Genomic DNA, 121,896 nt, shown 5'->3' with positions numbered 1-121,896 from the left:
TTTATATCTGTGCAAGATGATGCCCGCAACGTCATCCGCGTGGAATTAGGTTTGTGAAAATCCTGCGGAACTCGGGTTTTCAAGATAAAAAGTACCACTCTTCAGACTTTAATTACACCCGTGCCAAAACGTTGCGCGTCGATCCGTTTCTCTAGTGTGAGGTGATTGAAGGAAAAACGTTAATCTTAATTAATTAATGCGAAAGTGTGTGTTTTCGCGTTAATTAATTATAATTTATTATGGGTTGCGTAGTGATATCTGTAATGTAACTTACCATCGTATTCAATTTTGATTTGTACTTTTTGAAATATAATTTCCACGGAAATACATATCAATGTTATTTTTATTGAACTTTTACGAAAAAAAAAATCTTTACGAGAAAGTTTTAGATACTTTTAGGGAAATATGCTTATTTTAATAGGTAACATGGTAACATTTAGGAACTCTGACGTTGGCATTCTTGGCATGCTAGATGTCAGTGATGTCATTTGACAATTCGCCAACTTGACTCTTTGGCAGATGGAGATTTCGTGATGGATTGAATAAAAATATTGAAATATAAACAGAAACATCCAATTTTACGGCCTAAAAACGGTTCCTAAATTACGAGAGCGTCTCCAGAACTGTATATTTAGTGTTGTTTATTTATAAAATGGCTTCAAGAGGTGGTATTATGGTTACTGGGACGAACGGTGCGGATTACGAACATAGGGAAAAAATAGCAGCTCAGTATCAAATAAGGTGAGATTGGGGATTATTTTTAAGTGCGGTGGGCTCCAAACTGTGTTCCGGGTGTGTGACACGGGACGAACTTTGAGGTTCCGTCAAATTATTTTTAGACGAAAGCTTGCTTGATCGGTTACGGTTTACCGCCATTGGTTTGAATTATGTGATGTGTGTCGATTTGGCTTTTGCTGTTATCTGTTCAACAGGTCTAAAACTTTCTGAGTATGTTAGTAGTTTACCAATATTATTCAAATAAGTAATTTTCTTATTTGAATAATGTTAGTAAACTAATAATCTTAATGTTACTATCCTAATCCATACTTCCATAATAATATAAATGAAAAGGTGTTTCTGTCTGTGCTGTTTATCTTTCAAAATTTCAGCCAAATCTATCCAGAAATTTTGTGTGAAAGAGTAACAAACATACACACATATACAAACTTTCATCTTTATAATATTAGAAAGAGAGAAAACTTTTTTATTTTATCACAATGAGCCTTAAAACTAATTACATTAATCTATCTTTTTAAGTAACACACTTTAAAAAAAGGGTCATAATATGTGACCAAATCTAGGTCTCTCAATCAGCATCATGCTACAGTAAGCTGCAGGGCTGGTTTCCTTGTGTGGGAAAGTAGGAGCCTTGAATAGTGAAGCCTGTTTTTATTGAATGTTCCAGTGCACTAAACAAGTCCCGCCTCAAGTACTGTGTGTTCTTCCACCACATGCTGTTCATGGTGATGCTGGCCAAGCTGTCCGCAGACATCCTGGACAAGCTGGACATATTCATTTTGGAGATTGAGGAGCTGCAGATACCACAGGTAGATTACTTACTTATTGATCAAGAGCAGTGATAGTCTAGTGGTTAAGATGTCCGCCTCCTATTTGGGAGATATAGATAGATAGATATCAAACTTTATAATTGAACTCAAAACATGAAATGACCATGACGAAACAAATAAACTAAAAACAATTGTATGCAAAGGTGGCCTTATTGCTCAGAGCAATCTACACCAGGCAACTTCGGTGAAAGGAGTAACTAGTGTGTTGGAGGTTGAGGGTTCAATCCCAGGCACGCACCTCCAACTTTTTGAAGTTATGTGCGTTTTAAGTAATTAAATCAGCGGTGTTCCCATTAGATCATAGATAGATGAGGATATTCAAGTGGCAGACCATGAAATTCCTGAAAGACCGGCAACATATGGGCGGTTCCTCTGGTGTTGCAAATGTTCATGGGTGGCGGTAATCACTTAACATCAGATGACCCACCTGCCTGTTTGCTTGCTATTTTTTATTTTAAAAAAAAAATTTGGTTTAACTGTGAAGGAAAACATCATAAGGGACCTACATTTATTTATTATTTATTTATTTATTTAATTAATTATTTAATTAGAACGGACCTTTTAAGTCCAATTACACTAATTAAATTAAGTTACACAGGTTACACAATAAAAATAAATTTGTCAAAGTAATTAGTATTTGTAAGTTACACAATAAAGTCAATAATCAAATATGTCAACTAATAATCAAATACATGCCTGAGAGTTCTCCATAATGTTCTTAAAGGTGTGTGAAGTCTTCCAATCTGCACTAGGCCAGCATGGCAGACTATGGCCTAAAACTTTTTCCTTCTGAGAGAAGATCTGTGCTCAGTAGTGGGCCGGCGATTGGTTGATAATGGTGTGATTGTATGGCAACATCAGTGTTTTAACATTTTAATTGCACAAGTGTAATAATGTACATTACAGTTTTAATAACAATGAAATAAGAGCCACTTTATAAGCATTATTAAAAACTCTTTCATTTCCAGCCTCTATGGTGGGAGTACCTCTGGTGTCTCTCTCTAGTGCTGTCCTTCCTTGGCCTTTCCGCAATCAAACGCAACAACATACGCTACATGCGCCATTATTTATACGGCATTACCGCACTAGGGCTTGGCCCGTTACTCTACTGTGTTATATACTACTGCGGTGACGTTTATACGTATCTGACGTTTGACGAGGACGAAGACGACGAAGAGGAGATTCAGTTGTGGCAGGTTAGTAAATTACCAAACTAGGGCTGTAATACTTTGTTATATCTCTAACCTTTCAGAGTAATGTAATCTGAAATGATGCTCTCCACATCACAATTTTGTTGATTTAGATGTGTAAATTACGGTAGTGGGGCGCGCGCATCATTCACCTTCAAACGTGTAGTCCCGTTGGCCCCAAATAGATAAACTATACAAAGATAGCTTGCATCCCAGAGAAAAGGTAATAGGCCAGTATTATCCTGGAAAATCAAAGAGTTCCTACACGGACAATGTTACGGGCATCATCTAGTGTTTTACAATTCCATGCCATTTATTGAAAATTAGCTAATGCCCGCGACTTCATCCGAGTGGATTTTAAAAATCCTTTAGGAACTAAGGATAAAAATACCCTATGTCACTCTCCAGGTCTTTATCTATACCCATGGACTTCGTCTGTGGTGGTGTTTGCTGGCGCGCGTGTTGTGACTTTTTGGAGTGTTTTTTTTGTTAAAACTGACTGGAAAGCGCTCTAAGGGGGTGCCGTGCGTATGTCGGCTGGCGCCGGCACAGACGGGGTCCATATTTCTATAGTTTAGTATTATGTTCAAATAATACGAGAGTAAGGTTAAACACGTTTATTGAGCTTGGTAGCACATGACACATAATAATTATATCAGATGTTTTTTATCTACCCACTTGTATTGATCTTTTTTACAAAAAGGTAAACAAATGGTTTAGATTCCATATATGACATACCTTCCCCCTAAGTAAGTAATACAAATTAATTAAAGTTTAACAGTTCAAATTGATAACTAAGTACACATCTAAACAGTTTACAATAATCCGATCAATCATTCAAAATTCAAACCAATACAATCAATATTTTCATTAGAACCCCTTGGCCTAGAATATGGAACCTTATTATGGTAATTTCGTTTAGTTTTAATTTTCCCTCCCGGTATGTCTATTTCTGCTGATTTAGGTATTCCTAATATCTCTTCCCATCTCTCAGAGCTGGGTATTTCAATGATAGGATCATTTTCTATCTCTCCTTCCCATCTCTCAGAGCTTGGCATTTCAATGATAGGATCATTTTCTATCTCTCCTTCTAAACTATTATCTTTTTCTTCATCAGTTCTATCATGAGTTTCCGTTGTTTCCTCTTTATTTCTTATTTTAATGATTTGATCCATATGACGCCTTAAAACTGCACCATCTTCGGCTTGCACTCTGTAGCTGGAAGGGCCGCCTTTCTCAACAATTTGACCTGGTAACCATCTCGGTCCGTTTGTGTAATTTCTGTACATGACTCTTTGTCCCACATTAGTCTCTCTGTTTTTCTGTTGAGCGTTACTTATGATTTGAGCTTCTACTTTCTTATGTTGTATATTATCAGGATGTAGCGTATCCATGAGTGTGCGGAGGCGTCTATTCATCAAAAGTTCGGAAGGACTTTTCTTTGTTGTGGAGCATGGAGTAACCCGTAGGCCTAACAACATGTTCGGGATTTTTATTTCCCATGGTCCATCCATCTTCCGTAACTTTTCCTTTACTGTCTGTACCATGCGTTCTGCCAAACCGTTAGTGGCTGGATGGTATGGTGCGGACGTCACATGTTTTATTTTGTTGGATTCCAAAAACGACTTCATTTCACTGGATACAAAAGAAGTGCCGTTGTCAGATACCAAGGTTTCGCATATGCCATGAGTAGCAAATAAATTCCTTAAATGGTGAATCACTGTTGTGGAATTTGTGTTGTTTACCGTTAAAACTTCTGGCCATCTGGAAAAAGCATCGACGCCTATAAAAAAGATTTTATTCATAAATGGTCCTGCAAAGTCTATATGAATTCTAGACCATGGCCTTGAAGGTATGACCCACTCGTGTGAAGATTTTGGAGGCATATGTCTATTTTCTAAACACCTAGTGCAATTGCTGACTAATTCATTTATGTCATCATTCAATTGTGGCCACCACACATAACTCCTGGCCAGTGCCTTTGTGTGAACAATTCCACTATGAGTGGTGTGCAGCATGCGTAGGATGCTTTGTCGAAGAGGCTGTGGTATGACGACACGACATCCTAGTAGTACACAGCCATCTTGTAAAGACAATTCTGTTCTATGTAGCCAATAGGTTCTTAGATTTCTATCTGTAACTTTGTTGGGCCATCCACACTGTAGAAAGTGAACAACTCGTGAGAGTGTTTGGTCCTTTTTAGTTTCAGATGCTATCTCATGAGCAGAGCAAGGAAAATCTTCTAGTTTTTCTGCCATTAGAAGTACTTCATAAAGAGGTTCTTCCTCTTGCTCAGGCACTGGTAGAGGCCAGCGACTTAAGCTGTCTGCATTACCGATTTGAGTTCCTGGTCGATAAGCGATATTATAATCGTGTGCCGTTAATGCTATAGCGATTCTTGTCAAACGCGGCGATAAAATAGATGGCATCGGTCTTTTTGGATCGAAAATTCCAAGCAACGGTTTGTGGTCAGTTATTACCGTAAAAGGCCTCCCAGCCAAATAGTTGTGGAACTTTTTAATGCCGAACATAATTGCAGTAGCTTCTTTGTCCAATTGTGAATACCGACGTTCATGTATATTCAACGTCCTAGAGCTCATTGCGATCGGACGTTCCTGTCCGTCGTCCATCACATGTGATAACACTGCCCCTACGCCAAATTCTGAACTATCACATGTGAGTATTAGCGGTTTATCCAAATCATAATGAACTAGGGTAGTGTCAAATGTAAGCATTTGTTTGGCTTTATTAAAAGCTTCTTGTTCACGTCTAGTCCACTGCCATGGTTGAGATTTATCAAGAAGTCTGTGCAACGGCTCAAGTAAAGTTGCTTTGTGAGGTATAAACCTTTCATAGAAATTATATAATCCTAAAAACGCTTGTAATTCTTGTACACTTTTAGGTTCTGGTGTTTTCAAGACGGCTTCCACTTTGCTCGGAGCAGGATGTATACCTTCTCCATTGATCACAAAACCTAAAAATTCAACTTTCTCCTGAGCGAATTTACATTTGGCCTTGTTGAGGCGAAATCCAGCCTTCTGTATACGATTTAGAACCGCTTCGAGTCGTTGTTGCATATCAAGCATTGTCTGACCACTCACAATAATGTCATCAATTAAAACCGCGACTCCTTGAATTCCTGCTAGCAGTGCTGTCATTAATCTCTGGAAAATTCCAGGGCAAGCTTTGACTCCAAAAGGTAATCGATGGACTGAGTAAAGACCCTTGCAAGTGTTTAAAGTTAATATTTTTGATGTGCTGTCACTAACTTTTACTTGAGTGTATGCTCGATCAAGATCTAAGGTTGTAAAAAACTTTGCTCCTGCAACTGTAGCAAATATCTCATTTGCTGTTGGCATAGGGTAAGTGTCTGATTCTGTAGCTTGGTTGACAGTACTGCGATAATCTCCACACAATCGGACATCTCCTGACTTCTTCAATATAGGCACAACAGGTGTCGCCCACTCGGAAAAGGACAACGGCTGTAGTACACCTTCTGCCACCAGGCGGTCAATCTCCTTTTCAACTTTAGCTTTGATAGCGTACGGTACAGGACGAGCTTTTAAAAATCTAGGTGTAGCACCAGGTTTTAGATGTATAGTAATAGGATCTCCAGTAAATGTGCCAAGTCCATCTCTGAAGATGTCACTGTATTTAGAAATTGTCTTGTCAATATTCATAAGATCACTATTTGACATAAAATTAATGTTTAGTGCAATATTCAACGGAGTCAACCAGTCCCGTCCCAGAAGATTGGGACCGCACCCTTTTGCTACAATCACATTTAAGGTACATTTGATGTCTTTGTATTGAACTTGTAACCTAGTTTGGCCGAGTAACATGACAGGCGTATCTGTCCATGTGCGTAAAGTAAGTGATACTGGTTGAAGAATGATGTGTCGGTTTTGATGTTCAATCTTCTTCCAAGTGTGTTCATTCACTATTGAGAAACTTGCACCTGTGTCCACCTGAAGTATTACAGGTATGCCTTCCAATATAACTTCAATCACAAATGGTGCTACTTTTGTTTCACATTGCATACTGTAGATACCATTCAAGTGTGTAGGTATTTCCTCATCCGTGAAATTAATGTTCTTCTTAGGCTTCTTTTTTAGTAAGCAAATCTTCTCAATGTGACCAATTTTCTTGCAGAATCGGCAAGTGGCGTTAATAAATCTGCATTCACCACCATGACGATCCCCACACCGATAACATAGTCGTACATTTGTCTTAGTCTGTACTGCATTAATATCCATGGGTTCCACTGAAGGACCTTGATTTGTACTTGTTGCCGTGTTTGAACTTATGCTGCTGCTGTCTGTATTTGTTGAGGACTGGATCATGTGACAGTCTTTTCCCGCCGTTTCAGCAGCTAGCATGGCATCAACAACGTCTTGATAACGAAGGTTATCTTTTTTTAAAAGTTCGTACTGTAGACGACGATCTTTCATGCCACACACAAGTCGGTCGCGTAACATCCGTTCTAATTCCATAAAATTGCATTTAGAGCTAATCTTACGCAACTGTGCAATATATTCTGATGCATTCTCATTTGTATTCTGGTTCCGTGTATAGAATATGTATGACATTGAAATTTCATTTGGTTTTGGGCTGTAATGTTTTGTTAAAATAGCTTCAATTTCCACAAATGACACATCACTGGCTTTTCTTGGTGTAATCAAAGCTAAAAATGTTTCAAAAACTTCAGCTCCACACACAGTAAAGAAATTCGCTCGTTTTGCGCCATCCAACACGATGCCGTTAGCCTCAAAACAAAACTTCAATCGATCAATGTAATTGTCCCATATATCAATTTTTGGGTTAAATTCACCAAATTTCACTGCTTTATGATCCATTTTAATCGAATTTTTGCTTCGTCGCCACTATTATGTTCAAATAATACGAGAGTAAGGTTAAACACGTTTATTGAGCTTGGTAGCACATGACACATAATAATTATATCAGATGTTTTTTATCTACCCACTTGTATTGATCTTTTTTACAAAAAGGTAAACAAATGGTTTAGATTCCATATATGACATTTAGCTAACTTATTACAAATAACTACAAACTTGACATTGGCTAATCATTTTAAAAGCCAGACGAGAGAAAAAAAAAAAAAATCTATACCCATAAAAAAAACACGTCGATCCGTTGCTCCGTTGCGACGTGATTGAAGGACAACTCAACAAATCAACTGACTAATAAACCAATACACTTTCGAATTTTTGATATGGGTAGTGATATTGTTACCCAATATTTTTATTTATGTGCTTTAACGTTTTTTCAGGGCTACCCCTATGGACTCCTGTGGTACGCGTTCGTGCTTCTAGCATCACAAGTACACTTTTTCCAACTATACTTTGGCTACAACTTGCTCAAAGCGTGGCGGGCACGAGGCACGTACCGGAAAACAGACTAAACGCTACATAGTTATAAGGTTCAATTTCCCGTTTTTAAGTGTGAGATGAAAAGTCAATTTTTTATACTTGAAATTTTATTTATTCTGCGTTCATACAGTGATATTTTTTACTAGCTATGTCATCTGCATGAATTTGGATTTTTTTAAACCCCCTGAGATTTATGGGATAAAAAGTAGTCTGTTGTCATTCATCTGCATGAATTTGTATTTTTTAAATCCTGTGACATTTCCGGGATAAAAAGTAGTCTGTGTTACCCTTTTGACTATATCCATGTAAAAATATGCTGCTCCGTTACGTGTGATTGAAGGACAAACCAACAAAGAAACACTTTCGCATTTATAACATGAATAGTGATGTATATTGGGGCTAATTCTGTTGTACATAATCTCTAGTAGGTAAGTAGGTTTAAATGTATTGCTATCCCTTTCGTAATGCTACCTGTGGAAAAGGATAGCACTAGATTTAGGCTTGTTGGATTATTTGATATTCTAAACACTTAAAAACTAGAACATTTCTATACTCACAGATCCTTCAGCATTTTTTTTTTTCCAATCGAATTGCGCTATAAAAATATCACTGTTTGAGTGTTGGCATCTCTGTTGTCTGAATTCTCGTTCCTTGTTGTTTTTATTGAATTACCTTTGTAAGTAAACTTGAAGATTATATAATGTTGTTTGTTTAAATATGTTCTCTAAACTTAAATGATAGCTCTATATCCATTGTTATCCCTTTCACATTGCTCCCTGTGGAAAAGGATAGCACTAGACTTAAGTTTTGTATAACAGAATAGCCACATTGGCGTATATTGTTATGTCCTTCTCTAAACTAAATTTAGAGTATCTGCATCTTTTTCTTTTTGATATTACTAATAAAGGACGGAAAATTAATTTTAAACTAAAGCTTTTCCTGCTACTCTACTTTAAGAGGGCTCTTTCCGTCACTCCTTCCATACAAACGTAGTTCCAAATTCATTTGACTACTAAGCAACCAAAGTCCATGAAATTTTGCAGACATATTCAAAAACTAATATCTATGTCTGTGGTTTTCCAGATTTCTGTTAAAATATTCGGTTTCAAAGTTACGCGGTCTTAAAACTTCACATAGGTAAAAATCTTTAAGCCCTTGTAATTTTAAAACTACATATTTTTAGAAAAATCTAAAACACCACAGACACAGATATTAGTTTCTAGCATATGTCTGCAAAACACGGAGTTTGGTTGCTTAGTATTCAAATGAATTTGGAACTACGTTTGTATGAAACGAGTGACGGAGAGAGCCCTGTTAACACTATGCTCAAAACTGTCATCTAACGATGTCTGAATAGTTTTAAATTAAAATTAGTTTGTCAGTCTTTTTCTTATTGCATTGGTAAGAAAAATATGTTAATACTCTAAAATTTAGTAGCCACGAGTACCAATATCTATCCTTTTCTTTGGAGAACAAACTGAAAAGGATGAACTTGGAAATAGAGATTAGGACCAGTTATATTTCTTTTTCTTATCTCATCTTTTTAAAATATACATACTTGTATAGTGTATTAATTTTTTTAAAAGCATTTAAAAGTGGCTTCTCACTTCCTAAGTTATAAACACTGCCACAAGTTTATGTTTGAATCGTTGGAATATAAAGTTGATTAAATGTTTTGTTTTCAAATTTTAAAAGACGTTTTAATATGTTTCAGTTTGTTTACTGTTAAAACAAATAAAAACCATTGTAAATATAACATGGACTATTTAAGATCAAGGGACTTATAAAGTATAAATTAAAAATGAAATTATAATGAATTAGATCAATTACTTATATAGTAATAATATAATCTATCTATTTTAGATAAAAATGATATTCGGCTAATTTTTCTAAATATATTCAGTGTGAAACCAAAATAAACTATATTGGGATCCAATAAATACCTTCTTGACGTTTTTTATTTACATCCTTTTTTATTCAATTCAGATGCAAGTTAGCCCTTGACTACAGTCTCACTTGGTAGTAAGTGATGAATAATGATGCAGTCTAAGACGGAAGCGGACTAACCTGGAAGGGTTATGGCAGTTTTGTTTTTACATCCTCTGGTTTCTACACATCGTACCGGTACGCTTGGCGGTACGGCTTTGCCGGTAGGCTGGTTACTAGCCATGGCCGAAGCTTTCCACCAGACTAGACCAGATAATAAAAGGACTCTATCATCATCATAGGTTAAATGAAAATACGACGTTATAACAAGATTTTTTTAATAGTTTGTTCAGTCATAGTTTGCGAGGTAATTGACTAATCAGCTTAGCATTTACATTCATATATTTAACTAGATGATACCCGCGACTTCGTCCGCGTGGATTTAGGTTTTTAAAAAATCCCGTGGGAACTGCTTTCTGGAATAAAAATCATCCTATGCAATCCGTCCGTCCCTGGGATGTAAGCTAACTCTGTACCCATCAAAATCGGTTAAACTGTTGGGCCGTGAAAAGCTAGCAGACAGACAGACTCTCGCATTTATAATATTAAGTATGCATTGATTTAATCGCAGTGTTCAGTCATCATCAGCGATCTGCACGTCGTCATCAGACTCGTCGCCCGTGGGAGGGCTGCCGGTGTCCGCCATGTCGGGTGTCGTGCGACGCCACTTGGCGCGCCGGTTCTGGAACCAAGTCTTTACCTGGAAATTAATAAAATCATCTCAACTCATCGCTATTCCTTCGTCAACGTCAACCTTAAAGTGGTTAAATAGCTTCCTCAGTGATCGGGCCCAATCGGTGCATATAGACCAAAGTGATGGTAGTCAATTGATTTCATCAACGTCCCCAGTTCTACGAGGAGTGCCTCAAGGATCTGCACTCAGTCCGTTGCTTTTTGCTGTATATACAGCAGACATAGTTAACTGTTTCTCCAACTGCAAATACCATCTCTATGCTGACGACGTACAACTATATTTCTCATTCAAACCACAAGACGCAGCAGACGCAGAAATCAAAATTAATGAAGATTTAAAAAGAGTATCCATCTGGTCAGATAAAAACTCTTTATTATTGAACCCTCTAAAGTCTAAGTGCATGATACTAGGAACTAATAAGATGACGAAAACGATCGAATCTCTCAATCTACAAGTTAAAATAGGAAATATTAGTGTAGAAAGAGTAACTGAGGCAAGAAACTTGGGAGTTATCTTTGACTCAAACCTACACTTTGAATCACATATCTTGAATATAGTCAAAAATTGCTTCTACAGATTAAAAGTACTTTATAAGATAAGACCTTACTTAAGTGTAGAAGTTAGAATTCGGATATGTGATTCACTAATCTTGTCCAAGTTAAACTACGCAGACACAGCATACGGTCCTTGTCTGCTTGGAAGAACCAAGAAGTTAGTACAGAGAGTCCAAAATGCATGCGCTCGATTCTGCTTTTCCATTGCTCCTCGTTCTCATATCAGTCCCTATCTCAACAAAGCAAACCTATTAAATATGTCAGCTAGAAGAAATCTGCACTTGGCTACTTTGTTGTTTGGGGTTATTTCCACTGGTAAACCAGAATATCTTTTCACGAAGATTAAGTGGGCAAGGCAGCACAGTAGGTATGCGCCAAGAAATTCGGCGTGTCAAATAGCCGTGCCAAGGCACAGGACCGCCGCATTTCGAGGGAGTTTCAGGCTTGCTTTCTCCAGGATCTGGAACATTATCCCACCGCCAGTGCAGAACCTCAAGTCAGTATTTGCTTTCAAGTCTAAGCTTAAAAAGATACTATTAGAAAAGCAAAAGAGCTTGGAAGCACTTACTTGAGTTTACTTTTTTATCATCAATCCGGTATTCTGGAAAGTAGCCTGAAAAATAGCGCAGGGAGTTTCTTAGACTTTGGATCTACAAATTAGTTGGAGATAGAGATTATAAAGAAGTAAATTTTACGGCTATCTGCGGACTTAGTCAATTTTGCATAGGGAGGTCAATCGCACAGGTCAAACAGAATAATATCTAGACTGATCCGGGACGTCGAGCTGATTTTTTTCAGGGGTTGCCTGAAAAACAGCGCTGAGGTAGTGTATCCACGTACACTACTACAGCATTATGCTGAGGCGATTCCCTTTTTGGGACAGTTTGGCGCCACAGACACGCATTCTGTTTTTTACTATTATTTAGATTTTATAATTGTTTATTTTTAGATTTAATATAAGTAGATATAAGATTCATTGAAATTCCATGCAATTCGGCTCAGAGGATCACCGTGCCTTTGCAGTACAAGTTTATTATTTATTAGAACTACGAAATAGCGGTGGTCGTCTCGGCCGAAATGCATGGAAAGCTCAGTAAGTTATGTTTTAGATAAATATTTAGGTTTTTAAGTTTAATTTATTAGTTTTTATGTTTTATCTGTTTTCATTATATTTACTGTGTTTGCGCCTAACTTTATAGTCCCGAATAAAAGTATATTTATTTATTTATTTATTTTATTTTATTTTATTTATTCCATTGAAGAAACCCCCTTTTTTCTTAATTACGTAATTACTAGCTGAGGCTCGCGATTTCGTCCGCGTAGATTTAGATTTGCAAAATACCGTGGGAACACGTTCCTTTTCTAACAGACTTATTTTCGTTGTACATAGGCAGAAAAACACAACTTCTCCTTTTTTGAAAGTCGGTTAAAAAAGTAGCTTATGTTACTCCTTAGGTCAAACAGTCAAAAATTTTAAAAATGTGTGATTCAGTCATGGTACTGTTCAAATAACCATAATATGAGCTTGATACGAGGTAAGTAGCTATTTCGAAATTATTGACAAACACTTCAAGGGAGGCAAGTCTGATTACTGCCAAGCGCTAGGCGCTAGTCTAGCTAATCTAGTCCAGAGTTAGTAGGTAGGTAATTAATTTAAAAAAAATGCAGTTAACGGCTTTTTAGATAAAGGGGCTGATTAGCTAACCTGTCGATCACTCAATCGTAGGGAGGCAGCCAGCGCTCGTCTCTCATCAGGACTGAGGTACTTGCTGGAGCTGAACCTCCGCTCCAACGCGCCCGTCTGCGCCGCGCTGAACCGCACCTGACCCCCTTTCCTTCTCCCCCCCACTCCCCACCATGGGCTGCAGCAGGATGGTGGAACTGTGGAAAAGAAGCAAAAAAGAATTGACAGTAGCGAGTCAATATATAGGTATATGAAAATATTATGTAAGTATGTTCGTAAAAATATAGGAAATCTTAGAACTAATTATGAACTAATTATGAACTTATATATGGTTATACATCACAAAATAAAATAAAATGTGTGAACAAATAATTAGTATTTTCAATTTTCAAAGTAACATAACTTTACTATATCAAGTGGGGTATCATATGAAATGCATATACCTGTATATTACAGATTTTTATTTATTTTTATGCATAGGTACTTAATTGTTTTTGATTTATCGTGTAAAATATCTATAACTTTATAGTTATAAGGTAAAGATTTTTTTCTCTATCGATCTGTCTATTTGTTTGTAAAAATCGTGTGTTCAAGGCAATTAATAAATAACTTAAGATATCGAGTTTTGATCTGATTCAATGTTAGATAATGATAATGTTATGTAGATAACATCAATATTGCGGATTACAACTATCGATCATTTTTATGACCCCTATTGAAATTAATTCTTAGAGGAGCCTCCCTACAAAAGGGGGTGCTTTAGCCAATCTTTCGCTTCACACGGTGTACTTACTACTTGCCTATCTCCCCATTCGCAAACACGCCTCTTTAGAGGTCTTTGAAGACAATAAAGCGAGTTCTGGTCTGAACTCCGAACCTACGACCATTTTGGATTGTTTTCGGATTATGCTTGCACTTAATAATTCTTCCACACAAACACGCACACACACACACACACTAATATGATTCCTGTTATCATAATTAAAAATAATGATAAAACAAGCTATCTCATAATTGATTCGTGTTATATCGTAAATACATAAGTATAATATAGCTGTTTAGATCGTCCCAATTGTAAAATACATCGCTATCAGTAATAAATAATAATTACTTATTATTTGATTGATCACAATCACTGATAACGAAACATTGTGTTTTTTATTACATTAATTGCTATCGTCGAATTGATACAGGAAATTATTTGCTTGATTGTTAATATTTACCCATATATTATATATAGCATATCTACACGTACTTACCTACCTCTAATTTGTTGTAAGAGATGATTTAATAATTGTAATTGTTTAGTATAGTAATTAATTTCCTAAGGAGAAGATCTGTAGGAGAATCAGAGTAACCCACATAGCTCAACGGCTTGCGAAGCTGAAGTGGCAATGGCCTGGGCACATTCGAAAAACCAGGGTCTGGTTTTTTGAATCTGGATGTTAGAATCTTAAAAGGCGTCATTAGTCTAAGGTTAGAATTGATTAGAAATTAAGAATAGAAAAGAGCAACCGCCGATATTCTTGCTGGTTCTTCTCTGTAGAAGCGGCATTCCGAACCAGTGGTAAATTATTTTGACGATTCAAAAGCACTTGTAAAAATCTACTTGAATAAAAATCTATTCTATTCTATTCTATTCTAGAATGGCGACCTTGCTCCGGAAAGAGCAGGCGTTTGCATACCGCTAGGTGTCGTCTGTCCATTAGTATTTTAGAAAAATAGTAAACACTGTAATTTTTAGAGTTTCGGACCTCAAAATTAAAACCCTGATACGATCACTTTGTTGTCTGTCTGTCTGTTCGTCTGTCTGAAGGTAGGTCATATGGCACAAGTAAGGAAAAAACCGAAAACCGTAAAAGAAATTAAAATGTGTTCATGAACAAATAATTAGTATTTTCAATTTACAAAGTTAGATAACCATACTAACTAATTATCATATGAAAGTACTTTACCTGTACATTCTTTAACAGATTTTTATTAATTTTTATGATTTATACGTTTTTTTTTTTAATTTTTCTACCTATGAAATGTATTGATATAATATTATCTATAAAAATTAGTAGGTAGGGCAATAATAATAAAAAAAATACTTGATTCAGCAGATTAGGCATTAAAAGATATTTAACTTGATGGACTACTTTACACTTATCGAAGTGTAATCGCATTATACTTATTGCTCTGTTCGATAACCACGTAACTGGCATTTTTTAATACTTTATAGAGAGCGGATAAGCAAAAATGTAAGAAGGAGAAAGAGATTTTTTTTAATTTACAGACTAGCGTTTAGCTGCAATCAGACTAGCTAGCAAGTGATGATACAGCCTAAGATAGAGCGCACTTGCCTAGAAGTATGGCAATAAAGCAATGCTAGCCACCTCAGGATCAAAAAATCAAGAAATTCTATAATAAAATCTAGCCGTACATTAAAAAAAATTGAAAAACACGAGTAGGTACCCTGCCAAAAAAACGAACTAAACGGTGAAATTTTTGAGATTTGAAAATGGCGCCATACAGACACCATAGTATTTAAAAAAAAAATATTATAATATTATATTATAGACTAGCTGATGCCCGCAGCTTCGCCCGCGTGGATTTAGGGTCTGAAATCCCGTGGGAATTTTTGATTTCCCCGGGTTGCAACGTGGTTCTGTACCACGTAAAAACATTTAAACGGATGATCCTTTAAAAATCCCGAGGGTTAGGAATGCAATTCCTTACAGCATCAGGGTTGAGGAGTTGGGTCCTCGAGGTCAACGACAAAGTCTTTACCTGGTACAGATACCTTCAATATCAATCAATTTATAACCGACAGTTTCTAAATCCCATCAGTAGTGATGGTGAGGTCCCCTGCAGCATCAGGATTGAGGAGTTGGAATCCAATTTTTTTTTTGAAACAATGTCACAAAGGTCCTCTATCGATTAAAAAAAAAATTACGCAAATCGGTTCAGAAATCTCGGAGATTTCGGTGTACATAGGTAGAAAAACACAATTCCCTTTTTGAAAGTCGGTTAAAAAAGTAGCCTATTTTACGCCCTGGTCAATCCTCTACTTGTCTGTGAAAACCCCGTCAAAATCGGTTCAGCCGTTCCAAAGATTAGCCTTTTCAAACAGACAGACAGACAGACAAAAATTTTAAAAACGTGTGATTCAGTTATGGTATCGTTCAAATAACCATATGACCTTAATATGTGGTAGTTATTTCGAAATTACAGACAGACACTCCAATTTTATTTATTAGTATAGATATAAGTAGATATAAGAATAGCCAATGTCACTCAGGATGGTGTAGGGATTCTAAATATATACCCCATCCATCCAAATCTGTTCAGACATTTCGAAGTTATGATGGAATAAAGAAACTCACATACTTTTTTGGACAGTCAGTAACTAGGTAGGTAGTGTAGGTATTGAATTTTAGTTTTGGTAGCTTACAGTGTTCTAACAGTGACCAGACAGTATTTTTTATTTGCACTAAAATATCGATAAGATTGATTGGTCGAATGAGCTATCTAAGAGATTATCCAGCGATTAACAATACGGGCTCCGCCAAAATTATATATTTATCTACTTAAAATGCTAAAACTTAATCGATTTTTAATCCCCAAGTTTTATTTTTTTAACTAGTTTATGCTCGCGACTTCGTCCGCGTGGATTACACAAATTCAAACCCCTGTTTTACTTCCTTAGGGGTTTAATTTTTGAAAATTCTTTCTTAGTGGATGTCTACGTTATAATAGCTATATCTGCCGTTCAGCACGATCCGTCCAGTAAGTAGTTTGAGCAGAGTTTTTGGTACTATTCTCCGCAGACTGTCAGAATTTGGCTAAATTGCTCCTGTGGGTTTGAATTTCTTCAATTTCTTAAACACTTTCTGTCTTGAACTGTGGTTTCTGTAGTACACAACTAGAATACATAATATGAGACCCACTCCAGTACCCACTGAGAGACACACGAGGCCTCCAAAAAGTGTTTAAAACCTTGTACCTACTTAGCTGTTAAAATATACTTAATAAAACGAATTCTCTTTCTTAATTTGAACGCGTTATAGAAATAATTTTCACTTTGACTGGTGGTAGATACTCGTACTAACCTCTATCAAATCCATACATTTGTCGTAAACTATAAGGGTTGGTTACAAATCTGTTCACAGCGAGCTGATTCCTCAATATCTGCTCCGATTTCATCATCGGATCACTGTAGAAACCCATCGGGTGTCGAGGTTCCATCGAGAAGCTCGGACTCTTCAATCTGCACGGAGACCAGGGTGCATTTGCCTTAACCGGAGTCGGATATATCGGATATGTGTTCCTTCTCTGTTCCAAACTACCCTTATGTTTAGCCATTTCTAACTCCCGTTGCACATCCGTAACTATATTAAACTTTGTCATTAAATCCTCATTTTTATTTGAGTTACAACGTGTAGATGTGGTTTTCTTACCATAATCTTCAGTCGTCAGATTGGATATTGAAAATTTGAAGCCATTTTCGGTTAATCCTTTAAAGCTTTTGTCTTGTGGCGCCAATTCAGCAATAGAGAATCCTTTACAGGAGCTATCTGCAGGAGCCATCTTAGGCACTTCTTTGGGATATACGTCCTGGTTAAAAAATTCTGAGGTTGGCAACCCGGAATTGCTTACAACTTCAGGCTTTTTACTACATGTAAGCAACTCCAGTGGTTCTTTACTAAAACGCTTGTAGGTTTTCGGCTCGCATAGTATGTCCTCAATAAGAAAAGATGCCCTTTTTTGCTTACAAGCGCACATTTCAACGGCTTAGTTGGAACTGCCCAAATCATTATCGCTAATAGATAGAAGCGTTGTAATTGATAGCTACTTGTTTAATGGACATGGCTAATCTGATCGTTGCTGATATGTGATAGAGTTTCCATGTGCACATTCTATTACTCAAATATAAATCTTGGAAGCATTAATTTAGAGTTCAAATTCCGTTTTGACGGGAAGTTGCATATTGGTAACATTTGGTGGGAGGTTGTACCATTTGTTTGGGCTTTTAAGGTTATATTGATGGGAAAGGATTAGGTCATTAAGTGTTGAAGTGGTGGTAATGCATACAAAATGCTGGGATTATTGAAAGCTGTCAACGCTGCTGCTTTTATTACGGCGAATTAGGTACTCTATACTTTTATCTTGAATGGCAGATAAAGTGACTTTGATTTGGTTTACATTTAGCATGTTTTTATTTCATTAATTTTTGATTTTTGCTCCTATTTTACTTAAATACTTACTTGTTTTGTTATGATTATGGTACGCAAGAAAATTTATATTTATGATAAAACATTGAATATTATGGGTATTAAACATACTAAGTTGGAGTTCTCACTTTTGTGTTATATAATTTAGGTACCATTTACTAAGTTCTTAAATTACGCTATCTCAGTATTTTTTACAATTATGAGGAAATATTAAGAAAAATCTGGAGTTTGGAGAAGTAACTGCAAGTAGAAAAGGGACTTTGATAAAGAGGGTAAGTACGGAGTACCTATAGGTACTCCGTACTTACCCTCAGCTAAATGTATGTATGTAAGTATGGGCACTGGTTAAAGAAACAATTTAATATAATAATTATAACTGTGTACGCAATTATACAAGTAAATACTTATGTCATAAAACGGATTCCCCAGTCTTTCCCCAGCCCTACTTAGATTTAGATGAACTGTAGAGTAGCTTTCAGTAGAGTTTTCAGCTTCCTTACCCATTTCTATGAATTAAAATTATAGACGTGAACATTGTCTAGCAACACACTTATTAAGTTGAGGCTATTGTACAAATTGATGAATTCTTTAGTACAAAGTTATGTAAAAGCAACCGGCTAAGTTTTCAGTCGTACTTAGCTGTATTGTTACGTATTGTAACTTTATGATTTGGAAAGAACAACTGCTGAGTTTTTTGCTAGCTCTTCTCAGTAGAATCTACATTCTGAACTGGTAGTAGAGTCACAGACGTAGCATAAGAGACACTCGTTGTCTCTAGTGAACGCCACCATACCCCGTTTCCATCAGCCGCTTCCCACCATCCTCTTTATGTCGTTTGAACATTGTATCCCTTATATGTTTTGATTCTTGACAGAACGACAGACAGACATGCATACAGACACAAAGGCAGACAGATAGCGGATTGATTCTATAAGGGTTTATTTTTTATACGGAACCCTAAAAACTAAGGTAATTAATTAGGTACATCAATCAATTCCACCTCTACGCCCGTAGCTGCTCTATGCAACCTGCAGACTAGTAGTATCTACTCAAACGGATTCCTCTCAAAACAAAGGGTTGAAATTCAGTGCACCCAGTAACAAAGGGAACAACTCAAATTCGGAACTTTTCAGGAGAGGCAAAAACTTTTAGTATTATGGTTACAATCAGTCAAGGGAACAATTATCACGCGCTTCTCCATACAAACGTATTGCACCTACTATTTTATTATTATTTGTTTTTTAAGATCTAAAACTAAGCCACATATCGATTTCTCTTCATTATCTATGCTCGACTACAACAAACATACTTAGTAAAAATATATTGATTTTGAAAGTTAATGACTCTTGAAATATCTCTATTTTGCACTAAAGAGGGAGCTTCGTGCGTAAATAAACCACGTAAATTACAAAATTGGCCTAAAATACCTATTGATATTTCAAGGGTCATAACTTTCAAAATTTGGGCAAAAAGAATGAAAAGATAAATCGATAAAAAGCTTAGTTTTAGATCTAGAACAACAAATCACACTAATATTATAAAGGAGAAAGTTTGTATGTGTGTGTGTGTGTGTGTGTGTATGTTTGTTACTCCTTCACGCAAAAACTACTGAACGGATTGGGCTGAAATTTAGAATGGAGATAGATTATACCCTGGATTAGCACATAGGCTACTTTTTGACCCAGAAAATCAAAGTGTTCCTACGGGAATTTTAAAAAACCTTCATCCACGCGAACGAAGTCGCGGGTATCAGCTAGTAATAGAATAATCGGCGAAATACTTTGTTTGAAGAAACGTGTAAGAACATTTTGATTCGTTTTTGCCTCTCCTTAAAAGTAAATAAAGGTTATTTGCTCGAATCTGAGTTATACCCTTTTTCACAGCAGGCACGGAATTGGCGAGCCTACCTAGTAATTAATGGCTGGAGTTTTTCTACCTTTTGTTAAAAGGGCGGCTAATTGTCCCTAATTAATTGGGGCTGCGTATTTTTAAACCCCTTCTTTGGTCCCTTTGTTCGCGTACAATCAACCGCTAAGCTTTTTTTAATAAAACTCTTTTACTCAAAAATTATGATACGTGGCTTTTCATTTTTAGGAGTTTTAAAAAAACTTGTCTAGTGCGTGATTGTAACCCTTTTTATCCCCTTACCTAATCGGTTCGTTATTATGGTCCGGGTGACTATTAGTATACAGCTTTTATACGAAAAAATCTACCTTATCGATGTTACATCCAAAAAAGTGGGTCTCCAATTTTTTTTTTGCTAAATCGAGTGGGATATTTTATTTATTTATTTATTTAGTAATAGACTTAATTTAAAGAGAAACATTTTTCACCAGTTGTTATAGACCAAAGCACTAGATAAAAAACAGACTGGTGTTTGGAATTTTGCAGCCCAAATAGACCGTAGTCTGTGCTAGGGCTGACAAAAAAGAAAAAAAAGATTAATTTATTTTAAGATTTTACGATTAAAAAAAAAAATTAAAATTATAGTACAATTTTAAAATACACCGAACGACAGAAAAACAATTTTCTGCTATATCTATCGCTATTCGCTGCCTATCAGCAGTTCGCAGTAGTCTCTAGTCGGGTTTTAGTGCTGATTAACTTTATCTTGGACTAACTGATGCCCGCGACTTCATCCGCGTGGATTAAATTTTATCAAAATCCCGTATGGAACTCTTTGATTTTCTGGGATAAAAAGCAACCTATGTGTTAATTCAGGGTATAATCTATCTCCATTCCAAATTTCAGGCCAATCCATTTAGTATTTTTTGCGTGAAAGAGTAACTAAGATCCATCCATACTAACAAACTTTCGCGTTTGTATTATTAGTAGGATATTTCCATTGATGTATCGTGTCTATCGCTATCTATCGGCAATTCGGGGGTAGAGTCCGGTTTCATCTTGTATTCTAACAAGAGACCCGTGCTCAGTAGTGGGCCAGTGATGGGTTGAAACGATGATGATGACGATAGTCTAAACTGTACAGTGTAAAGGATCAAAATTGCATTATACTGTGAACAAGTCTGTGCAAGGGTGTATATTTTGTTCAAACAAGGGGTCGCTAGCGGTTGAGTTAGCCCGATGCGTGATTTAGGGCTATAATTGGCCCTTCATTGTTTTGTTTACGCGAGAGTTTGCTCGCAATGGACTAAAGTTTTCTTTCATTGATAGCTTTTTGTTTTAGAGGTGGTTCTTTTAAAGTGACTGAAGAAAAGAGTTTATCATTGAGCAGCTTATGTCCGGGACTTCGTCCGCGTTGAGTTAAATTGGTTAATATTCAAATGAGAACCAAGTTTGTATGGAGACTCGGGGACCCTGTTAACGCCTAATCTGCGTTGGAAAATCTTTTCTAAACGGAGGTCTACGGTCTACGCAAAGAATATAATAAAATAAAATAAATATAATAATATTGCATCTACGTTATAGAGAAAATCTACATGCAAAATCCCAACTTTAAGCTGTAGATAGGTACCTATCTACTTGAAAATTGATATTATGTATCTATATTACCCATATTTTTGACTAGCTGTGCCGCGACTTCGTCCGCGTGGAATAGTGAATTTATGCAGCATTTTTAATTTCTTAGGCTAAGAAACTTTCATCCCCTATTTTTACCCGCTTAAGGTAAACGATATGGCACGTTAGCTAAAAGTAACACTTGAGTTTTTTTAACTAAACATTAAACAAACAAATAAAAAGATCATCATCAAAATCTATCATAGTTACGAGATAACCCTAACATAACAATTCGTTACACATTATGTCGGTATTACAAATCCACAAATCTTAAGGCTTACTAAACACATCATATTCTATAGGCATACATTGACTTTTTATTTGTTAACTTATGTAATGAGTCTCAGTGAAAAGAAGCAATGGAAAGGGCACATACGATTAAGTTATGATATTTTGCTTGCTGGGTGAATTGATATAATGGGCAATTACAAAGAGATGACAGCCCTACAGGATTACAGTGATGCACCTTGGCTAATATCGATATCGAGAAGTAGGTACTGAATTAACGTATTGTACGCGACAGGTTGAGATGGCAACCGGGGTGTGACGCCTCGGTTGCAATCTCAACCAGTTGCATATTCTAGGTAACTACCTACCAGTATCATCATTATCAATGTCCACTGCTGGACAAAGGTCTCTTCTCTAGTGGGGGATTTTCTAATTTCCCACTCTAGCACCTTGGATTGGAACCCCAACGCCTATCGGTTTTTTGAACTATGCACCCTGCCCATTGCCACTTCACAATCACATCAGCTTCGCAATCGCAAACCGTTGAGCTATGCCCCTTACTCTGGTTCTACTAAAAAGACGTTCGACTACGCATTTTTTTTTAAATAAAAATAGCGAGCAAACGAGCAGGCGGGTCACCTGATGCTAAGTGATTACCGCCGCTTATGAACATTAATTGCAGTACCAGAGGAATTGCCGATGCGTTGCCGGCCTTTTTTTATCGTTTATCGACATTATTTGTAGATAATTTCACATCACTACCACTATCTTGCAAAACATTGTATTGATTTTGATTCTATTTTTATTTGGGCCCACCTGAGTTGAACACACGGTCGAGTTGAGATGTCGTGAGGAGTCAAGTGTGTTCAACATTATGTAAGCGTATACAATTAGCCGGGTTATATTGATATGGGGAAAATATAAAAATATGACACGTCCATCTTTCTTCTTGGATGGGAAATGTGACCTTATTTTGTGAGTGATAGGATTGGGAATAGAATGTTATATTGTGATAGTTGTGGGCATGTTATAATGGTTTTTTTTCTAATGGCTATGTTACGTACATTGTTGAGACTTGAGAGTGATTGTTATGGGTTGTGTAGCGAATAATTGCGTGGGTAGTATCAACTGTCATGTTAATGGATACCTTATGAGAGATCATATTCTTTGAAATACTAGGAAACTAGCTGAGCTACTTATATCCTAATTATTTTTTTAATAGCTTAAGTCCGCGACTTCCGCGGTGGACTATACAAATTTCAAACCCCTATTTTACCCCCTAAGGCTCTAAACTTTCAAAAATCCTTCCTTAGTCGATGTCTACGTCATAATAGCTATCTACATGCCCCCGATCCGTGCAATACTTTGAGCTGTGCGTTTATAAATCACTCAGTAATTCAGCTTTTCCTTTCTAGATAGGTCAGTCAGTGCATTTTCACTTTCCCCTAAAAGTATTATTAAATAAGTATGGTAGGTTCTCACTTCTCAATTACGCCTGAAATTGGGTATTTAATTAATCTATCCGTAATCTGTCAATAAGGTAAGTACTTAGCAAGTAGCAACTTTGTATTGTTATACAAAGGTTATATTCGTTAGATAAAGGTTATATCTGGAGTTGGTGAGAGGCATTTAAGCCACTCAAAGGGTTTGGACTTACAGTTCAATCATGAAGTCGTTGCTACACTACAATATTAAATCACTTCAACAGTTCCGAAATCTTCATAACAGCAAGTTTTTTTGCTTCCTGTAAAGTTCCTAATTTTGATTTAGGTAAGGCAGGCAGGTACGCGGTGTAAGAAGCTAAACGACGATTACAGTTTCTGCTAAATGTTCAACTAAAGTCTAGGAAAAACTAGGGTTAGATATAGGGTTAGATATATGGTAACCTGCAATGAAGGCTGACTGACTAACTAAGGCTGAAATCTATAAAGCGCACTTTGACTTTGCTCTGACTTAAGATTGAGTTAAAACGAGACAGATTTATGTGAGAGATATAGCTCTGTCTCGTTTTAACTCTGTCTTAAGTCTAAGCAAAGGCAGAGCGCGCTCTATAGATCTCACCTTAGAGTTACCTATACCTACTCAAAACTAACTGACTGAATGCATCTCGAAAGCCTTAAAGTCTTTAAAATCCTTAATATTAATGTCGTGGCATAAAACGCCCCCTAAATTGTAAATCAATGCACTCCAACTATTATTGAGTCATCATAAAATAATAATAAAGGCCTAATGGAGGACTCATTATGGCGAGACGGCGTACGCGGGGTGAGTGGGTTCGAGCCGCTAATGCCTTGAGGGATTTTATTTGGGCCTATAAAACTTGTATATAAGCGGTTTGGGGGCAAAAAAAATTGAATGATATTTTGATGGGTTCCGTGTAAAATGGCTTAACTACTAGGATATAATCATGGAGAAATTATATCATGTCGATGTAACATTTTCAACCGGGCTGTTTATTCATACTAAGGTGTAGGTCTGTAGGTCCTCTTTGGACAATACCTCAAGAGTCAAGACCACTGCCATCTTTATTGGTCACGTACCACAAGACCAATTATATTTCCTATGATTGGCACGTCACTATAGTATCATCCACATTGGCCAATATTTCAAGATCTGTACCTTCGCCTATCTAACGTGCGGATATGGACTTCACATACCTTTGAGATCATTATGGAGAACTCTCAAGCATGCAGATTTCCTCACGATGTTTGCTTTGAAGCAAGTGATATTTAACTGCTTAAAACCCCCGACCCTCCGTATAAGAGGCCACAGCTTAACCATTAGGCTATCATCATAGAGAGATTATATTTAACTAGCTGATGCCCGTTTTTTAAAAATCCCGTGCGAACTGTTTGATTTTCCGGGACAAAAAGTAGCCTATGTGCTAATCCAGGGTATAATCTATCTCTATTCTTTTCAGCCCAATCCGTTCAGTAGTTTTTGCGTAAAGGAGTAACAAACATACATACACACACACATAACATACACACAAACTTTCGCCTTTATAATATTATAGTATAAAGTGTGATAGTGTGATTAGAGTGATGTGAAGTGTGATAGTATATGTCGATGAAATATTTTATTTTTTAGATAATTTTAGGTGGATAAACAACATCAAACGAATAGCAGGGACCCATTGGATGGCAGCGGCCCAAAACCGTGGAGACCTTACAAGAGACCCATGTCCAGCAGTGACCTCTATCATAGGGAAGTGATCTGTGCCGCTTTCCTAAGGATCTCTATTCCAAACAGGGGTCGTACTAATTTTTATAGCCGCGCTACCTGCGTTCCTCATAAACGAGCCTTCCCCAGTTTACTGCCAATTAACTCGCATGACGGATCACTGCTCAGAATGTATGCTTTATGACGCAGACAATAAGAGTTATTGCGAGCTTGTAATAGATGTACAGTGTTGCCAGTTAAGTTGAAAGTGCACGTTTTGGTGTAATTTTATATGAAGAAAATATAATATTTAGAACGGCTAATATTACCTGTACGCTTTATAAAACTAGAAATACAATAAATATACCTTAGCCGCATTTTTCGTAGTCATTTAATTAAGAGTCGCAAAATATTAAAAAAAATTGTAAGTAAATTATTTCACATCGTATTTTATTTTTTAGCCTTCACAAAATTTATTTAATATGAATGCAAAATACGTAAATTACTTATACCTTTATTCATTATTATTCCCTTTTCATTACAGGCAGCGTCTTCAAAACTTTTTAAACTAATAAAGTAAACTACAGTATTCCTGCATATTACGCGTTTTGTCATTTACATTTACATTTCAAAACTCCAATTTAATGTTGAGGGAAAATTATTTTTCAAATGTAAGCACTGTGAAATCTTAATAGCTTTAAAAGGGTGACTACAAACGATAAGTCTGCCTTAATATTTTAACCAAAGAAACTTAAACAAAATCAAAACGATAAAATAGATACTCAATAGAAACATAGTCAGTAGATTGGATCCACGGAGATAGCTGAAACAAAACTTCAACTAGTAATGGCCTGTAAATTGAATGATTGGCCATGTAACTTTTGATGAAGTAAAGGTCAAAGATGACACGAAATCCAAAATTCAATAATAGCCTTTTGGTATTTTAGATAATAAGAAACTAACTATAAATAAATCGCAAAATGTTATCTTCTAATTTATTAAAACAGAAAATATCCTACAATGTAGTATAAATATGGTTTACATAAATGAAGTGACTAACAAAATATTATAAGTATGCAAAATGGCTCAAAAATGAGCTAAATATTGAAATTGAAAAGAAGTTTGAAAACGATCTTAGATTTTTACTGAGGTGTTGTTGGCATTTTGCATACACACCTACCTATTTTCTTCTTAAAATTTAAATTACTAAATAAATAAATAAAATATTATATATTAGAGTTATTAAATAAATAAAATAAATATACTTTCATACCAATTTTTAACCCCCGACCTAAAAAGAGGGGTGTTATAAGTTTGACGTGTGGATCTGTGTATCTGTGTTTCTGTCTGTGGCATCATAGCTCCTAAACGAATGGACCGATTTTAATTTAGTTTTTTTGTTTGAAAGGTGGCTTGATCGAGAGTGTTCTTAGCTATAATCGAAGAAAATCGGTTCAGCCGTTTGAAAGTTATCAGCTCTTTTCTAGTTTTCTTATAGAGGTTTTTGTGTCGGGGTTTTTTTAAATTCTAAGTTATCTTGTTATCGTTTTAAAAAGTTTCCCATGTGTATCCGCCCTAAACTCAAGTTAAAGCATTGTAAAAAACCCCAATGCATGTGATGAAGACATCTCCGTCATTTTTTATGCGATTTTTTGTCGAGAGCCGATTAAGAGAATGGGATTTTTAATTGCTGGCTCTTAATTGCTCGAAAAGGCACTTTTATAGATCACTTGGAACGTTTTAAGAAAGCCATTCGATATTAATGTAGATAGATTACATTCCAGCAATCCTTAGCTCTGAGCTCTGATTCATCTAAATATGTAAAAGGAAATAGCCTCAATAGCTCAACGGTTATAGGAGCGGACTGAAAACCGAAAGGTCGGCGGTTCAAACCCCACCCGTTGCACTATTGTCGTACCCACTCCTAGCACAAGCTTAACGCTTAGTTGGGGGGGAAAGGGGAATGTTAGTCATGATTAAAATGACTAATTTTCTTTTGAAAAAAAAGGTGACTGACTGATCTATCAAAGTACACATAGCTCTAACTACTGAACGGATCAGGCTGTTTGGCATGCAGATAGCAATTATAACGTGGTCATTCGCTAAGAAAGGATTTTTGAAAATTCAACCCCTAAAGGCGATAAAATAGGGGTTTGTTTGTATGGAGGTCTGTCAGTTTTAAGTTTTTCGTAGTTATATCTATGAAAATTGGTATTTAGGTTTTCGACTAATAAATAAAAGGGTGTTTCAGAATCTTTGTAAATTCTTCCCTAAGGGGGTTAAATGGGGGATGAAAATATGTATGAAAGTCTATTCTGCTTTTTTCCCCATATTCTAGGGCTTCTGCTATAAATTTCTTAAAGAGATAAGTTGTCCTTGCTTGTCCTTGTTTTAGTTTTTAAGTTTTGGTACAATATAAATAGATTCCTTGTCGAATTAACAAAACGACAATCATAAAAGAAACAGCGTATCTGAATTTTATAAATTTAACAGTAGAGTGATTTTTAAATACATACTTAAATTATACCGCGATGCACTGTCGTAACTTCTTAAATCTAAAACTATTACGTAATTTTATAGTATTGTCGTTTAGATTGGCTACCTAGGTCTCTTTCGTCTAGCCTAAACTTATACTAGATAACGATGGCGGAGTTAACTAAAAATCGAATATTTCTTGGATACGCCCATTCGTAATTCGACCGACACACCACGGAATAGGCTCCGGTTCTGTTTATAGTTTTCTTTGATATTGCGTGTAGGCCTCCGCGTACAATATAAAACCCATTAACAGCAATATTACGCGTCAAGTTATAACTTATAAGTTATTTTTACTGTCCACTTTACTGCCACATTAACTATTTCGTAGAAGTTAGCGGTCACATAGGGGCGGCTTTGTTTGAGGAGGAACGTCGCATGTTAGTGTTTAGTGTTCATAAATGAATTGTGTATGGAGAATTTTATTGTTTTGATGCCAGCATAATTTACCGATTTTCATGGATATCACTTCAAAACTGACAGACTTTCATAAAGTAAATTTAAAACTTCCATTTTACCCCCTAACGCTATTCTTTCTTAACGGATGGCTAAGTCATAAATAACTAACTGTCTGTATGCCCAGCCCGTACCAACCTGAGATTTGACCTGTGCGTTGATAGATCAGCCAGTCAGTCAGTCATCTATTCTTTTTATACACTCAAGACAATGTTATATACAAGGTTATATAATACAGAAGTACATAATTTGGAATCTCATGTTACCTACCATTCCGATATTTTTGAATATTAGTTTTACCCTGCTACGGCGTAGCGCACAGTTTGCTACGAAGTTTTGTCCTGTTTAATTTAAATAATTATTATGATTTGTTGATTTATTTTGATTGATTGAAATCAAAATCAAATCAACTCAAAATTGAAATCAAAATTGAAATCTTTGAAAATCTCGTTCTCTGCATCGTATCACTGTGGAGAGTCGTGGCCTTTTTATAATCAATCCCATTATCTACATCGTCAACTCATCGCTAGCTCACTACTGAGCACGGGTCTCCTTCCTAGAATGAGAAAGGTTTGACCATAGTATATGATAATATTTAGCGTTTAAACTATAGTGAGTGATTTCCATTATAAGCATAAATTATTCCAGTTATACTTATCTACCTATTTAGTCGATGTAAGTCCGACTAGTTTTTCACAGGGACTCAGCTCGCAACGCAACGCGACTTCATGGTCCGCTGTGAGGGTCTCGACCTCTCCCGACAGTTCCTGCTAATTTTTATCGCTGGTTCGGTCACTGTAATCATACAGGAGGTCATATCTACTACTAATAAATAAAATTGAAATCTCTGTCTGTTTGAACGGGAATGACTGAACCTATTTTGACGGGACTTTCATAGACAAGTAGAAGATTAACCAAGGAGTAACATAGGCTATTCTTTTAAACGACTTTAAAAAATAGAGGAGTTGTGTTTTTCTACCCTGTTATCTACACTGATGTCTCCGAGATTTCTGAACCGATTTGCGTAATTTTTTTTGATCGATAGAGGATCTTTGCGACATTATTCCATGAAAAATTTGGATTCCAACTCCTCAATTCTGATGCTGCAGGGGATCTGACCAATCCACGCGGGCGAAGCTGCGCGCATAATCTAATTATAATATGTGTCCTTCCAAACGAGTAGGTAACTGTCAAAATACTAATTTAGTGGAAATATAGGAATCGACAGATGACCAAGATTTACCATCCTATTAAGCGCGAAAGTTTGTATGTATGGATGGATGTATGGATGTTTGTTACTCTTCCTTACTATAACTAGTGGACGGATTTGGCTGGAATGGAGATAGATTATAACCTGGAATCTAGATTAACACATAGGCTACTTTTTATCCTGGAAAATCAAAGAGTTCCCACGGGATTTTTAAAAACCTGTATCCACGCGAAAGAAATCGCGGACATCAGCTAGTAGTAATTTAGTGGAAATATAGGAATTGACAGTTCTTGGCCAAGAGTGCCAGTTAGATATGTATAAAAAATAATAAAACAAAGCTTTCAAATATATACAGCGTGCTTCTAATTAAAGCCGTGAATCTCGCGAACTGTCGGCTTAATTACTGTTATAACGTGCGTCTTATACAGGGCGCGTGAAAACTGAAATACGCGCTACTTGAATGACAACTTTTTATAATTTGTAAAAAATTGCATAATTTTGTAAAAAAACAACGATGATAGTCACTACCCATTACTACACAAAGTCCTACATGCGAAAGTGTATTTCTTTGTTGGTTTGTCCTTCAATCACACCGCAATGGAACAAACAACAAACAAACCTAATGTTTTGTGTGGATATACATAGTTAAAGACCAGAAAAGTGTTATAGGCTACTTTTTATCCTGAAAAATCTTTCATTTTTAAACCTAAATACACGTGGACAAAGTCGGAGGCATGAGCTAGTAAACATAGGTATATTTCGAAGGAAGTTATAAAGTAAAACTATAGGTACAACGAATATAAAAAGTCAAGCTAATTTTTGATGTTGATGAAATAATATTCTTTTATATCTAATAATAGGTACATAATATATGTTTAGTTATACAGCGTGCCTCTAATTAAAGCCGTGCATCTCTCGAACTGGCGGATTAATTACTGTTGTAACGTAACTCCTGCACAGGATGATCCCAAACTTTGATTTAGTACACCTATTATATCTACAACTAGCTGATGCCCGCGACTTCGTCCGCGTGGATTTAGATTTTCCAAAATCCCGTGGGAACTCTTTGATTTTCCGGGATTGGGATAAAATATAGCCTATACGGATTCGGAAGAATCCCTCTAAGTAATGGTAAAAGAAATTTTGAAATCGGTCCAGTAGTTTTTGAGCCTATTCAATACAAACATACAAAAATACAAAGGTTTCCTCTTTATAATATTAGTATAGATCTACATGTAGGTTTCCAGTTTCCACTCGGCTACAAAAGGGATGGTTCTTCTCGGTAGGAACGGTATTCCGAACCAGTGTTAAATTATTTTGACGATTCAAAAGCGCTTGTCAAAGTTTATTTTAATGAAAATATTTTCTATTCTATTAGCAGTCTTCTGAAATTGGTTGATGTGTTTGTTATTATAATATAGGTACGCATCTCTGTTACGTGGTAACTCCTAACTACTCACTAGATTTTGATAAATAACACGCTATCACATTATTACAATTGTATTACTAGTTACCATCATACTAATAACATATCGTATTATAAGTTACACAAAAAAATAATTTTTAGATGAATAACCCAGGTTATTTAATTTTTTTTTTTTGTAACTTATAATCACACTAATCACACTTCACACTAATATTATAAAGGCGAAAGTTTGGGTGTATGTGTGTGTGTGTGTGTGTGTATGTTTGTTACTCCTTCAAACAAAAACTACTGGACGGATTTGGCTGAAATTTGGAATGAAGATAGATAATATCCTGGATTAGCACATAGGCTATTTTTTATCCCGGAAACCCTAAATCCACGCGGACAAAGTCGCGGATATCAGCTAGTAAGTATTAAATAACTAACCTGAGTTATTCATCTAAAAATTCTTGTACACTGTAGAAACATTTTTGGATAAGCCATTTTTTAAGTTTTTGTTTAAATGCTATGTCTTTCGTTTCATCTTTAGGTAGGTAGGTACCTACTCTTTTCTTGTAAAATAGAGATCCTTACGAGACACTTATGCCCAACAGTGGACGGTTAACGTTTGGGACGACGACAACGACGATGTTATGTGCCGGCAACACCCTGTACATGAAATATGTATATTGTAGCGTAATATAGCTTAATACGACGCACGTTAATATGTCAAATGGATACATAGCATTAACAATGCGATGTGATGGCAACGCACACAATTAGGAGCATGCGCCGTTCGCGAAGACAGGGTGCGTCGGATTGAAAATTAAATATTATTTTTTAAGATGAAAAAATTAATAAATCTAAACACAGAGGCTAGAGCTAGGGTGCCAATTGGCAAACTAAGTCATGTATACGTTTGGTAGTCTTCTTTGGTCTGTTCCACTTGCCCCTACCAAGGTATCCTCCCCTGGTAGGTAAGACTGGATTTTATTTCCACCTATCCCTACTGATATGGCCCAGGACATGTTTGGATCCTTCGTAGTTTTTGTTTTTGCCAACGTTATAATTTGCGTACCTATTTGACTTCCAAAAATTGTAGAATGTAGATGCATAGTTAAAATATTATTTTGAAATTTAAAAAACATTTTGCCCCACAAATGATTACTGTAATCCGACTGACTTAATTTTACAATTTATCATTCAATAAGCGTTTTATCGAATTCAATTGTAATAAAATATAAGATCATGCATTAAAATCGTGTTAGAGTTATTAGTTAGATAAGATAATATACATAAAAATATACATTTGACTTGTTATCAAACTAAGCTTTCTAAGTAGTTATGAGTATTTATTATATTCGTTTTTATTGAATTACTTATAATTTTATTGGAGAAGATTTAGTTCTGTAGCAATTACTTTGGACTTGCTACCTTGTTTTTATTGCACATTCGCGCGCCAAGAAAGATAATGCTAATGGTTGGAAAATTATCATTCTACCTATCATGCTAGGGCTGGTGGTGAACTATGTTTTAATTGCATTGCATTGACTTTTGATGGGTTACGTTCTTTGTAAATCTCGATGTAAGCCTCGATAGCTCAACGGTTGAGGAGCGGACTGAATTTCGAAAGGTCGGCGGTTCAAACCCCGCACTATTGTCGTACCCACTCCTGGCACAAGTTTTACGCTTAATTGGAGGGGAAAGTGGAGTATTAGTTATGACTAGCTTGGCTAATATTCTTTTTAAAAAAAAAAACAAAACAAAACAAATTATGTTCATCTCACCATAATGAGTCGAACGCTGCATCCCTCTATCCGACACACCGCGTTGCAGTGGTGTGTGTGTGTGCGCGCGAGTGTGCGCGCTGTAATAGAGCGATGACGTGATTTCCTGAGCTGAGTTATTGCTACTGTACCGGCGCTAAATGCCTCGCTCGGTGTGACATTGTAAGGACGTACATTGAGTTAATTACCCGACTGCGGCGACGCCTAAGAGGAGGGTTATGTGTTTGACCTATACGTATATGTGTCCGTCTTGATGGCGTGAATGTCACTAGGTACCTAATTACATACAATTTAAAAAAAACCGAATTGCAAATTTTATGCGCTTTAATATGGGGGCTGAAAAAGATGACGTGCAAACTGCAGTCGGGGTTTTATGAAAATGTATTAGGTTACTTGTTCATTTAAAGTAGTAAATTCTACTAATTCTAAATAAAGTAGTTAATTCTATCGACGAGAAGGCTACCATAATAGCCCACCAATCAAACTTCAAATTTAATAGATTCGGTGTTCCACAAGGAAGCGTCCTTGGACCATTATTATTTTTAATTTATATCAATGACCTTCCTAGCGTGACAAAAAATGACTGTTATTTATTCGCTGATGACATATCAATAATCGTGACATGCAATAATAAAAATGAAATCAATATATATGAAAATTACATTAATAATGAAATTAATAATAATAATATTAAATTGGCTGCAGGATAATAATCTTAAAGTTAATATACAAAAAACCTCATTTATGCAATTTAGTTTAAGTGACCGTTCTAATAACTACAACCTCAATATAAATTATACAAATACCCAAATAGAAGAAGCCTTGCATGTTAAATTTTTAGGAGTACTTCTAGATAAAAATCTAAAGTGGAAAGAGCACATCGAAATGGTATGCCAAAAAATTCATAGTTATGTTTATGTGTTATATAGATTACGAAAAACGGCCTTTCTAAATACAGTCCTGGCAGCCTATCATGGCTATGTCGCATCAGTACTTCGATATGGCCTCATCTTGTGGGGAAACTCTAGCGAGGCTGACAGAGCTTTCATAGCCCAAAAGAGATGTATAAGAGCTATGACAGGAGCTTTTTATTTGGATTCGTGTCAACCACTATTTAAAAAATTACGTATTCTCCCACTTCCGTGCATGTATATCTATGAAATCTGTATTTTTGTCAAACAACATAATGATCTATTTATAAAAGCAAGAGATATTTATCCGAGAAATACAAGAAACGGCGACAGACTGGTCATTGCACATAGGTTTTTTAATGCATCTTACGGAAAATGCAGCTATGTCATGTGTATAAAAATATTTAATAAGCTCCCTCCCGGCTTACGGATATTACCCCTCCAACAATTTAAAAAGAATCTTTTTACATGGCTAATAGATAAATGTTTTTACTCGATAAATGAAATGTTGGCACATTAGATTAGACTATTTAATTATAACTATAATTGATTTGTAAAATAATAATTCCTATTACACTAAAAATATTGACATCAAAATAATATATACTGTATATAGAATTAAAGTTGATTAGAGTAGGTACATATTAAAAATAATTTTGAATCTATTAATGTTGAATGAATTTGTAATAATAATAATTAGAATATTATATATTTATAATGGTATGTCAAGATTGTATTCATGACTATGTTATTGTATTATTGCATACCGAAAGGTAGAATTTGGAGCACCTAACAATAATAGTTTTAAGATCTGTAAACTAACCCAAATTCGCAATAAAGATTATTGAATTGAATTGAATTGAATTAAAAATCGGGCCTGTTATAGATTTGGCGATTGAAAACTGAGTGATCGACTAACAAATTCGGCATTTTAGCAGATGTTAATTTTAGCAGTACATGAAAACTGTCAAAATGTCAAATTCGTTCAATAGCCATGAAATATTTGACAATTGATCCATACAGTATTAGTAGAATAAGAGAAATAGCTAAACGAAGTAATAAAAAGATTGCATTTTTTTGATAATACCACGAGCGTTATCATCTTTGAAATACGGAATTGCTGATTTGTAAACAGCACACCCGTGTATTGATTATCGGAAACCAATTTTTATGATGTTGTACCATAAATGATACATTATCTAATTTAAGTTTCTATTCAGACGGACCACATTAAAAACTCTGCGCCGTATTTCTCATTGCTGAGTTGCGACTCCTTTCCATTCATAGATGATAATGATATGAACTTTGTTGGGATAATAATGCGGTGGGTTCCCAGATTATTCCACATAGAACTCGACTGATAAAACGAAAGTTAAACTTTTAGGTTTTAACAGTTGTTATGATGTTAGTGATAATAACCGATACCAACGTGACAGCTTAATGTATATTGTAGCTCTAAGGTAAGGAGGAAATGAAAATTACGGATATCCTGAGTCAGTCAATCATCCAGTAACCGACTTGGGTCAACTTTGCTTAAAAATCGCAATCAATTGATCTACAAGTCTCATAAGCATACCACTGCGGCAAAAATCTCGCTAAGCAGGGGTCACATTGTGTAAATGGTCTCGCTGAAGCTGACTAGCTAAGTAGCATTGTTGCAACCATTAAAATAATTGCACGTAAGTGGCAAACCACCCTGGTTTGCTCGCGTTGTGTGTTGTCGATGTGACCCCAATTTCGTCAGTATTGACCGCCCATTCGTCACAGCCGTTCAACTCGGCTTTAAGCTACGGTATGTGCAAATGGGATGCTTCCACTCGTAACTAACTCATTGGGCTGCGTATCATGAAGCCCCGGCTTTTATTACTCTTATCAACTAATTGGCTTTTTGTGTTTTGCAGTCAAGAAATTTTCAATAGCAGTCCAGAATCAGAAAGTTGACAGTGCAGTTAAACCGTGGTATTGCACTTGATTTCTTTGCATTTCTATCGGATTGTTGGTTGTCGCCCCACTGGACTATGAGAGTGAAGGAATTTACCTGTGTTTGGGCACACGCTTGAAATCAGGAGAATATTATTACGTGTGAATATATTTTTGTGGTTATGGTGTGATTGTGGCGCGTATGATATGACCCTTAAACTGATATCAATTGAACGATTTCTAATTACTCATATCTTTCGTGGATTGGTATGGTATTGAGGCACTTGTCCATTGTTGATATCAATTTGGTGTTTCGATCATTTGGATAAGATATACTAGTTTGATAAAAAATTAACTTTAAAATATGTTTAGTAACGACTTAAGTTACTAAAATACATAATTTCACTAACCCACCTATTGACACAACAACCATATAAATGAAGATACCTAGATGATAGACTATAGAACCTGCACAATGTTTTTATAGCTAAGTAATTTAATACCGATAAATTACCTGGGCAAGGTTTACGTAATGCTAATTATATCAGAATTCAGTTTTATCTTCAAATCATTTAATGATGATAATCCCTCGCTAATAATATTCCAAACGTTACCGTAATCCATTCTAATATTATTATTATGATGGTGAAAGTTTGTGTTTGTCTGTCTGCTAGCTTTTCGCAGCCCATCTGCTTAACCGATTTGGATGAAATTTGGTACACAGATAGCATGTATCTCGGAGACGGACATAGGCTATTCTTATCCCGAAAAATTTTCAAAGAGTTCCCAGGGCATTTTTAAAAATCTCAATGCACGTGGATTATTTTACAATTTACAGGCATCATTTTTAGTTTGTAGATAAATATGGGAAACTTATTATTTTGTAATACTTGTAGAATAGTTAATGCAGTTTAACATTTTCAAGCTTTGTTTAAAAGGTCAAACTACAGTTCATCGTCGTGAAATTAGCCAAATAACTGTTAACAACATAACAATTTTAACCAATGTGATTCGATTTGAATTCATGTAAGTCCCAGGTAACTTTGTAAAAATGATAATTATCATGTACTAGCTGATGCCCGCGACTTCGTCCGCGCGAACTTAGATTTTTTGAAATCTCTTTGATTTTCCGAGATAAAAAGTAGCTTATGTGCTAATCCAGGGTATAATCTATCTCCATTCTAAATTTCAGCCCAATCCGTTCAGTAGTTTTAGCGTGAAGGAGTAACAAACATACACACAAACTTTCGTTATATTCGCTATAGTTTTTTTATTATTATTAGGGTAAAAACCCAAAAAAAATTACAAAAATAAAATAATATAATATTTAAATTAAATTCAAAATAGCACACTTGAGGTGTGCAATTTTGAGCTATAATAATATAGCTAATAATCGTAATAGTTATCTTTTCATGTAAGTTTATTGTATCGAACGTCGTGCAAAGGCTACGTCAGCCGTCGCACCGAGGGGTGGAGAAGGCAACAACTCATAAAATTAAGCGATTTGGATGTGAGTTAGTCTAACTGTGAGGATCGTCGCGTTAACAGCTCTGCCGCTCACATAAGCGCTTACCCACACGCTCGCACGCTCGCTCGCTCGTCGTACTTTCGCTCGCAAGCGGTTCCGTGAGCGTCCATTGTTCCCGCCACAATGCGTTGACATTACGAGTACGTTCGGAAACGATTAATTGACGCGATATTACCGCTGATTGTTTTTAAACGTTTCTTAATCTGTGACCTTTTTTTTTTTAATTGGGTTCTTTTTAGTGTAATGTGATTGGATACGGATATACGACCGGTCAGGTGAGCTATTCATTTATTAGATTAGGTTTTTTATTGAGCATTGATTATTATTATTGAATTAATGCTTTAATTTTTTAATTAGCTGTTAGCTGCATACAGTTTTAAATTTTTATTTAATTATATTAAAAAAATTGCATATCTGTTAATTAGATGCCTAGGTTTTCTGTTTTGTACCTATGTGTACAGTGCACATTTAATTATTTTTATCTAATGGCGAATAAATTAATCGGATTTCGGAAAGAGATAATATTGATCTAATACGGACGTTATCGGGTAATCAAATTGATTGATTTGTTGTTAAATTTAACTTTGGTGGTTTAAATTTGGTATTTTTATTTAATACAAGTGTGAATTAAAAATTTATAACACCCCCGACAAGTGAAGGTTACAGTAATTAGAAAAAAGCTGATAACTTTCAAACGGCTGAACCAATTTTTTTGGATTATAGCTAAGAACACTCTCGATCAAGCCACCTTTCAAACAAAAGAAACTAAATTAAAATCAGTTCATTAGTTTAGGAGCTACGATGCCACAGACAGATAGATACACAGATACACACGTCAAACTTATAACACCCCTTTTTTTGGATCGGGGGTTAAAAAAGAGGTTGTATGTGCATGTTTTGTTTAGTTATGCAAAAAGGAAACAGGTGAACTCACCTAGTTGCTTTACCTATTAAATGATATTCAGAAGGTACCTACATAATATTCTGCCAGCTATTTCGCGGTATTAATCAATTTACCTAAACTACCTTTGTAGGTAACATAGAGTTGATAAGTAGAGTCTTTACATTTAATAGGTACTCTTATTATTACAGTTTTTAAAAACTTTTAATCCAACTTCTAGGAGTTCTAGGCAAATCGTGTTACAATTTAGGCTATTATATCATGAGTACGGCAAAAAGTGAGAGCGCCAAAGCTTTGAAAGGTCTTTTCTGTAAAAAGAAATCCATACTAAATGCGAAAGTGTGTGTGTTTGTCTGCTAACTTGACTTTAACGACATTTGGTTCAGACATTGATGTCATAATCACCTATAGATGGGTATAGAACATAGATATAGCTTGCCGGGGAAGGATATAGGCTTCTTTAGGCCCTGGAAAATTAAAGAGTTTTAATTTTCCACGGGATTTACTTATATAAATAACTTAAATCCACATGGACGAAGATGCGGGCATCATTACTGGTACAGAATAGCTTGCATCCTTTAGACAGGCATTTTTTATCCTGGAAAATCAGTTTCCTCGCAAATTAAAAAGCAAAAAAGATACACGCGGACAAAGGTGCGGCTTTTTATTATTATCTGGTAATTAATAAGTTCCTAAGTACCTCTAGTGTGTTTGGATTGGTTAGTTTCTCTAAAGATATAAAAAATTTAGATAAAAGTATCTACCTAATATTGATATCGCAATTCCTAATATAAAATGTGTGGATGTGGACAGATACCTGATTGATAGAAAGTTGCAATAGCCTACAAGTTGTGTAAGTACATTTTTATGATATTGATGTAACCGACAACCGTCGCTTCCCAACTCTATATCGACTGAGGCGAACTTTTGAAAGAAAGTCTGTCCCATCTATCCATCAAATACCTATCTAATGTTTTGACATGTCAAATGATGATACATGATCCTCACAATGTAGATTGTGTACCTAGGTGCCTTTCAAAAGAACTTGTAAGTCTAATTGAATAAAAATATTTTGAATTTTGAATTTCGTTTGAAATAAGAAGAGCATCTTCAAGATAAAACAAAGGGTTTCAAAAAATTTATCCACGTCGACAAATCCGATAATTTTTTACCCAAAATTTTTCCTTTCTTCAAAAATGTTTTTCTTTTTTCGTACCCCTTAGAAGTTGAATTTTCAAAAATCCTTAGCGTATATCTAGCTATCTGCAAGCAAAACAGCGGGATCCGTCCAGTAGTTTGAGCTGTGCGTTGATAGGTTAGTCAGTCAGTCCGCATGGATTAAGGTTTTTTAAAAATTCCTGGGAACTCTGCTTTTCCGGGATAAAAAGTAGCCTATGTCCGTCCCCAGGATGTAAGCTAACTCTGTACCAAATTTCATTGAAATCGGTTAAACTGTTGGACCGTTAAAAGCTAGCAGACAGACAGACAGACACCTTTTCGCTTTTAAAATATTATTAAGTATGGATTAGTAGGTTTGGATAATAATTATGTAGGTATGTACCTATCATAATTTATCGAACAGAATAAGTTAATTACCATGAATTGCTTTCGCAAATTAAAGCAATGATCGTGTTATTGAAACATGGCGACCTTATTGAGTTACGATTACGTTACGAGACGAAATTATGACGTCAATTGAAGCGCGCTGTCAGCTAAATCTATAATAATACATGCCTATATGGATATAACTGTAGGGCAGGTAAAACGCAAACAAATCACTATTAAAGAGGTTAATTAACTATTAAAGAGGCTTCTGATTATAAACTTCCATCTTTCTTGCAAATAAGTTATTATCTTATCTTAACTAAGTAGATTGTCAACCTGTCGTCGGCTCACTACTGAGAACGGCTCTCCTCTCAGAAAGAGAAAGGTTTGGTGGAAGCCCATAGTTCACCACGCTGGCAAGTGCGTATTGGAAAACTTCACATCTTTTCGAGATCATTATGGGGAAATAACTCTCAGGCATGCAAGTTTCCTCACGAAGTTTTCCTTCGCCGTTTAAGCAAGTAATATTAAATTGCTTAAAACGCACATAACTATGCAAAGTTAGAGGTGCGTGTTCAGGATCGAACCCTGTCACCCCGACAAGGAGGCCGATGTGTTAACCACTTAGCTATCACTGCTTTGTACCTGCGATTTCGTCTGCGTGGATATAGGTTATTTTAAGGTCCTGTAGGAACTTTTAACGTGGAGTCTACGTTACAGATCCCGCAAATATAGTTGCCATGATTTACAACGAATAAAAATAATCGATTAGTGATTTTAAGCAAAATTATTCGAAATTAAAGTATCTAGTCGACAGCGTTTGAGCTGTTCAAACGCTAGTCTTTAAATTAAACTTACTAATTGTCAGTCAGTCAGTAAGTTATGGTAGGTAGGTAGGTATCTGTTCCATTTCTTAATAATAATCTTTATAAAAAACTAAGGACTAAAAGTTAATATTTTCCGTATGCTGACGTAGCATTTTTTTTAATATTTTACTAATAAAAGATAAGGTGAATGTGTAAAACTGTTAATCACTGTTAGTAATAATAATAATTAATTAATTGTTAATCTTATCAAAACATTTTGTAATTAAAGATTACATAAAACGATTAATTTCGTATTGTTAACTAGTGTATGAAAATGATTAGGTAAATCATGAATTAATCACTACCCATGTTATGAGAAAGTGTGTTTGTTTGCTGGTTTGTCCTTCAAGGCTTCAATCACGCCGCAAAGCAGAAATAGATTGAGATTTCTTGCGAATGTCACTTTAATTACACTACTTTTCCCCGGAAAAGCAAAAAGTTTCCATAAGTTCAACAAGTGTAAATTAAAAATTTATAACACCCCCGACAAGTGAAGGTTACATTACAGTAACTAGAAAAGAGCTGATAACTTTTAAACGGCTGAACCGATTTTCTTGGATTATAGCTAAGAACACTCTTGATCAAGCCACCTTTCAAACAAAAAAAAATACAAAATTAAAATCGGTTCATTAGTTTAGGAGCTACAATGCCACAGACATACACACACACACAGATACACACATACACACGTAAACTTATAACACCGCTCTTTTTGGGTCGGGGGCTAAAAACCAATATCCACGCGGACGAAGTCGTGGGCCATCAGCTAGTTATACAATATAAATAGCTACATAAAAATATGGACACTTTTACAAAAATAGATTATAAAACTATCGTAGATATGCAATGTTTGAATAATATAGGTACCTATTGAAATAAAATGTAGAGTAATTTTTTTTTGTAGAAATCCATGATACACAAGGAACACGGACTAACAAGCTTACTTAGTAAAATTTAATAAAACCTATCAAAGCTCTTTCCATTGATTAATGAGTGTACCGCTGGTTCTGTCTTAATTAATTTACCTATATCGAGAAAAACCAGTAAAAAACTGCCATCTATGGAAAGTTTTTACCCGACTGCGGCTAAAGCCAAAAGAAAGGGTTATGATTTTAGCAGTCTATGTATGTTTGTATATAAATATGTATGTGTGTGTGTATGTTTGTATCTAGATTCTGTGTGTTCCACCGTAGCACCTAAACTACTGGGCCGATTTTGATGAGTAAGGTGTCAATCGATTCGTCGTAAAGGTCCGGGCGACAGAAAAACAATTTTACTAGAATATTTCAGCGTTTATTAAGACGATCGCAGTCGGGTTTTAGTTTTCAACTTTATCTTGTTAATTAAAGAACTAAGTAGGTACCTACTTACTTACGAGGTACTTTTAATTAAATTTACTTGATGCAAAATTTACGTAAATAGGTTAATACAGAGTGCGTAAATCTGTCAAAATGTCAAATCAAGCTTTTATTATCAATTAATTATAACATTTAATGTGTTTACCGTTAACGTTCATTTAGTTCTTAATATAGATAGAGAAGATGGAGTAAAATAAAACATTGTATTATTTCTGAAAGTAGGCATAATTCGTGTATTGTACTAGAATTCTAGATGCTATAATAGAAAACATGGATAGTCTAGACAATAAAATTCGATACAATATACAAAAAAAAATTAAACATGGACCATTTTCCCACAAATCATTAACAAATTGTTATAATCAAGAACATACCTAATCATTTTGTTGGTTCGCTCTCAGATCTCTAGCCAGACATCCTGTCGGTTGTACCCGGACCAAATTAAATGAAATAATAAAAATCAAAGAGGATTATTAATAAAAAATTTATTAATCCAGGAAATGTAACTATTAAACCTAAGCTTTGAAAATGTCATGAAACCAGCACGTTTTGGATTCGCTACTCCCGACTTCCGTCGTCATCTATTAAAATTATTATCACATCAAATATAATTTGCTTCTCATTTTGTATTAGCAGGACTTTATGTGAGGGGGATAAGGTATGTTTTCGTGCTTGTTTTGGTTTGTGGGTGGCATTTTGTGCTTGGTCGGTAATATCAAAGGGCCCACACACGTCGTGTACGGATTTCCGCAACATTGTACAATGTACGGGCAGTATCGATTAATATTATAATCTGTAGATATCGATTGATATAGGGTACCTACTACCTACCTATTACCTACATATATGTACGGATTGACTAGCGATGCTGTTGTGGAAACTCTAGAGTTCAAACTTCTTTTCAAAGGCAGAGCTTCTTTCGTAAAAAATTTTAAACAAATTATAAGGAATTTATTCGTAATACTCTCCAAGCGACTGATTTATGTAATTTGTTTCATGCTTAGCCTGAAATAATTAATTCTTAACGTATTAAACTCTATTAAATTTTGTAGTTAGGTACGTTCTAAGTTAGGAACTGACTATCTGGTAGCGTTTAGCAAAATTTTCGTGATTTTTTTAATTTTAAAGTAAAACGGACGCAAGGATTTATATACAAATCATAAAACCTCTGTAATTTGTCGGAATATTTTTATCTGAAATTTGGCAAACCACCAACACAGATATTATTATAAGGACCTGTCTCAAAATTTCATTGAGTTTGATTGGTTAATGTAATTCAAATGAAAACCAAAATACGTTTGGAGAGTAGCAAGCGTTGCTTTGGGGAATTCTTAGATATATTATTGTGTATAGGTCCTACAAGGAACTAAGCTTAATAGACTGCCAAAACAGACAAATCTGATCACACATTTAGAAGTTATGGTGGTATAAAGAAACTCACATACATTACATGAACCCTGAAAACATTACCCTTTTTTGGACAGTCGTATAACAATAATAATTGTGCTAGAGTGCAAAAAATTGCCGAATACGTGTCTACAATAGAAGTAGAGAGGATGTCATTCTCTCCGGTGTAATTTCCGAGTATTCCAATATTGTGTCCGAATGTATCGCTCCATCGTATGCGGATTGTGATGCGATGCCTGACAGCGGGCTTTGTTTCAATTAAGCTGCACTAGGGCTGTCAAAAAATGAATATACGTGCTTTTTTGACGTGACAACGTCTTATAATTCGATAGAGCACGCATGAAAAAACATGACTCATGCGGCGTTACCTCGCTCTGAGGCGTTCCATGTAAGGCTTGAAGTGCAAGCGAGAGCGCAGAACGAGCGACAAAGAAGCACAATCGGCCTTTGTTGTCACGTTCAACTATCGTCAGTAAACCGACTTTACAGACAACCAATTTTTTGTATAGACTAGCGCTTGGCTTTAATCAGACCTTGCCTAGAAGTTGTCTATTCACTCTTGACTTGAAGGTACCCATATTAAAATTGGAGGGAAAAACTGATGCCGGAAGGGCGTTCCATATCCTAGCAGTTCGAATTAGAAACGAGGAGGCAAATCGTTTCGCACGTGTCCGTGGAACTTCGACATGTTCATACCTTGGCGATCCATCCAACCATCCATTCATCGAATGGATGGATGTATCCATCGTATGTGGATTGTGATGTGATGCCTGACAGCGGGCTTTGTTTCAATTAAGCTGCACTAGGGTTGTCAGGAATAAATGTCACTTGCTTTAACGGTAAAGGAAAACATCTTGAAAAAACCTGCATGCTGTACCTAGCTACAATAGAAGTAGAGGGGAATAGTGCATGTCATTCAATATTTTGTATTTTAGAACAAGAATAACTGCTGAGTAGGTATATTGCTGTTCTTTTCAGTGGAAAATCCTTTCCAAACCGGCGGTAGAGTCTTGATATATCATAAGTGGCACATATTGTTCTACATAAAATAAATGAATTCATTTAATTTCATGAAATATCGGTTATAATATCTGAAATAATAAATTTAACGGTGAAGGAAAACATGGTGAGGAAACCTGCATGAGAGTTTTCCATAATATTCTCAAAGGTGAGTGTAGTCTGCCAATTCACACTGGGCTAGTGTGGTAGACTACGACCTACACCCTTCTCATTCTGAGAGAGGACCTATGTTCACTAGTAGGCATCCTGATGAAGGCTCTCAACTTTTCGACAGAAAATGAATTATTTTAAAAGCCAATATACCAACGTGCCAACCCTATGTTCACCAATAAAAATCAATCAGCACTCAGTTATGATATTGTATGTTTGTGTGCGTGCGATGAGCGTACAACAAGTATAACAGGGTTGCCAATATTGTGATATACTGTGCCATTTAAGTTTTTTCGTCAAAGTAATACTTTTTAAGAAAGCTTTAGTAATTAATAAAGTTATTTTAAGTAATTGATTACAGAAACTTTAAAATTACTATGAGGGTTTCAAACGCGCCCTGATCTGAAAAGAAGCCTGGAAGAACTGAGCTGGGTGTTTGTTTACTATCACCATTTCACCTTAAAACCTCATTAAAGCTAACAGCTTTAGGAAAGCAACTCATTTTTATCTTTCAAATAATAGCGTTTTCTTAAATATGTTGCTATAAGTTGTTAAAAGCTGACTACTAAATGATCTATTAATGCACATCTCAAACTACCGGACGGATCGTACGATTACGTAGACTCTACATCGGCAAAGAACGGATTTTTGAAAATTCAATCCCTAAAGGTGTAAAACAGGGATTTGTGTAGTCCACGCGGACAAAGATGCGGGCATAAGCTAGTGTTTTATAAATTGTTTGAAATGGTTTTCAGGTTTAATTAATTCCCGTGAATTTATTATTTCGTTTTGGCAACCCTCATAGGTATACACTGTACAGGGTCGATTGGGGGTGATTCAGGGACAATTCGAGGGGTGAATATTACGTGAGCAATGAGCGGGGCTAGATAGGGCACGTCGGTGGAGGAAATACGGATTAGGGAGAGACACTTTCATATCAACGACTCTATTACAAGGCGGAATCGCCACATTTTAGCTTTTGTTATGGTTATCGCGAATAAATTTTCCAATCTATCACTACCCTTATCAAATGCAAAGGTGTGTTTGGTTGTTGGTTTGTTTTGCATCGCAACGGATTGACGTGATTTTATGCATGGTTATAGTTAAAAGCCTGGAGTGACACCTAGGCTACTTTTTATCCCGGAAAATCAATAAGTACCCGTGGCATTTGTAAAAACCAGAATCCATGTGGATGAAATCGCAGGCATTAGCAGGCAGTTTAAAGTAAAAATATAAAAGACTGAGATAATTACTAAATTAAATAATGAAAGTATAATGGTCATCGCATATTACACACGCACTCGACGTTGACTTCAATTCGACTCGATTCACAGTAAGTAAAGCATGGAAATGTGAGTTTTATTTCGTGTCTTTTACGGTGGAATCTTCAACATTTACCTAATTGGAGGAAGTACACTACGTCTGGGTCACGCATTGTTCCCTTCAGTTACCCATTTCAACATTGAAAATTCCACCATTGGGAACACAAGCTCACATTTTCATAGTTTATTGTGCATCGAGTCGGAGTAGAGTCAGAGTGAGTCTGTGTAATGTCTGTGTAATGAATGCGTAAAGAATGCGTAAACCATTAGATCTAAGGTAGAAATCTATAGAGCGCACTTGATTTTGCTGAGACCTAAATTTCAGCTTAAACGAGACAGTTTTAAGCCGCCGATATAGCATTTAACAGACAAACAGTGCCTTAACAGCGAGCAAAGTCAAGTGTGCACTATAGATATCAGTCTAAATTTTGTAGGTTCTCTTTAGGTAGTTAACGTAGACCCTACTAAGAAAGGATTTTCAGAAATTCCACTCAAGCGAAGCCGGGGCGGGTCAACTAATAAATATGTATAGATACAAGTATTAACACATACACCGCAATCAATATAATACACAAATAGGTCACAATAAAACGCCAAACACATGCAGCAAACCGAAATAGCCAACACAGCTCTGCCCAATAACAGCTTACTCACTCAATTAGACTCAAATCGTGCGTTTGTTACAGGAAGCGGCGAAAACACCAGACTTCAAAGCGTCATCCGACATCAAACGACTAACTAGTCAACCCCGAGTGGCTATTAAACGTTAATTCAATCATAAAAACAAACATGAGATATTTTAGTACGATTCGCGGTTAAAAGATACACATGAACGCAGAACAAAGCAACCAAGAACAGATAAATGCTAAAGAAGACACTGGAGACATGCAAACAGTAGTGTCAAGTTACATGACTCCTAACTTAATCACGCAAGCGGACAGACTAATCGACTCTCATAGTTATTCCACTGATACGTATACGGAATACTATGCAGAAGATATAGATAGGTTTTCTCATGAAGGCAGAGATGAGAGAGAAGAAAGAGATGAGAATATTAATGTTGATGAGGATGAAAAAGAAGAAGAACTCGTCATTGCTGATGAGGTCACTGGTGATACAAATTTTGATAATGATAAAAGTTTTGAAGAAAGTTACGTAACACAAGATACTATTAACGTTAGACACCAGTTAGATAGAGGTGTAGAAGTAAGTACTGTACAAGTACAAAATAATGGTGATCCTAATAGAACTGAAGAAAGTGGAGAGTCATGGCATCCACATGTCTATGGAAAACCTCCCAAGAAGCCTACACCTCATACAATAGAATACATATTAGGGTTATCAAAATCAGAAGTGAAAGAACAAAAGCGGTCGACTGTAAGTCAGTTAATGAATGTGAAAAGAAATTTCGATACCAAAAAGACTTTTACGTACCAGGAAAAAGGTACGCAAGTGCCAAACTTGGTGGAAAGAAAGGTTAGTCTAAGTGTCCATAAAAATAAACTGCAGGAACAATTGTTGCAACGTGGTGTGAGAACTAGTGATAGTGATTATGACAAAGTGTTTGGGTTTAAGACTGAAGATCAGCCGCTGAATCTGTCTGTGCCAAAGTCCAAAGACTCGCCTGCATGGAGTCCAGGTGTGGATGAAGATAAGTTTAATAAAGGTACGTAACTTAGGTTTAGACTAAATTATACAATCAATTATTTATTAGAGCTTGGACACGAAGGTTCTGTTCTGTTTTGAACAGAACCTTCGCGTCTAAACTCTAACTCTAGGTTTCCAAATTGTCGAGATAAACTTCGCGATAACTCTGTTCATAATCACTCAATACTTGTGAAACAGATGTAAACTTAACAATCCTTATACGCAGTTATCAACATTTATTTAAAAGCAAGTAATTTTAAGCGATTTAAAATCCTCTGCTTTTTTATTTGGACACTTTTTGTATCGATCCCAAAATGCAATTGTATCCAATCCAATTTTGATTTTAAATTTTAATACAAAGTTACTACCTAAAAGTTACTTAAAGTTTCAGAATAGAATATTTTTATATGAGTAAACTTTTAGAAATGCTTTTGAATCATCAAAAGAATTTACCACTGGTTCAGAATAGCGTTTCTACCGAGAAGAACCGCAAGAAACTCAGCTTTTGAGGCATTCCATTACCTAGGTATGTAATTTTCAGGCAAGTAAAAAAAATCAATTTCATCATTTTCGTTCTTCAATAATTATCAATAATTATATTTTACTAGCTGATACCCGCGACTTCGTTCGCGTGGATGTAGGTTTTTTTTAAAAATCCCGTGGGAACTCTTTGATTTTCCGGGATAAAAAGTAGCCTATGTGCTAATCCAGGTTATAATCTATCTCCATTCCAAACAGCCCAATCCGTCCAGTAGTTTTTGCGTGATTGAGTAACAAACATCCAAACATCCACACTTTCACATTTATAATATTAGTAGGATAAATCTTTATTTATCTTTATAAATCAGTTCGAAATTCATACCGTGGTTCAAAATAAATATGATCTGATAATAATAATAATTAAAACCTCCGCCATGTATTTTCCTTATCTACAACGATCTCTATGTAATACTTATCTATAACATAATAACAATTAGGTAATACTTAATAGTCAATTAATGTAATCACTGTTTATGAAGTTATGAAAATATTGGTTAATGAATTATATGATCCGAATTCCTAACAGATGTATTTTAGGATAATTTATTATCTTCTAGCCGATACCCGCGGCTTCGCCCGCGCGGATTTAGGTTTTTCGAAATCCCATGGGAACTTTTTGATTTTCCGGGATAAAAAGTAGCCTATGTCCTTCCCCGGGATGTATCCCAAGTCTGTACCAAATTTCACTAAAAATGGTTCAGCGGTTGGGCCGTGAAAACGTAACAGACAGACAGAGAGACAGACAGACAGACAGACACACTTTCGCATTTATAATATTAGTATGGATGGATGTAGAATTACAGTGATCGCAAAACAAATAAAAGTTGCAACATGGTGGTTAGCACAGGTCGTAGACTAAGGTCTAAATCCTCAAGCCCGGCGATCTTTTTAGGGTTCCGTACCTGAAAAGGAAAAACGGAACCCTTATAGGATCACTTTGTTGTCTGTCTGTCTGTCCGTCTGTCGTGTCTGTCAAGAAAACCTATAGGGGACTTGACTTCCCGTTGACCTAAAATCATGAAATTTGGCAGATGGGTAAGTCTTATAGCATAAGTAAAGGGAAAAATCCAAAAACTGTGAGTTTGCGTTTCGATCACAAAAAAATATTAAAATATGTTCATGAAGAAACAAGTAGTAATTTCAATGTTCAATGTAAGATAACTGTACCAAGTGGGGTATCATATGAAAGGGACCTGTACATTATAAAACAGATTTTTATTTAGCAAGAAACAGTTAAAAATTATTTTGCTATAATCCGCCAACAGAAAAAATCTGTATGGTCAAACATGCAGTTACAAGCTAAGCACCGCTTACCTCCCCAACCAAGCAATAAAGCCAAGTTCCCAAGCAAGCACTGCCACCACCATTCACATGCACCGGAGCATCCTCAGGAGATTTGGAGGAAATCTCCTGAGGATGCTCCGGTGTCGGGGCGAAACGTGCGTCGAGAGTAGTGGAAAAGTCTTGTGTGGTGTTGCATGTGAATGGTGGTGGCAGTGCTTGCTTGGGAACTTGGCTTTATTGCTTGGTTGGGGAGGTAAGCGGTGCTTAGCTTGTAACTGCATGTTTGACCATACAGATTTTTTCTGTTGGCGGATTATAGCAAAATAATTTTTAACTGTTTCTTGCTAAACATGAACTTCCGCAAAGTAACGCCTGATTCTATCCAAGATTTTTATTTATTTTTATGCATACTTAATAGTTTTTGATTTATCGTGCAAAATGTCGAAAAAAATACCCGAGTACGGAACCCTCGGTGCGCGAGTCTGACTCGCACTTGGCTGGTTGTTTTTCTAATCGCAAAAACATATCCTAATCAATTCTTATGTGGATTTAATACTCAGTTTATTAATACGACTCACTCCAAAGCATTGGACATCGTTATTCGTTCATGTTCAATCGATGACCTATTAAGTGCTTATAGCTTTATTCGCCTCCAGTTAATCGCTTCAAACGATTCAGTTAATAAGCATTGCGATTTACATCAAAGCGAATGCGTTTAAGCGATTACTAAGTATTTATAAACAACATAATATTATGGTAATTACGTTTATGTATGAGAAATGTTAGTATGATAGCCTCGTGGTTAAGACGTCCGCCTTCTTTTCGGGAAGTCGGGGGTTCGGTCCCACGCACGCATCTCTAATTTTTTATTTATTTATTCAAATACAAGTTAGCCCTTGACTGCAATCTCATCTGGTGGTAAGTGATGATGCAGTCTAAGGTGGAAGCGGGTTAGCCTGGAATTTCTACACCTATAATACTCCTTTGGTTTCTACACGGCATCGCTTAGTGGCACGGCTTTGCCAGTAGAGTGGTAAGTTCTAGGTAATTTTTCGGAGTTATGTCCATTTTAAGCAATTAATTAATGGCTTGCTTTAATGGTGAAGGAAAACATCGCGAGGAAACTTACATGTCTGAGAGTTTTTCATAATTTTCTCAGAGGTGTGTGAAGTCTGCCAATCCGCACTTGGCCAGCGTGGTGGACTATGGGCTATGGCTAAAAGTAAAACCTAAGAAGAGAAGCGAGTTGCTTCCTATTTGCTAATTTGAACCGCTAGGATATGGAGTGCCTTTCCAACTTCAGTTTTCCTCTCCATCACACTAATATAATATAGACGAAAGTTTGTGTGTTTGTGTGTATGTATGTGTGAGTATATTTGTTACTCTTACGCGCAAAAACTAATAGACGGATTTGGCTGAAATTTTGCATGGAGATAGATTATACCTTGGATTAACACAGGCCACTTTTTATCCCGGAAAATCAAAGAGTTTCCACGGGATTTTGAAAACCTAAATCCGCGCGAACGAAGTCGAAGTCATCTAGGTTTTAATATAAGTAAGCAAGAGTAAATAGGCATCTTCTAGACAGGCTCCTGTATCATCATTCATCACTAGCCAGCAGCCAAGTGCAGTCCATTTGGTGGATTTGTACGGAACCCTGAAAAAGTAAACAGTATGCTTCAAACAATTACACCCCATGGGCTTAAACGTCGATATAATCATCAAAAAATCCCACACACGCAGACAAATAAACAATCATTCCACGAACCTTGCGGTTGGGAGGTCACCATCAAACCAATTTATCCATTACCACATATCTCCAAAACTCTTTCAATGTAAAATGTAACCTTTGAGCCCAATTAAAGAGTTCATTTTTGTAGAGTGATAGTTTGGATTTATGTTCGTGGATGTCAAAGCAGATGGGCTATAAAGCGGAGGAGTTGTAAATCACAGTCAATTAGTGGAAAGAGCTATAGATGTGGTACTCATGTATTTTTGGCGGTGTAATGATATTAATATACATACATTGGATGCATGTGGACTAGGGATGTCAGGCTTTATCAAAGTCGAAGTCGGGAAAGGAAAGACCCAGTTATGTCAAAATACAATAAATCTGACATAAAACAAATATGACATAACTGGGTCCAAATTTCATATTTTGGGTGTATTATATTCTATGAAAAACTTCATTTCTTTCTTTGAAAGAAAAACCCAAAAAATGTTCGTCTGTTTTGGTCGCAGCTTACAAACTATTTTATAAATTGTTGTTTTCAGTATTAATTATTGTTTAAATACAGTATATCATATTATATGGTACATAATATACCGAAATTTCATATTCCTAACTAGTTAAGTTTTTGCAATGAGATAGCCCCCGTCACAAAAACTGTTAATTTGGACGGCCCCCCCATTTCCTCATTTTATAAGATTAAAATAAAATAAAAATAAATATATTCGTACTCTACTCAATGAACTCTAAACACCGATGGCTCTAAACAATGATACCCAACATGCTGGGGTAAGAAAAAAAATTGTTTTTCGGCTCCTGTTTCATCTACGGGAGCCTCCCTGAAAAATAATTTAATTAAACTACTCGTAATTCAATATTTGGTTTTGGGTCAACGTTCTAACACCGAATAGCAAAATTTCAGGTTTGTTAATCATTTAGTCTACGAGCTAGAGACCTGTGACACGCAGACAGACGGTCGGACAGACAGTCAGCAGAGGGAATGGGGCTCCGTTTTTACCCTTTGGGTACGAAACCCTAAAAAGCATGGATGATTTCAGTCAACAGTTTTCTGTCGTAGTGGGATGCTATGCTATGCTAAGCACATCACTAGAAGCTCGCACGTGGTTTGTTTGTAGAGAATTGTTTATGCTTTGTAATTAGTTTTATTGATTGGCCGTTTAAAAGCCCCGGCGTTATATCATCGGGCTTCAAACAATTGTGGTTGTAAAATGTTTTATTATTGTTCCCAGTTATCTTTTATTGTGATTTCCAGCTGGCTTTAATGTGGTTCTTTATGTTTGAGAGCGATGTCGCATGCTGCTGTTGTATAATTAATATACATACTTACATAGTATATTCTATCGTCGTCCTATACATAAAAGGAAAAGCTAACTTACTGACTGACTGATACATGATACAAGATACAACTACTGGACGGATCGGGCTGTTTAGCATGGAGATAGTTTTTATGACGTAGACATACGTAAGAAAGAATTTCAGGGTTGTGCTGGACATTCATCCATCTCTTTACAGGTCACCCCATGCTCTTGTGCTGCTTGTATTCTTCCTGCGTTTAAACCCCACGGCGTTATATCGTCATCTATGATAGGTTTCTTCGACAATAATCGAAATGGTAATCGGTCCCTGGGTTCGTGTGTTAACTAGAATGATAGAAATGTATAGCTTTTCACATCTAAAATTTAAATCTTAGCACCTAAACTCTGGTTCAAAGTTAAAACCTTTACTTAAGGGGCAAGCGACGGGTCTGCCCGCGAAATTCAAATTTAATTTGGTTTTTCGCAATTTGTGAACTAATACGACAACGTAGGCTTATGGCAATTTAATTGCGCCAATGGCAGTATCATCCTTTCAGGTTTATATAAAAATCTTTACTTGAAAAGGTCCAGTTTAAGAAATTAGCTCTAGTATCGACTATAACCTACAAATTAGTCGATACTAGACCTAATTTCTTAAACTGGACCCTTTCAAGTAACCAAACCCTTCCAAAAAACCAAATTAAATTTAAATTTCGCGGGCAGACCCGTCGCATCCACCTTGAATACTGAAAAATGCTATTCGCGAAGAAGTTTATATCTACTTTAAAATAATGAAGTACTTCATAGCCATAACATAGCAATGGTTGGTTGAATACCAAGAAAATGTTACCTAGTATACCTACTTAATCCAAACTCCAAAGATAACACTTCCAATAGGGTTGCCTCTAAAAGTAGACCCACTTTAATCTCAAGTCACAAGCATTTATACTGTAGCGTTTTAATAGAGTCCAATGTAACGCAAACATGCAAATTACCGTCTTTGAACTGAGTTTATGTTCGATTTCCACCCTTATTTGCCCGCTGTAATGACTTTGATTGGTTTTATGAGTGGTTATTTATGTTTGCTAAGTATAATTTGAACGTCCAAGCAATAAGCTATCGGCTTGCAGCTGCGTCCGTCGTCGGCAGGGTTGCCAACTTGCCAATTTATTTTTAGATAATAGATTTATTCGGATTATTTGTGACATGCTAATGTGGGATCATTGCGTCAATCGTATGTGCTCTGCATATAATGAGTGTCGGCGAATTAGGGCCGCTAATGTGGAGCGCACGCTTATAGCTAATAGATTAATATTAATTGCTCTTTGACAACGTACCTACTTACTAACAGATAATGCGTTTGAGATGTTAAAATTTACTATCCTAACATTACACTTCATCTTTGTGACGGTTGCATTACTAAAATTTTTGTCTATTTCTTATTCTTGCTCTTTCTTTTCCTGTTTCTTGTTACAAGCTTCTGATATAAATAAAATAATAAAAATAAAAAATAGAAAAGTCATTTATTTCTTACATTTTTACAAGATTTGGTATCTGTTTTCTAGGTTTATGACAAAAATAAATAAATACATAAATAAATAAAATAAAAAATAAAAATAAAGTAAACAGAAATAACCAAGTTATTACTATGGTACAATCATGTAGTTTGATTCGCAGGAAGCCTGCTAATTTTGCTATATTTTACAACCGCATTGTCACCATCAAGTCAAGTAAACTTTGATACATGTATGTATAGGAATAATTTTTAACCATGCGAAATTGGTAACTTTGCTATTTCCGCAATCGATTTCCGCACTTTTTCCGCATTCGATTCAGCCTGTTTACGTCCACTGCTAGATATAGGCCTTCCCGAGAGCGCGCCACCACACACGACACACGGTCCTCCGCCTTCCTCATCCACTTCCCACTTCGTCTGTCCAGCGTCTTGGAGGTCGACCCACACTGCGCTTGCTGGTACGCGGTTTCCACTCCAGCCGGGTGATTCTCGATTTGATAAGATATGATGTAACACGTTTACCATGCATTTGATGTAACACTTTTACCATAGCGGCCATCGGTTCTGTGACAGACATGGCCTGCTTCAGCTCGCTAATTCGTTGATCTACATCGGTCACTTTGGTCAGAAAAAAATGTATTTTGAAATAAAATAGATTGGCAGCCCTGACATCCGATAGTATTTGCTGGTGATCAGAAGTTTCGCGCTAGTTAATTTGTCCGCTCGTCTTGTTTAGACTGGACTTAGCAGGCCAACTTTAGATCACCACTCCGCTCCTTTTTGTTACTTTTATACTATTCGACTGTATTCACACTTCACGTGTTTAAATATAAAATGTTAATGATTCGACTTCAGTTTAACTTAACCCCTTGTTTTGAGCAGAAGCAGAAAATTGCTCATCTTAACAAGAGTAAATTAAAAATTTATAACACCCCCGACGATCCAAAGTATCTGAGATTTCCAAAACATCATTTTCAAATAAATAATTATGTATTTAGGCAACGTCCATCTTGACAGCTTGACATTTGTCTATTGACATAATATTATGAACCTAACGGTTATCTAACCTTCTTTTCTACAAGAAAACTAGAAAAGAGCTGATAACTCTTAAACGGCTGAACCAATTTTTTTAGATTATAGCTAAGAACACTCTCGATCAAGCCACCTTTCAAACAAAAAAAACTAAATATTAAAAATCGGTTCATTCGTTTAGGCGCTACGATGCCAGAGACAGATACACAGATACACAGATACACACGTCAAACTTATAACACCCCTCTTTTTGGGTCGGGGGTTAAAAAATCAGAGATTGCCTTTACCTTTTCAAGTAGTTTTTCTTTAAGTTTGTAAGATAGTGAGTAACATCTATTCGCGTAAAATGTTTGCAAATATTTATTTCATTTCATTTAATCCAGCGATTACTCTTTGATTTTCTGGAATAAAAAGTACTTAGCCTATGTGTTAAGTCAGGGTATAATTTACCCTGCTTCCAAACAGCCAAATCCGTCCAGAAGTTTTCGCGTAAAAGAGCACCAAACACACATACACACACACACACACACACACACACACACACACACACACACACACACACACACACACACACACACACACACACACACACTCACACACTCACACACTCACACATATTATACACGAACTTTCACCTTTAATATAAGTGTGATTTGTGTATCAGCTACACAGTAACCGGGCAGGCTCAAGTCATCTCCACGTCTCCCAATGCTTTAATCTTCCTGGAGCCGCGTATAAATCACGCGTGGGTTATGACGGTAATGACTCATTCCGCTTGCACTCTACATTGTAGCGTGACGAATATGTGCAAAAGAAAATGAGTGTCCGTTGGTCACAGGTTGGGGCACAACTTTTTTTTTCAGGGATCCGTACCTCAAATAGGATCACTTCGTTGTCTGTCTGTCTGTCCGTCTGTCCTGTCTGTCAAGAAAACCTATAGGGTACTTCCCGTTCACCTAGAATTATGAAATTTGGCAGGTAGGTAGGTCTTATAGAACAAGTAAAGGGAAAATCCAAAAACCGTAACGTGGTTACATCACAGAAAAATAATTAAAATGTGCTCATGAACAAATAATTGTGTATTTTCAATTTTCAAAGCAAGATAACTATACCAAGTGGGTATCATGTCAAATTGCTTTACCTGTACATTCTAAAACAGATTTCATTTATTTTTATGCACAATAGTTTTTGATTTATCGTGCAAAATTTAGAAAAAAATACCAGTGTGCGGAACCCCCGCCGCGGTTTTTTCAGGGTTCCGTTCTCGAAGGATGTCAACGGGACCCTATTACGTCCGTCCGTCCATCTGTCTGTCTGTATGTCAAGCATATGAGTCTGTTCTACAAAGTGCACTTTCCAGAGTAACGCGGCACTTACACAGCAGTCTATATTTACCGGAACACTTAAGCCTGGCTCTCAGTGCGTGTAAATCATTACCGGATTATGTGACGACTCATGACATGATTTGTGCTTCTAAATCGATGCCCATGACGTTCTATGGATAAGTATGATGCCTATGGGTTCGCCATATTTGCTATATGTATCAATTGTCATGTCAAAAGTATACAGGTGTAACCAGAACGCTGGCAAAAACTTAGCGCCTACGACGCGACGACATGGCATTGACTTCGAGGGACCTATTTACGGAACGTTCGGTGACCTCTGGCGTCAGTCAGATGTTTTATTCGCAATAAACATATTGTGAATTGTATATATTTAAAAATAATCGTAGTTATTCATGGTTATCTTATCAGTAATCATCAGTAGCTATCTTCCTAACGCCTATCTAGTACCTGTCTTCGTTTTTGCTAGCGTTCTGATTATGCCCTGTAATTTAGTAGGGTAAACCCTGTGGGTGGGTAATAAAACCTCATCACCAACCAACCAACACAGCCACACCCTCCGCTCCTGGGACTATACCCCATGGGTGCGTCTACTGCGCCCTCTGCTCGAGACACTCAGAGGGACACGCAGACAACACCCCCTGTCAGGTCAATTAGCCATGGCTAACAATATCCTATGAAGGGAAATCGTTAACCATGTTACCAGGGTACACCGGCCCAAGCGCTGCTGTTACCCGCAGCACTCCGGCACACGAGGAGGTTACCTGGCTGGTACCCCATGACACAAGTCACCAAAAGCAACTTTCATTAACCCCCGACCCAAAAAGAGGGGTGTTATAAGTTTGACGTGTGTATCTGTGTATCTGTGTGTCTGTGTATCTGTGTGTCTGTGTATCTGTGTATCTGTCTGTGGCACCGTAGCGCCTAAACTAATGAACCGATTTTAATTTAGTTTTTTTTTGTTTGAAAGGTGGCTTGATCGAGAGTGTTCTTAGCTATAATCCAAGAAAATCGGTTCAGCCGTTTGAAAGTTATCAGCTCTTTTCTAGTTACTGTAACCTTCACTTGTCGGGGGTGTTATAAATTTTTAATTTACACTTGTTTTACATTATAAAACAAAACAACATGGCAATTTAATTTTATAGCTTCTTGCTGATAACTGTGAAAGTGCACTGAAGAGGTTTAATGATGATTATTTAACATCCTCCAGTGATAGCCTGCGGTCGGAAGCTGTTAAGTGGTAATTACCAATGCGTTGCTGACGTTGGGGCAATAAATCAGTCACTTAGGTGAATTGTTAGACGCTGAAAACAAATTAGCTTTGATCTACCAAAGTATCGGTATGAATTTAACCATTATTATCAGCGACTTTTTATCCGACTACGGCAAAGCTAAAAGGAAGGGTTATGATTTTAGCAGTCTATCATAGCTTCATGCCGTAGCCAGGAATTGGTTAATTTTCGATTTATTTACAAAAAAAGTTTAGTAAATTCGAGAACTAAGTAGTCTATTATGCATTTTCTGGGATTTTGTTTTCTGGAATTCAAAACAATTTTATTATGTATATCGGATATATTATATGCTATCACGGGCACTAGTCGGATTTTAGTGCTGTTTAAATTGATCTTGTTTTAAATTGTATCTATAGAAGATGTTTAGTATATCGTGCACAGGAGGGAACTGCGTGATCTAACACTAAACTAAAGAAAAAGAAACACTAAAACAAGGGAAAAATAAATTTCTTTCCAAGATTATGCGCTCAAAGATGAAATGCAGCCGGTGCTTTTGGTTTTGGCAAGTTTACAGCGGATGTATTTATCTCTTTCTCTCATTATAGTGTTTGGTGAGTAAACAGTATGTTGATATCACCATGTGTGATCTAGTGTCCCTTGATAGCTTCCGCGAAGGACATGGTGTGTGGTTTTCTGTAACCCTTTTATAATAGACACGGTAAAGGTTCTGCTTAAACGCTTTCTGTTGTAAGAATTAAGTAAATCAAAAAAAAAAAGTACAGATTATTCCTACGTCTTTCACTGCTCTGGTCACTAGTAGACTAGTAGATAATATATTATTACCTATGACGTATGAGAATCAGTAATCTCTCGTCCATTCTTTTTCATTCTGAGATTAGACCTGTGCTCAGTAGTGGACTGGCGATGAGTTTTTTAGGGTTTCGTACCTCAAAAGGAAAAACGTAACCCTTATCACTATGTGTCTGTTTGTCTGTCTGTCTGTCCGCCCGTCCGTCGTGTCTATCAAGAAGACCTACGGGAAAAGTTACCTATACTTTCTGTTGACTTAGAATCACAAAAGGTAGGTGGGTCTTATTAGCTCAAGACTGTAAAGGAATAAATCCGATGTAAGGTTACATCACAAATTTTTTTTTTAACATGTTCACGAAAAAATAATTTACTAAATCACATAAAGATGGCGCTGTTGTCATTATCTTAGTGTGTTACACATCACTAACATTTATTAAAATATTTTGTGCGATGGTACGGAACCCTTCGTAAGCGAGTCCGACTCGCACTTGGCCAATTTTTTCCAATATTACACAAGAAAACTGAAAAAATATGATTATAAAACCATCACCAACCAAAAAATATTTAGCCACTCTTATATATAGGACTACAAACTCCATGGCCCATTATTTTCCCCATTAAGCTTGTTTTCACAATCCTCGAATTAGTCGTCCATTAAAGTGCAACATAAATAACAATTAACACGAGAATCTAAAACAAGTGACATAAACTCGACCGTGCACATCAAAGCTTGCTTCGCTCACGATTTATGGGCGCTGGGAAAAGTAAATAATCGCAGCGATTGATGCTGGTAATGACTATTGGGCTATTAAGCTTTTTTTTTTGTTCTGGATTAGTTTAATAGCTTTATTTTGTAGGTTATACCTACCTACGTGTTATTCGGTATCAGGTTTGCATTGGAACTTGAAATGAAATTGAATTAACTTTTGGTGAAGAATAAAATAAAACGTAATATAAGATTTTATATTGTGACAGTTTTATAGATCGTACAAGCTGATGCCCGTGACTTCGTCCGCATGGATTTAGGTTTTTAAAAATTCCATGGAAACTTTTGACTTCCAGGGATAAAAAGAAGCCTGTATCCTGTGTTCCTCTGTACCAAATAATGCCCATGAGTTGGTCCACGTGGATTTAGGTTTTTGAAAATCTCTGGGGAAGCTCTTTAATTTTCTGAGATAAAGTATCTCTGTGTTAAATGTCGATAAAATCAGATGACAGACAGATACACTTTCTCATTTTATAATACCAAATAGTTTATAAATTCCAAACCCCTATTTTACCCCCTTAGGGGTTGAATTTTCAAAAATCCTTTCTAAGCGAATGTACGTCATAATAGCTATCTGCATGCCGAATTTTAGCCCGATCCGTCGAGTAGTTTGAGCTGTGCGTTGTTAATTATATCAGTCAGTCAACTTTTCCTCTTATAGATATAATTTAGATTAGTAAGCAAGCTAGAGTGTGAATGCTTAAAAAAATATCCTTATCACTTACCATCAGGTGCATTCGTGGTCAAATATGAACCTGATACAGAATTAATTAAACGACAATCTTACGACAATAAGGTAAAGTGAGCTGTCAAGTTTTATAACAAAATGTGAAGCTATTCCGAGTATTGTAATTAATATCGTACAGGGACGTGCGATTCTTAAATCGCTGGAGTCGCATGATGAAACGGTAGAGGTTACGTTTACAGGCGGAGCGATTTTATTTGAATACTAGTTGGTCATCCCGGCTTCGTTCGGATGGGCTTACCTATTCCATAATAAATATGAATGTCTTATATAACTATACTTTGAAACTTCGGTAATCGTGAAATGTACTGAATGACAATGAAACTCATATTGGATTGCATGAAAGTTGTTTATTGTTGTTGATTGTTCGAAAACCCGATAGACGTTAGGATCCCAAATGGATTCTAGTCTATCGGTTTTTCTAACAATGTGCCCTTCTCGTTGCCACTTCAGCTACGCGACCCGCTGGATTCTGGTTCTCCTACGTTTCTTCCCATTTCTGATTTGATCACGAAGAGAAACTCCAAGCATAGTTCTCTCAGTAAATAAAGTAGGTATCACACTTCACACTATCACACTAATCACAGTATCACACTATGACACTATAATATTATAAAGGCGAAAGTTTGTGTGTACGTGTGTATGTGTGTGTATGTTTGTTACTCCTTCACGCAAAAACTACTACACAGATTTGGCTGAAATTTGGAATGGAGATAGATAATATCCTGGATTAGCACATAGACTACTTTTTATCCCGGAAAATCAAAGATTTCCCGCGGGATTTCGAAAAACCTAAATCCACGCGGACGAAGACTAATAAAAGTAAAGATAAAACGTAAGCGGAAATCAATGTGTCCTCAGCCCAGTGACAATAACAACCATCGTGCTTTTCTCACGTAACGATATGTGACGATACACCGCATTTTCAGCGGCCATTATATGCTTAATTAAATAATTGAGCGCCGAGCTGTTCTTGCTAATTATGTTTTATTTATTTATCATCACCAAATGATAACGTCGCCTTCAATTATTATAATTGGCCAATTTTTAAACAAGATCAAATTAAACTCGTTTAAGAATCAAAGAAACTCGGCAACCGACGAGTTTCTTGCCGGTTCTTCTCGGTAGGAAAGGCATTCTGAACCAGTGGTAGATGCATTTGATGATTCAAAAGTAATTGTATAAGTTGAATTGAACACAACATATTTTTACATACAAATTATTTTTATTTTCCTCAAAGTCAAATTCAAATCATTTATTCAAAATAGATACCATTGTACACTTTTTGATTGTCACTTGTTGGATTTGTAAGATAATAATTAATTAATGATGTACCGAAGGTGATTTACGTAAACTTAAAATTAAAGCTATGAGTAAATAAAAGAAAGATAGCCATATTGCGCCTTCAAAGTTAAATTATAGGTACATATTATTTTGTAATACAGTAGAATAGAGATTGCCAATAAAGGATTAGATATGATGTTTGAAATTGGGTATAACTACTTATGTTGATCGTTAGTAAAATCTAAGATTGATATCGGAAAGCAAATTATCAAGAAACTTGATGATATAAGTTTGAAATTTCCATTGATTACCTACACAAAGTTTTAAAAAAAAAATTATGTAGGTAAGTATATAAATCGTTTTAATTCTGTTATTATCTAATTGTATTGAAGAAAGCCGACTTTTTACTTTGCTAAGTATGACGTCGAACCTAGCATTTTAATTAGACAGTTTAATTATACCTATCATATTAAAAGTTAAGATAAGATAAACTTAATTGGATTTGTCACTTCAGATTAAATAGGACATTATAGTTCTGACCTCTGTAGTATCTAATTGAATTTTCATGTTTACAATTATTTTACCTAACACAAGGTATTTTTAACCCCCGACCCAAAAAGAGGGGTGTTATAAGTTTGATGTGTGTATCTGTGTATCTGTCTGTGGCATCGTAGCTCCTAAATTTATGAACCGATTTTAATTAAGTTTTTTTTGTTTGAAAGGTGGCTTGATCGTGAGTGTTCTTAGCTATAATCCAAGAAAATCGGTTCAGCCGTTTGAAAGTTATCAGCTCTTTCCTAGTTACTGTAACCTTCACTTGTCGGGGGTGTTATAAATTTTTAATTTACACTTGTTTAACAATTAAGTACAATTAAGTAAATCGTACGTTTATTGGGCGGTCGTGGCGTGTGGACTGTGGAAGTCTCTACCAGAGATTTATGTCCAGCTGTGAGCGTGTAAGCGTGATGATGAGGATCCACTGCAGTTCCCCGTTCTCAGTAGTGGGCCGGCGATGGGTTGATGATGATGATAGTGTGTCATTACCTTAACAGGATCTTGACATTACATGTGGGTTTTCTTAAAGAATATTAGCCATCCTTCCATCCATACTTAATATTATAATAAATGCAAAAGTGTGTCTGTCTTTCTGTCTTTCTGTCTGTCTGCTAGCTTTTCACGGTCCAACAGTTTAACCGATTTTGATAAAAGGTACAGAGTTAGCTCACATCCTGGGGCCGGACATAAGCTACTTTTTATGCCGGAAAATCAAAGAGTTTCCACGGGACTCCTAAAAGCCCATCTAAGCCCATTTAACCAACCTATATGAAAGGAACAGAGGTAGCTTGCGTTCCAGAAATTAAGATGGGTAAATTTTTATCCCGGGAAATTAAAGAGTTCCCATTGAATCAAAATGATCTAAATCCACGCGGACTAAGTCACGGACATCATCTAGTAACTAATATTCCCCTTTCCCTTCCAACTAAGCGTCAAGCATGTGCTAGAAGTAGGTACGAAAATAGTGTAACGGGTGGGATTTAAACCGCCCACCTTTCAGTTTTCCGTCCACTCCTTTAACATGGCTTGTTTTGTGTACATGTGAGGTACTCATTAATTAATAGATATTTTAACACCTACATTGTAGGCATGAATGGGCCTATATCCCGGGTTCTATTCTGCGCGCACTCGATATGACATAGTTGTTTCGTCGCCAAATATTTTAATTGCCGACGAACGCGAGCTAAAAGGGCGGGTTGACTTGATAGCGCTCTCTCGCTTTACATTAGGGTTGGCGACAGCGTTAAATCTAAAAACTATGCTCCTTTTCATTATTGTCTGGTGGAAGGATTCGGCCCTGGCTAGTTACCACCCTATCGGCAAAGCTGTGCCGCCAAGTGTTTTATCGTTCCAGTATGATGCCGAGTAGAAACCGATCAAGGGTATTGGTTTACTGAAACTACCATTATGATACCCCTTCTAAGTTAGCCTGCTTCATTTTAGACTTCATCATCACGTACCATCAGGTGAGATTGCTGCCAAGGGCTAACTTGTATCAGAGTAAAAAAATAAAAAACAGTTCTTACCGCATAACTCTCCTCTAACTTTCTGGACTTCTAACTTTTCGGAAAACATCGTGAGGAAACCTCCATGCCTGAGAGTTCTCCTATAATATTCTCAAAGGTATTTTGGAGGTAAGGTAAGGTATGTGAAGTCTGCCAATCCACACTTGGCCAGCGTGGCGGCCTATGACATACTTTCTCATTCTGAGAGGAGACCCGTTCTCATTTTAAGTATTTAAAGTACCAGTAAGTATAGTTATGAACCCATGTGGGGTCCTTTCTCACGATAGTTTGAACATTAAAAAATACCCTTACTCAGTAGTGAGCCAGCTATGAGCTGATCGTGACGATGATGGTGGCACTTAATAGAATTCGTGAGTTGTGACATCCCTAATTTCCAGTGCAAGGATTTATCGAGTGTTTACAGCGGTTAATTACAGCTATTTCGCGTGCTTTCAGAATAGGGGTGTCTTATTGATCTTTGAGTTACTGTTATGATTTGGAGCGGTGTAAATTTGCGTAATGTGTATAGGAATAGATGTTGCAAGAAATTGAACGATATTAATCATAGGGTACTTGAAAACTGTCATAATATTTCATTAGAATGTGATAGAGTCGGGATAATGGTTACTAAGTGACTTGCTAGATATCGCGGGCAGATTTTAGTTGTAACGAGTAAGATAATAATTTTGTCGTTATAGGTACTTTGAGGTAGACTGTAAGTAGAACCAATTTACTTATTGTGGATCTAATTTTCATCTATGACATCAAAGAAAAATATACCTACTTTAAATTTTAATACAAGCTCTTATGAATTAACAGGCTTTTAGGAATTTTTTACTTATACATAAGCAACAAAGCAAAAAAGATAGACAGACAACAAAGGATCATTTTGTTGTCTGTCTGATTTTTGTCTTTCAAGAAAACCTATAGGGTAGGAATGGCCAAACGGGGGTACGGGCCTCGAGGCATGGCCTCCTTAGAAATTAATAATTAAAATTAAAGTGCGGTTAAAAAATTATTAGTTTACTAAATTACATATAGATGGCGCTATCTGTCATTAACTTGCAGTGCTTTACATAAAAGTATTAGATATACGCACTTGACGGCTTTTTGGAAGTTAATTTGCTAACAAATTCAGAAATTAATGTACCTACTTACCTACCAACAATCAACATAGTTATCAAGTTTTGTTACTAAAAACTTAATGGGCCCTAAGATATCTGAAATCTGAATAAATAAATTGAAATGAATTAGGTACTTATTACGACTAATAAAAACCTTCTCTTCCAGATACAAAACAAATGAAACGCAAGAAGTCAACTGATGACGTCCGTTCTCCACTCGGTGGAGAAGGTTCCATGACCAGCGAAGAAGGAGAAGAACTGGGCAGGCGCAAGAAGGCGCGCACCACCTTCACCGGAAGACAGATCTTCGAGCTGGAGAAGCTGTTCGAGGTGAAGAAGTACTTGTCTTCGGGCGAGAGAGCGGACATGGCTAAGCTTCTCAATGTTACTGAGACTCAGGTATGTGGTCTTATTACCGTATTATAGCTGACCGACTGGTCATCTCCAGCAATGGATGTCCACCGCTGGACATAGGTTTTTTGTAGAGATATCGATATGAAACGCTGGCCAAGCTACTCAATGTTACTAAGACTCACTAGGTAGGTATGTGTTCTTGGTGATTGCGTTGTTGTAATCGGTGTACGAGTATATCCACTGCTGGACATAGAGCTTTTATAGGGATTCCCGTAGTCTTCTTAATCTGTTTTGTATATCAACTACTAGCCGATGCCCGCGACTTCGCCCGCGTGGATTTAGGTTTTTGAAATCCCGTGGGAACTCTTTGATTTTCCGGGATAAAAAGTAGCCTATGTGCTAATCCAGGATATTATCTATCTCCATTCCAAATTTCAGCCAAATCCGTTCAGTAGTTTTTGCGTGAAGGAGTAACAAACATACACACACACACACACACACACACACACATACAAACTTTCGCCTTTATAATATTAGTGTGATTATCAGTAGCTATCTAATTTAACTGTGTACTTAGTATTTACTATTAAAAGTGTACTATTGAAAACTACCTAATATTATGCAAATAATTCACCATCAATTTAGAAGCCTAAAAAAATTGCAAATCGTTTCAGAAATTTTGGAGAAATTGCTATACATACATACCTACATAGAAAGAAAATGCACCGAATTGATAGCCTCCTTATTTTTGGAAGTGTACGCGACGATAAGCTCACACTCCTGTACCACTTCTAGGTATTCTGGGTTCCGTGGACTGTAGTGATGTAGCACAACAAACAAAAAGTTTATCATTAAGAATACCAAGAACAAGCCCGACCAAGAGGTAGATAGCTTAACTCCATAGTCGTAATACACGGTCGTGTTGACAAATTCCCTCGCGCGAGTCATTAATGGGCCGAGTTCGGAGATTCCTCGAAATCTCCTCCAAATTAAGTGCTTAGCCGCCAGCTGGAAACTTACATGCTCACGCAAATTATAAATCATAGGCGCCAGCGGCTTTGTTAACGCTTTATACTAAAAAATTATCCTGATGGATGCTACATCCGTTTTTTAGGGTTCCGCACCTCAAAAGGAAAAACGGAACCCTTATAGGATCACTTTGTTGTCTGTCTGTCTGTCAAGAAACCTATAGGGTACTTCCCGTTGACCTAGAATCATGTTTGGCAGGTAGGTAGGTCTTATAGCACAAGTACAGGAATAAATCTGAAAACCGCGAATTTGTAGTTACATCATTTAAAAAAAAATTAAATCATGTTTCAATTTTCAAAGTAAGATAATTATACCAAGTGGGGTATCATATGAAAAGGCAAGTGTTGGAAAATACCCGAGTACGGGGAACCCTCAGTGCACGAGTCTGGCTCGCACTTGGCCGGTTTTTTTCTGCTATTCGAGTGGGATTAAAGAAGAAAAAAATCTGAGGTCATAAATATAAACACAGTACCTTAAATTATATTATAGTAGTATCTTAAATTGTGCTATTTAATTTTATCTTGACTTGTTTGAAAGATGGAGCTTTCAATAGTTTGTGGTGTCGCCACTCGCCAGTCGCTCATGGCTTGCGCGAGTTGTGTAGCGCAGCGCGAGATAATTATACTATCCAAGGTGGCGTCCCCCGTGACGCGGCGCACATGGCGACACTAATTACAGCGCGTCGCCGCGACAACGCGCGCTACAACAATTAATAGCAGCAACCAGCGATCTTTGTAACACCACTTAGATCTACAACCAACCAAAAGCTTAATTTGCTATAATCCGCTAAACCAGACAAATCTGTATGGTGCACATGCGATACGCGCCACCCGCCCTCCCACTGCTGAACATGTAGGAGAAGCTAGCCACCAAGCAAGCAATACGCACCACCACCACACAGCAATACACAGATCAAGGTTCACAGATCAAGGAAAGTTTAAACACTACCATTATGTTACCCCTTTGCTAGTTAGCCCACTTTCATCTTAGATTGCATTATCATTTATCACTTACCACCAGGTGAGATTGCAGTCAAGAGCTATCTTGTATGTGAATTTAAAAAATGCTAAGTACTCGTATCGTCACCTGGACGTGGACTCACGCCACGGCCTCGGGCGCGTACGGAGTTACGGAGTAACCAGGTTCAACCAATTTACCCATCCCAATTATGTCATCCTAAGCCGTGGTCCGAGCTTCACGATGTTGTCCCCGATCTCTCCCATCATTTGTTCGAGCCCTATGCACCCCGGAGCCACCAAATTACGTAAATATCCGCAAAAGGATTTTTAAAAGTTCAACCAGGGGGATAAAATAGGTTGCAAGTCCACACGGACGAAGTCACTGGCATAGGCTAGTCCATAATAAATTACCTACTCAGACTTGAAATGCAAAAGTATTTTTGCTAATTAATTGTACCTAAAGCCTGAAGCAGTTTGAGATTGCTAACCGTTGTATACTTAAATCATGCGAAGTGGAAGGTACAAAAACTTGTCAAACGTCTTGTAAAGTTTTTGCGTCCCTTGGTGGGTTTCCGGTGTTCGTTGTAGTTAATAAGCTGTCATTTGGAGAGTATTATGACACGTGCTACTTTACAAACAAGGACTTATCACAGGGAACTCATAGAAGCAATGCAGTACGCATAGGGCTGTTCGTTCGTGCAGACGCCTGCCCTTTTTTCATCTGGCAACAACGAGGACAATTTTTGCCCAAAATGCACCAACCGTACAAACACTTACCTTACTCAACGATCTGATTGCTCAGCACCAAAAATTAGATATTTTTAGCATTAGTATCTCCGAATTTAACAAAATATGTAACGTCTGACTCAGTATGCTTTTTGGTTTCACTGTAAGCATGCTGAGATATTATTATTAAATACTTAAATAAATAAATAAATGTGAAGAAACAAAAACTATATTATTAATAGTTCTAAATCTAGTAAGAAAGTCTACCTGTTACGGTTCGCGAGTTACAGCCCGCTGACAGACAGACACATGGACGGACAGCAAAGGCTTTGTAATAGAGTCTTATTGGCACCCTTCGGGTACGGATCCCTTAAAAAGACTGACTTTTTAGGTTTCCGTACCTCAAAAGAACCTTTATAGGATCACTTCGTTGTCCGTCTGTCTGTCGGACATCATACTTTAAAAAAAACATTAAAATGTGTTCATAAAAAAATTATTAGTTGGTATTTTCAATTTTCAAAGTAAGATAACTATAGGTTCCAACTGGGGTATCATACGAAAGGGCTTTCTTTACCTTTTATTCTAAAACAGATTTTTAATTATTTTATACAAAACTGTTGTTGATTTATCGTGCACAATGTCGGAAAAAATACCCGAGTACGAAACCCTCGGTGCGCGAGATTGGCTCGCACTTGGCCGGTTTTTTTTTATAAAATCTAATGCTGCAGTAAGCTAATTCATCAACACAAACCGTTTAGCTACATTACGAAATGGCACTTGTCAACTTGCGATCATATTTCCGACCGTTGTGTTTGTCTATATCTAATGTTATCCTATACACCCATTATAACGACGCTAATTGACTCAGCCTATACTTTTACACAAGCCAAAAGCACTGCATACAAAACTAAACTTTATAACATGACACTGTAGAGTGGTTTTTCTTTTGTTGAAGAGTTGCACTTGTGTTGTTTCGTTATGATCTAAAGCGTGCAATCCCTGGGATTGAAATGTACGGGGTGATTTTAATTTCACGTGTTCTTGTTGACTTTGTTTAGTAGGTACAGATTCTTTGAGTCTTCTTTTTAAAAGTGTACTGGATCTATTATTTTTTATTCGCGTCTTTACCAAGTAAGTGTATAGGTACATATTATAAATCTATCTAGTTCTCATCGGTTTAAAAAAAATTACCATAATACCTAAAAGTAGCTAATGTTTGTCGCTGTAACATCAAGATCACTTCAGAGGTTATGCCTTAAAAAGGTCAAAAGATAGATGATTCATGCATTATAAACCTTCAAAGATTTATTTCAAAGTCCGAACCAGTGGTAGATTTTTTTTTGACGATTCAAAAGCACTTGTAAAAGTTTAATTGAATAAAAACACTTTGAATTTGAATTTGAAAGAAGGGTAGATACTAGAATAGATACACATACATCTGTTTTAAAATGTACGGTAAACCCTACTTTTGACATGACAGTTAACACATAAAGCCAATATGGCGACTGGCGATTGCATAATACTTATTTCAATTTTACAAGTACAGCTAATTAGAGTGGATTGTATTACATCACCCAGTATATAAGAAAGAGCATATGTCATTCGTATGGCCGTTGTTTTTGCTGTCCCCCGCGGCGAAATGCTCTCTCCTATCCATCCAGAAAAATATAACTTTGTTTCTCGACTTCATTCAACGTTTATCTCGGTCATGCAATTGGGATGATGACTAGTAGTAGTAGGTACAAGAAACTCGGCGATTGCTCTTTTCAAATATGTACTTATTCAATTTACAAATAATTTTATATTCGTAGATACCATTTATTCAATAAGCAATTGCAGCCCCGCGCATTGCTGGAACGAATCAAATCCACGCTTTTTTATCGGTTACATATTCTTCGATAGTGCAATATGCTATTACGTTCCCAGGAACTTTCTTTTAATAGATTTTTTAAACTTGTGTAAAGGCAAGTCTAAAACTGACTGTGGAATTTTATTATGAAATATAAGTAAGTAACTAGGTACAAATGCTAATTCTAATAGCTTTTACGTAGACCGTACAGTAGGTAATATAATCGATCATTCATCGCCATATTGCTACGGAATCCGGAGGTTTAGAATTTTAATATGTACCTAATTAAAAGTAAATAAAACCATCCTAAAAATGAAGCTCCATTTCGTTAGGATACTATTGATTTTGTAACGATACTGAGTCTCATAGTCACTTGGGCAATCTCCTTTCTTTGCTTTTACGAGATAAACAGACCTATTAATAGCCCCTAGGTAGGTATTTCATAACAGATTGAGATAAACGTAACAGTAGAAAACAAAATCATCACTGAAAATAAATTCCGCACCTCAGCATACGTAAATAGCACGTAATAGTAAGTGGTAACCGCACATAAAACAAATATTTCCGTAAAACCGTAAACTAAACAAAGTCACAAGAGACATATCGTGTAATGACGTGAAATTAAATAAGTGTTACTCGTTCATGCGATTTCAGACCTAATCAATATTATTATAAATCACATTATCCAGTGTGGTCGTATTGGTATTATTATTTGATATTCTGTTCGTAATCCAAACAAATCGATGGGCATTGTAAAGCTGCTCGCACATTAATGTCAACTAATTATTTTCTAAATGTTTAAACGTGTAATCATTTTCATCAGTTTTCCTTCAATTTTACACCAAACCTGTCTGTCACATGCGATGTGACATTACAGGATCACTTTTCAGCCGTCCTATATTTAAAAAGCTGCTGCAAAAAAATATACTAAGATATCTCATCAAAAAAATTGAAATTAAGTATTAAAAAAAATGTTTCTAATTCGAATTCGAAATTCTAATTCAAAATATTTTTTATTCAATTAAAAAAATATTCTAAAAAGTTTGCTACGTAAGACTAAAAAATTGAAAAACCTACGTTACGTACTCTGTTACTAGCATTTTATTTGTCGTTGAGTCTAAAGTCTAAACCCTAAACCACAATTAAAGTAATCCTGTAGATAGTATGTGCGAACAGCATAATCCTAAAACAAATGGATGGGCCTTTGAACCGAATTTCAGAAATAATTCCTATTAACTAGATAACACAATCAAAATAACACTTTATCCCAAAACAATAAAGTTTATTTTAGCTCGGATAGCAATCGTAATGGATTAATAACACGAGTGATCGAACACAAGCTAACTCAGGGTTGCCACGCGACGGCCAATTGGTTCCTATATTACTTAGTTAGTACTTGATATTGTAATATGATTTTGAGATGGATGGAAATTTTTGTACGGAAACAGTATAATATTTCTTTGCTAGGCTACGAAAATACGAATGAAATATATATTACTTATGTAGTTTTTGCTTACATTACTAGTCCGAAAGCATTTGGGTTCTATTTAGTTGAGAAATATAATTAAGTAAGAGTAAAGTAGTTAGTAAATATCTAAATACATAAATAAAAAAAAATAACTATTTACAAGTGGTTGCCAAACCACCGCTTATTTGACTAGCCAATTTACAGGTGTTTCGATTAAAAATATTTGTCAATTCGTCATTATGAAATTAATTTATACAGGAAAACATAAATAACAATCATAATGTTTGCGCTATTAGAATTTTATTAAATCTATACAAACAATACAAACAGTAATCGAGTTTTATACTAAACTTTAACTGTAGAACTGTGAACCTACCTACTTATTAGTGAGACGCCATAAGCAGAAGAGGTAGCATCATCATCATCATCATTTCAACCGATATAGGTCCACTGATGGATAAAGGTTTCTTGTAGGGACTTCCACAGTGGGAAAAAAAGGACCCATCATCCATCGGTTTTTTGGACTGTGTGAGGCAGCATACGAGCAAGATTATATTATTTACTAAGTGCGTGGCAACCCTGAGTTACGGTTAGTTAGCCAACAACCACTAAATGGGTCGTTGAATGGTCGATCGGCCATTGGAGGCCCAATAGGTATAAATTAATAAACACCAATCGGGCCGGCCGCTGCTTAATGAAGAGCCTAATCGAAATGCTCACAAAAGAGATCATTTACATAATCTGTAATCATTATCGTAATCTGTAATAATTTTTTTTAGATCGGTTGGTGGTCCCACCTGATTAAGACGTGATGGTGCAATGGACATTGGACAAGAAAGACCTTGTGGTCTTTGTTGGGTAGAAGCAGGCGTTACTTTGTAGAACTCCATGATATAATCATAATCATAATAAATGATTATGATTATAATTATAAAATATAATATATTATTATTATGTCGTAGCGAAATGGCATAAGGGAGCAACTCCCTTAGAAATATGGTTTATGGTCTTTTTCTTTCTAATTTTTTACTATTCCGGATCACTTCGCGAAGACGTTTGAACAACAATAATTGACACACCCCCCATTCATCAAATCGACCCAGTAGTTTTGGCACTGCGGTGGAACACACAGACACAGATACAAACATACATTCATAGACTGCTAAAATCATAACCCTTCCTTTTGACTTTGTTGCAGTCGGGTAAAAAAAATAGAGGCTCTTGTGATTGTTACGATGCAATAAAGCTTGCACAGCGCTGCGGCCTAAAATTAAATAAACTCCTCTCTTTCTATCGCGTAAACTCATCTTTTGTCTCCTGCTCTCATAAAAGACAAGTGTTACGCGAGTGCCATCGAAGGGAGAGCCGCCGTAGGATTTTCGGATCATTTTAAGTATAGAATGTACCGGCTATACCTATTGACTTTTAATAAAGTCGATGTAAGCCTGATTAGTTTCGAAGGGCTTTTTTATAGAGACCCGGCTCGCTGCGCGTCACGATTGAGAGTTGAGACTCGAATTTTCGGATCACTTGACCAAGTAAGCTCAGCCTGTAGTTTTAAGTGAATCTCCGGTTTTGGGCAGCCCTACAGGTAAGCGAGTACTTTATTTTATAACCGCCAAATCGTCGATTACGGCGGCCATTGGATACGTAATTTGAATTAATAAACATGCCGCCATTAAAGTTTGATGGATGGAGAGGCGATCGGGCCTCGGCATCAAACGGGACCGCCTCACTAAACGCACTTCGAAAGTGGGGTGACCACGAGTCACGAATTCTATGAGATTTTGGTTGCAAAAGGGGAAAAGCTCGCCGTTAAGAAAGTCTTCCGCGGGTCACGGATTAATGCGATAAATCTAAACACATAAAAAACATTAAAAAACCCGGTCAAGAGCGAGTCGGATTCACACACAACACGACGCACGACGGGTATATGTATTTTACAAGAAATAAGACTTTTATGTGACGTAACCACAAATTTACAGTTTTCGGATTTTTCCCTTTGCTTGTGCTATACCAAATATCCTGCCTTTCATGATTTTAGGTCATTACGGGAATATAAGTACCTTATAGGTTTTGATTACCTTGACGGCTCTTGACAGACTCGACAGACAGACAACGAAGCACTTAATCGTTGGTACAAAAAGAGGATATTGTAGTCACCCTAGCAAGAGGGCTCGGCGGGGGACCTCTTCGACTCTTGTTCGCTATGACTTTTTTTGTAGGATAGGATTTATACTGAACTTGTGTTCGGTCTTAACTCCAAAACATCCGATTTTTTGTGGTTTCGATTAGTTGGAAATATTTTTATTTTTTTAATTTGAGATTTCGAGATCATTTTGTTGATTTAGTATTTTGAGAATATTAGGACGTTTGCCGTCGTATCATCAGAGAAATGTGTTTTTGCGTGAAATTAACAAACATCCATATATCCACCACACATACAAACTTTCGTGTTTATAATATTAGTTAGTAGGATGATTCACGAAAATACCGTGATTATATTGACAACTTAGATAAGTAAGATAGTTAAATTTATAATCATCTAATTAGTATTTTATGACCACCATCTAATATATTATTATTATAAGTAATTTAACAGGGCTCTCTCCGTCACTCGCTTCATACAATCGTAGTTCCAATTTCATTTGAATATTAAGCAACCAAAGTCATGGTGTTTTAGATTTTTCTAAAAATATGTAGTTTTAAAATTACAGGGGCTCAAAGATTTGTATGTAAATTTTTAAGACCGCGTAACTTTGAAACCGAATATTTTAACAGAAATCTGGAAAACCACAGACATAGATATTAGTTTCTAGAATATGTCTGCAAAATTTCATGGACTTTGGTTGCTTAATATTCAAATGAAATCGGAACTACGTTTGTATGAAGCGAGTGACGGAGAGAGCCCTCTTAAGGCATCACATCAAATCCGTTTTGATGGCCGGAGCCTCAAACCCACAGCCCTCATACTATTAACCAAATATAATTAATTTAATTTATGATTCGTTCTAAGGATCAGTAAGAGCTTTCCCAGACTAGCGACTTTTTGGAGCACGACTTTTTGTCTTGTTGATTTCTTCCAGACACCAAACACAAGGCCAATTATTTTTTAAAGAATTCCGCTTTCCCCTCCAACTAAGCGTAAAACTTGTCCTAGGAGTAGGTACGCCAATAGTCCAATGGTTGGAATTTGAACCACCAACCTTTCGGATTTCAGTCCACTCTTTAACCGTTGAGCTATTGAGGCTATATTATATGTTACGCACATATCGAATACCTTGAATACAACTTTCAGGTTACCAAGGTTTCCTCACTATGTTTTCCTTCACCATGAATGCAAGTGATTTAATAGCTTAAAACTACTCAAAACGCACATAGCTCCGAAAAGTTAAAGCTGCACGCCCGGGATCGAACCCCGAACGTGACGAGTAGAAGGTAGTTGTTACATTAATCTAAGTCCTAAGCAAATGGGTTTCTAAGCTTTAAAAACTGTCGCTAGTGTGACTTTACTCTAAAAGGACGCAAAAAGTCGACGTTTTAATTTTAGGAGGCCGACTCCCGGACGACTATAAATTCCTCTTTTGATTTATGCCCTATTATGTTATAAGGACTACCGGCGCTAATGTGACCACGTATGAATTTTAAGTGGAATACCCCTATTTTTTTATCATTTTTTTTGTTTTCATCTACGAATCACTCTGCGGGCGATGGAGAGAGCTATGCTTGGAGTTATTCTACGTGATCAAATCAGAAATGAGGAGATCGGTAGGAGAACCAGAGTAACCGACATAGTTCACTGCACAACATTGAACTAATAATACTTGTTTCTTCCTTTTTAGTAACCAGGTTTGATTCCAGTAAAAAAAAATTGGTATATGTGCCTTAATTTCTCAGTGCAATTCGATACGGGTTTCATTGTATTCAGAACATTTCACGAAGAATATTTATAAGTAGGTAGATTCTACTAGGTATAACACATTCCTAACAATATTTTGTCGAAGGAATAGGTAAGCTCCCCGTGCAAAGCCGGGGCGGGTCAACTAGTCATGCATAAATTTTGAGAACGCGCTCGTCATATTTGCCATATGCGTCAACTGTCATGTCAAAAGTATGGTTAGCACTTAGATTTAAGACCAAACTAGTACTTTTGACATGACACTTGACACATAGAGCAAAAATGGCGCGTGCGTTCTCAAATTGTACGCACTAGGTATCTATACCAGATTTCAGTAAATGAAACAATGTACAAAGTAAATGAAACAGTAAAACATTATACAATCGCAGGTTATGTAAATGATGAAAGGGCGTGGCTTTGACCTGCAGCTCGCTCCAGCAATGCAACTAGGCAAAGGTATTCAACTATCAAATCTTTGAAAAGAGTAACCGCCGAGTTTCTTGCTGGTTCTTCTCGGTAGGAAAGGCACTCCGAACCTAGTTGCTTTTGACGATTCAAAAGTACTTATAAAAGTCTAATTGAATAAAAATATTTTGTCATTTTTTTTTTTGAAAGTTTACCCGCGATTTCGGTTTTCCAATGAAATGAAGAACACCATGGTCACCCTACACTGGTGTTATTGTATTACTAATGAAGATTTTTTGTCTCCTGTTAATATGTTGTTTGACGGATTAAGAAATATCATGAACTGCCGTCATACTTTACATTCTACACGTCCTTATATTAATCCCATTGAATAATAGTGACAATTTTAATTGCCTCGGGTTATTTACTTTATGGATGAAGAGATAATGGGGCTTTAGGATTGTATCTTAATTTTTTTGTGAGGTTTTATCCATATTTAATACGACATCCGGGATTATCTAAATGTATAAAGGGAAAAGGTGATTGACTGACTGACTGATTGATATCAACACACAGCTCGAACAACTGGACCGATCGGGATGTTTCGTAGACATCCGCTAATGGCGGGGCTGCCCTCCCCTATTAACCTTTTGGTTCCTTGTTTATATCACAAACTTCCGCAAAGTAACGCCTGCTTTTATCCATACTATTAATAATATTATAAATGCGAAAGTGTGTCTGTCTGTCTGCTACCATTTCACGGTCCAAAAGTTTAACCGATTCTGGCGAAATTTGGTACAGAGTTAGCTTATATCCCGGGGACGGACATAGACTACTGTTTATCCCGGAAAAATCAAAGAGTTCCCACGGGATTCCTAAAGACCCATCCGCTCAACTGATTTGTATGAAATTTGGTACCGAGGTAGCTTGCATCCATGTTATTGACATAGACAATTTTTTATCCCGAAAAACCGAACAGTTCCCACGGGATCTTCAAAAACCTACATCCATGCGGACGAAGTCCCGGGCATCCTCTAGTTCAATAATAAAATTGAGCTTTTGAAAATAACATTCTATCATTTTCAAAGTTGAAAAATCAGTGATTCCCATCTCGAAATCGTATTCTTGATAGAATATTAATTTATTAGTGGAATCTGGTGGAATCAAACCATAAACACACTTTACAGCCCATAACTCACGCGCGGCCTTTCACGGCCTTTTCAAATGTCAGCAGTTGGACTGGTGTTTTATTTACTTTACCTTTTTCCCGCGGTTTGCTTTGGAGAAGTTAATTTTTTCTTCCTTTCTTTCCTTCGGGTACGCAACTCTAAAACTGCCCTAAAATTCCCTTTGTTGGTGTTGCCACTAGATTACGACATGGGGTTGTTCAAGGGGTGGACCACAAAATTCCTGAAATGCCAGCAACGCACTGGCGGTTCCACTGGTGGCAAATGTTTATAGGTAACCTATTTATCTAGGTTTCTACACAGTGACTATATGTTAGATTGAAATACAATGGTCGTTGAAATCTATTTAAAAAGCTTTCATTGATCGTAACTCTAAATGTCAGGCCAAAATAAATTCTATGTATAGATTATTAAATGGGATGGCAACTTTGCCAAAACGTTGTGTCATCCGAAATAAATGGATTCGTTTAGCTTCCAGTCATAAGGCATACGCCCACCTACAGGATGTTTTGTAAAAAAGTAATAAGGAATAATATAGTCAAAGTCAAAGCCAAGTCCAATCATTCATTCAAAATAGGTACCATTGTACTCTTTGTGACTGTTAATTGTTGGGTTTGTTATATATATTTTGTAAACTTAAAACTAAGCTACGAGAGTTCCAAATAAACTATAAAATGAAAGTGAAAAAATTCAATGTAGAGAAATTGGTAAACTCAATAGTATTGTAATCTAGTGCAATAGATATTTTTATACAGTTATACTAATAACTACTTTGTGCATTTTGCTATCATGTTCCTATAGGTCCTATAGGACCCCTATATGTACTATAGGAGACCTATAGTATAGAGTATGTCGTGCTGTTCACAGAACACGCTGTATATCAGATTCGCTAAGTGTATTTAATGCACAATAAAAGAGAGATCAAAGCGTGTCCAAGAAGTGACACTGTAAAGAAACAATTTCAGTTTTAAATTACTTTTAAGTGGCACTATAGTGGCACCAATATTGCCAAGTAGGTAGAGATGAGTGAAATATCTTACTTTATTTTCTACTAGCACTAGATGATGCCCGCGACTTCGTCTGCGTGCTTGCTGCGCGTTGCAATTGTATGTTGTCACTGTAAAATATATGTACAGCGTACGACTTTAAGCCCATATTTGAATGTTTTTTTTAAACTAATGAATAGTGAGCAAACGAGCAGGCGGGTCACCTGATATTTAGTGATTACCGCCGCCCATGAACATTTGAGAGGAACCGCTGATGCGTTGCCGGCCTTTCAGAAATTTGATGGTCCGCCTCTTGAATAACCCTATGTTGTAATATAGTGGGAACACCACCGAAAGGAGTTTACCGTGCCGGAGCTGTGCCGTGTAAGTGAGCTACAACCTTTACCCACTCTCTACGTGAAAAGAATGTCCTTATAAGAAAATATCTTAAGACCGTCGGAGCATGTTCAGCAAACAATTCCCGATTTAACCTTTCGCATTGATCGCCACTCGCCGAGAGGGCTCGATAACCCCGCATAAGCTTTAATTTCCGACTGCGAGCGAATCACACAAATAAACAATCAAATAAAATCACAAGAGCACTCATCGACCACTTAGCGAATCACCACATTAACTCACCAATCGCTAAAACATCAAACAACTCTTATTTCTATTATCACAAAGCTCTGAATATATTTTTGTGAGCGCAAATATAATGTTGTCGCGCCGTACTTATTTAGGCGCTAGTGTTGTGTATAAAGTTGTTAGTCGATGTTTATTCTCATAATTGCGGTTTAATGGTCTCTGCGTAACAGATTGATGCTTCAGATTTATTTTATTATTGCTACTTTTGGATAAAGATCTCTATTTCCATAGTAAATGATTGAAGATACACGGTGACATTTTAGTTGTTTTAGGGCTTAGTGAATCGCTTTATTTATTACGAACCTAATTGAACCTAGTTTTAAAATAAAAGTAATAATCGAGAAATTATGTTTTGGAAAATTCGCGAATCAGTAGTTCCGCTCCATCGATCTGTCTCAGAATGGCGCGGTTGTCAGTGTCAGTCACGTGACACTCGGCCACTCTATTAATGTTTCTCACAGATTCGAGTTTGTGTCCAGATATTTTTTTACCAAAAAAAAACCTAGTTTTCCAAAACAAACAAGTGTAGTCGATAGTAGCCACGGCTCTAAAACCACTAAAATTTCGCCGTGTATACAATTAATTATAATAACGTATTAATGCTGGAAATCATTATGCGTAAATAAGTAAGTATTTAGTAAGTGTCTCTGCTAGCATAGATTGTTCTAAATGATAAAAAGTAAATATTAAAGTTATTTAAAACTTCTCAGTTATTTTTTTTTTATTTACATAGGTTTAAGAGCGGTGCGCAGTTTTAAAGTAAAAATATTTCTAACTACACAAAAATATAAAAACTTCAGTTCTTGATAAACAAGGGCTTAATAAATTTACTATAAGTTATACTTACATATTATAGTTATTTACACTCACTTGCAGTTTTTTGGTTTTTGGTTAGATCAGTAAATCTATGTTTTATTGACACACTGAAAATAAAATCCATCGATATACTATTTTCATATCGATCAAAATAACACCCCTAACGCTGTCAATCCCTAACAATTTTGAAAATACTCCCTTCACTTAGGAATCTCGTAAACCATATTCAGCAGTATTCCTCCCGCCGAGTGAAAGAGACACATAGTGCTATTGCTGTGGGTGTGAGGGGGACAGCAACAAAACAGAATGATAAACGCTTTTACGGAGGCATAATGGGTTAAATTGGTCTTTTAATAAGCAACGGGCGTTGTCATAAAGAGTAGAAATAACTACGTTTGTTGCAATTGTTTACGATTTGTAGAGAAATCATTTTGTAGAGGATTTGTGTTATTATACTTTTTTACCAAGATGTAGAGTTTATAGAGTCCGGGCTTATAAGTAGAGTTATGTTATACCTACCCTCATCATCATCATCATCGTTAACCATAGATGTCCACAGCTGAACATAGAGACTACTAGACGATACCCGCGACTTCGTTCGCGTGGATGTAGGTTTTTTTAAAATTCCCGTGGGAACTCTTTGATTTTCCGGGATAAAAAGTAGCCTATGTGCTAATCCAGGGTAAAGTAAAGTTGTGATGTGATTACTTTGTGGGCTCCCAAATAATTTCACATACAACACTCTGAGTATACTCCGCGACAGGTGGAGATGGCAATCGGGATATGAAACAGGTGAAGAATAATAAACGAATTCATTGATTTAGACTTTGTCTATCATTATCACCCAATCGTGTTACAGTGTGACTCGTTGGGAAGTGCAACCTCATCGATTTTTATTCCCATCCAGTCACAGTGTTACTATCGTTGCAACTTTTTTATCGATTGTAATTCCCAACGAGTCACACTGTAGCTGTGGTGTGACTCGTGGAGAACATTTTCGAAAAATTTCCAACGAGTCACACTGTTACTCGTTTTGGTGTGACTCGTTGGGAACCCATCGTTAGAGCGGGGGCTGTGTGGGTGTGCAGGGCGTCCCCACCCCGATTGCCATCTCCACCTGTCGAGTATTAAAGGCAGGTGAGTAGTAACCGGGATATTAAAAGCATGAAAAAACAAAATGCTAAATTCCGATCTCCAAAGTTAGTCGCCAATCCAGTTACCGACTTTGGCCGTCGTTGCTTACCCTAAATGTTTTATCGGAAAGGTTGCTTGAGAAGTAAATAGTGCAATACAGAATAAATCGTCTGAAGATGCCTTATAAGTGAACACGCTTTCATCCAGACGTTAGTTCTTAGAACAGCACGCTAAGTAATTATATGATTGCTCGTGATTTATTTGGCCATAATGTGTAATATCTACTTACAGCATGTTCTATTTTTGATATCTCACAAATTAAAAAAAAAATGCTCAAGTACCTACCTACTAAGCATTTTACTTAATTGTATTCTGTGATAATAATATTCTACTTATTTTTTAATTGAAAACTTGCGTAGTCCTGTTAAAAATAACGGTTATTATATAAGAATCTAATAAATACTTAAAATTCAAAATTGCGCTTTTAACGTTTAATATTGAATTTTTAAATTGTATGAATAAAATATGTTAACAAGCTAATGACTAACTGTACTAATACCAAAAAATTAAAAAAACTGGTTTAATTAAAAAACTTTCGAATTGCCAATCTTAGTTTCAGTCCCACGCAACCTATATTTTCGTATATTCTAAAATGTTACTTTCAACCTTTTTCTTCTGCATTCTTCTAGCCAAATTCTTTCTCATGTAACTAAGTCAACTGAGTATATTAAAATACATGAAAGTTTAATAATATTGTTACCAAAATAAGCGTTGTAAATCAGCGCTCATTATATCTTCAAAGTATTAGCTGTATGTGAATATCTGATAATGTACAAAATATTCCTCCAGCATCAAATATGTTTATTTATAAAGTCGAGGTATCACACGCAATATTGAGAGCAAGTCGGAAATAATAGACTATCCGTGCTAACGACCTAAACGCGGGGCCACAGCTTTGTATCAGGAGCGACAGCTTGATTCAGTGTAAATGATGTCTGAATTAGAAGAGAACAGACCTTTTGCGAACGGCAACAATCTCGTCATAGACATCCATTGCTGGACATAGATTAATTGCATGGTTATCCATACGCTACTGTCTTGCGCTACTTGAATTCTGTTTAAACTTGGTTTAAACAAAAAATGATTTGTTTCTTTAAAACAGTTTTTCCGACCCTGATGCTAACAATACGTGGCGCCTTTCCTGCGAATCCTCCACCTTGAAAAGTTATTTTGATTATAGTTTGCCCATTTGTTTTTAGCCTTTTGACGTTTGTATGCCTATTAAGTTCGGTGTGTGTTTACATTAAAGAGTTCTCGAATCAATATCATATTTTATTATTACTTTGTTTAAATACAATATTAAGTGTCTATGACATTGAATTGAGTACTCTTGGCTGTTAAGATATACGGAACTTAATAGGCGTGCGCAAATATCAAAAGCTATTAATAAAATTGTTAAACTATAAAGCATAGAAAACAATGCATTTATTTTATCACCTGTCACACGGAACTGCTATCGCTTATGCAACAAGATCGTGGCCCAGCTGTAAAACTACACCGTCATTGAAGCCGGCTTCAATTTGACACATTTTGAAACAACCTGTATACAGCCCAGTCCATTTCGCGCCAATTACACTTTATGTCAAATACACTGGTCTGAATTTGACTAACACAGAGCAAAATGCGCTCTAACTGCATAATTTTAACGTTCATAACAGCTTGACGGATTTGATTGAGGAATAAAGTTATGCAGCTTACCTTACACAAAGGAATATAGACTTTAGGTGAGAATTTTAGGGTTTAAAATAGTTTGGTGGTGTTGTAGGAATAAAGCAAAGTAGTCTAGCAAAGGTTTTGGTTTAGGTTTCAGAGCAAAACGGCACTTTGGCAAAGCTTTTATGTGATTGTGATTTGTTTGCATGAAAGATCAAAGGGCAGGATGATGTACTACGCATTAATGTTATGGGTGATACTCGAAAATGGGTGTTAAGGGGAAGCAAGCTTAGTTTGTTGGACGTTGGCATAGAAGTCAAAGTCAAAGTCAAAATTATTTGTTCAAAGTAGGTACAATTGTACTCCTTGAAGTTTATTAATCGTCTAGTAGTAACTTCCAGATGTCGTTGGATTTTAATTACGTTTTCTTTGGTAAGAGCAAAATTTGACTATGGTTGGTCTCGGCTTCGGTTGTTGTGTTGCAACTTGCAGATATCAAGCATTTTTAACCCCCGACCCAAAAAGAGGGGTGTTATAAGTTTGACGTGTGTATCTGTGTATCTGTGTATCTGTGTATCTGTGTATCTGTGTATCTGTGTATCTGTGTATCTGTGTATCTGTGTATCTGTGTATCGGTGTATCTGTGTATCTGTCTGTGGCCTCGTAGCGCCTAAACGAATGAACCGATTTTAATTTAGTTTTTTTTGTTTGAAAGGTGGCTTGATCGAGAGTGTTCTTAGCTATAATCCAAAAAAATTGGTTCAGCCGTTTGGAAGTTATCAGCTCTTTTCTGGTTTTCTTATTACTTTTATCCCAGGACCACCAGAGGTTACGTATTTTCTGACACAGGAAATATGTACGATTGAGTAGAGTTAGTAAGTACTAAGAAAGCATGCCTAGCCTACGTGCTAGCTTGCTTAGACGGCCAATTTTCAGGTATCTGATAATCAAGGTACATAAAACCATTACTTACCTCACGTAAATTCTCCAAACTGATTTTTACGTATATTTTAGGCAATATCCTTAAAAATATGTCGCCAATACTTCCAGACACTTCCCGCGTCGGCCGTATTGCTTTGCAGACGCTTTAAAGCTCCCAAAATAAGTAATTACTTAACTGCACGTAAATTCTGATGCTCCATTTTTATATATGTCCACCAGACAACTATTTTAAAACCTTTTACAAGAAGACAGACCGATCCAGATCCAATTATCCCCTAAATTCAATTTTAATGCCTCTGTGGGTTTGAGCGCGAGGGCATCATTATATACGCGCATGAGACTGAGTAAGACATGTATTAGGATATATTGACTTCTCTCTCACTCTCGTATAGTTTACTTATGTCAATTAATTATTAATATAAAAAAAAATCAGCTAAAAATTAAAAAAATTGGAGAATTTACATGAGGTAAGTAATGTTTTTATGTACCTTGATTACCTGATACCTGAAAATTGGCCGTCTAAGCAAGCTAGCAGGTCTGTAGGCATGCGTTCTTAGTACATACTAACACTACTCAATCGTCCACATTTCGTTCGTCAGAAAATACGTGACGGCTGGTGGCCCTGGGATCTTTCACTATTGTAACAGAGGTTCATAATATTATGTCAATTGGCAAATGTCAAGCTGTCAAGATGGACGTTGCTTAGATACATAATTATTTATTTGAAAATAATGTTTTGGAAAACTCCGATACTTTGGATCGTAGGCGCGGAGTTTCTAATTTATAAAATATTATAATCACAGTTAAACGAGAAAACATCAATTCAATTATAATATCCAACAGTCAACCAAAGGCCACGAACAATCAACCCAAACCCCCCAAACCCAAACCATAGTCAAACTATTTTTAGGGTTCAGTAGGTATCTGTAGAAAAAAAAAAGATGTAGTCGCGTAGGTGTGCATGGCACCATTAAATATCGTAGGAGGCGATGACCCTCCGCGCGGCTGAGGTTCCCGCATCGTAGTCGCTTTGTCGCGCAGGTTTGGATGATGCATTAGGCGCACCTTCTTTATATTTTATCTGCTTGAACTCAGCTTATTTACTTTGACAAAATACGTTTAAAATTCATCATCATCAGGATCAACCCATCGCCGGCTCACTACTGAGCACAAGTCTCCTCTCAGAATGAGAAGCTACCACACTGGCCAAGCACGTATTGGCAGACCTCACGCACCTTTGAGGGAGCATTATGGCCAACTCTTAAGCTTGTAGGTTTCCTGACGATGTTTTCCTTCACCACTTCGTTGTCTGTCTGTGTGTCATCTTTCAAGAGAATCAAAACTTATAAATTGGGTACTTCCCGTTTACGTAGAATCATGAAAGGCAGGTAGCAATATCTTATAGCCCAAGCACTCTACTCCTGTGGCCCAAGTAAACAGAAAAATCCGACAACTGAATTGTCATTACATAAAAAAAAACTTGTACGGAACTCTTCATGTGTGAGGCAGACTCGCACTTGACCGGTTTTTGAAAGTTATGTCAAATAAAAATTTGGCAATAACAAACAAAATGACATACAAGCCACTTTATTCCTTATTTCATCGGATGAAAGTCGATTTCAATTTAATCGTATATCTTAAAAAAAGCGAACTATTATACGACTACGTAAAATGGGTACATTTTTAAAGCAACGACATGTTAGAAACAGATATTTCGTTTTGGTCGTGTTAAACTATGTGAGTCATTTAGATAATTCTTGATTTGTGATGTTCGGTCAAAAATATTTCATGGAACGTATAATTAACATAACATTGATGTTACTTTTGAAGAGATATTAGCTGCCTTATTGGATTTATATTATTATAGAAATTGGGTTTTAGAATGGCACAAATAAACGGTAATTTATGAATAAAAGTTTAAAAAGCGTGAAATAAAAATTAAATTAAAAATTTAAAAAACCCCCGACACATAAACCTCTAAAAAGTAAAAAAATAATAGGTAAGTATGTATGGGCCCTTTAAGAATAGTATAAATAGTAAAGTTTTTATCCAAGCGTTCGTTGCGTCGGGGGACCGCTAAAGACTATTCTTTCTACAACAGATGACTTTCATAGTTTATGATAGGTAGCGGTCCCCTGGCGCAACGAGCGCTTGGATAAAAACTTTACTATTTATACTATTCTTAAAGGGCCCATACATACTTACCTATTATTTTTTTACTTTTTAGAGGTTTATGTGTCGGGGGTTTTTTAAATTTTTAATTTAATTTTTATATGCTTAATTTTAACGAAAATACTGAATTGATAGGTACCTACTTACGATTGGTACGAAATTCTGCGTTCAAACATTACTGACATAGGCTATATTTCATACAAAAAATTGACCTTACGAATGTTAAATCAAAAAAGTGAGCGTCTCCAAAATTTTTGCTATTGTACCTACTTATATCTAGTGTGATGTCAAATGAAAGAGTAGAAAATTCATGAATATGCTACAACCACTACAACATTAAAATATACCAAGCGACAGAAAAAACTATTTTACTATAATATTTCAGCGTTTATTAAGACGATCGCAATCGGGTTTTAGTTTTCAACTTTTTCTTTTTAACCCCCGACCCAAAAAGAGGGGTGTTATAAGTTTGACGTGTGTATCTGTGTATCTGTGTATCTGTGTATCTGTGTATCTGTGTATCTGTGTATCTGTGTATCTGTGTATCTGTGTATCTGTGTATCGGTGTATCTGTGTATCTGTCTGTGGCCTCGTAGCGCCTAAACGAATGAACCGATTTTAATTTAGTTTTTTTTGTTTGAAAGGTGGCTTGATCGAGAGTGTTCTTAGCTATAATCCAAAAAAATTGGTTCAGCCGTTTGGAAGTTATCAGCTCTTTTCTGGTTTTCTTATTACTTTTATCCCAGGACCACCAGAGGTTACGTATTTTCTGACACAGGAAATATGTACGATTGAGTAGAGTTAGTAAGTACTAAGAAAGCATGCCTAGCCTACGTGCTAGCTTGCTTAGACGGCCAATTTTCAGGTATCTGATAATCAAGGTACATAAAACCATTACTTACCTCACGTAAATTCTCCAAACTGATTTTTACGTATATTTTAGGCAATATCCTTAAAAATATGTCGCCAATACTTCCAGACACTTCCCGCGTCGGCCGTATTGCTTTGCAGACGCTTTAAAGCTCCCAAAATAAGTAATTACTTAACTGCACGTAAATTCTGATGCTCCATTTTTATATATGTCCACCAGACAACTATTTTAAAACCTTTTACAAGAAGACAGACCGATCCAGATCCAATTATCCCCTAAATTCAATTTTAATGCCTCTGTGGGTTTGAGCGCGAGGGCATCATTATATACGCGCATGAGACTGAGTAAGACATGTATTAGGATATATTGACTTCTCTCTCACTCTCGTATAGTTTACTTATGTCAATTAATTATTAATATAAAAAAAAATCAGCTAAAAATTAAAAAAATTGGAGAATTTACATGAGGTAAGTAATGTTTTTATGTACCTTGATTACCTGATACCTGAAAATTGGCCGTCTAAGCAAGCTAGCAGGTCTGTAGGCATGCGTTCTTAGTACATACTAACACTACTCAATCGTCCACATTTCGTTCGTCAGAAAATACGTGACGGCTGGTGGCCCTGGGATCTTTCACTATTGTAACAGAGGTTCATAATATTATGTCAATTGGCAAATGTCAAGCTGTCAAGATGGACGTTGCTTAGATACATAATTATTTATTTGAAAATAATGTTTTGGAAAACTCCGATACTTTGGATCGTAGGCGCGGAGTTTCTAATTTATAAAATATTATAATCACAGTTAAACGAGAAAACATCAATTCAATTATAATATCCAACAGTCAACCAAAGGCCACGAACAATCAACCCAAACCCCCCAAACCCAAACCATAGTCAAACTATTTTTAGGGTTCAGTAGGTATCTGTAGAAAAAAAAAAGATGTAGTCGCGTAGGTGTGCATGGCACCATTAAATATCGTAGGAGGCGATGACCCTCCGCGCGGCTGAGGTTCCCGCATCGTAGTCGCTTTGTCGCGCAGGTTTGGATGATGCATTAGGCGCACCTTCTTTATATTTTATCTGCTTGAACTCAGCTTATTTACTTTGACAAAATACGTTTAAAATTCATCATCATCAGGATCAACCCATCGCCGGCTCACTACTGAGCACAAGTCTCCTCTCAGAATGAGAAGCTACCACACTGGCCAAGCACGTATTGGCAGACCTCACGCACCTTTGAGGGAGCATTATGGCCAACTCTTAAGCTTGTAGGTTTCCTGACGATGTTTTCCTTCACCACTTCGTTGTCTGTCTGTGTGTCATCTTTCAAGAGAATCAAAACTTATAAATTGGGTACTTCCCGTTTACGTAGAATCATGAAAGGCAGGTAGCAATATCTTATAGCCCAAGCACTCTACTCCTGTGGCCCAAGTAAACAGAAAAATCCGACAACTGAATTGTCATTACATAAAAAAAAACTTGTACGGAACTCTTCATGTGTGAGGCAGACTCGCACTTGACCGGTTTTTGAAAGTTATGTCAAATAAAAATTTGGCAATAACAAACAAAATGACATACAAGCCACTTTATTCCTTATTTCATCGGATGAAAGTCGATTTCAATTTAATCGTATATCTTAAAAAAAGCGAACTATTATACGACTACGTAAAATGGGTACATTTTTAAAGCAACGACATGTTAGAAACAGATATTTCGTTTTGGTCGTGTTAAACTATGTGAGTCATTTAGATAATTCTTGATTTGTGATGTTCGGTCAAAAATATTTCATGGAACGTATAATTAACATAACATTGATGTTACTTTTGAAGAGATATTAGCTGCCTTATTGGATTTATATTATTATAGAAATTGGGTTTTAGAATGGCACAAATAAACGGTAATTTATGAATAAAAGTTTAAAAAGCGTGAAATAAAAATTAAATTAAAAATTTAAAAAACCCCCGACACATAAACCTCTAAAAAGTAAAAAAATAATAGGTAAGTATGTATGGGCCCTTTAAGAATAGTATAAATAGTAAAGTTTTTATCCAAGCGTTCGTTGCGTCGGGGGACCGCTAAAGACTATTCTTTCTACAACAGATGACTTTCATAGTTTATGATAGGTAGCGGTCCCCTGGCGCAACGAGCGCTTGGATAAAAACTTTACTATTTATACTATTCTTAAAGGGCCCATACATACTTACCTATTATTTTTTTACTTTTTAGAGGTTTATGTGTCGGGGGTTTTTTAAATTTTTAATTTAATTTTTTTGATGGAGAGTGTTCGCCTTAACCTATTACCGGATAGCATTGCGGAACATTTACCGCTACATTATAGATTTCGCAACTTGGCGCATCGCAGAGGAAGTCACTGGGATAATGTAGTGTGTCTAGATCTAGCTACAATTATATTATACCTACGCACCTAATAATCGTTACTACTGTTGTTGAAGAAAAACCGGCCAAGTGTGTAAATGGAATAACACACATGTTACTTTCTATCCCGGTAAGTTAAAGAGTTCCTACGGGATTTTAAAAAAACCGATATCTACGCGAACGAAGTCGCGGGCATCAGCTAGTCTACAATATAATATGATAGAAATACTTATTTTGAAAGACTTGACCTTTCCCGTTCTAAAAACATGCCCAATCCATTGACGTCGCTAACAGCACTATTTTTAACCCCCAACCCAAAATGAGGGGCGTTATAAGTTTGACGTGAGTATCTGTGTATCTGTCTGTGGCATCGTAGCTCCTAAACTAATGAACCGATTTTAATTTAGTTTTTTTTGTTTGAAAGGTGGCTTGATCGAGAGTGTCCAAGAAAATCGGTCCAGCCGTTTGATAGTTATCAGCTCTTTTCTAGTTACTGTAACCTTCACTTGTCGGGGGTGTTATAAATTTTTAATTTACACTTGTCTTATGGTGATGTAGGTAAACGCGTTTTTATCTTACTACATCATCTCACCATCAGGTGGATCGCAAAGACAGTCATTGGCACAGATAGCGCAGCAGACATAATTAAACGTTGTGACGCAGCCGAGGGCGAGGGACAAAGGGAGGCCCTGAGGGCGCGCTAATTAGCCCCCGTGCGATGTAGGGCTGCACTTGTTATGAGAGATTTCATACTAGGAGATACCAGGGTAGGCTGCAAAATGATGAAAAACGTGAAAACCCTAATATGTTTTAAGTAATCAAGACCATAGATAATACACTAATAGATTTATAGATCAAGACTGTGGTTGCCTACAGCATAGATATCCATACCTATAGTGTACGACAGGTTGAGATGGCAACCGGGGTGGAGACACCCTACACACCCGCACAGCCTCCGCGCTAACCCGCTGCGGGTGAGCGCGGGTGTGCGGGTGTAGGGCGTCCCCCCGCCTCCCCCGATGGCCATCTCAACCTGTCGCTTACTATACCTTGGTGTCATAAACTACCTTTTATATATCATTTGGTAATCGTTACCTTACCCAACATTTTACAACACAAAACTAAATGATTTTGAAAAATTTGGGTAGGTACGCTCATATTATAGTAGACCTCCCACCTAGGCAAAGTTAGAGGTCTAGCTTTTCACGGTATATCCATGTAACCGATTTTGACGTTTGGTACAGAAATAGTGTAGTAGTAGTAGATTAGTAGTAGTAGTAGTAGTAGTAGTAGTAGTAGTAGTAGTAGTAGTAGTAGTAGTTAGAGTTACCACAAAACTTACGCGCCTTAGTCCTTCAATTAAGTACCTCGCAACGGATTGACGTGATTTTCGTCATGAATACCTACCTATATGTAGTTAAAAATCAGGGGAGTGACATAAGGTTACTTATTAAAGAATTCCCACGGGATTTTAAAAACCTTCATCCAAGCGGACAAAGTTGCAGGCATCATCTGGTAATTAATTTTATTATTATAAAAAGATCTACAATTAAAACGGCAGACAAAGGATGCGCGGAGATCAATAGCGCGGGCGGCGCGTGTGTGCTCAACTGCTCAGTAACTCGATCGCAGGAAGCTCTCAATTAACTGCGCGCGCGCAGGATTCGCTATAAACGATGGTAGATCATTTCGCTATATTTACCAGCGGTTTTGGATGAATCGGATGACAGAAATATAGTATACTAGCTGATGCCCGAGATTTTGTCCGCGTGGATTTAGGTTTTCCAAATCCCGTGGGAATCCTTTAATTTTCCAAGCTTAAAAGTAGCCTATGCCACTCTCCTGGTCTTTAATTACTATATTCCGTTGCCCCGATGCGACGTAATTGAAGAACCAAAAAATCAATAAACCAACAAACAAACATAATTTTGCAGCACTGCCCATATTATGATGCTAGTGACTAGGCTTTACTTGTATCTCCGTATACATGTTCTGTCTTATTTTTGGAGCATGCAGATGCAGAGTGTCTATTTTTTCGACGACCTCCCTGGCTTAGTGGTGTGCGCTGTGCTCTTGTAAGAGGGAGGTTCCAGGTTCGATTCCAAGTTAGAGGTACTGTCGGCCTCAGAATTCGAGTGGAAATTCCACGAAACTCTTGCCATGGAAGAGCGGTGTCTTCTGACACAGAGGTAGTTCTCTTACCTCTAAAAGAAGGCTCCAACCTCCTACAGATGATTGTTAACAAAGTTACCGAAAATAAATAATTTTGAATTTTATTGCATCAAAAACCTGTCGTTCTTATGACCTTTTCCTATAAACGCACCACACATGACACAAACCCAAAGCAAATACATAACCGTGACCGTGCTACTGCAACGCGAATATGATCATTAACGTGCTAAACGACTTACGGCCTTTGACTGTACTAGCCCGCTATTGAGCCGGGGGACTTCAACGCGAAAAATATGGTATAAACCACTAGGCTATCACCATTATATAAAGCGTGTATAAAGCTTAAGTTGTCATCAATAAAAAGCTTTTCCAAGTACATACCGAAATACACCCAACAGACTGAACGTTTGGGCTTAAATAGTCACGGTATTTAATTAACAAATCCGCCCAGCAATCCGAGAAGCCGTAGATATAAAACACGACACGACTCCGATTTCGCGGAAATGTTTGTTGACGTCGCGTCGACGCGCCTGAAAAATGGCTTTAGAGACATCAGATCCTACTTTGTATGCTGAATATTTGTGAGGCTTGTGGTGTACAGTGAAGCGAGCGCGATATGAAGCTATGAAAATGCATAGTTTCTCAGAAAATATCGTCAGAAAATAGCACTACTCACGATAGTGTGCCGCTCAAGATCATCCGTCTAACTACAAGGAACCAAAATCTTAATTTGCTATAATCTACTAAACCAGACAAATCTGTATGGAACATGCAGCATGCGATATGTACCGCCCGCCCCCCCACTTCTAAACATGCAGGAAAAACCAGCCACCAAGCAAGCAATACGCACCACCACCACGCAGCACCACACAAATCCCAAAATCACTCGACGCACGTTTCGCCCAGACAACGGAGCATCCTCAGGAGATTTAAACCTTACAATGCACAATTGCAAAGCAATCTGTATACTGCATGTTGCACCATACAGACTCATGGTTTAGCGGGTTAATAGCAAATTAAGATTTTGTATAAGGTCTTCCAAAAGGAAGGAAGGAAGGAAGGTTAGGAAGGTTAGGTAAGGTTGTCAAGGTCTTGTATTTATTTACAAGGAACCAAAATCTTAATTTGCTACCGTAAAATAACGCCTGCTTCTATATACAACATCCGTCTAATTTGTTGGGGTCTATCAACGATACGTTTTCCAGTGCCAAGTCGCCATTCAAGCATTTAAAAACCCCAACTTCTATCGATTTTTGGAGCTATGGGCTTAGCAATCAATCAATCAATCAACCTTTGAAGCTGAAGTTTTGCAAATTTTCGCTAAGAAATAAGAATATTGGTGATACTAAATTTTTAAAGTGGTTAATAGCTTTAAACGCTTTAGTTTACAGCATTTTAGGAGTACTGGAACATTAGTACTAGCTCTGTGGTATTAGCTATATTACGACAAAATTATACCAAGTTGGTTTCAACATTTGCCATAAAGTAGGTGGGGAGTCGTTCGTACTTATGTGACTATATCTTAGCTCCACATGGACGGTTGGCTCTACGTCTCATCTCGGCATTTCTGTCGAATGTAATTTGACAACTGTCTGTCCGTTAATAGCCGTTTTCACTGTAAAATACTATATCATATGTTGGTCGGCGGGTTCTTGTGAAATATGTTAGGATTTTCAACACTTTATTTCATACATGTATTCTGAAACTCTCCAAATAGTCTTTCGTCGTAGCGATTAGGCGATTATGAGGTGTTATAAAGATCATAGAGTGGTATTACAATCTTCGGAATTTTTAGGGTTCCTTAACTCAAAAGGAAAAAGGATCACTTCGTTGTCTGTCTGTCTGTTTATACATCACAAAAAAAGATTAAAATGTGGTCATGAACAAATAATTTGTACTAATTTTGAAATTTCAATCTAAAATAACTAAGTATACCAAATTGGGGTAGGTATCGTATTATGAAAAATTGCCAGTGAGTCAGTCCCACATACCCGCTTTTGTACGGGATGCGTAACTACATTTTTACCAGCGGAAAGAAGAACCACTAGGCTATCACGGTTTCTTAGACGTGATGCTGGAGAGATGAGATCGCATTCAGTACTAGCTGATGCCCGCGACTTCATTCGCGTGGATGTAGGTTTTTTTAAATTCCCGTGGGAACTCTTTGATTTCCCGGGATAAAAAGTAGCCTATGTGCTAATCCAGGGTATAATCTATCTCCATTCTAAATTTCAGCCCAATCCGTCCAGTAGTTTTTGCGTGAAGGAGTAACAAACACACACACACACACACACACACACACACACACACACACACACACACACACCCACACACACACACACACACACACATACAAACTTTCGCCTTTATAATTATTAGTGTGATAGTGTGATTTTTGTACGAACTATTCGAATATTTATCGTTTTGTAGGTAAAACGCCGTTAAAATGATATCTTGACAGAGAGGAGAAATTAAAAATACCCGACAATTATCCAATGAAACAATACAATACGCGCGACAAGTGCGCCTCTTCGCCCGGCCTCCCCTCCGATGGCGATAACGCACGCTCGGGGGAGGCGGGGGACTCGTTACCTACGCTTTTATTTTAATGATGACTTGCCGTTTAAATTGTGTCTATTACGGGGATTTGTAGGGCTGACACAAATATTTTAATGTATTAATATTTCAATGTGAAAATATCCGACAATTATCCAATGAAACAATACAATACACGTGTTAAGTACGCTCCTCTTTGCCCCGGTCCCCCCATCGATGGCGATAACGCACGCTCGGGGGAGGCGGGGGACTCGTTTACCCACGCTTTTATTTTAATGATGACTAATTGTCGTTTAAATTCTGTCTATTACGGGGATTTGTAGGGTTAACACTGATATTTTTGTGGCAAAAAATGACAATAAAATTGTATTTTAATTGATAGTGGTATTGTGTGGTGAAATTATGCCCTACATGCTGATGCCTGTGATTTTGTTCGCATGAATTTAGGAAACTTTTTGATTTTCCAGGATAAAAGTTGCTCTCCAGGTCTTTTACTATATCCACGTAAAAATCACATCAATTTATTATTCCGTTGCGGTGTAATTATAGAACAAACCAAGACACCAATAAACCAACAAACAAACACATTTTGTACACGACACACACCTACCTTATCGAAAAGGCAGACTGTATGCTAACCAAGTCTGAGCTATTTCCAACTTTAGCAAAAAATAAATAACTTTACACGTTACATGCTAAAACGTTACATAGTAGAATTTCAGTTCTAATACCAACACAAAAATCTTATGTACATGTTAATACATCGACAAGGAATCGAATTAAATTATTCGATTCCTTGTCTAAAACATAATAAATAACAGCTTATTTTAATCATTTCTATTAAATATTTAAACACAGGTCTATTCATTTTATATCAAAAACATCAGCCATAAAACTTTATGAGAGTTTGTGAGAACCCTAGTTCGGCAATTCCTTTTGACGTAATAAAGTAAGTGTTACGGGGATCAAATTACAATGTAACTCAGCATTCGCTCGCGGGTCGGGGTTCGAATCTCGGCTAATTGATCAGCGCAGAAGTGCTTTGTAGGAATCACTTCTTTGACGGAATTATTCGAGACTTTTTTAGAAAAGCTTTTAATTTTTTTTGTAGAAGCTTTAACTTGTTTACTTGTAACTTTGAATTATTATTTTGAGCTTTATTGGGCCCATAGTTAGAGTTGGTTAGCGACCATGTCTCGGATGCGCACTGTTTAAATTACATTAATGGTAACGGTAATGGTACCTCTAACTTTTTGGAGCTATGTACGTGTTTTGAGCAATTAAATAAATATAACTTTCTCTAACGGTGAAGGAAAATGTCGTGAGGAAACCTTCACGCCTGAGAGTTCTCCGTAATATTCTCAAAACAAAGCCTGCCAATCTGCCCTTGACCATCGTGGTAAACTAATAAATAAATAAAAATATTTTTATTAAATGAAATTTTTACAAGTACTTTTGAATCGTCAAATGCATCTACCACTGGTTAGGAATGTCTTTCCTACCGAGACTATCGCCAATTACTTCTCATTCTGAAAAGAAACCAGTGCTGAGTAATGCCTTTTATCGATTCCTACGCGGCATCATGCCGGAATCGCGTGGCACAGCTCTACCAGTAGAGTGGTAACTAGCCACGACCGAAATCTCCCACCAGAAAATCCATACATTACTAATTAGTAGGTAGATAATTAGCAATAGGTAAGCTATTAATCAATACATGTAATTATTATGTGACGCGTGCCGCCGACCGCATTAATGTGATTGACGTGCGGTCGCGATCGATGCTATCTGCGAATATCTGCGGATGTGGATGTGGCGGAAATACCGGGATAGCTTCATCTAGATACCTATAGGTATTATAATATAGCTATAAGCTATAAGTGTACGAGTATTTGGCAATGGGCAGGGCACATAGTTCGAAAACCCGATAGACGTTGGGGTCCCAACGTGCTGGAATGACGACCTCGCACCGAAAAGCGCAGCGTTGGAAGACCCCCTTGATACCGCCTGAAGACCTCCTGGACTTGATAATAAGCGTCCCGGCTGCTTGGACTTGTTCCTCATTCAGGTTCTACCGCAGAACAGCGAGTGACCATGAGCGTTGGCATCTTTAGTATGTGCTCGACATCCAATCTGCTCACACGAAACGTTTTTGCCAAAGGTTTCTGATACGAACCGCGATGATGTGGAATTTCCTCTGCCATTTTCTTTCTTTTTTGAGTATCTTCAAGGCAAAAGTGATTATGCATCTTCTAGGCAAGCCAACCTCTACTTCATCATATTTTGTCGTGAAACGCAAGCGCATTATTAAAAAAAAACCATTATTGATAGAAAATGGAAGGATGCGAAAAGTGAACTTTACAACACTCCAAAACGTGGGGTTTGAGTGATCTACGGCATGCTACGTCTACGCTACGGGTTAAGGGCACCCCAACCATCAAGCTATTAAGGCTGATACTTGACTATTGAATAGACAGTTCCAATTAGTGTCCACTTTGCGATGTTAATTGTGCTTGTTTCTTTGGACTATTTACGAATCCCCGCCGCTCTCGGAGCACCGAAATTTGGCGACCGAATGGTCATTTGCCGATTTTTAATTGCATATTTTGTAATGGCGCTAACGATTGCCGACTGCGCCTTCTACGTCGACAACTATTTAATGTCAATTTTTGCTCGTGCTCCCATTGCGCTTCCTATTTAATAGACTTTTTTTCGAAATAAATAAAATTGGTCATGTGCTTGTGACAACGGAACATCCGTACATCCATCGGTCTGTTTGTCTGTCAGCGGGCTGTACCTCCTGAACCGTATGGGTAAAGACTTTCACAGACTGTACATTTCTATTGCCGCTTTTACAGCATATAATAAAAATTTCAAAATGGCCGCCATGAAAACTAAACAATATCTATTAGTTTGGTTCCGTTAGCACCCTCCGGGTACGGAACCCTAATAACGCTTTATTTAATCTTCCAAAACTATCTAAGAATCCTTATATTGATTTTGAAAGAAAATACTTAGATTATTTTTAATTTTTTTTTTTACACTTTTAGCCCACCTAAGTGAAATTCTTCGTTGATTTAGAATATGCACGCGAGCGCAAAGAGCAGAAATTTTCTGCTACTTAATTTTAATGTGACAGCAGATTCCAAACTCATTTATTGAGGACATTTTATTTAATTGATGCAAACAGGTAATACCGCTGACAAAAGTTAGCCGCAATAAAATAAAAATCAGTCCCCAATTAAACATTAAGCGTATTTCAAACGCTTAAGAGGGCTCTATCCGTGACTCGTTTCATACAATCGTAGTTCCTATTTCATTTGAATATTAAGCAACCAAAGTCCATGAAATTTTGCAGACATATTCTAGAAACTAATATCTATGTCTGTGGTTTTCCAGATTTCTGTTAAAATATTCGGTCTCAAAGTTACGCGGTCTTAAAAAATTTCATACAAATTTTTGAGCCCCTGTAATTTTAAAACTACATATTTTAAAAAAAATCTAAAACACCACAGACACAGATATTAGTTTCTAGAATATGTCTGCAAAATTTCATGGACTTTGGTTGCTTAATATTCAAATGAAATTGGAACTACGACTGTATGAAACGAGTGGAAACGAGTGACGGAGAGAGCCCTGTTAAGGACGCAATTAAAGCTAAATAACTAAACAAATAAACTTAGTACGCGCCACGTATAATCAATTAAGGCGCGTGTCTTCGCATTTTTATGCAAATGCAGCTCGCCGGTGGTCCCGTATTTACACCTCAGCGTCCCGGCGACATCCCGCGTCCCGCGTTGCGGTCTACATATACCACATTTTTGTAAGGGCCAGTGTATACAGACAAAGTGAGTACGCATCTGTCTATGGCATACCTTTCGTGTGTGGTATGTCCGACTCGCACGGACTAATGTAGGTGGGCAAAGTGAGCACGGAACTACGTGGCATTACTTCGTGCGGACCTCCTAAATCTCGATCTTCATCTTTTCTTCTTAAAAAAAAAACTCATCGTGATCAACTCATCGCCAGTCCACTACTGAGCACAGGTCTAAACTCAGAATGAAAAAGGTTTAGGCCACAGTCCACCACGCTGGCCAAGTGCGACTTGGCAAACTTCACACACCTTTGAGAACATTGGAGAACTCTCAAACCTGCATATGGTTTCCTCACTATGTTTTTCTTCACCGTTAAAGCAAGTGACATTTAATTTCTTAAAATGTACATAATTCCGAAAAAGTTAGAGGTGCGTGCCCGGGACTGAACCCCCGACCTCCTAAGTAGGAGGCTGACGTCTTTACCACTGGGCTATCGCCACTTTTATCGCTACTTCACACTAATATTATAAAGGCGAAAGTTTGTATGTGTGTGTGTGTGTGTGTATGTGTGTGTGTATGTTTGTTACTCCTTCACGCAAAAACTACTGGACGGATTTGGCTGAAATTTGGAATGAAGATAGATAATATTCTGGATTAGCACATAGGCTACTTTTTATCCCGGAAAATCAAAGAGTTCCCACGGGATTTCGAAAAACCTTAATCCACGCGGGCGAAGTCGCGGGCATCGGCTAGTTTACTATTAAAATACATAAATAACACCTACTTATAGTCAGGTCTTTTGTACAAACAGAGTTTACAGCTTAAAGCAACCCTATTACAAAATAACATAAAACAAGTTCAAATCGATTAAATACCCGAAGCTATTCATCCGATTAGGCTTAATTAGCACCTCGAATTATCTCACAAACTATTTAAATCGATTAAAAGCTACCGAACTCGATTTATCTCTTACCATCGCCGTGCTAAATTAAATTTTATTTCTTTCGCAATAACATTCACAATCAGGTAACAAAATCTCTACCTGAGATATATCCTTTTATATTTTTCGTTGTAATGTGATCTTTGTTGGTTTGTAAATAGAGTTTACAATTGTCTACATCAGTGCATAGTACGTTTTCCTTATACATACAGACATTAAAATCCATTCTCTAATAACAGCATTCGTTTATAGGATTCCATATTTAATTGTTGGGTATGTAATGCCTTAGAGTCTCGAATTTGTTTTACAAAGTGCAATGAATAAGATCAAAACAATAATTATTGTTCTAGGTTTTTTTTCTCGTTGTTCAATTGTTAAAAATAAAACGTTAAAAATTAACAAAGTTACAGGAGTTAGTGTTAACGCTTGACAGCTACCTACTTATTCTAGTGGTTCGATTTTGCTAGATTTTTTTTCTGATGAAGAACAGACCTAGTAAAGCCAAAAAAAGTAAAAAACCTGTTCACAGAACTTTTGTTGGAGGAATTAGTTCTAGTTAATAAGTATAGTATCTTTTTTCACCAAATTGACCCGTCTAAGCGGTTTCAGTAGTATGTAAAGGTACGTATTTATGTCAGTTAGGTTTTCCACATCAGGCTTTCAGAGGAAAAATATTGATTTTAATTTTACAGCGATAAAATTAAGTTTGTGTGACAGGAGCCTTATTTTATCACCATGAAGTATGGCGCTGACATATCTATAGTTTTTTTTTTAACATATCATTCGTAATATTAAGACAGAGACACATATCTTTAGCAACAAGCTCCACCCAGTTGATTTCTTGCCAAAATATTGTTGTGAAATCTCCAGCCAATCAGAGTGCGGCGTTTCACGGCCTAGATATCGCGGGCCAATGGCGTGCGAGCGCGGGCGCATGTTTTAGTTAGCAATTCATGAGGTTGCGTGTTTTTAAATATCGATTAATTCTGTATTCGTCAAATGTTATTGCATTTTTTGTGATGTCGGTTGATGATATGTTAATTGTTAGGTACTATAAATTTTTAATGTTGTGAAAAAAATGCTTGTTTTTAGAGAATGTTGAGTATTTTATTTTAAGAAAATAGCGATATAAAATTGCGTATTTTTATAAAGATGATTGCATTTATGTGAACTATTGTTAAAATAGGTATAGAAAACTAAAAAGTAAAAATCACATTTGAAAAAACTCAATATGGCAGTTGTATGAACATATTGAATTTTTTTTTAAATTATAGCCTGTGTCGTTAAATACAAAAAATACTGAATCAAAGCTTAGGTATAACATTTTTATAGCACCTATCCGAAAAATCTTGGGTCGAATAAATAAAATAACGCAACAATTCGGTTAGAAATTCCTCCATTCTGCAGTCATAGACAATTGCTTTGCTACCATTAGAGAACACTGATAAATTGAACGCATCTCAGTTATAAAGGAAGCCAGAAGTGGCAGCGTTTTATTAAGAGCATACCTGAGACGAAAGAAATTTATCGAGTAGGTATTGGAAGAAACTGTTGCCGTCGCGCTGCGCCCGATCGCATGAGTACCAAACGAGTTATCAATGTGTGAACGAGTAGTGTATTTGTGTGCCGGCCGCCCGCTTCCCACGCTCACCCTCGCCCCTCCCAACCCGCGCCTCCGCCGATCGCTTGCTTTGCTTTTAGTCGGATGTGGATGTCGACGACTGCAGCTTGCGTTACTCTAATACCTAAACTTACCTACCCGCTCTTATTATTGATTTGGCTATTGTTAACGGACTTGAATCTTTGCTTCACTGTTTTGACTCGGCTTGAATATCGGATTTTGTGTAATTGTTTCATCGACTGAAGAAAAATCGTAGGCAAGTATAATTTTGTTACCTACTTATATTTTATAAGTAACTATTTCATTTATTTTATGATATTATCTATACTTTAAAAAAAACACACTGTATAGTATATAGTATTATAGTATTAGTAGTAAAAGTATAGATAATATTATAAAATAAATGAAATAGTTACTTATAAAATATAAGTAGGTAACAAAATTATACTTGCCTACGATTTTTCTTCAGTCGATGAAACAATTACACAAAATCCGATATTCAAGCCGAGTACCAAGAAAATTGCCTGTAAGAGAAAGAAATTACGACTGAATAAATATTTTTTTAGTTAGAAATTATGTTATAATTTAAATACCTACAACCCCCACTTCTTTAAAAAACCTTTTACAAAAAAATATAACTGGCTTCCAAAAAATACACTGAAAAGAGTAAAAAACTTAAATTTCGGAAGAAGTTTCAAGAAGTTTCTTGACTTTACTATCTTTCTCTGACTTTTCTGTAACACTGACTTCCGAAATTATTTTACTCTTTTCAGTGTGTTTTTTGAAAGTCGGTTAAATTTTTAGGGTTCCGTACCTCAAAATTAAATTTCAAATTCAAAATATTTTTATTCAATTAGACTTTTACAAGTTCTTTTGAATCGTCAAAAGCATCTACCACTGACTGGTTCGGAATGCTTTTCCTACCAATAAGAACCAGCAAGAAACTCGGTGGTTGCTCTTTTCAAAGATTTGATATACAATATTGTGCCATGTATAAAAGCAATTGAAGTCCCGCGCATTGCTGGAGCGAATTGTAAAAAAAAAGAAACTCTGATAGATTCACTTCGTTGTGTGTCTGTCCGTCTGTCTATAGAAAACTTCCCGTTGACCTAGAATCAGGCAGGTAGAAAGGCAAGTAACGGGAAAAATCTGAAAACTGGGCCAGTTTTTTTTTGTAAAAAGTTTTTATTTCTAACTTTATAGTAATTGTAAAACTAAAAAGTTAATCTCATTACAATTTCAAGTAGTCCAAGTTTCAAGTCAAGTCCAAACACGGCTAGGATACATTGTCTTATTACGAAGTTCCGGTGCCTGTCTTTCGGTTTCATCATCAGATCTACGTTACTAAATGGTTCTTTCTTAGTGCAAATGCTGCACTTGTTGATGAAAATAGCTAATCGTATGTTATGTTTTCTTATTTTGAAGAGTTCCCGCGATTTCTCTAGGATCCTGTCATCAGATCCTGACATGATGCCCATGGGACCACATCAGCAGTATTATCGGATTTTAATAGTTGTATACCTACCTAAAAAGTACTTTTTATTACAATTTCAAGAAGCCCAAACACTACCAAAATCGCTTTAAGTTTTGTATAAAATGAAGAGTTCCTTCGATTTCTCCAGACTGCCATCATCAGATCATGACTTGATGATCATGAAATCACTTGGGAAGTCTACTTTAAACAAAAAAAGATTTTTTCAAATCGGTCCAAGCATTTTTGATTAATCGGGGAACACACATTGAGAAGCTCCTCCTTTTTTGAACAAGGTCAAAACACTTCTCCTTCAGTTTGTTGCATTAAAAAGTATTCATTTAAATCAACGACTTTAAAAAAATTCAAAAGAAAAATAAAACCGACTTCAAAAACCACAAACACTAAAAAGTAAAAAATAATTTTTGTTTAGCTACCCGTGTAATGTACCTAGGTATGAAGTCGAGCGAGCATAACAAAATTAGAAATCCAAGAGTGAAGCTCGCCCTCCTTCATACCTAGGTAGTAGTAAGTCCCGCGCATTGCTGGAGCGAATTGTAAAAAAAAAGAAACTCTGATAGATTCACTTCGTTGTGTGTCTGTCCGTCTGTCTATAGAAAACTTCCCGTTGACCTAGAATCAGGCAGGTAGAAAGGCAAGTAACGGGAAAAATCTGAAAACTGGGCCAGTTTTTTTTTGTAAAAAGTTTTTATTTCTAACTTTATAGTAATTGTAAAACTAAAAAGTTAATCTCATTACAATTTCAAGTAGTCCAAGTTTCAAGTCAAGTCCAAACACGGCTAGGATACATTGTCTTATTACGAAGTTCCGGTGCCTGTCTTTCGGTTTCATCATCAGATCTACGTTACTAAATGGTTCTTTCTTAGTGCAAATGCTGCACTTGTTGATGAAAATAGCTAATCGTATGTTATGTTTTCTTATTTTGAAGAGTTCCCGCGATTTCTCTAGGATCCTGTCATCAGATCCTGACATGATGCCCATGGGACCACATCAGCAGTATTATCGGATTTTAATAGTTGTATACCTACCTAAAAAGTACTTTTTATTACAATTTCAAGAAGCCCAAACACTACCAAAATCGCTTTAAGTTTTGTATAAAATGAAGAGTTCCTTCGATTTCTCCAGACTGCCATCATCAGATCATGACTTGATGATCATGAAATCACTTGGGAAGTCTACTTTAAACAAAAAAAGATTTTTTCAAATCGGTCCAAGCATTTTTGATTAATCGGGGAACACACATTGAGAAGCTCCTCCTTTTTTGAACAAGGTCAAAACACTTCTCCTTCAGTTTGTTGCATTAAAAAGTATTCATTTAAATCAACGACTTTAAAAAAATTCAAAAGAAAAATAAAACCGACTTCAAAAACCACAAACACTAAAAAGTAAAAAATAATTTTTGTTTAGCTACCCGTGTAATGTACCTAGGTATGAAGTCGAGCGAGCATAACAAAATTAGAAATCCAAGAGTGAAGCTCGCCCTCCTTCATACCTAGGTAGTAGGTACATTACACGTGTAGCTAAACAAAAATTATTTTTAACTTTTTAGTGTGTGTGATTTTTGAAGTCGGTTTTATTTTTCTTTTGATTTTTTTTTATTTCACAACTTTTAGTGGCCCCACTGTACTATAATATGCTATGCCCAGTTAAAGCCTACTGTTTACTAAGCTATTACACTGATCGCGAGCAATTTGCTCTTATCCATTGAGGAGTTCTGTTCTCCATCTCCGAAGAAATTCATCAGATCTTCACCAAATTCATATGGGACCACCTGCACAGTATACCCTTTCAAACAAAAAAAAAATTTCCCAATCGGTCTAAGGGTCTTTGAGTAATCGGGGAACATACATTAAAAAACAAGATTCCGACGAATTGAGAACCTCCTCCTTTTTTGGAAGTCGGTTAAAAATAAATGATTGCAATCGCGATATAAAGTATCTCAACCCTGCTTCAACAATAAAAAATAATACTTACAATCACACGATAATAAATAAAAATAATCATTGTATCGTGTAAGTATCGACATCGGTGTACATCACTAGAGTATCGATAAAAATATGATCAAGTGCCACTTCCCTATTAGTGTACGTGTAAGCTTTACCCTCCCTCACCTCCAACCTGCCCCCGTAAACTGCGAAAGGGACAACTGCAGCTCAGGCTGATTTTACCTACCAAAAACCTCGACCAAAAGACGTTTCGTATTTTGCTGTTTCCTTCTTCAAAACTGGACAGATCTCGATGGTTCTTATACCAAAATTTAGAGGAAAAGTATATCTTTGCTCCTATGTTTTGCTTTTTTGTTAAAAACTTATCAAATTTGTATAACAGTCGTCTGAACCTGACGGTTGAAACTGGCGATTTTTTCGGGTTTTCGGATTGTCATATTTATTTTCGTGATTATGTTTTGGAAAAAAGGAAAACATACAGGCACGCATTAATGAGACCTAGATTTTTGTGAAAAAAATCATTGCTCTAGAGACATTATCCACGAAGGAAACAGGAGAATACGTTTGTATGGAGAAAAGCCACTCACGCTTGCTCTTAAGCGGTCTACTTTATATATAATTTGGTTTGCTGCCAACTGCCAGTCCGCGCTGCCGGCGTGCCAAGCGCATACACTTGCAACTTGCAGATATTGCTGAGGTAGTGAGCTAGATTTTACTGGAAATGCCTTTAAACTACTGAGCGCAGTTTAGGACGCTTCTTGAGCGTACTTATTAGTACCTAGTAATCACATACTGTAATAACCATCATCTCTATCAACCCATGCCGGCTTACTATTGAGAACGGGTCTCCTTTCAGAATGAGAAGGGCTTGGCCATAGTCTACCACGCTGGCCAATGGCAGATTGGCAGACTTTACACACTATTGAGAATATTATGGAGAAATCAAGCATGCAGGTTTCCTCACGATGCTTTCCTTCGCCGCGGCGCTGTTAATAGTTATAGCAATATATGGTCACAATTTAATATATTTTTACTTATAATATAATATGTCGATTAATTCAATTACTTTTCAGGTTTATTGTAATGTGCATTGTAGTTTTAGTGATCAAATAAAAAAAAGTTTCTTTTTTTCTTATTTAATAATCATCTGGTCCATAGCGTTTACAACTTAACGAGTAGGTAATAGTTGACTAACTTATCACTAATTGTAGTCGTGTCATTTTCATTGAAAATTACTTACATGAAGTCGTTAGTTGTGTAAAAGTGTATAGGTACGAGCATGTCCGCATAATATTGTGACGACATGCACTTGACATGTTAGGTACAATATATTATGTAATATACAAGAGCAATGTAACTCTTCTCACTCTCTTCCAGTTCCAGTACATCTATATCCTTAGCCTAGTGTATTGAGAGGTTGAGAGCTAAGAGCAGCATCCGGAGCCCATATCACTCGGGCCTTTGATGTTATCGCGCGATATTACTTATTTATTCCCCTTCCGATGTGCTGGCTACCTACTACGTAACTAACAGCAGCTAGTACGTACCGCACTCTTCCTACATCGCTACAACTTGGCAATGGAAGTCAGGAATTGAATTTTTGTCTTTTAAAAGGCTTTTTTAGGGTTCCGTACCTCAAAAGGAAAAACAGAACCTTTATAGGATCACTTTGTTGTCGGTCTGTCTGTTTGTCCGTCTGTCCTGTCTCTCAAGAAAACCTATAGGGTAGGTACTTCCCGTTTACCTAGACACATGAAGATAAAGGAAAAAATCCAAAAACAGTGAATTTGTGGTTACATCACAAAAAAAAATTTAAGATGTATTCATGAACAAACAATTAGTATTTTCAATTTTCAAAGCAAGATAATTTTACCAAGTGGGGTTTCATATTATGAAAGGGATTTACCTGCACATTCTAAAACAGATTTTTATATATTTTAGCGTTTAATAGTTTTTAATTTGTCGTGCAAAATGTTGGATAAAATACCTGAGTACGGAACTTTCGGTGCGCGAGACTGATTCGCACTTGGTTGGTTTTTATCTTTTAACTAGCCGATGCCCGCGACTTCGCCCGCGTGGGAGCTCTTTAATTTTCCGGGATAAAAAGTAGCCTATGTGCTAATCCAGGATATTATCTATCTCCATTCCAAATTTCAGCCAAATCCATCCAGTAGTTTTTGCGTGAAGGAGTAACAAACATACACACACACACACACACACACACACACATACAAACTTTCGCCTTTATAATATTAGTGTGATAGCTTCTTTATCTTTTATCTTTTTACTGTTCTACCTTTAAGCAAGTCGAGGGAATAAAGTATTAAGTAGTGGTGATAATTCTAAGTCCGATATCAATTAACTAAGTCTAATCGAAAGGTACTTTCTACATATACCTACTAATAGATGAATTTTAAAGTGATTTTAAAGAATAGCTTACATATTGAATTGTGCTTTGTACTAATTTTGCATGCCTGATTATGTAAGGTGAAACATTTCTACTGGATAATAAAATAAGTAATCTTAAATCTTGATAGATAAGAATTTAAAAGACTTCACAATATTTCAATTTAGCTAAAACGCGTAGCATTTACAAGCAGTTTATTTGCCAAGTTCTCGAGTGGAGCTGAGAGCTCTGCTGCTCTAACAAATGGGAATAAACACAGACTGTAGGTTAACGTCAAACCACCCATTTCAAGGGTACCTAGTTATTATGGAAAACAGATAAACTAAAATATTGTATCTATTTGTGTTGGTGTATCACTTGACTCACTACTAAACACGGGTCTCCTCTTCTCTTAAAAAATCTTAATCCACGCAGACGAAGTCGTGGCTATAATCTAGTATTATAATAGGTAGGTAGGGACCTTAAAACTGCATTTGGTTAAAATGAATGGAAATCAATAGGCCGGTCACCGCAGACGAGGGTTGTTTGTATAAAACTTTGACGCAGTGGTAAGCGCTCTGGTGGGAGGCTTCGGCCGTGGCGAGTTATCACCCTACCGGCAAAGCCGTGCCGCCAGGCGCCAAGTAATCTTAACCACTACGCTATCACCGCTTCCTTAAGTACTATACTGGGATAATCCATACTAATATTATAAATGCGAAAAGGTGTCTGTCTGACAGACAGACAGACAACAAAGTGACCCTATAAGGGTACCGTTTTTCCTTTTGAAGTACGGAACCCTAATAATACAATACAATCACAATACAATGCCATTCTTTATTTGCAAAATGTGTGTAAGTACACATGGCGGAAATCGAACCCGGGACTTCCCACTTATAACCACACTCTCACCACTTCGCCATGGAGGTCACTATATACACTGCTTTAAACATTAATGTATTTTTCGAATATCGCCGGCGGCTTGGTGGATCACACGCACCGATTTATTTGATTACACGCTTTCCTAATTAGCGAGACCTGTACCAAATCTATATATCTATACCTAAGGGGCTATAAAAGCAAGAGATACTTAATATTTATATTTTATATTTTTCAAAAACATGGGATCTAATCTACTTTACATCCGCAAGTAATTTTAATTGTCATTGAACATTAAACGATTGCCACAAGACTTGTGGCAATCTTGTAATGTTCTTAATCTTTAGGCAGCTGGTATTCTACTTGTTTGTCTGTATAATTGGGGTGATGGTGGCTTTTGGAAATTTACATTTTGTACGCTTTTACTGCATTATCTAAATCTCTACAGTATAGAATAATATAATCGCTTCCCGCTGTCGGTACGTATGAACAGTTAGATCTTTTAAACTACACAACGGATTTGATGCGGTTTTCATCAATAGATAGAGTTATTTAAGAGGAAGGTTTATAGGTATAGTTTAATTTTGTCATGTGTTAATTTGTTGAAATATTATGATGATAATTGTTCAAAATGTCGGAAGAAATCAAGCCGACTGAGAAATTTCAACAGAAAAAAAGGGTTAACTCAAAACTACTCAACCGATTTAAAAAATTCTCTCATCTATAGAAAGCGACATTATTGACCAGTAACATGGGTCACATTTTATTATGATAAAATCAGAGAGTGACGTGCGTGAACCCATAGACGTAACTGCACCCATTGCGTCTACGTGAACGTTCACGCAACGCAAGCGGTATGCCATGTGTCATACAGTTCCATATATTACAACGCAATGGTACGCTCTACGTCTACGCTTACGCAGCCTGTATGAACGAGCTCTAAGCGCTCTGGGCATTTTGGTGGACTGCCTAGGCATACGCATTGTGCCGGCATTTCAGCTTTCGACTATAACATATGCCTGTACATAATAATATTATATATTATGACATACATAACTTAAGTTTACATAACTGTAATAGTAATCAAGCTCCCGCAAGCCGCTAAGCCGCTTAATGCGCTTATGTCAAGCGGTTTAGCGTAATCCTTGATCGCGTCACGCTACTACACTTCAGTGTTCGTGTAATTACTGTTCCAGTGTATTGTATTAGCTCATACATTATTATGTTCAAGGTTTACATGATTGACAAACCTTGCTGAATCCAAGCTAAATAAGCGGTTGCTTTAAGAATTCTGTCCTGTACGACTCCTACGCTCCGCCTCAGGAAGGTCCAAAATTTATTTGTGGGAATTGGTATAGTCTTTTATAACAAAATCCCACAGTCAATTTTTGACTTGCCTTTACAAAATAAATAAAGCATAAATACAATTGAAGATTAAGTAAACAATAAATAGCCTGACGCTTAGTTGGAGAGGAAAGGGGAATATTAGTCATTTAACATGGCTAATATTCTTTTTTTAAAAAAAAAAAAAAAACAAAAAAAAAAACAGCATGGATTTGACCTGCAGCTCGCTTCGGCAATGCGCGGAATTTCAATTACTCTATTTACTTACTTACTCACTTATAGTGGAGCCGAGATCAAGGGCTTAGGTCGTAGTCCACCACGTGGGCCAAGTGCGGACTGGCAGACTTCTTACACCTTCGAGAACATTATGGAGAACTTTCAGAGATCAGTCAGTTCTGTCATTCGCAACCCGCGCCCTTCCTCACGAGTTACGACCGTGTCAGTTAAACATTATACCTTTAGTTAGTAGGTACTTCATCATCATCAACCCATCGCCGGCTCATTACTGAGCACTGAGGTCTCCTCTCAGAATAAGAAGGATTTGCCTATTTGGTCCTGGTGTACCACGCTGGCCAAGTGCGGATTGGCAGACTTCACACACCTTTGAGAACATTATGGTCAGACATCAGGTCGCTGTCATCCGCAACCCGCGGCCTTCCTCACAACCGTCTCAGTGAAATAGTATACCTGTTACCTATATATATAGTTTGCATGTAATTTAGGTAATTGTCACAATAATTAACTCGCCTGAGCGCGGGCTAAGCCGGGTAATGAGCTTATGTCGCACGATAATCCTTTGATCAAGCCGCCAAGTGACGTCACACTCTAATTATACTAATAACTGTGTTACTATCTAAATATATACAAGGAAAAGATGACTGACTGACTGGCTGACGCACAATTCAAACCAGATCAAACTACTGGACGGATCGGGCTGAAATTCGGCATGTAGACAGCTATTATAACGTAGATATCCGCTAAGAAAGTATTTTTGAAAATTCAAATCCTAAGGGGGTAAAATGGGGGTTTAAAATTTGTGCAGTCCATGCGGACGAAGTCGCGGGCTTATGCTAGTATTATGTAAAAGGAAAAGATGACTGCCAGACTGGCTGTATGATTGACTGACTGATTGATGCTCAGCACAAACTACTTTACGGATCGGGCTGTTTGGGACGTAGATAGCTATTTAGACTTCCGCAGACAGCTAAGAAAAGATTTTTAAAACTCAACCCCTAAGGGGGTTTGGTGTTATCCACGCGGACGAGGTCGCGGGCATTAGCTAGTCAATTATAATATTAAAAATACGAAAGTGTGTCTACCTGTCTGTCTCTGAACAGCTTTTCACGGCCGATTTTGATGAAATTTGGTTATGTTAATGTTTATTCACGAATACTGAATCACAAACCGGAATGTATTCAACAAATGAATAATAACGAAGCGTGAATAACTGCGGGGGGTAATCCGTCTGTTTAACTGCGTCCGTAATAACGTTTCAGCGATCAAACGTCGCACGTACAGTTACTGGAATAGACACGACAGTAAATTCATCTCACTCGTTCGGAAAGGATTCCTTTGCCCTTTGAAATCTGCGTGGAAAATGGTAATTTTGCTCGCTAGCGTTGTAAGAGTTAAAATTCGAACGTGACGAACTGTGGTCTATGGTTGGCGTACTTACATACATTTTTTCTTACTATTAAAAAACCACATAATGAAACGTTCAGAAACGCGGTTCTCTTTACTATTATAAGTAGGAACACTTTATTTTTTTAATCAAATTAAATATAATACGTATATTAGTAAAATTGGATTCGTCTCCGCTTCAACAGCGCAGCGGAGACCAGTACCTAGTGCCTACTCCGTTTCAGCTTTATTGCGTAACAATTATTGAAGTTCGTTGAATGAATGAGCTGTACGTTGTTAAATCAGTCAGTCAGTCAGTCAATCAGCTTTTCGTTTTATATAATTATATGATGATGAGTTATTATTCTGTGGTGATAGTAAGAAATTAATTACTTGTCACATCCAGTAGTTATAATAAATTGCACTCTACATCGGTGGGAGTCGGCATTATATTTGAGAGCATTATTTCAGCTCATTAGGCACGCTGGTTAATAGGCATTACATGTGAATACCAATTTAAATTATCGATGATTTACCACTGGGTAAACTATTATTTTTGACACAGACTATACAGAATGTATAGACTCGTTAGGTGTTTGTTATATACAGCAATTGGCGCATTGTTTATAAAAGAAACAAGTGTAAATTAAAAATTTTCAACACCCCCGACAAATCATTTTCAAATAAATAATTATGTATATCTAGGCAACGTCCATCTTGACAGCTTGACATTTGTCAATTGACACTTGAATATTATGAACCTAAGGGTTATCTAACCTTCTTTTCTACAAGAAAACTAGAAAATAGCTGATAACTTTTAAACGGCTGCAACAATTTTTTTGGATTATAGCTAAGAACACTCTCGATCAAGCCACCTTTCAAACAAAAAAAAGTAAATTAAAATCGGTTCATTCGTTTAGGCGCTACGATGCCACAGACAGATACACAGATACACAGATACACACGTCAAACTTATAACACCCCTCTTTTTTGGTCGGGGGTTAAAAAGAGACTGACTGATTGACAGTCCGATCTAACAGCTCAGTTCAAACTACTGGATGAATCGAGCTGTTTGGCATGCAGATAGCTATTATGACGTCAACGTTCGTAAAGAAAGGATTTTTGAAAACTCAAAACCTTAGGGGAGGTTTGGTGTGGTCCACGTGGACAAAGTCGCGGGCAAGCTATCTCTGTAGCAAAGATCAAAATCAGACAGATGGGCTGTGAAAGTCTGGCAGATGAACAGACATACAGACATTCGTATAATATTAGTACGGATGTACGCCAGGTTGCCCACTCCATATAGCCTAACCATGTGCCATTTGCCAAAACCTGCATGCCTGAGAGTTCTCCATAATGTTCTAAAGCTGTGTGAACTCTGCCAATCCACACTTGGCCAGCGTGGTGGAATCCTTCTCATTCTGAGAGGAGAGTGACATGATAAAAGCCAGGGTAGATCAGTTGGTTGGATTATATTTCTACTTACTAGGTACGTAGTTATCGAAAGGAAGAGTGGATTTAACCATCTTTAATAAACCATTACAACCTCTCTCTTTTACTCCAGCTATAGATTAATGTGAGAGTGACAAGGAGAGGCTACATCGATTGGGCCCTCTAGATGGCAAGTCGGCTCTTCAATGAATAATTGTTAGATTAACGAGCCTTAGTCATCGACTCCGATCTCAATGGATATAAGCTTAGTGATGGCGAAACTTTTCTATCGATAAAAATCTTTTATCGAAAAAAAATCTGGTAAGATACATCTTCCGACAAAGCATCTATTCTAGCGCCTCGTATAATCTATTTTTCTAATAATATAATATTCTAATGGAATTTCCTAATATACTGTATTTTTCCTTGACTAACTTAAAAGGTAGGTTCTTACTAGCCGATGCCCGCGACTTCGCCCGCGTGCATTTAGGTTTTTCGAAATCCACACAAACACACAAACTTACACACAAACTTTCGCCTTTATCATATTATTAATGTGACAGTGTGAATAGTGTGATGTGAAGTGTGAAGCGTGAAGTGTGATAGTGTGATGTGAAGTGTGATGTTCCTCGATATATCGATATTCGCCACTTCCTATAACTATTAACAGATGTTTCGTAAGCCTGAGCTATCTGTCGTGTTTGGGTAATTAAATAGAGCAGGCGGATGACTGGGAAGGTAATACTGGCGTGTCTTATCGTTCAAAATTAATTACACTATAACCACTATCAGAGTGAACTATTGCTTACATGCTACTTTTGACGACCTCTTGGTTTAGTGCTAGTTCGTCCAAACTAGATGTTCCAAGGTCTAAGTATCACAGATCGTTATCGCGGCTACAAACCTACGATCATTTTCCATTAATAGTTTAGACTGAACAGTTAACTGACTGTGATTATAAAAACTATTATGAAGATAGGTAATGTTCCCTTAGTTTTATCGCTTTTAACTTACAGTCCAAAACTGACAGTTTTGCCTTACAATCTCAGTTTTTACTGTCAGCGCAGTACAAGATACTCGTAATTAGCAAAACTTGTAGCAAAACGTCGAGGCTATATAGCAATATTTGACAGATATATCGATTCAGGATCAAAACCACAGTCAAAACTGAGAGATTCCTCTTTTTTTCTTCACTCTAGTTCTCTACTGTCTGTTTTAACTGTTCAGTTAAAACTCTCAATGAAAAGTGATTGTATGTAGTCACCTATAGCTAAAAAAAAATCCAAATCAGTCCAGGCGTTTCAAGTAATCTGGTAACCTACAAAAAAAGATTCTGACGAATTGAGGACCTCCTTTTTGAAGTCGGTTAAAAAATCGGCCGCATTCAAAAAATAGTTAAAACTAGCTGACGCCCGCGACTTCGTCCACGTGGATTTAGGTTTTTCAAAATCCCGTGGGAACTCTTTGATTTTCCGGGATAAAAAATAGCCTATGTGCTAATCCAGGATACTATCTATCTCCATTCCGAATTTCAGCCAAATCCGTTCAGTGCTTTTTGCGTGAAGGAGTAACAAACATACACTCACACACACACACACACACACACATACAAACTTTCGCTTTTATAATATTAGTGTGATACGAATATCATCTTTGCCCAGTGGTGGGATTATCAAGCTTCTAGGCTCATAGCAGCATCCGGTGACAGATCCGTGTCGCATGATGGCGCACTTCCGGGTAATTGGCTCGCAAATTAATCCGGCTAACTCGTGACATTTGACCTGCGGTCTACTGCTGCTGAACTGGTAGGGAGACCATGACTTCTGAATTTTAAGGGACCGTCTAACGTAACAATTTTTGCTCGACTTTTCGCAGGTGAAATAAAAAAAATCTCTAAATTCTTTCCTGGCTTTCCAAGTACTTTATAGTGAGAACTTAGATACAAAATCTGTCAGTTTATTCTGGCACTTCTTTCGCTTGAGGTCTTTTGGCTTTAATGCTCAAGTATTAGAGGCACTGAGATAACCAAACCGTTAGGTATAACTGGTAGGTGTGGCCTTAAAAACTTTTTTTTTCTTTTCTTTCTTCAAAAATTCTAGACCCAGCGGTTTGAGTTGAACGTTAAACCAACAAACAAACACACTTTCGCAATTATAATTATATAGGTAGTGAATATTACTTTGGGCACAGTTTTTCTTACCAAAAGTTCATGGTCACCCTCAATACACCTTCAAATTACAACACAATGCAATCCACTTGGTCGCAAACACGAAGATAATTATTATTGATTGCGCATTAGTGCTGCGTTAGAGCGGGACAGCGTGTGTTTATGTAGGGGGTGCGAGGGGGAGGGGGAGAACAACGGTTATATGCAACATGTCAAAGCCGCGCTAATTGTGTCGGGGCGGATTAGTGATGGCAGATTAATTATCTGTACATCAGTTATCGATAAATGTTTATATTAGGTGGTATATGTATATCATGAGAAGTTGTAATCCCGAGCATTACAGAAAGCTAAATATTAACTATTATTTTGTTCGTTTAAATAACTATAGTAACTTTAGTTAAAAATGAAATTTCATTAAAAATAAATTTGTACCTAAAAGGCTATTTTTATCAATGATAAAATACAATAATATATCTAATATCTACAGTTTGTACCCAAAATTAAAATCAAATAATTTATTCAAATTAGGTATAATTGTACACTTTTTAACTGTCAGTTGTTGTAAGATAATTTAGAGATGATAAATAATAGTAATTAATTACGTAAACTTAAATGTTCCAGCTGTCCCCAGATCTACAATACAGGTATAATATAACTGGTCCCTTCAGCTACCAACCCAATAGATGAATTTTTGAAATTCAAAGAATAGTTTAACTATTAATTACATGTACTTTGAACAAATTTTGCATGCCTGATTATGTAGGGTGAAACATTTCTACTGGACAATATGTACTCAATAACATGTCATTGTAAAAAATGTTTCTGCAAATAAAAAATCTTGAATGTTGAATCTTACCTTTTCAACTATCCTTTATATTGACTGACACAAGTAGGTACATTTCGAGTAGGTACCTACTAAAAAATTCAGTCCCTTGCCATGTTTTCAGTCAATCAATGGTTTGGTCCAAGAATATTTTATCGATATATTTTACTTATATAACTTGCCATCCCTAGTCACAGTAATTGATCATTCAGTATAGGCATTTGCTACACGGATACATTCGAATACAGATATTGTTGATGTTTCATTATTTATGCACATATTGGTATTTTTGAATTTTTAGTTAGTTTGTGCGTTGCATATTCATTTTCAGGGCTTTGGTAGTACCATTTAATTTAATGATAAAAACCGCTAACTTAATTAAATTAACACAAAACACCAAAAAAAAAAATAGCTACTCTTTGCTGCAATACATAAGGTGAATACTAACTTAGGTACTTACACAATATAACCCACGTAGTTTTAAGTTTACGTAAATAATAAATTTATCACCATTACATAATTTATCTTACAAATTCAACAATTGACAATCAAAAAGTGTACAATGGTTACTTTGACTTAATAACATTTTTTACTTTCCTACTGTAAAAAATCTGAGGTTTGTTTAAACCATTTTAATAGGTAGCTATTTTAACGATTCTAAAGTATTTTTCTTTTACTTCCAGGTAAAAATCTGGTTTCAAAACAGAAGAACGAAATGGAAGAAGAAGGACAACGTGTCGAACGCAGAAGTAGCGGAAATCAAGCAGCAGAACAAACCCGCCACAGAAGAGAAGTTAGAAGAAGTCAAAGATCCTCTAGCTTTAGACATGTCCAAGAAAACTTGCAACAAAATCCTTAGCGAAAAATTAAGAAGTACTCAAAAAGTAACTAACGTAACTCAAAATATACCAAAACCTAGAAGAGTAGAAAAGGGGGTTGTCCTCGAATCGATATGCGACTCGAACGATATAGAAAGTAGGATATCGATAACTAAAATCACGAATAAATTATCGAGTACAGATCTATCGGAGGCTGTATCGGTGAAAAGTTTTAATCCTGAAGAAGTGAAGGAGAAGTATGACTCTAGAGAGGTAGAGATGTGAATTTTGATTTATTTTTAATTTTAGGTTAGGTTCCTGTGGTCTGGGGCCTACCATGAATTTGCCTTGCTATCTTATTATGCTTATATTATAGTCTTTCTTGCAGACTTTTCTTGGAAAGATCTACTTTTTGAACCAGACGAAAAATCTTGAAACTCGCTTTCCGATCGGTCTGTTCGTTTGTCAGTTCGATTTTAAACTAACTTCCCTATGAGCTAGCAACTTGAAATCTCAAACATAATTTGAATCGGGATGACAATGCTATATTAACTCGCTTTCTTGTCTCTCTGGTTGTTTGTTAGTGTGTTCCCTAGCGCACTAGGAAATCTTCTTCCTGTGTAAAAAATAAGAATTGAATAAGGGTTCATGGTAAGTCTCCCGGAAAGATCTCTGATAGGTTACTTTTGTAAGCGTGTGTGTGATTTAATTTTGCTCGGTTTGTTACGCTGGAGATTCAATAAAATTTTAATTAAGTTCGGGAATTTATGTCGTATTTTGATCCGCTTGGTCATCGGACACTCAGCTTTAATAAGCGATGGGCGATTGTTCGAAAAAATCGAATGAATCGAAACAATCGAATGAAATTATTATTTATCTTCACAAAAAACAAATCGAATAAAAATTGACAATCGATTTTTCAGTTGTTCGATTCATTCGATTTTTAAGTCTGCGAATGCGGAACGCACGGAATGAATAAATGAAAATCTAAATCAATTGCATCCAATTTTCATTTCATTCGTCTTCAATTAAACAATCGAATAAGTAATGCGATTGTTATTCGAATGAATCACACATCACTAAATCTTTAAAAAACTCAAAAAGTACACAACCAACTCGCATTTTTTTGCGCCAATTGATTTATTATTAAAAAATGGCGAATTCTAAACAGTCGTCGACTTTCGAAATGTATACGAGTAGATAGATATTATAAAAATAGTATAATTTTTTATATATATATATTATAATGTTTTTTTAAGGATTTAGATTTTTTTTTGCAATTTCTAAACAAAAAGAATAATACCTACCTATAAAATGATCCATATTTTTTTCTTATTGATTACTAAACGCTACACCATTGCAGACGAGCGACATTTTGAAAGAAAAAAATAATGCAGGACTTTTTACTCATTACAAAAACAGACTTACTACTCGAAATATGTATTTAATAAAGAATATCTATACAGACTAGAACGCAACAGTATTTTATAAGATCAATTGCAATGTTATAAAAAATTTAACTTGATATTATTTACTACTTTAATTTAAGATCTCGTGAAAAGCTTGATAAGATTTTTGTGCAATACTGTTACTATAGTTACTACTTAATAAACGTGTGAAATTAGCAGAGGTTTTTTTTACCTGACTGCGGAAAGCCAAAAGGAAGGGTTATGATTTTAGCAGTCTGTATGTATGTGTGTTTGTATCCAGATTCTGCGTGTTCCACCGTAGCGCCTAAACTACTGGGCCGATTTGGATGAATGAGGTGTCAATTGATTTGTTGTAAAGCTCCGGGTGACATAAGCTACATTTTATACGAAAAATGTTACATCAAAAAAGTGGAGGTCTCTAATTTGTTTTTTGCTATTGTATCGAGTGGGATGTCAAATGAAAGAGGAGAAAATTCTGAGTTCATTAAAATATACCAAACGGCAGAAAAACAATTTAACTACAATATTTCAGCGTTTATTAAGACGGTCGTAGTCGGGTTTTAGTTTTCAACTTTATCTTGTGTATAATTTATCTTTTTTGTACTGAGAGCCTATGTAGATGTGTTATTTTAGCGTAATTTTGTGTATTTTATTTAAATGCCAATTCGTGCGATTTCATGTAAATAAATAATAATATTATGTCTGTGTTGGCTTATTACGTAATATTTAATGTGTAAAGTTTAGTTTTAAGATTATATATCAGATTTTGTTGTCGATTATTTATTTTGAAATAAAAAGCACAATTTGAAAAGTATTATTTTCCTCAGGTTTTTAATTATTTAAAAATAATGATATTGCTGCTATACCTGAACTACCTACCTACTGTTTAATTTAAATAGCAAAATAATTAAAATTAAGAAAACTTGGAAAATAATTTTACCGACACAAGTATTTCTAAGAATGTTTGAAGACACGTACCCTGTCATATTATCCAGTAAACCTTTTGATTTATAGTTTGGTGTGCCCACTGCCCAATAAACATTTTATCTTATTGACCAGGTTTTCATAATATTATCATTACTTATATCGATAGAGTAACCGTTATTTGATTGCTACAAAGTTCAAAACTCTACATAATATTATAATACCATAAACATTAGGCTAGAGAAGTTTTGCAAGCGACATATAAACAGCTTTTATTCGTTTAACAACCGCCAAACATTACATAGACTAGACTACCTATAAAACATCTTCACTATCCTACTCCTGATATCTGCATTCTTCTCACTCTCTCGAAGTTTAGTTTTCCGAAGGTTTCACTTCTGCCACGTGTAAACTGTACACGTGTTTTTATTATAATTGAAAATAGGATCAGTTTCCAACAATTTGCAAAAAATACTATACGACTAAATATAAATTGAATAGAAAATCGTTTTTCCTTGTTTATGATTTTTATGAACAAATTCTCGAAGTCGCAGTAATATCTTTTATCGCGCGACAAAAAGTCTCTAGTCTAGCGTCGCTGACACATAGTATACCGATATCAGATAAGAATAATTTTGCTTCCTATAGAAATAAGATGGAAAATTGTAAATTATTTATTGAAGTGCTGATATTAGATGATTTCGGAGAGCAAGTACTGTAGATTAGAGTTAGGGAGATCGGAATGAAAAATACAATAGTTTTTCATATTTTGGGTGTTTTATTTCTACTTCGAACATCTCGAATACCAACTAACAATATCTAGCTACTTTATCATTACTTATCCAAAATCCTAAGTTTTATATATTAATATGTGAAAGTATCTCTAAGTACTGTCTATTCGTCTGTTTGTTACCTTTACAATATAGTACCACTACTGAACTGATCTAGAAAAACACAGAGATAGATTATATCCCGTAGACGGCTATAGGATACGTTTTATCCCGGAAAACAAAGATTTGCCTCAGGATTTAAAAATAGCCTTAATTCCACAAGAGGATGAAATCGCGGGCGTTAGCTGTAATTTATCTATTTTTTTTTTTATACACAGGAAATGCCTAACGCATACCCTTCCGTCAGGGGAAACGGAGTGGTTATGTGGGGCTTGCACCCACTAAAACCTGTGTTTGTTCCTCAACGGACTGGCGGTTGCGCGGGTATCACTAAGGTAGTATTCACCGCACAAGGTAAACTGTACCTAATGAATATTAAGTAAGGATTCAGATATCAAAATATCCACCAATAAAATAAAATATTAACTACCTATTTTTTTATTGTAAACAACGGATGCGTAGGTAGTTTAATTTATTTAAAAGTTTTTTAAAAAACTTTTAAATCAACTTGGCTTGAATTTTTTTCAAAGATAGCGCCATCTATTGATGAAGTTAAACACTAGCTTATAGCTTCGGATTATAACGCCATCTCTGGATTCTAAATAAAACTACGATGCGTGGCTTAAACCCGACAGTCATTTCCCTCCTGAACCATAACCTAAGTTATGAAGTAGTGTTATGGAAATAAGACAGATGTCATTACTAGTATATTTTCAATTTTTCTAACCGATTTTCAAGAAAGCAATAAAATCTATACTAATAAATAAAATTGGAGTGTCTGTCTGTAATTTCGAAATAACTACCTCATATTAAGCTCATATGGTTATTTGAACGATACCATAACTGAATCACACGTTTTTAAAATTTTTGTCTGTCTGTCTGTCTGTCAGTCTGTCTGTCTGTCTGTCTGTCTGTCTGTTTGAAAAGGCTAATCTTTGGAACGGCTGAACCGATTTTGACGGGACTTTCACAGGCAAGTAGAGGATTGACCAGGGCGTAAAATAGGCTACTTTTTTAACCGACTTTCAAAAAGGGAGTTGTGTTTTTCTACCTATGTACACCGAAATCTCCGAGATTTCTGAACCGATTTGCGTCATTTCTTTTTTAATCGATAGAGGAACTTTGCGACATTGTTTCATAAAAAATTTGGAGTCCAACTCCTCAATCCTGATGCTGCAGGGGATCTGACCAATCCACGCGGGCGAAGCTGCGGGCATCAGCTAGTTCTCAATAATTATTTTACCACAATGTAAATAGGTAGACGTATTTTTTTAATCTTACCTAAGTTGCCAACTTAGAAGTGGACGTTTAGGAAAGTTTAGGTATGGTGTAAGCTGACAGTAGGTAGTAGGTACCTATCTACCTACCTACTTATCTAGTATTTAGATACAGTCTACCTAATTTTCTAAAGTTTATTGGTGGAGAAAAACACGCAATGATAACAAGTAACAATAATGTAGATTATTTATATCACTATGATAACCACTGTATATTATAATCGAGTGCCTCTCTAGTCTTTGCCACCATCCTAGTCCTATGTAGTAATTTCCTAACAAAAACCACGACAAATGTAGGTAAAAAAATTATGAATTTATTGATTATTTTAGGCCAATACAGCGCTTAGACTTCTACTGTTTTCCTACGATCTATACTTACAGGTTTGATTTAATAAAAATAAAAAACAAAGAAAATAAATCAGTTGGGCTTCTTTGGCTTTCTTAGCCCCTTTTATTTAAAAAAATATAGGTAAGAATGTTAAATTTTTTGATGAATAAGTAAATTGCTAATATCAATTCTCGGGCCATCGCCCAATTTGAACAATTTTGAACAAATCCCGGGAACAAATGATTCGAAATAATCCGGGATCGGCATCATTCGCCATTATTCGGGGATTATGTTTGTTGTTCGTTATTTAGTTAAAGCGAGACGAAAAATGTGAGGGATGTAATGGGAAAGAGAGATGGGTGCTTTGACGCGTCGATTTGTCCCGCGTTCGTTAAACAAACGCCTTGGAAGGTTTGCGCACACGTCCGACTTGAAAATGAAATCTTTCACAAAAAAAATTTGAAAAGTAGGTAAGTATTATATTTTAGCCTATATTTTACGAAGCTAATCTTATAGCCTTCTTTTTTATGAGAGAGAAGGATATAGGTAATAGAACTTCGATATCCACTTCAATAAAAGGTGGCACACGTCACGTACTACTTTAGATGCAGGGTACTCACGAATAATGGAGAAGTTTTTTTTTTTTAAATCAAATAACTACATTGTGTAAATTAAAAATTTATAACACCCCCGACATGACGTGAAGGTTACAGTAACTAGAAAATAACTAATAACTTTCAAACGGCTGAACCGATTTTCTTGGATTAAGTATAGCTAAGAACACTCTCGATCAAGCCACCTTTCAAACGAAAAAAACTAAATTAAATTCGGTTCATTAGTTTAGGAGTTACGATGCCACAGACAGATACACAGATACACCGATACACACCTCAAACTTATAAAACCTCTCTTTTTGGGTCGGGGGTTGATAAAAATTAAGTAAAATGTAACAAAAATATTCAAAAAGAATCATCACTCCACAAATGAAAAAGATATGCAGAATGCAGATAGCTATTATGACGTAGACAACCGCTAAGAAATTATTTTTGCAAATTCAACTCTAATAGGAATTTGAAATTTGTGTAGTCCACGCGGACAAAGTCGCGGATTTTTATCAGTGATTAGCTTATGTCCTATAAGTAGAGGGGTATGTCTTAGAAAATTGGAAGGTGTGCGCACACTTCAGCCTCCAGAATCTTGAGTGATCGTCCGCGATTACGCCAAGCATAGGATTAGCCCCAATTTTAAATTGTTGATTACTTTGCCCCTCCCCTAGCCCCCGCACCCCACATCACCCCCCCAGCTTTCTAGCTCTGAGATGTTATTGCCAATTAGATCTTAATCTAGACTGAAGTTTAGAACCCTGATTCAAATTTAGAAGCTTGTTTTAGATGTTACTTGGGTTAACAGGGCTCTCTCCGTTACTTACTCCATACAATTGTAGTCCCAATTTCATTTGAATATTAAGCCACCAAAGTCCGTGAAATTTTGCAAACATATTCTAGAAACTAATATCTGTGCCTGTGGTATTTTAGATTTTTCTAAAAATAGGTAGTTTTAAAATTACAGGGGCTCAAAGATTTGTATGTGAATTTTTAAGACCTCGTAACTTTGAAACCGAATATTTTAACGGAAATCTGGAAAACCACAGGCATAGGCATATTAGTTTCTAGAATATGTCTGCAAAATTTCAGGGACTTTGGTTGCTTAATATTCAAATGAAATTGGAACTACGTTTGTATGGAGCGAGTGACGGAGAAACCCCTCTTAAGTAGTTAGGTTGGGTATATCTATGATTCACCTCTCTCTTATGTACAGGGGTGTAACCAGAACGCTAGCAACGAACGCAGACGGGTGATAGTACTGATGATTATACTGATTACTGATAAGATACCATAGACAAACTACGTTTTTTTTTAAATTCTGTATTTTGTACGTTATACAATGCGGCTTTGAAAAGCTTTCCTCCAAGTATCTTCTTACCTATAAATCTTTTTTGAAGGGTGCAACTTTATTTTTGAATGCTTAAATGACCTGTTTATTTTGATAGTTTTACATTAAACCTGTTCTACCTTTGTCAAAATAAGACCTAGCCCGTATTTTAGCAGTTAAGCTAAGGTTTACACGACCCTTATCAGGCCCTGTGGGGCACATTGCCTCGTTAGGGCAACTAATCGACGGCCCTGGGGCTCGGGGCAACGCGTAAATTATATGGCCAGCTAATGAACACCGCTATTTGTTTGGGAACTTGTTTTGCTTTATCTAGGTCAAAATCGTCTCTTTTCCCAAAACGGTCATTACATTTAGATTTTTCATGCCAGCGCTTGGCTACAGTCTTAGGGTGAGGCCAAACGGACGTAAATTTTGAGTTGTAAGTCGGGTAATTTCGGTTGCGTAATTTCTGCTGCATTCAGTTTCATACAAAAGTTCAACTCATTTTGCGTCGCCGTGTGGCACGAACTGGACTTTTGTATGAAACCGAATGCAGCAGAAATTACGCGACCGAAATTACGCGACTGACAACTCACAAAATTACGCTCGTTTGGCCTCACCCTTAAGGTGGAGGGCGCTTGTTTAGAAGATGCCCATTGACTCTTGATTCTTCATTTGATGGTAGGATATTGTAAATGGAAACTGGACGGGAATCCCATATTTTAACGGTACAGAAACGAGGAATCTTTCTTCGTATTATAAACGTATTTCCCATATTATATATACACAAGTGTACATTAAAAATTTATGACACCCCCGACAAGTGAAGGTTACAGTAACTAGAAAAGAGCTGATAACTTTCAAACGGCTGAACCGATTCATGGATGATAGCTAAGAACACTCTCACACCTTTCAAACAAAAAAAAAACTAAATTAAAAACGGTTCATTAGTTTAGGAGCTACGATGCCACAGACAGATACACATTACACACGTCAAACTTATAACACCCTTTTATTGGGTCGGCGGTTAAAAAGTGTGTTTGTTTGTCGGTTTGTCTTTAAATTACGAGTAGGTATGTCGCAACGGATCGACGTGATTTTTTGCATCTGGAAAGTGACATAGGCAATTTTTTATCCAGGAATTAAAAAAAAATATCCCGGGATTTATAAAAACCCAAATCCACGCGGATAAAACCGTGGGTATCAGTTAGTTTTACATTTACTTGGGTAGCTATGAAAATCTTACACTGAATATGTTTATAATATAGACTCAACAAGCGTGAAACGTTAAATAGTTTTTTCTCAACAATTTGTCAGCGACACCATCAGAATCTTATATGAGCAATATAAGATTCGCAGACGACATAGCGTTATTTAGCACCAACGAAGAAGACCTACAAGCAATGTTAGACGAACTAAATACACACTGTGGTAAAGTCGGTTTAAAAATGAATAAAAGTAAAACTAAGATCATGTCCAACACAGGTTGCTCGACCTCTATAAGTCTGGAGAATGATATCCTAGAAACAGTAGATAGTTTTACGTATTTAGGAAAAACGATATCGTTCAAGAGCTCTACCCAAGGCGACGAACTAAATAAAAGAATTTCGAATGCGTGGAAAAGGTACTGGAGCTTA

The 121,896-nt window shown here is 36.5% G+C and overlaps 3 protein-coding genes and 1 long non-coding RNA gene across 4 annotated transcripts; 2 read left to right on the top strand and 2 right to left on the bottom strand.

The window, feature by feature from the left end:
- Nucleotides 1–488: 488 nt before the first annotated feature.
- LOC123877062 (protein jagunal) lies at nt 489–8,187 on the top strand. Its single transcript, XM_045923570.1, has 4 exons — nt 489–741; nt 1,406–1,547; nt 2,537–2,764; nt 8,049–8,187. Exons 1-4 carry the CDS (start codon nt 653–655, stop codon nt 8,178–8,180), a joined length of 591 nt encoding a protein of 196 aa, XP_045779526.1. The 5' UTR covers nt 489–652; the 3' UTR covers nt 8,181–8,187.
- LOC123877066 lies at nt 8,121–28,736 on the bottom strand. Its single transcript, XR_006798488.1, has 3 exons — nt 28,694–28,736; nt 27,114–27,115; nt 8,121–8,290 (listed from the first exon to the last, which is right to left on the bottom strand). It is a non-coding gene; the product is annotated as an uncharacterized LOC123877066 (long non-coding RNA).
- LOC123877061 (homeobox protein Hox-C13b-like) lies at nt 10,627–17,889 on the bottom strand. The gene is made up of 3 exons (XM_045923569.1): nt 17,161–17,889; nt 13,088–13,263; nt 10,627–10,834 (listed from the first exon to the last, which is right to left on the bottom strand). The coding sequence occupies exons 1-3, from the start codon at nt 17,831–17,833 to the stop codon at nt 10,709–10,711; spliced, it is 975 nt and encodes a 324-aa protein (XP_045779525.1). The 5' UTR covers nt 17,834–17,889; the 3' UTR covers nt 10,627–10,708.
- Nucleotides 28,737–36,953: 8,217 nt separating the features above from the next.
- LOC123876721 (homeotic protein deformed) lies at nt 36,954–114,309 on the top strand. The gene is made up of 4 exons (XM_045923029.1): nt 36,954–37,218; nt 46,199–47,178; nt 64,107–64,339; nt 113,344–114,309. The coding sequence occupies exons 2-4, from the start codon at nt 46,341–46,343 to the stop codon at nt 113,761–113,763; spliced, it is 1,491 nt and encodes a 496-aa protein (XP_045778985.1). The 5' UTR covers nt 36,954–37,218; nt 46,199–46,340; the 3' UTR covers nt 113,764–114,309.
- Nucleotides 114,310–121,896: the final 7,587 nt, after the last annotated feature.

This window comes from Maniola jurtina, chromosome 22 (assembly GCF_905333055.1).
Source record: "Maniola jurtina chromosome 22, ilManJurt1.1, whole genome shotgun sequence".
Lineage (NCBI taxonomy): Eukaryota > Metazoa > Arthropoda > Insecta > Lepidoptera > Nymphalidae > Maniola > Maniola jurtina.
The sequence above is the reverse complement of the archived record's forward strand: the minus strand, read 5'-3'. Positions and strand labels throughout refer to the sequence as shown.

Bases quoted from the DNA above. Each gene is read 5' to 3' on its own strand.
- LOC123877062 (XM_045923570.1), top strand. From the start codon at position 653: ATGGCTTCAAGAGGTGGTATTATGGTTACTGGGACGAACGGTGCGGAT. The intron at 742-1,405 runs GTGAGATTGGGG...TGAATGTTCCAG, and splicing joins GCAGCTCAGTATCAAATAAG to TGCACTAAACAAGTCCCGCC. The intron at 1,548-2,536 runs GTAGATTACTTA...TTTCATTTCCAG, and splicing joins AGGAGCTGCAGATACCACAG to CCTCTATGGTGGGAGTACCT.
- LOC123876721 (XM_045923029.1), top strand. From the start codon at position 46,341: ATGAACGCAGAACAAAGCAACCAAGAACAGATAAATGCTAAAGAAGAC. The intron at 47,179-64,106 runs GTACGTAACTTA...CTTCTCTTCCAG, and splicing joins TGAAGATAAGTTTAATAAAG to ATACAAAACAAATGAAACGC. The intron at 64,340-113,343 runs GTATGTGGTCTT...TTTTACTTCCAG, and splicing joins TCAATGTTACTGAGACTCAG to GTAAAAATCTGGTTTCAAAA.
- LOC123877061 (XM_045923569.1), bottom strand. From the start codon at position 17,833: ATGTGCGCTTGTAAGCAAAAAAGGGCATCTTTTCTTATTGAGGACATA. The intron at 13,264-17,160 runs GTTAGTACGAGT...TCTTTTCCACAG, and splicing joins AATGTATGGATTTGATAGAG to TTCCACCATCCTGCTGCAGC. The intron at 10,835-13,087 runs GTTAGCTAATCA...ATTAATTTCCAG, and splicing joins TACGATTGAGTGATCGACAG to GTAAAGACTTGGTTCCAGAA.